This window comes from Pleurodeles waltl, chromosome 8 (genome assembly GCF_031143425.1).
Source record: "Pleurodeles waltl isolate 20211129_DDA chromosome 8, aPleWal1.hap1.20221129, whole genome shotgun sequence".
NCBI classification, from domain to species: domain Eukaryota; kingdom Metazoa; phylum Chordata; class Amphibia; order Caudata; family Salamandridae; genus Pleurodeles; species Pleurodeles waltl.
This window is the reverse complement of record NC_090447.1, coordinates 610,396,844-610,541,022: the sequence shown is the minus strand read 5'-3', so window position 1 is coordinate 610,541,022 and position 144,179 is coordinate 610,396,844.

The window sequence follows — 144,179 nt, the reverse complement described above, 5'->3', positions numbered from 1 at the left end:
TCTAAATGCCCTTCATCTGGTTCTCACTTTTTTCCTCTGTCCCTCCGTCACGCATGGTGTTGCATAGGTAATGCAATACTTAAGTCAGATGCACAATGCAATGCAAGGTCACCATGCATGGCCCTGCGTTGCTTGGTAAATCTGGAGGAATGCAAAGCATTGCTGTTTTGCGTTACATCGCTTTCAGCTATATTCAGATGCCACTCCACTCCATGCCACTTTACACCACTCCACTATACACCACTCCTCATTATGATACTGCACTGTATGCCACTCCAGTGTACACTATTCCACCCTATGCCACTCCACTATATGGCACTCAACTACATGCCATTCCATTGTACACCACTCCACTACACACTATTCCTCTCTGTGCCACTCCACTCTACACTATTACACTATACGCCACTCCATTCTACGCCACTACGCTGTATGGTATTACACTCTACCCCACTCCAGTGTACATTACTCAACTATACACTATTCCATTCCCTGCCTCTCCACTCTACGCCACCCCACTCTACGTTATTCCACTGTAAACCACACCACTGTACGACACCCCACTGTACTCTGTTCCACTGTATGCCACTTCACATACAGGCTACTCCAATCTATACCACTCCATTCCATGCTATTCCACTGGGTGTCACTCAAATAATCTACACCACTCCACTGCATGGTATTCCACTCTACCCCACCCCATTGTGTGCCAGGCCGGTCTATGCCACTCCACTGTACACCTGTGCTGTACATTAAATCCTAAAACTACCCTTACCTCCCTTTACCCCTACCCACCATTAAACCCTAAAATAACTCTTACTTTCCTTTACCTCTAACTGAACCTAAAAAAAGGATGTTATTTTTAAAAAAATTACCTTCTTAGTAAAGTATTGTGTGGTAAAGGGAGAAATACTTACCTGTATGGTACTTACCAGCGTGGTAATTTCAACAGGTTTCATAGACATTTAAAAGTGGTTCATATTAATTTTAACATGCCATATTCCTTTTAATGAATGTCATATTCATTTCAATGGATGTCATGTTCACATTAACACTTCACATATTCATTTTGACATGGGTCTTTTACATTTCAACATATGTTGTAATTATTTTAATACATGTTATATATTCATTCTCAGATGTATCATATTCATTTCTGACCATGCCATATTCATTTTAACAAGTGTTATTAATTTTAGCATTTGTCATGTGCATTTTAACGCATGTTGAATTAATTTCAATGGGTCTCTTATTAATTTCAACGCATTTCATATTCAGCTTAGCATGTGTCATATTCCTTTCAATGGATGTTGCATTCGTATTAAAACTTCTTATATTAATTTTAACAAAAGTTGCATCCATTTCAACCCTTATAATATTCATTCCAGTGTATCATACAACTTTCAATGCAAGGCGTATTCATTTTGATAAGTATCATGTTCATTTCGGCTTTACACTTATTCATTTTAAATTCATATCACATTTATTTCAATGAAACTCATATTCATATTAGTACACCATATTCATTATAACATGTTATATTTCTTTCAAAATATGTTGTATTTGTTTCAATGGATGTCATAATCATATTACCACTTGCCATTAATCTTACCATGCATCATGTCCTTTTTAACCTATTTCATATCCATTTCAGTATGTATTATATTAATTTCAATGCATGCCACATTCATTTTTACGAATATCATGGGACTCCCAGTGTTGGTTATATTCATTTTAAGGCATGTCAAATTCATTTCAATGGGACTTATATTAATTTTAACAAACGTCATATTCATTTTAAATCATCAAGTATTCATTTCTGTATATCTCATATTCATTCCGATCTCAGTAATGTTCATTTCATTGCAACTCATTGTCATTGCAAAATGTGTAATGCTCATTTCAAGGTATGTGATTTTTTTTTTAAGTGTACAATACATTCTTTTCAGAATATAATATATTCACTTCTGTAACAGATATTAATTTCAATCTGTCATATTCATTCCAATTTATATAATATTCCTCTAGGCATATGTCCCTCATTTCAAGAAATGTCCCATTCTTGTTGATGCATATTGTATACATTTCAATGCTTGCCACATTGTTTATAGTGAATGCCATATTAATTTCAGTATAACTGATATATATTTCAGTATATCTCCTAATTAGTTCGGAGAATGTGTTATTCATATTAATCACTAAGTAGCATATTCGCTCTGCCATGTTTCAAATTTTTCTGGTACAAGTCAGATTCATTCTGCCAGGTATCATATTTATTTTGAAACATATTACATTCATTCTTGTGTATGTCTTATTCATTTTGAAGGACACTATGCATTTCAGGTGGTGTATATGGATTTCTGTAATTTTTAAATGAATGGCTTTCCATAATAGTTTGCACTGAAAATGGCTGTATGGTTTTCTGGCAAGTTAACCTGAAAGCCGTTTACCTTGCAGCTTTGAATCTGGGTGGATTTTGGTTTCTGAACCAATGTGAGAGAGTGTTGTATATACCGATTTTTAAGGAGAAACTCACATGTAGAAAAGTTTGCAACAGAGCTCTTGCAAGAATTACTGAAAGCTTCCAAAAGAAAAAATGCAAAACATTGCATGCCTTCAGAAAATATTTGGAATCCACACTGTCAAAAAAAACAAGCAGACGCAATGTATGCCAAACAAATGTTTTACACAGTCCACTGTACAGTTTCAAAGTGGTTCCTATTTGCTAAACAATTGCAATAACCCAGACACAGACTCCTACTCTTTCCTCCACTGGAGAAGTGCACTAAATATGTGAAGGACAACGTATGTTTCTTTATCCGCTAATGAGAATAAACTGTCAAAAAGTAAAGTTCACATAAAATCAACCAGAAGGAAATCATCCCTTTAATGAAGTATTTAAGTGACAGTTGTGGTTTAAAGCACTCTGTACTAACAGCAGCCATTTGGCACAGACCTCATCTTTATTGATGTGTTACAGTAAAGCACTGATGTCATTTTCTAATCACAGGTGGGTAGTCATGTCACAACAAGACTGTAATTATTACATTATGTGTAGGTTTTAAACAGCTGTAGCATTTCTTTCATTTTATACCCATATCCATGCTGCTGGAAATACACTATTCAGACACAGCCTCATACTGATCCAGACTATAGTTAGCGAAGGGAAACCTTGCTGCATGTGTAAAACCAGCAAGTTGACAATGATAAAGCTTCAAAAGCAGTGTGCCACCAGCCTTAATCGGAGTCCAATATACCCCAGCTGAGGTGACACCATGACCTCCAAAATTGTTCTGGACTGACCCGTGCTCATAAAGGTTTTTGGTAATTGGCCATTCTATAAACTTTCTGCAATATTTGTTCAGCACAGCTTATCTTAATATGCTGCCAAGCCTGTCTCGAAAACCCTTAATATACTTAAGTGTAACCCAAGTATATGCCCATAAATGAACCAAAATTTGTTTTCTGAAGATGATTGTAAAAGATTTCCCCATATGCTCCATGGTTTGCCACAGTTTCTTTACCAGCAGTTCTTCAGACAAGTTTGCAATTCTTCATTTTAAATTTTTTCCTACACCTTTCCCAAATTCTAGGAGTAGTGAAAGACAGAAATGTAATTTACAGCCTAGTGTTGCATGGAAATATCACCACAGTCAACATGTCCTTAGGCCTACCATGGGATCGGGCATGTGGGCTGGGTGCTGGAGGAATGTTTCAAAGGAAGGTCTTTTAATCAGCTAACAGATACATCTGTCATTTTCAGTGGTCATTGGTGATGTTATGGCTTCATCAGAAGCTTAAGGCACATCAAGTGACCTCTGATTGGGAAGTCTTCAAATGCTGTCAACCCTGCCACAGACCTTTCTCACTATTCTTGTTTGAATCATGTTTGGCTCACTCAGTCTTGTGATGGATTTCCTTGCCTTCTGAATGCTTTCGTATATTCAAATACAAGGTTTTCTTTTCTTTCCTTCCTGTCACATCTCTGGCACAAAGAGGAGATGTCAATGTGTACTTTTTAGTTTCAATTCTGATAAGTGACAACGATGTCACAGTTAATTTCATGGGAAGTCACTGGGCCTTAACTTCTAGGAACAGGATGGTATTTGTTGTCTGAGCAGTGAGTTCAATGTGCCCACAGATGTCAGACTTTCTCCTTGGACATTTCTTCCTGGTGCTGTACATCAATAATCTGATCACACAAGTGACACAAGAGAGGTGACAAGGCACTATGTCACCCTTTGGTTTTTCATACTTGCTTTAGAGATGATGATATGCAGTGTTATGTCTTCTCTAAACCCTGCTTGTGGTAAAGAAATGTCAACAAGTTCCTCCTCTTTCAATGGTGGCAAATAAGGAAAATACATTATTTCTAGGCAAAAAGTAATCACCACTTACAGACCACTTACAAGTTCTTTGTATATTTTAGTCTTTCTCCTCTCTCTCCTGCCAACCTTGAGGGCTGATTGGTGTATAGGTGGTTGCTACCTCATGCTTGTATTCATGCAAGACCGAATCTGAACTCATGGATTCTTCTACACTTACGCATTCTCTGACCATCACTTCTTTGGATTCACAGCTGTCCCTTTAGTCACCATCTGTGTTTCTATTGTGACTGTAAGCATTAATTCATTAACACTTAACAACAACAATAAAAATGTCTTCCTTGGGGATTAGGGATACAGACTGCCAAGCTTACAGTGGCTATTGGTGGTTGAGAATGGAGCAGCAGTGACAGTTTTGGCAAATTTAGCAGAATTATTATATGAACTATAATTCACAATGCATAAAAAAATGCAAACCATCTGCTGATGGAATAAATATTCCCTTGAGCCTGCCATCTTCGTTTCTTGCTCACAAGTAACACTGCTGATGACCTGCTAGCCAAAGCCTACACATTTTAATACACCACAAAAGCGGTCATTAGAAGCATAAATTCCCAAACAGTGACTATGCCCAGGTTAAGACATTCTCCAGAAATCTTCAGTTCAAACAATACTTACAGAAATAGCCCCCTTCATTACTTCATTCTGTGGTGTTTCTCACACCTATTGAGATAACCAATTTGAACAAAACACTCAAATACTCTCAAAATGACCCAGTATGTATCTACATCCAAGATTTTCCCACAAAATGACTACTGGCTTGAGGATCATCTATATATGTAACTCTGGCATAGGGAATGATATCTTTAGCATACAATACTACTACAGGGGTGTGGAATTTAATAAAATATCTACTTGTCCATGGGACATGTTGTTTCATAAATGTACTTGTCCTGTAAAATAATCTACTTGTCCCTTTGGTGCTGTGTAGTGTGGCGACAAATAAAGGCAGCAATCTCATATCAGAGCTCTGATAATAGCTTCTATGATTATGCCAGGGCCCATACTATAGTAGGGCTTGAATGCTACCAATTTTCTTTATTTTGCCACCTTTCTGCAGATTTGCATACTGGGGCAAGGGGTAGTGGTAAGCAGTAGTTCCAAGGTTGGATTGCCTTTTTCAGTCTGTGCAAACCTATCCACTAGCTCTTCTCCAATCCTTTCCCATACTGAGAAAGATTGAAAATGTATTCCTGACAAGGGTCAGAAGTAAAACTTCTTCTAGGGCTGGGAAAAAATGGTTTGAGGGAAAGTGAACTTATAAATGCTCAAGAGATTTTTGCATGAGCAAATCTACACCTGCTTATTTTCCTCATGCTAAAATATAGTTCACAAACATTTTCTAGGACTACGCTTTCCTGGTCTACTTCTGTAAATTCTTGTGAATTCATGAAATATCCAAATCTGCACTAATGCAAAGGCATATACCATAGGGGATCTTTTGTGACATTCTTTAAGAATTTAACCCCTAATTATATCTGGTGTTAACCTAGACCCTTTTTAAATTAAAATTATATATCTATCTATTGGCTGGCTTCACTGTGACTGATCCTGCTTGCAGTACCCGCACCTGCTCAACGCCTGAATACACTCAAATGTGACAAGTTCCATGATCTATAAGTTCATCTTACATTACATTACAATGATCACAATCTGCTCTTTCACAAGGAGCATACTGGCACATAAGGTAGTTTTGTTTAGTGCCAGGAGCTACTGTGGCAATGAGTGTTCATTGCGACCCAAAAATATGTTTGCTTTCTGCTAACATTTGTTACAATTGTGAGGGCCCAGCATCTCCCACAACAATAAAGTTTTACAAAAGCAATGTCAAAACAGACATGCACTGACAAAACCAAAACACTGACCACCAATGTTGGACCTATTGGGTTTGACAGTGCTTGTTTATATTCATGTTTCCCATAATCTTGTTGAAACTGGTCACACTGACTTTCTGTTATGAATACTTTTTCATGCATAAACACAGTTTACTAAATCATGTTTCAAAGAAATGGTATCTAAGTTTCACAGTAGTTTAGCAAGACATTTGTTTCCTAGTTGCATTTTTTGTGAACATTTTGGGGGTCATTATGAGTTTGGCGGATGGAAAAGGCTGTCTCCCAAACTCCTGCAGTCTGGTTACTGCCAGTCTGGTCCCCTTCCTTTGAAGAGTTTTCACCCGCTGGCCCAGCAGGAAACAGCCCACAACATTGATGCCTGCTCATAATTGAGCCGGCAGCAAGCAATGCTGTGGTGAAAAGGGTGCACCAGCACCAATCACGCTTTTCACATTCTGCTAAGCAGACAGTGATAAGCATGACAGGGTTGACCATGGGGGCTCCTGCATTGCCTATGCCAAGTGCATGGGCACTGCAGGAGCCCCCATTGGGCCCCCTGCACCCAGTCTCCACCAGACATTACATGGCGGGCTACCGTCATGTAATCGCCAGCAGAGAAAGGACTCGTAATCCGCCAGGGCAGCACTGCTATCATTTTGAAAGTGGCTGCCTGTTGAGAAGAAGCATGGTAGGTCTCGGAGAAACTCCAAGAAACTACCTTGAAGGGAATACAGTTGTACAGCCTCGCTCCCTGTATGGGGTCTCTATGCCACACCACCTCTAAAGTCAGGATGTGTCTGACTGCAGAGAAAGACAAAGTAGCATTACGAACCACTGCTACATCTTCCATTGCTGCACTGTTTCTGGTGCAGTCTAACAAAAAGCAAGCAGTGTACTGGAAAGCACACAGTTTTTGTGTAATTGGACACAGAGCACCAATCAGTGCTGAATGCTCCCAAAGACTACGCATGAGACCGGAACAAAGGACCACTAATTAGGCACCAAGCCACAACGTCAATAAAACGTCAATGAGTGGAAAGGGTCAGGGTTAGAAAAGGCAAACAGAAGAGATGAGTTGGCCAGTCTCCATAGCAACAATCCAGCAGGCGGCAATTACAAAATAAATTAGTGGAACAGGGGAGCCAAATGAAGGGACAGCAGAGTCTAAGCTACAAGTGTAGGACAATTAGAGTATGGTCAGCTTGCACTATAGATCCCCATAGACAGCAATACTTGTTGGCTGCAGTCCCATGTGTCGGTCAGAAATCAAACAGCTCTGATTTCAGGAATCTTCTGTACAGCAAGTAGCCTCTGTACTTTAAGAGGTGGGACGACAGCACTTCAAATCCTAGGAAATTCATATAAAACGTTGTAAATCTCAGGAAAAGTTTCAAATGTTTAGCAATAATTTTTAATTATGCTTGATAGATGGGGTGCTGCAAACTGCAAAAACCCATAAAAAGAGACCTATTTATTGTCTGTGACATAAGACAAAGCTCGTAGTCCTCCTTCTGTGGCCATAACTCACCAAGGGAATTGTTAAGTACCAACACCCTGATATAGAGTTTGGTGCATGGGTTATTCTGTCACAAATGTGACAAATATCCCATTCACCTTATTACAAGTACCGTGGGATATAAGTAGGGCCACTGGACTTATGCAGCAGAGAAGGACTAAATTATGTGACAAGGATTACCAAATTATGTGGCAAGAAAAGGCAAATTATGGGCATAATGCAGTACATTTTATGATCGTATTACCACATTAGTTTGTCATTTTTACCCATGTTAACACTATCTGGATAAAGATTTCATCTCAGTACTGCCTGCCCGACGCCTAAGTACAGCAATAAGTAAAAGAACGATGAACATTCAAACACGGCGATGGACCTTCCACTTCTCTGCAACATGTGTTGTATTTTTAGTACCCTTTGATCCGTTTGAGCTAGAAACAAATTTGTTATTTGTTAAAATCTACAGATTATGCAGTTGATGGCTTATGTGGCAAATGCAGTAAATCCCTAATTATGTGGCAAACACTGTGACCTTAAAATTGCATAATTCCAGTGGCCCTGGATATACGGCACTTGTAATAAGGCATATAGGATAATGAACACATTTGTGATGGAGTAACCCATCCTCGAAACCCTAAATCATGCCATAAATCTGGTTGGAGAGGGAGCCTTAGATATTAATGTAAGCAATGCTGCAACCCCCATCAAACGTTATTTAAAATGTTTCTAGTACAGCACATTTCCCTTTCACACTGAAGAGACGGCAATCACAAGGGAACCGAGAAGATCAAAGGGCTGGCACATCACGCTACTCTACATGGATTACAGCTCAATATCTGTGGCCTGTGGCAGCATGCAGTAAGAGTGCAGTGACAAAAGCAATCACAGTCAGGCATTCTTCCTCTCCATGAACCTGACAGCCCTGCTAGTGACCTCGAGAAGCTTATCCTAATCTGGTCAGAAGTTCACTGGCGTGTGCAGCATATCTTGCATAGTTTGCAATAATTCATTCCTACTCCCCTCTGCAATCTACTCACAAAGGATAATATCCTGCCGGATTTTCTGCATTACTACCAAACATATGTTTTCATTATCAATCTTAAAATGGAAGTCTAACAGCACAAAAAGAACTTTTGATTTGATTGTATAATAGACAAATCCCTATCCCCTTATCACCAGGGTCCCTTAATGAAGCCAGTAATTCTGGCACCCAGAAGTACCTGGCACAACAAGATATCGGGAGGGTGGAAAAGTCGGCCTATTATGGGTTGAACCCCTTAGAAATGGGGAATAACCAGGGGTCCGAATTTGCAAATCATATTTCTAGGTTATCCCTCATTTTTAGAGAACTTTTCATCTGGGTATTTTGACTACTCAGAACAGCTCCTGCCACAAGGGAAACTGGGGCTGGGGTATTTCCGAGGTACTCATAATGCCCTGGACCTGATAGCTGGGATTAGGGCCCATTCGAGGGCTATGGCCACCTCCAGAACCCTAATGGAAGAAATGGATTGAAGGAAACCGCATACTCGGTTTTTTCACCTTTACAATTGAAAGGATAGTCTTTCATGTTCCACTAAGTACACAAGGAATGCACAAGTTTTCATTGCACACATTCCAAACTCTTGAAAATACTTAATTCCCAGCAAAGCTTCAGATTTACAGTCTGCGTTCCAAGACCAATACAAAAGTAGTTTTTCTATTGGTTTTTAAATCCGTTCTCAAACACCTGACACAACACAGCATGAGCATACGTTCAAACAGTACATTTAGAATTGTTATGTATTTCCATTAAAAACACCACAAATTCGAAGACCAAATCACATTTCAAGGTAACCGACAGAAAATGATAAAACAAACTACATACAAAAATATAGCAATAAAAATACGTGACTATAATAACAATCAAGTGTGTCCAAGTATTTCTTGTACATTTTTGCAACATGTTGGTATCAAGCATTGTCTACTCAAGTTGATTGCAACTGAGTTTTACGGGTCACATTGCGTGGCATGCAGTGGGTAGTTTACATCACTTTGCTTACCAAATCAGCCACAATTTACCCCACCCAGCTTAGACTGCAGCACTGAAATGTTCATCGCTCAGATGGAAAAACACCTGCTAGACCAGTTCACCATAGTGCATGCAGCAGATGACCGCCACCTAAAGATATACAACCACCAGACATCGGTTGCAGAAGCACGTGCTTCTAATGTGCACTTTTTTTTGTACCCACTCAACATTCAGCGCTTATTTTCGGAGACTTTATACCGAGGCAACCAGCGGCCACGCACTCAGCAGCAATGCCTACTCGTCTTCCAGTAAGAAAAGATCCGGGTGATGCTTTGTGTTCTCAGAGCAAGTGCTTCTTTGGGCCTGTCATTGCTTACCTGGGTTTCTCCGCAATTCGATTGGTTGGTACGACCACCACCAAACGATCCTTCTGATGTCCTGCTGTCCAGTTACCAGGGAGTCAACCCTCAGTTCACAACTTCTTAAGAAAATAACATAGGCAAAAATGATGCCATTTTTGCTTACCTTTGGCGCATTCTACAATGTAAAAACGACTAAAAAGATGCAAAACAGCAGATTCAAAGTGATAAAGATTATGACACAATTAGTGTTTGAAACGAAGACAGGTGCAAAATGCAAACATTCTTTACAATTGGATATTTTATCATTTCCTCGTTTCCTTCCAGCAATGACCGAACGTCTCAGACGAACTTCATCACAAAACATGCAGGGCATAGGTGAAACCATCAACAAAGAGAAACCATCATAAGCCAATAACAACTTGGTGTGCCTGAAAAGAGGCAACACAGAACCACTAGTAGATGACATCCGGCCACATCCTGCCCTTCAGGAGTTTAAACCAACGAACTGTGGGCACACAGTACCTACTACACTTACTCACATAATATAATGTGTTTCTTTACTTAGGTTTCTGCCAATTACAGCTATGAATTAAGCTTGTTTTACGCTTTTAGACTCACCAACCCTTTGCCCCTTACTTCAGACACACCAGCCCTTTGCACCTTACTGCAGTCTCCAACGTTAACCATCTATCTGTTCATCACGCTATGTACCATTATCGCTCCCTTGTACAGTAAACAGCAAGAATTCTGGTGTGTCTTTCTGGTCCCGAAGTGAGGTCGTGTTTTGGGTATCCCTGGCCTTAAAGTGAGACCTTGTATTGAGAATCCACGATCCTTAGGCGAGATCCTGTTTTGAGTACTAGACAGTCTGTGTGTTCTGTGAAAGAATGTGATTGTGGGGGATGTGTAATCGGTGTCCCCAATGTACGTGCAGTCTAGAGCGCGTTTAGGCCCCTGGTCCTGCCTCGCATGCTGTAGAGGGTATGAGAATCCCTGGTCTTGTGTGCCGTTTCCTTCTGGTCCTGATGTGAGCCTGCTGCTAAGAGGTTACCATGCTCCCAGAAGCCCAAACTAGGCCTTAACAAAACGCTGTTATGAAGAACAAAAAACAATTGATTGCTTCAGCCCCAGAGCGCTCTTCGAAACAGAATCTGTCATGCCTGACGTTTACATATTGGTTTCAGTCAGCGTAATATTAAATATTAACTACTCACTGAATGACGGTAAAGACCCCCAAAGAGTTTTCGTAATCGTCCATGGTGCTCTACGCAGAGAGACGCTCCAGCCCGCAGGAGTTACTGGGTCCGGGTGTGTTCGCGCCAAAAGGTCAGTCGCTCCCACTGCTGCTCGACGTCCGCAAATAGATATGGTGCGCAACTCAGGTGGATAAACTGAGCCAACTTGTGAACCCGCCGACTACAGAGTGGAGGCTGTGGTTAAAGCAGGTAATTCTGCCGTTGTCCCATAGCTGAAGGGAGCCTTAAGCCCGGCTGCAGAGTCGGAATAACATCACACATGCAGGCTTAGGAGGGATCAATGCAAATCAACGGTGCTCTGATGCATGTTTATCGGCGTCATTGGGCGGCTCTTTGCAGTACAGTTTTCTGGGGCTAGTCTTTTAAATATACTAGAAAATGACCAGGATGATGGGTAACGGCGTCACGCGCAGCTGGAGGGTTCACACTGCCGTGCAAGCCTGTTAAAAGTGTGCAAATAGGAGACTTACAAGGCTTCACCCTGACAAGGTCATCGCTGGTGTTCCTGCTCGTAAGCCGTTTGGAATAAATGCCGATTGTTTCTGTGAAACAACTTATTTGTGGCCATTGCATCTCGAGCACATTCATTTTAGGGACGCCTAACAAGCTTTGAAAAAAAGTACGCGCTGAGCATTATATATAATAATGTACTATGGAGAAGGGTGCAAGAGAGTGACTGCTTTTGCACAGCACTGGGACTCAGTCCTTTCTTTGTGCTGCAGTCCTCACGGCCGTTGACAAGGATCCAGAGAAATAATGCCTCATCCATTTTACGGCGGAAGGATTCACGTGCGAGGGACAACAGACTTGCAGTCCTCCAGCTGCTTTCTCACAATGCTGACATGTTAAAAATAATATAAGGCATATAGGGGCATATTTAAGATAAGTGGTGCTGCACCCAGTACAGAGGTCCTTTGCCTGCACCCATTAGCGCCCCACTACCTCCACCATGTGTGCGCCGTATTTAAAATATGGTGCATGATGGCACAGGGTAGGGGGCCCACTGTAACCAATGGTATGCCCCTTTTTAACTCCTGCTTTGAGCAGGCTATAAAAATGCCTGCAAAAATGACACATAGAAATCTCTTAGATTTCTTTGCGCCATTTTTTCACCCCGCCCCTTAATGGGGGAACACCCCCTTGCATACATTATGCCTGGCGCAAGCATAATGTGGCGCAAGGGGTTACAAAGTGGCACAATGCATGCACTGCTCACATTGTAAATATGGCGCAGCGTTTTTGGCCATCTAATGCAATATTAGCATGAAAAAATGATGCTAATGATTCATTAGATGGTGCTAGGCGCTCTGAAATCTGGACCATATTGTTGGAAAATACCATCTTGTTCATGGTCTTCCTGATGACGCAAAATGTATTTTATTTCTGCTTATATGTTAACACGTAGCCCACAATAACTCCAGCATGCATGGTTTTTTCATTATGTACTCAAATTATATCACATATTACATTTAGATTTAACAGAGAACTGTATATTTGACTAACCTTAAAATGAACGTTGAATTTCTGCTTGTTGTGCAATTTCTGTTTCACATACCAAAATCACTGTTTGCTTATTAAGATATTATCATTTGGTAGCTTACATTTTAAAGGTCCTAGTATAGTGATTAATTGGTTGGACCAAGATCTCAACACCTTCAGTAGATGAGAAAGCTGAGGAGTTTATACTCCTTTGTGTGATATCGTAAAGGTCGTGGTGGGAGACAAAGTTGGCATCGCCTTATCTTATGAGGAGAAAGGCAACACCAAGGCCAAAGAGAACACTGGGCTTTGACTGGTCAGCTTGTGTTGCGGAACCTGAAGATTGAAGTGCTTTGACAAAATGTTGTGCTTTCAACTGTGCAAAGTTTGTTAGGTAGTCCACCCTGTCCACCTATACAGCTGGCCATCTTTTCTCATCTTCTGAAGCCAATGCTCCTTATTTCTCTACTCTGAGATTTTCCTGAGAGCAGGCGTCTTTCTTCTGATACTAATTGGCCCCTTTATCTGTGTCCTCTTTTAATTCTATATTTGCTGATAACCAACAGCTTCTGAATTTACCCGATCTATCCACAATCTTAGCTTAGAATTAGGGTTTTTCTTTCTTGGAAACAAAGGGCATATTTAAAAGCCCCTAGCGCCACCGGAACGTCAGTTTTCATGACACTCCAGTGGCGCTAAGCACCGTTCCATATTTACAAGGAGGTATAACGCCACTTTCTTGTGGCATTATGCCTCCTTGTAAATATGGGCCCCTCCGACGCAGTTTTCTGCGTCAGATGGGCATGCAATGGGTGCTGCTGTGGGCGTTCCACCACAACACCCATTGCTTTTGACGCTGCCTCAGATTTTCGAGATGTCGTAAACCGAAAGCGGCACCAAAAACAAACTAGCATGGCAAAACGAGGAGGGATGCTTTTATTACTCCTTGTTGTTTGCATTTACTATGAATGCTGCATTTTGCAGCACACATAGAAGAAGAAAAATGTCATGGACGATTGTTTATGTGCAGGAGGGTTTTCCTTCCTTCATATAAACAATCATTCAAAATGACGCCTTGATACTTCTATGTGTGCTGCATTTTGCAGCACACATAGAAGTGCCAAATTGCCATTATAGATTGTTTATGTGCTGGAAGGGACACCTTCCTGCACATAAACAATCTATCCCCTCAATGCAGACACCCTTGCACTATTGTGGAAGGATGTCTGCGTTGGCGCTAGGCAGCTTACTTCAGCAGCAGTGCAGGGGGATATCCAGGGGTGCACCGTAGTCCTCTAAATACGGCGCACCTCTGTGTTTCAAAAGTGGCGCAGTGCTGCGCTGCAATTTTTGTGCAACACAATGCTGTGCCACGTTAGCATAAATCTGGGCCCAAGTTTTTGCTTCGCTTTGAACCGGTTGCCTTCACTATATTAAATCTCTGTATTATCAGTTGAAATGTTTGGATTATATTCCTGCATGCTATGTCCAAGTGAATATCGGTTTTACTCAATTGGATAGAGCTGAGATGTCATGTTACTAACCTGATTAATAAACCATATTTTGCAATCTACTCTTTTCTGTCTTTATTTGTGGCGCAACATTTGATTCACTGTCAATGAAATGCTAACTTATTTGTGATTTCAGCCGCAGGTGTAGACAAGCACCCCTCTGGGTGGATTTAGTAGTGTTCTGAGAATGTGTCTTCTTTATTTCTTTATTCGGTTTACAAATTTGAATCCATACAGACAACAGCAAATACAGTATAATAAATAGTCATTTATAAAACAAGTAAAAACAATTCTAAAACATAAAACCTTCCAAAATATACATAATAAAAATATCAGTATTTAGGAATTTGCTGACATTATCTATTACCCACGCCCCTGAAAACATTTGCAGATATAAAAGTGCCAGCCTAGCTTGCCTAAGTCCACACCCTTTAAGTAGGGGAACTATGTAACAAGTCCTTGGGGCAAGATACAATTTACACCACAACATAAAATGTAAGGTATCCTATGTGACTTATCATCACATCTGCAAGGATCCGGCTGATTAAAATCATAACATCCCCGTGGGAAGGCCAGGGACAAGTGCAACAGGTTAAACCTCAGACGAGTTAATAACCCTCTGTCCCTATTATTTTTCACCATTATTAAATATGGCTCGCTATGCCATGTAGTGGAAATTAGCTCATGATGTCGGACGGAGGATTTAACCAATGCAACCTCTTCCCTAAGTAGTAATGGCCTTTCCCTAAAGGAGTCTTTGGCCCACTTCACGATCTCCTTAAGAATACCCTCTGAGTTTAGGAATATCCCTGCCCTTCCTAACTTAGTAAAATTAGCCATGGAATTTTAAGAGCATGATCCATCTGTAGACAATCTTTTATTATTAGGTGGTTTAGGGCCAACTCCTCCTTGGACTACACCCTGATCCAAGACAACAACGGGTGCAAAGCAATAATATTGGTAAGGTATTTAAGTCCTAATTCCTTGTGTACAGCACATATATGGGTGCATTGGAGAATGAATAACGAGCACCTAGAAAATTTATTCTCTACAATTTGAAGTTCAATAGAACGAGAATAACCCCATATTTCACTGCCATACATAACCTTTGATGTACACTTGGCCTCGTAAATTTTAATTAGGGCTTTGAGCGGTCTACTATCCATCCTTGCTTCAAAACTGAAGATGGCCCAAGTAGACCTTCTGAAGCTTGTTAACTTTGCCTGTTTCAGAGGTTACCAACCTAGTTTGGAATCAAACTGGACCCCCAGATAAGGGGAACTCTCAACTTTAGCTAAGGGAGAGCCTTTCAAGGCGAATGTCTTAGATTTTAAAGGTTTGGGACCCATCACCATAACTTATGATTTTGTCAAACTAACTGAAAGATCAAGTTCTCTCATAAATTTGTCAAATCCATTCAATAACGTTTGCAGGCCATTTGCAGTTCTAGCCATCTGAACCGCATGGACGAGAGCCAATTACTGGGCAATCTTACTTAACCTCCACTAATGTCTTCTCCAGACCAATTAGATATAGTGAGAACAAGAAGGGATACACCCTGTCTCACCCCACGTCTTGTGTTGAAACTCTCAGAACAATCTAGTTCCACCGAATATTTCACTGCTGCTAGAGTATCTGAATGCAGGTCTGCAAAAAGTAAACAATATTTGAGTGAACCCTAACTCCAGCAACATATTCCACAGTTTCTCTGGGTTTACCCGGTCGAACGCTGCCATCTAATCCATAAAAGCAAGGTACATATTCTTAGTATGGGATATGGTATACCTACAGGCTACCATAAAAAGATTCAAGCGCTGATCCATGGTAGACTTACCCTGCTGAAATCCATATTGGCCCCCTGACATTAAAATGTTTTCTTTCCCCCAAGAGCTCATCCTGTCCAGTATCACCCTCCCCAAAACCTTAACTACTGAATCAATTAAGTATATGGGCCTATAATACTCTGCCTTTCTTAAGTACCAGTATAATGGTCGATAAAGACCAAGAAGGCGGGGGACCCCCTCGTCACAGCAGCATTCAACACCAGCATTAGCAAAGGGGCCCAAACCTTGATATACAGTACGAATACATCTGATGGAATCCCATCAGGACCTGGAGACTTATTCCTAGCAAGACCCTTAATACCCTGTGTTACTTCATCTAAGTGAAGACTAGATTAACTTTTCACGCTCCACCTCTACCTTTGTTCTCAAAGCCGCCTGTGAAGGAAAATTAAAAAAATTTGTGTAATAGGCCACCTGATCCTGGGCCGATATATGATGATACATACTAGGAACGTTCTCCTGATTGAAACAAGGTTGATTGATAATTCTCCAGAGCGTTGCACTATTTTTAGTTGTGCTGGATTGTACCGATTCCTCCCATGCCCTGCACCATAAGTCAGACTTCCTTTTCTTAAGCTCTTCCTTATATATACAACACTTTCTCGCACAATACTCATCTCTAAAGTTTTGAGAATGGTTTTGAAATTACGCAGGGCTTTTGAGCAAATGGTGTCAAACCATTTCGGGGACTGATTAAAAGGTCTAATGCCATCAACAGTAAGAAGAGCTCTAACCTTAGCTGCAATATCTGAAACCCCGTTTATGATATTTTCATCAGAAGAAGATGGAGCTAAGCAGCTTGCCAGATCATTTAAACACTGAAATAAATGTGATACAAAAGAATCAGACTCCACTAGTGACCTTTTTAAGCATCGCCGCTGGCTAAGTGTCTGAATTCGGAGGACAACCTGCTGGTACATACATTTTTTTAGAGCAGGTCTAGAACCCCACATCTTCATCACTAGGGGATTATGGTCACTTAAATGACGCTACAAGATGTTAAAGCTAATGACTGAGGAAAATAATGTTGCTGAGACGAAAATATAGACAATGATATAAGTCAAACCTTTCCCCTGGTGGGATGGAACAAGAGTTCCATCCTGAGGTACTAGAAGCCCATCCAGGGCAAACACAAGATTGTAATTGTTCAGTAGTGTCACTAGTTCTACACCTTCACAAGTTTGTTCAAAATGAAGACCTTGACTTCTACAAAACTTCTGCAAGATGTTCCTGGTCAAAACCTGCTTACCAGGGGCAAGTCACCAAGATTCCCCAGCCCACAAGGGTATATATTAAAGTCCCCAACCAACACCAAATTTGACAACTTCCCCCTCAGATGACTGCCTAGAGAGGCCATAAGTGAAGACAAGCTTTTTATGCATGATGTAGATGTAGTCTGGGGCCAAGTTTTTTCATTGTAAACATTTATCAGCACCATGCTTAAAGAATCCTTAAAAGTGAACTTAAGAACATGTGTTGTTGCAACCGTAGACCCGAGCTCTCTAACCCGCTCATTAATCTCAATAGATACAAAAATAATCATGCCCCCTTAAGCACGGCCTACGGATTACTGAATTGCTGGAGTAAAGTATGTTTTATCCTTCCTTCGAGATGGAAAGAGATCTCACACTCCCAGGTCTCTTGAAGACAAATCAAGTGGTAGCCCTTCACGAAACTAACCCAAGTGACCTCATTAAACTTGGAGAAGAGTCCTGCTATATTCCAGTTACGCATAGATATTTCTGCCCCTGTCCCATCTACCAAGATGTCGTAGTTTGGGCTCTTGCTCTGGGCAAGACTCCTGGTTCAAGGACGACAGTACTTATGTTTGTAGGTGACTATGCCTATCCTACAACAAGTTGCAACTGTAGACCCAACCCTTCCGGCTCACTAGCAGTACCTTACCAACAACCCAAACAGTTAAAGGTGATTTGTGGCAGCCTTTATGGATGGACTCAGAAGTATGACATCTCAGGGAGTGTTGTGGTTAAACGGAGATTGCTCCTTTCTCACAGATATATCATGTCTCAACCAAACACAGGTAATGAAGAAGATGCAATAATGTTTCAATAGCTTTTATTTCATACAATGCGGTAAATCGCATGGGCTGCAATAATTAAGATAATGAACTGTGCAAGAAATAGAATTGTAAAGACGAGAGTCATAATTATGAAGACTCCCACCATCTTGCATGGAAAGACATAAAGTATGTAGTATGACCTAGTACCCTAATATGATAGGTCTAACCTTCTCCCTATAGGAGAGCTGGGCATGTTAAACCTAATCTGCCAATGCCATGTCCCTGGAAGAAGCCCCCAACCCTGGTTACCTTGAATGAGTTCTCGAGCTCAGACTTCGGAATAACACAAAGTCTGGGTCAGCGTCAAGGCGACGTGCAGCATTGATAGCAGCAATGGTATCTGGTGGGAATCCCTCTGATTATCTGTCTAAAGTGTGATGTATTTATACAGATCTACTTGGACCCCTGACGTAGGTTGTTCCAAAAAAACAGATAACACTACATGCCTGGAACGGTAATTTCTAATGTGAGCACCTACAGTTTGTTTGTCTTTGTTGCACGAGTTGACGCCTTAGCGCAGTGACACTGATAACATAACTCTAAACAAAAGGGCCTAACAAGGCAGTCATCTTAGAAGAATTAATTCAATTAGTGGACTAAGACAGAGCAAGCTAAGTAGGTTAAAAGTCACTAGGTGACAGGGGCACGAGCCTGCAAGCCAAAAGGCTAAGTTAACTCCCGTTATCCCATTAAAACAAACTAGGATTCACCACACAGACATTAGCCCTATAGACCGTAGAGTCTGGGCGAATGCAGGGCACTAACCATGCCAAGATATCTGCTGCTGGGGGTACTTGTCAGTCACATGCATCTGTTTGGCTGAAGGGGGCATATATATTACAGCATTCCACTATGCGAAGGGTGGACTGTGGTAGTTAACCACTTGAATTTGCTGATCTTACCATGGGCCAAGCAAACACACTTCCTTGCAAGGGTCTAAAGAAAAATCCCAACGGAAGAACCTGGATGCTAGAGGACAAGCACCCTCACATAGAGTCAGCCAAAGTAATCATATATTGAGGCATAGTCGCTCTGTTAAAATTAACAACTATGCAGTCACCCTTCATAGTCCTAGGGCCCTTTCCCAACGAGGTCTCTTCTCACTATATTGATATTGTCAAATGCTATTGTACCCATATTTAACTGGGAGCCAAACCAGTGTAAAACTTTGTTCTTAAACCCTGCATAAGTTTCAAAGGAATTACTGATCAACATTGAGAATGTGTCAGAATTAGTGAGGTGCAGAGACCATCCTTATTTTATCTAATCCTGCTAAAATTTCTTCCCCAGCCTAATTTAGCTGAACCCATATATGTTGGCATTCAGACTTGGTGTGCTTTACCCCTGCTAATCAGAGGTAAGGTGTTTGTGCTCTTCCTTTTACATGTGTTTAAATTGTAATATACCTAATTGGCACCTTTAATTTACTTATACGTCCATAGTAATGGTGTTAGATTTACCAAGGGCATGTAAATTAAATACTACTAGTGGGTTACAGCATTAATTTTCCACCTAAAGCAGCACTGTAAAACATGTCTCAGGCCTGCCACTACAGCCTTTAGTGCAATTCTGAACTCCTATTTTGACCTGGCAAGATAAACCGTTCTCCAGGTGTTAGACCTGATATCATTGCTGTGTGTTGGACATGGCCCTTTCTGCAGGGTAAGCCCCAAACTACTTCCCTTCCTCCTTCCCTTTTTCCTGAATTAATTTTTGTTGACTTTAGGACTCTGGCCACTTTATACTGCTGAGCAATGCTAAAGTGCATGTCCTCTCTGTTTAAAACATAGTAACATTGGTTTATCCACGTTTGACAAATTTAATTTACATATATTCTCTAGCAAAGTACACTACCTGTGCCCAGGGCCGGTAAATTAAATGCTACTAGTGGCCCTGCAGCACTGATTGTGCCACCCATTGAAGAAGCCCTTCAACATTCCCCAGGCCTGCAATTGAAGAGCCTGTGTGTGCAGCTTCACTGCCACTTCGACTTGGCATTTAAAACTTGCCAAGCCTTACACACCCCTTTTACCACATCGATGTCACCTTAAGGTAGGCCCTAGATAGCCAATGGGCAGGGTGCTATATAAATAAAAAGCTAAACATGTACTTGTAAGTTTTACATATCCTGGTAGTTAAAAAAACCCAAAATCCTCTCATAGGCCAACATTGGCAATTCCCTTTTTAGACTTTTAAGTGGTAATTTCTGATCTGAAAGGAGTGGCATTGCCATATTTGTCATGGTTGGAATGATAGTGAGAAACCCTGCTTACTGGTGAAGTTGGATTTAACATTACTATTTTAGAAATGCGACTTTTAAAAAGTAGGTATTTCTCTGCACTTACTTCTCTCTGTGCCTTACAGACTCTCTCCAATCCACGTTTGGTCTGTGCTGACAGACAGCTCCCCTCGTGCATTCCACCCAGACAGCCATAAACACAGGACACTCATCTGCATCTGCATTACTCTGCATACTGATGGATCTTCCTGGGCAGTAATGCTGAAGGGGCTATCACTTACACTTCAACGGCTAGTAGCCTGACACTACAAAAAAGGACTGATAACCCCACAGATCCACTGACAGACAAGACTAGTTTGAAAGGGGAACTGGTGCACTTCAAACCACTCTTTGAAGTTTCCCCACCTTCAAAGGCACATTTGGGTATATATGTGGGGTATGTGACTCCCTCAAATCAGACACTTCTGGACCTACAACTGGACTCTGTCAGAAGGACTGCCCGTGCTGCCCAAAAGACCCATCTGGACTGCTTTTCTGGAAGGACTGGTCTCCTGCTTGTTGCCCTGCTGTCTGCTGCTCCTTGACTGCTGGAAGGACTCTGCCTTCCCCCACTAGTGATCTTAAAGCGCTTGGACTGAGCTTGCCTCCTGTTAAGAAGTCTCTGGGCCATCAAAGACTTCGCTAGAGGGAGAAGATCCGCTATGTTGGAAAATCAATGCAACGCCTGTAAATATCAATGCATTGCTTGTCTCGGACAGCCAGAGAAAAATGAGGTCAGAAGAAGAGGAGGAAGACGGCACAGTATTGGGATGACGCTTCAGAGCGGGCCATTTTCCAACAACGTCCAGTTGTTTTTATTTTCAAAAGCAACTTAATTATCTGTAAAAGCCTTTTTGATTGCCACTCCTCACCCCACGTACAATTGGGTCTAATGCACATTCTTCACATCCCATTAACCCCTTCGCTGCCAGGCCTTTTCCCCCTCCTGTGCCAGGCCTTTTTTTGCCTATTTGGGGCACTTCGCGCTTAGGCCCTCATAACTTTTTGTCCACATAAGCTAACCAAGCCAAATTTGCGTCCTTTTTTTCCAACATCCTAGGGATTCTAGAGGTACCCAGACTTTGTGGGTTCCCTTGAAGGAGGCCAAGAAATTGGCCAAAATACAGTGAAAATTTCGTTTTAAAAAAAAAAAATGGAAAAAGTGGCTGCAGAAGAAGGCTTGTGGATTTCCCCCTGAAAATGGCATCAACAAAGGGTTTGTAGTGCTAAACTCAGCAGCTTCCTAGCTTTCAGGAACAGGCAGACTTGAATCAGAAAACCCAATTTTTCAACACAATTTTGGCATTTTACTGGGGCATACCCCATTTTTGCAATTTTTTGTGCTTTCAGCCTCCTTCCAGTCAGTGACAGGAATGGGCATGAAACCAATGCTGGATCCCAGAAACCTAACCATTTCTGAAAAGTAGAGAAAATTCTGAATTCAGCAAGGGGTCATTTGTGTAGATCCTACAAGGGTTTCCTACAGAAAATAACAGCTGAAAGAGAAAAATATTGAAATTGAGGTGAAAAAAACATCAATTTTTCTCTACGTTTTACTCTGTAACTTTTCCCTGCAATGTCAGATTATGGAAAGCAATATACCGTTACGTCTGGTGGACTCCTCTGGTTGCAGGGATATATAGGGCTTGTAGGTTCATCAAGAACCCGAGGAACCCAGAGCCAATAAATGAGCTGCACCCTGCAGTGCGTTTTCATTCTATACCGGGTATACAGCAATTCATTTGCTGAAATATAAAGAGTAAAAAATTGCTATCAAGAAAACCTTTGCATTTCCAAAAAGGGCACAAGATAAGGTGCTGAGGAGCAGTGGTTATTTGCACATCTCTGAATTCCGGGGTGACCATACAAGCATGTGAATTATAGGGAATTTCTCAAATAGATGTCTTTTTTACACACTCTCCTATATTTGGAAGGAAAAAATGTAGAGAAAGACAAGGGGCAATAGCACTTGTTTTGCTAATCTATGTTCCCCCAAGTCTACCGATAAAAATGATACCTCACTTGTGTGGGTAGGCCTAGCGCCGGCGACAGGAAACACCCCAAAGCGCAACGTGGACACATCCTAAATTTTGGAAAAAAACGGAGGTGTTTTTTGCGAAGTGCCTACCTGTAGATTTTGGCCTCTAGCTCAGCCGGCACCTAGGGAAACCTACCAATCCTGTGCATTTCTGAAAACTAGAGACCTAGGGGAATCCAAGGAGGGGTGACTTGCGGGGCTCGGACCAGGTTCTGTTACCCAGAATCTTTTGCAAACCTCAAAATTTGGCTAAAAAAACACATGTTCCTCAAATTTCTGTGGCAGAAAGTTCTGGAATCTGAGAGGAGCTAAAAATTTCCTTCCACCCAGCGTTCCCCCAAGTCTCCCGATAAAAATGATACCTCACTTGCGTGGGTAGGCCTAGCGCCGGCGACAGGAAACACCCCAAAGCGCAACGTGGACACATCCTAAATTTTGGAAAAAAACAGAGGTGTTTTTTGCGAAGTGCCCATCTGTAGATTTTGGCCTCTAGCTCAGCCGGCACCTAGGGAAACCTACCAAACCTGTGCATTTCTGAAAACTAGAGACCTAGGGGAATCCAAGGAGGGGTGACTTGCGGGGCTCGGACCAGGTTCTGTTACCCAGAATCCTTTGCAAACCTCAAAATTTGGGTAAAAAAACACATGTTCCTCACATTTCTGTGGCAGAAAGTTCAGGAATCTGAGAGGAGCTACAAATTTCCTTCCACCCAGCGTTCCCCCAAGTCTCCCGATAAAAATGATACCTCACTTGCGTGGGTAGGCCTAGCGCCGGCGACAGGAAACACCCCTAAGCGCAACGTGGACACATCCTAAATTTTGGGAAAAAACAGAGGTGTTTTTTGCGAAGTGCCTACCTGTGGATTTTGGCCTCTAGCTCAGCCGGCACCTAGGGAAACCTACCAAACCTGTGCATTTCTGAAAACTAGAGACCTAGGGGAATCCAAGGAGGGGTGACTTGCGGGGCTCGGACCAGGTTCTGTTACCCAGAATCCTTTGCAAACCTCAAAATTTGGCTAAAAAAACACATGTTCCTCACATTTCTGTGGCAGAAAGTTCTGGAATCTGAGAGGAGCTAAAAATTTCCTTCCACCCAGCGTTCCCCCAAGTCTCCCGATAAAAATGATACCTCACTTGCGTGGGTAGGCCTAGCGCCGGCGACAGGAAACACCCCAAAGCGCAACGTGGACACATCCTAAATTTTGGAAAAAAACAGAGGTGTTTTTTGCGAAGTGCCCACCTGTAGATTTTGGCCTCTAGCTCAGCCGGCACCTAGGGAAACCTACCAAACCTGTGCATTTCTGAAAACTAGAGACCTAGGGGAATCCAAGGAGGGGTGACTTGCGGGGCTCGGACCAGGTTCTGTTACCCAGAATCCTTTGCAAACCTCAAAATTTGGGTAAAAAAACACATGTTCCTCACATTTCTGTGGCAGAAAGTTCTGGAATCTGAGAGGAGCTACAAATTTCCTTCCACCCAGCGTTCCCCCAAGACTCCCGATAAAAATGATACCTCACTTGCGTGGGTAGGCCTAGCGCCGGCGACAGGAAACACCCCAAAGCGCAACGTGGACACATCCTAAATTTTGGGAAAAAACAGAGGTGTTTTTTGCGAAGTGCCTACCTGTAGATTTTGGCCTCTAGCTCAGCCGGCACCTAGGGAAACCTACCAAACCTGTGCATTTCTGAAAACTAGAGACCTAGGGGAATCCAAGGAGGGGTGACTTGCGGGGCTCGGACCAGGTTCTGTTACCCAGAATCCTTTGCAAACCTCAAAATTTGGCTAAAAAAACACATGTTCCTCACATTTCTGTGGCAGAAAGTTCTGGAATCTGAGAGGAGCTAAAAATTTCCTTCCACCCAGCGTTCCCCCAAGTCTCCCGATAAAAATGATACCGCACTTGCGTGGGTAGGCCTAGCGCCGGCGACAGGAAACACCCCAAAGCGCAACGTGGACACATCCTAAATTTTGGAAAAAAACAGAGGTGTTTTTTGCGAAGTGCCTACCTGTAGATTTTGGCCTCTAGCTCAGCCGGCACCTAGGGAAACCTACCAAACCTGTGCATTTCTGAAAACTAGAGACCTAGGGGAATCCAAGGAGGGGTGACTTGCGGGGCTCGGACCAGGTTCTGTTACCCAGAATCCTTTGCAAACCTCAAAATTTGGCTAACAAAACACATGTTCCTCACATTTCTGTGGCAGAAAGTTCTGGAATCTGAGAGGAGCTAAAAATTTCCTTCCACCCAGCGTTCCCCCAAGTCTCCCGATAAAAATGATACCTCACTTGCGTGGGTAGGCCTAGCGCCGGCGACAGGAAACACCCCAAAGCGCAACGTGGACACATCCTAAATTTTGGAAAAAAGACAGAGGTGTTTTTTGCGAAGTGCCTACCTGTAGATTTTGGCCTCTAGCTCAGCCGGCACCTAGGGAAACCTACCAAACCTGTGCATTTCTGAAAACTAGAGACCTAGGGGAATCCAAGGAGGGGTGACTTGCGGGGCGGCTCGGACCAGGTTCTGTTACCCAGAATCCTTTGCAAACCTAAGAATTTGGCTAAAAAAACACATGTTCCTCACATTTCTGTGGCAGAAAGTTCTGGAATCTGAGAGGAGCTACAAATTTCCTTCCACGCAGCGTTCCCCCAAGTCTCCCGATAAAAATGATACCTCACTTGCTTGGGTAGGCCTAGCGCCGGCGACAGGAAACACCCCAAAGCGCAACGTGGACACATCCTAAATTTTGGAAAAAAACAGAGGTGTTTTTTGCGAAGTGCCTACCTGTAGATTTTGGCCTCTAGCTCAGCCGGCACCTAGGGAAACCTACCAAACCTGTGCATTTCTGAAAACTAGAGACCTAGGGGAATCCAAGGAGGGGTGACTTGCGGGGCTCGGACCAGGTTCTGTTACCCAGAATCCTTTGCAAACCTCAAAATTTGGCTAAAAAAACACATGTTCCTCACATTTCTGTGGCAGAAAGTTCTGGAATCTGAGAGGAGCTACAAATTTCCTTCCACCCAGCGTTCCCCCAAGTCTCCCGATAAAAATGATACCTCACTTGCGTGGGTAGGCCTAGCGGCGGCGACAGTAAACACCCCAAAGCGCAACGTGGACACAACCTAAATTTTGGAAAAAAACAGAGGTGTTTTTTGCAAAGTGCCTACCTGTAGATTTTGGCCTCTAGCTCAGCCTGCACCTAGGGAAACCTACCAAACCTGTGCATTTCTGAAAACTAGAGACCTAGGGGAATCCAAGGAGGGGTGACTTGCGGGGCTCGGACCAGGTTCTGTTACCCAGAATCCTTTGCAAACCTCAAAAGTTGGCTAAAAAAACACATGTTCCTCACATTTCTGTGGCAGAAAGTTCTGGAATCTGAGAGGAGCTACAAATTTCCTTCCACCCAGCGTTCCCCCAAGTCTCCCGATAAAAATGATACCTCACTTGCGTGGGTAGGCCTAGCGCCGGCGACAGGAAACACCCCAAAGCGCAACGTGGACACATCCTAAATTTTGGAAAAAAACAGGTGTTTTTTGCGAAGTGCCTACCTGTAGATTTTGGCCTCTAGCTCTGCCGGCACCTAGGGAAACCTACCAAACCTGTGCATTTCTGAAAACTAGAGACCTAGGGGAATCCAAGGAGGGGTGACTTGCGGGGCTCGGACCAGGTTCTGTTACCCAGAATCCTTTGCAAACCTCAAAAGTTGGCTAAAAAAACACATGTTCCTCACATTTCTGTGGCAGAAAGTTCTGGAATCTGATAGGAGCCACAAATTTCCTTCCACCCAGCGTTCCCCCAAGTCTCCCGATAAAAATGATACCTCACTTGTGTGGGTGGGCCAGGTGCCTGCAACAGAATAAGGCCCAAAACCTGAAGGGATAGAAGGGATAGCACAGCAAGTTTATAAGGGCATATTCTTTTATACATCTTTAGACGGACTCTGCTTTGGGGACCCACATAAGTGAGGTGTCATTTTACTTGGGAGACTGAGGGGAAAACTGGGGAGTAGGAATTTTGTGCTGGAGCGGTGATCCTACTAAGAAAAATCAGGAAAATATGCTTTTTTATGCAAATTTTGAGGTTTACAGAGGAGTCTGGGTAAGAAAATGTTGGGGGAGCCACACAAGCCACACCTCCCTAGACTCCTTGGGGTGCCTAGTTTTAAAAAGTTTCTGGGTTTTGTAGGTTTCCCTACATGACGGCCGCACCCAGGACCAAAAACATAGGTGGGCCCTCCCCCCCAAACACAGGTATTTTTGGAATATATCACTTTGATGTGTGCACATACGTCCGTGATGTGCCAAACACTAAAATTGTGAAAAGAAACACACTTAGGTTATGTGAAGAAGACCCCTCACCCACCAACCAAGTTGGTGGCATGCTTCATCATCGGGGTCCCACCCGAGGCACCTAGCGTGTCTCAAGTGTGCTGCGACGCCTGATTACAGCGGAGCAGGTTTTGTCATTTGTACCACACATACTGGTTGGATTTGGCACGAGGGTGAGTGATGGTTCAGTAGATCAAATTTTATTAACAAGAGTTTTCACAAAAGTGAATTGCACTGGTAATAACTGAAAGGCCAAAAAACTGAACCAATGACTCACAGCTCGTGAGCTGTAAAGCCACGACAAGGCACCAACCGCTTTACCGTCCATTCACACACCTTTCATACATGACATGCACTAGACCATTCACGCCGCCAGCCACGGGCCCAGCACATTACAAGACTCGCATCCACAGACAGCGCCAGTCAAGGGCCCATCACTTTCATACGCCCACATGCCTGATACAGCAATCACACCAGCTGATGAGTGTGTGGACTGGCGTTTGGCCGGCACTGCCAGCCAAGCGCCACACCACCAGCCAAGCGCCACCCCACCCACACCACCAGCCAAGCGCCACCCCACACACACCGCCAGCCCAGCGCCACCCCACACACACCGCCAGCCAAGCGCCACCCCACACACACCGCCAGCCAAGCGCCACCCCACACACACCGCCAGCCAAGCGCCACCACACACACGTCGCCAGCCAAGCGCCACTCTACACATGCCATCCCCTTTTTTTTTGTTTTTAAACAACAAAGAAACCACTAATCATAAATTAGTACAAAACTACAAACACAAAAGCTCTAACTGAATACATGACTAATGCCAACCGTGAAACCGAACATATAAAAATATAAAACACCAGTTTACGCTCACGGAATTTCCCAATAATTCTTCTGTGTGTGGTAGCTCCTGAAACAGCCACCCACACACAGCCCAGGCTTTGAAGGACAATCAGGGCAGTACATCCTAGTCTCCTTCCTGATACCTCTTCGAGCACAGACTCTACATCTCTTAGCAGGAAAGTTTTTTTTGGCCGTGGGAGGAATGTGCTCAGCAAAGTGACGATCTTTCAATCTAGCCACATCCTCCACCACTGCTTCTCTAGGAACTCTTGCCTGTTCCAGCACAACAAGGCTAGCTATGATAGACTCCTGAAATTTCACAAATGTCATCCTTGACTCTGGAGAACTATCCTTAAACACAACAAAAGCATTAAAAGTTGCCAAGTGGAACAAGTGAAGCGCTAATTTCTTATACCACACATAAGACTTACGAGCAGCAGTGTAAGGTTCTAACCTCTGATCTACTCTATCAACACCACCCATGTGCTTATTATAGTCTAAGATGCAAACAGGTTTGCGCACTTCGGCAACCTGACCCCAAACAGCCACAGGTGAAGTACTCTCATCATGGATGGTGCTTAGCATGTATACATCCCTCTTGTCTACAAATTTCAGAGCTAGCAGCTCATCATTCCGCAAGGCACTGCACTGTCCCTTCTCAAGTTTTTTACAGACAAGCACTTTTGGATAGCCTTTCCGATTAGAGCGGATTGTGCCACAAGCAACAGTGTCCACTCTGAACAACTCCTTGAACAACCGAACTCCAGTGTAGAAGTTATCTACATATAAATGGTGACCTTTGTAAAACAGTAGTCTACCAAGTTCCCACACAATTTTCTCACTAACTCCAAAAGTGGGAGGACAACCAGGGGGGTCAATATTGGAATCCCTACCAGTGTAGACCCGGAAATTATAAACATATCCTGTACTACTTTCTGACAGCATATACAATTTAATTCCACACCGTGCCCTCTTGCTAGGAATGTACTGCCTAAAAACCAAACGACCCTTGAACAGGACCAAAGACTCATCTACAGATATTTCTTTCCCTGGAACATAGATCTCTGAAAACCGATCTACCAAATGATCAAGGACAGGTCTAATCTTAAAAAGACGGTCAGAATCAGGATGATCTCGTGGCAAGGCTAAAGCATTATCTACAAAATGCAACATCCGAAGAAGAAGCTCATACCGGTTACGACTCATGATGGCAGGAAATATAGCAGTTGCCATCAAGGGACTAGTAGACCAATATGAAGACAGCGACGGCTTCCTTATCAGCCCCATCAAAAAAGTTAAACCCAAGAACTTTTTCAACTCTTCCAGATTTGTGGGAATCCACCGGCTAGCTCTAGAGTGTGGCCTAAGTCTGGCAGCGTTGTCCCTCAAAAACTGCTCTGCATACAAATTAGTCTGCTCAACAATCTCTTCCAAAAATATATCGTCCATAAACAACTCAAAAAAGTTGACGGGCAAAAAGTTTTCCGTATTAACTCGACACCCTGGAAAACCAGTAAATGCAGGCAACTGTGGCTGCTCCATGTTTGGTGCAACCCATGCGTCAGGTCTTCCAATGGGAAGCCTTTCAGCCGCTGGCTCCTGCACCATTGGCACATCACTGTCCTCCTCTAAAACAGGCCCTTCATCAGCACTGAGAGTGGCTTCATCATCAGATGATTCATCTCTGACAGAAAATTCCCTTCCAGAATCCTACACTTCCTCCTCTGCCTCAGATGCAGAGTCAGTCTCATATTCATGGTCAGAAGATGACTCAAAAAGCACACTAACAACCTGCTGAGCGGTCATCCTACGGCTGGCCATGATCCTTCCTACAAAAATTAACTGGACAAATACACCACCAACAACCAGCACTGTGTAAGATAAGTAACAAAGTATAGGTTTATCACTAAGAATTATAAACTCAAAAACTATACTGCTCACTTGCCTGAAAAAGCTTGACTCACCAGCAACTACTCTGCACAGCCACAGCAATCACCAACGATATCCCACTAAAAAGAGAAAAAAAAAAGCAAATTAGACATAAGACAACACAATAATCATTGTGCATAACTCTAAGGACAATTTCACACACAATCCTGCATTCAGTACACCACCTACAAACATGTCATTCATGCATTGCAACAATACTCACTTGGAGTAAATTTATTTACTTACCTAAAACACGCAACTACGCAAACCGCAGGACAACTACTGCCAAAACTGCAACAAGCCACAGCAAAGTCAGCAAAAGCTTTGAACTAGAACAAAAAGGAGAAAAACTGTTATTATCATAAAAGCAAATACTTCGCCAGTTGACAAACACTCCGCCACTAACCATTTTTTCATTTTCCCTTGTGTCTAGTCTTCTCTGCTTGGGGGAAGATGGGCCTAAAAAAAAATAGGCCAATCTACCCCCAAGGGGAGGGGGCAGAAATCGCCCAGATTACATTGCACCCTTTGGGGGGGGCGACCCTTGCCCAAGGGGCCACACCCCCACACAAAGCACACACACACACATATAGTATCCCTGGCGCTATGGGGATTCTGCCCCCCTTGGGGACAGAAAGGCCTAAAAAATAGGCATATCTGCCCAAAAATACATGTGGGCCCCTGGGGGCGACCCTTGCCCAAGAGGCCGCCCCCCAACACAAAAAATTAAAACCAACAATAAAATCCCTGGTGTCTAGTGGCTTTCTGCCCCCCTTGGGGGCAGATCGGCGTAAAAATAGGGCCAATCTGCCCCAAAGGGGGGCTGAAATGACGATAAATACATTGCGCCCCCGGGGGGAGCGACCCTTGCCCAAGGGGCCACCCCCCAACACAAAGCACACATACAAACATATCTTTCTGGCGCTATTGGGATTCTGCCCCCCTTGGGGGCAGAAAGGCCTAAAAAAAATAGGCCTCTCTGCCCCCAAGGGGGGCAGAACTGCCCAAAAATACATGTGGGCCCCTGGGGGCGACCCTTGCCCAAGGGGCCACCCCCCAACACAAAAAATAAAAATCAACAATAAAATCCCTGGTGTCTAGTGGCTTTCTGCCCCCCTTGGGGGCAGATCGGCCTAAAAATAGGGCCAATCTGCCCCCAAGGGGGGCAGAAACGACAATAAATACATTGCGCCCCTGGGGGGAGCGACCCTTGCCCAAGGGGCCACCCCCCAACACAAAGCACACATACATACATACTATTTCTGGCGCTATTGGGATTCTGCCCCCCTTGGGGGCAGAAAGGCCTAAAAAAAATAGGCCTCTCTGCCCCCAAGGGGGGCAGAACTGCCCAAAAATACATGAGGGCCCCTGGGGGCGACCCTTGCCCAAGGGGCCGGCCCCCAACACAAAAAATACAAATCAACAATAAAATCCCTGGTGTCTAGTGGCTTTCTGCCCCCCTTGGGGGCAGATCGGCCTAAAAATAGGGCCAATCTGCCCCCAGGGGGGGCAGAAACGACGTAAAATACATTTGCCCCCAAAGGGGAGCGACCCTTGCCCAAGGGGCCGCCCCCCAACACAAAAAATACAAATCAACAATAAAATCCCTGGTGTCTAGTGGCTTTCTGCCCCCCTTGGGGGCAGATCGGCCTAAAAATAGGGCCAATCTGCCCTCAGGGGGGGCAGAAACGACGTAAAATACATTTGCCCCCAAAGGGGAGCGACCCTTGCCCAAGGGGCCGCCCCCCAACACAAAAAATACAAATCAACAATAAAATCCCTGGTGTCTAGTGGCTTTCTGCCCCCCTTGGGGGCAGATCGGCCTAAAAATAGGGCCAATCTGCCCCCAGGGGGGCCAGAAATGACGTAAAATACATGTGCCCCCAAAGGGGAGCGACCCTTGCCCAAGGGGTCGCTCCCCTACACTAGTATGCATTCAAAAGAGAAATCCCTGGTGTCTAGTGGGCATTCCTGCTGCCCGATCGCATCGCGATCGGGCAGCAGGAATGCTCAAAGAGACATCGAGGGAAAGGAAAACCCTTTCCTTTCCCTCGATGCCTCTCTCAGAGCACCCCCACCCCGCACGAAGGTGAAAAACTCACCTTCTCCCTTAGACGCGCTGGAAGCAAATGGCTTCCAGCGCGTCTTTCCCCCTTTCCATGAAATCAGCACGCGATCGCGCGCTGACGTCATGGGGGGGGGGGGGTGGGGGGGGGGGGTGGGCGTGAAAGGGGAAGGGATTCCCCTTTCAGCCCTGGCTTGGGGTTGTTGGGGGGCGGCCCTCGGGGGAAGCGCTAGCGCTTCCCCCGACTGCCAGTCCCAGGACGTAATGGTTATGTCCATGGCGCCACACGGGCGCTGCCATGGACGTAACCATTACGTCCCTGGCGGGGAAGGGGTTAAATGCAAAACTGTGTATTATACCCAAACCCACAGAAGAACATTTTTTATTTTCTCAACCTTCTTTCTAACATGCATTCCTTGCCTGAGGAGAACCTGAGATGCCTCACATAGGGCCATCATTCTTGTAGCCCACTAATTTGCAGTGAGGCAGGCAATTCCCATCAGGTTTCTCCAATGGACTCCTGCTGCTAAGAGCAGATTAAATCTTCCAGGATGAAACATGTGTAAATCAGCAGAGATACAACAACTCCTATTTGTTATGCCCCAAATGCATGTAATAGGAAAAACACCAGCCTTCCTTACTGTTGTCCCTGGTCTCAATAATTTTGGATAGGATGTGAATCTCATGACAAAATATGCCAAGCTCAATATCAGCCGCTAAGTGTTATTATAGAAGCAATATGTATCCTAAAGCTGATGCAATACCTAACCAAGGGACCCAGAACTTGCTTGCAAGGAATTTCTCAAAGCATCAATTCATGTAAAGCCTTTCCACATGAACCGCATGGTAAAACATCAGTGTAGTAGAAATTCACATGTTACTATGGATTCCTCAATGACACACTTTCAACTCAAAAGACACACATAAAGTATTGTCTAAGAACAGAAAATACACAATTAATACTAACACCTTAAAAATATCTAAACCATATGCTAGAGCTAAGACAGAAAATGACCTTAAATAGTGCTCGCAGTCTTGACTTTGAGGGGTTAATTCACAGATGTTTGTGAATACAACCTCTGAGCGGGTGGTAAATTAGTAAAGTTTTGTTAGACCGGACAACCTTAGGGTGGTCACCCCTAACTTTTTGCCTGCCTCCCTCCACTTTTTGGACACTGTTTTTGCTGGCTTTTAGACTCTGCGCATTTTACCACTGCTAACCAGTGCTAAGGTGCATATGCTCTCTCCCTTAAAACATGGTAACCTTGAATCATACCTGATTGGACTATTTAATTTACTTATAAGTCCCTAGTAATGTGCACTCTATGTGCCTAGGGCCTGTAGATTAAATGCTACTAGTGGGCCTGAAGCACTGATTGTGCCAACCACTTAAGTAGCCCCTTTTCCTTGTCTCAGGCCTGCCACTGCAAGGCCTGTGGGTGCAGTTTCACTGTCAACTCGACTTGGCATTTAAAAGTACTTGCCAAGCCTAAACCTCCCCTTTCTCCACATATAAGTCACCTCTAATGTGTGCCCTTGGTAACCCCTAGAGCAGGGTGCTGTGTGGGTGAAAGTCAGGACATGTACCTGTGTAGTTTACATGTCCTGGTAGTGTAAAACTTCTAAATTCGTTTTTGCACTACTGTGAGGCCTGCTCCCTTCATAGGCTAACATTGGGGCTGCCCTCATACAGTATTGAAGTGGTAGCTGCTGATCTGAAAGGAGTAGGAAGGTCATATTTAGTATGGCCAGAATGGTAATATAAAATCCTGCTGACTGGTGAAGTTGGATTTAATATTACTATTCTAGAAATGCCACTTTTAGAAAGTGAGCATTTCTTTGCACTTAAGTCTTTCTGTGCCTTACAGTCCATGTCTGGCTGGGCTTAGTTGACAGCTCCTTGTGCATTCACTCAGACACACCCCAAACACAGGGTACTCAGCCTCACTTGCATCCATCTGCATTTTGAATGGGTCTTCCTGGGCTGGGAGGGTGGAGGGCCTGCTCTCACACAAAGGACTGCCACACCCCCTACTGGGACCCTGGCAGACAGGATTGAACTGAAAGGGGACCTGGTGCACTTCTTAGCCGCTCTTTGAAGTCTCCCCCACTTCAAAGGCACATTTGGGTATAAAACAGGGCCTCTGCCCTACCTCATCAGACACTTGCTGGAGAAGAAACCTGAACCAGAAACTACATCCTGCCAAGAAGAACTGCCTGGCTGCTCAAAGGGCTCACCTGTCTGCTTTCTACAAAGGACTGCTGCCTTGCTGTTGGCCTGCTGCCTTGCTGAACTCTTGTCTGCCTGTGAAAGTGCTCTCCAAGGGCTTGGATAGAGCTTGCCTCCTGTTCCCTGAAGTCTCAGGACCAAAAAGACTTCTTTTTTTCACGTGGATGCTCCGTGCGTCGAAATCTTCGACGCACAGCTTGTTCCACGGCGAGGAAAACAACGCACACCGACGCTGATCGACGCGACGCCTTCGGGATGACCAGAACTTCGACTCACGGCCTCGCAAGGACAACGCCGCCCGACCTCCAGAGGAGAAATCGACGCGACGCCTGCCGCAGAACGACACACAGCCGGACAACAAGCAGGAAAATCCACGCACAGACCCGGGACATCTAGTAATCCCCACGATCCACAGAAAGAGACTGTTCGCGTGCCAGAAAACGACGCACGACTTCCCAGCGTGGAAAATGACGACGCAAGTCTGTGTGTGCGGGGGAGAAATCGACGCATGTATCTCTTCTTCTGTGTCCCTCTGAGGAGATTTTCCACTCCAAACCAGGTACTTTGTGCTTGAAAGAGACTTTGGGGGTTATTCCAACTTTGGAGGAGGTGGTAATCCGTCCCAAATGTGACGGATTTACCACCAGCCGTATTACGAGTTCCATAGGATATAATGGACTCGTAATACGGCTGGTGGTATATCCGTCACTTTACCGTCACTTTTGGGACGGATTGCCACTTCCTCCAAAGTTGGAATAACCCCCTTTGTTTGCTTTTTAAAGACTTAAGACACTTTGGGGGTCATTCTGACCTCGGCGGTAAAAGGCACTTACCGCCGGTCAGAAGACCGCCATAACGACGCCGCGGAAAACCGCCACGGTCATTCTGACCCTGAACAGGCAAACCGCCAAAAACCCGACATCCACAAAAGTCCGCCACACCAACGGCCAGTGAAAAACTGGCGATGACCAAACCTCCACCGTCACGCCAACAGAAATACGCCCATTCCCTTCCGACCCACGAATCCACGCGGCGGTCTTTCAACCGCGGTATTCCATTGGCGGTACACACCGCCGCGGTCAAAATACACACACACTTACAAAACACAACCACATTGGACATTTTGAAAGACACACACCTGATACACATACAAACACCACTCCCACACACCCAATACAATATAAAACACACACCCACATCACCCACAAATCCCTATGACCACCATTTATTGACTAAGGCCAGAGAGAGACACTACCAGCTAGTACAGAGCATTCACAGGCACATAACACCATCACTCACACAACATCCACGCACAAAACACCACACTCACCTCACTCATCACCACAAACACCACCTCACACCTCATCCACACCACCCCATGGCACCCCAAAGACACCCCAGGTTTTCAGACGCTGAACTCAGGGTCATGGTGGAGGAAATAGTTCGGGTAGAGCCCCAGCTCTTCGGGACACAGGTGCAGAACACCACCATTGCCAGGAAGATGGAGCTATAGCAAAGAATAGTGGACAGGGTCAACGCTGTGGGTCAGCATCCACGAAATCGGGACAACATCAGGAAGCGGTGGAACGACCTACGGGGGAAGGTGCGTTCCATGGTATCTAGACACAACATCACAGTGCAGAAGACTGGCGGCGGACCCCCACCTCAACCCCCGGGATTTACAACATGGGAGGAACAGGTCTTGGCGATCCTGCATCCTGAGGGCCTCGCAGGAGTAGGCGGAGGAATGGACTCTGGTAAGTCTAATCTCAACTACTTCATCCCCCCCCACCAACATGCCAAATCATACCCCCACCCTCCCCCCCACCCACATCACACATCATCCTTGCTAATGTCTCACCATCACAACCCACCCATCACAACACCAAGCCCTGCATGCGACCACAAACCATGGACACCCATCACCTAAGCATGCCCACTGCACATAACCATCCCCCCCCAAAACCACAGTCACAACAGCCCCCAAAAGGAAATGCCAGCACTGGAGTACACAGGCACCCACCCATTGCACTCTATGGCACACACAAAAGCAATAAACACACTCTTATACCCCTGCAGGACCCGAATGCCACGACACCGCCCAGGAGGGTCCAGAAATGTCCATTCCACCCCCAGAAGAGGCCCACAGTAATGACAGCAGCTCTGTCTCCCTGGACCCAGATGACCAGCCCGGCCCATCGGGGACCTCGGGACAGTCGGTTCCCCACAGACAGCCACAGGCCACATCAGACCTACCCCCTTCTGGGAACACCAGCACAGCACCCACCCAGCGGGCCCATGCCTCTGTCTCCAGGACACGTCAATCAGCGGTGTGTCCACCACTACAGGGCACCCAGGTTAACCCACCACCCCAACAACAACAGGGACCTGGGGGCAGTGGTAGTGGGCACACGGTCCAGGAGACAGAGGCCCAGGGAAACAGGGGAACTGGGAGGGCTACTGTGCGACGGGGGGGGACAGGCCCAGGGAACCCACTCTCCACGATGCCCTATCCTCCATCATGGGAGCATACCACCACTCCCAGGAGACAATGGCGACGGTCCTGGCCAGGTTCCAGGAGATCCAGGTACTGCAGGAGGAACAGTTTATGGGGTTCAGGGAAGAACTCAGAAACATCAGTTCCGCAATGGGCACCATCGTTGTGGCTCTCAATCAGATTGTCAGCACATTGCGGGACCATGTGGCACCACAAAGGGCCCCTGTCACTAGCATGGACCAAGAACAGGCTACCACCTCCGCCGGCGCTAGTGGACAGGAGGCCCGACACAAGAACAACAGGCCACCTGAACCCCACCCCCTTCAGAAGGAGAACCACCCCGCAAGCGGGGCCTGAGATCTAGGAAGAAGACATAGTAAGATGCCAAGACCCCCGCCAGGAAAGGATACCCCCTGATTGTCATCCCACTGTCCCACATTGTCACCCTGTCCAACCTTAAACTGCCCCTGCTCCACCTTCCACAGGCATATGGACAATGCACCTGTGAGACTGAAAATCTGGACTCTGCCATGGACATTCCTCCACCATCACCCATCCCCGAATTGCAACCATTACCCAAAATTGAGCACTTTAATAAACACACTTATTGCACAAAAATAATCTGGAGTCTGCCTGTATTTTTGAACAAATGTATTACACAGAACCGTGCCAAAATGTCCAGTTACATTGTGATGACAACATAACACTGTCACACGGCTGTAGTCCATGGGGAAACAAAGCAGAGGTCACGGAGTGGGGCCCACATCTCTGAAAATGGAAGGGAAAGTCACAACTCAGTTAACATACACTGGGGGGAAACTCACACAGTAGAGAGGCAGGAGACTTTAAGTAAATGTAAAAAGCCGGTGTTGATTCTTACCTGTATGTCATTGAAAATACTGCTGTATTACTGTGTCCCTGTTGTCTGTGTCGTCCTCTTCGTCTTCCTCCTCTTCACTCTCCGCAGGCTCCACAGCTGCCACAACACCACCATCTGGACCATCCTCCTGCAGGAAAGGCACCTGGCGTCGCAAAACCAGGCTGTGAAGCATACAGCAGGCCACGATGATATGGCACACCTTCTTTGGTGAGTACATTAGGGATCCACCTATCATATGGAGGCACCTGAACCTGGCCTTCAGGAGGCCGAAGGTCCGCTCGATCGTCTTCCTAGTACGCCCATGGGCCTCATTGTACTGTTCCTCTGCCCTTGTCCTGGGATTCCTCACTGGGGTCAGTAGCCAGGACAGGTTGGGGTAACCAGAGTCACCAATTAGCCACACACGGTGTCTCTGAAGTAGTTCCATCACGTAAGGGATGCTGCTATTTCGCATGATGTACGCGTCATGCACTGACCCAGGGAACTTGGCATTTACATGGGAGATGTACTGGTCAGCCAAACAGACCACCTGGACATTCATGGAATGATAACTTTTTCTGTTCCTGTACACCTGTTCACTCGTGCTGGGGGCGACCAAAGCAACATGTGTCCCATCAATTGCACCAATGATGTTGGGAATATGTCCAAGCGCATAGAAATCACCCTTCACCGTAGCCAAATCGCCCACCTCAGGGAAAACAATGTAGCTCTGCATGTATTTCAGCAGGGCAGACAACACTCTGGACAACACCTTGGAAAACATAGGCTGTGACATCCCTGATGAAATGGCCACTGTTGTTTGGAATGACCCACTTGCCAAAAAATGGAGTACTGACAGAACCTGCACTACAGGGGGAATCCCTGTGGGTTGGCGGATGGGTGACATCAGGTCTGGCTCAAGCTGGGCACACAGTTCCTGTATAGTGGCTCTGTCAAGCCTGTATGTTAGTATGACATGTCTTTCTTCCATTGTCGACAGGTCCACCAGCGGTCTGTACACGCGAAGATTCCTCCATCTCCTCGCAAGTCCCAGCGGACGGTGCCTAGGTAGGACAACATGGAGCACAGAGTCAATCAACCCACAGGTACGTTCCCACATCTTGCACAGTACACGATTCTCAATGCATTTAATGGCTTGTATGAGTGTTGATGCAAGGCCTAGGTATGCATGACGCAGTAGAATTTAAGCCATGTGGGCCCTTGAAATGGCGGCTGCCTGACCTGTGAAGTGCGACAGTGGGATGTGAGGTCAATGCGCTGGCGTGGCAAACCGTGGCGGTAGGCGGTCGAAGACCGCGACTCAAAGCCACATTGGTTAACATTGAACCCTATGGGTCTCAGGAGCCAATGATGATGTGCGCCGGCGGTCGCGGTACGCACCGCCGCGGTACGCACCGCCGCGGGCGTGACCGCCATTTTCTATCTGCTTAATCACTCGATACCTGATCATCCACAGGAGAGGACCTATACTGCAAGTGCTGCTGTGACCTTGGTCTGGAAGAGACAATGGCTGCTGCGACTGGGGAAAGGGCCCCTGCCTTCACTTCTGAAGAATTGGAGAAACTCGTGGATGGGGTCCTCCCCCAGTATGCGCTACTCTACGGTCCTCCAGACCAACAGGTAAGTACACTGGGACCATGCTTTGTGGTCAATGCCTGGGTTGAGTGGGGTGAATGAACGATGGTGGGGAGGGGAGCGAATGAGGCATGCATCAAACGACAGATGAGAGCATGTGCCACATGGCAAGGGTGGGGATGGGGGGCCACTCACATCGAGCATGCAGAAAATGATGATATTTTATTTTCTCCCCTGTACATGTCACATAGGTCAAAGCCCATCAGAAAATCGACATTTGGCGTGCCATCGCCAAGGACGTCCGGACCCTGGGGGTCCACAACAGACGGGGCACCCACTGCCGCAAGAGGTGGGAGGACTTCCGCCGCGGGAGCAGGAATACCGCGGAGGCTCTGCTGGGGATGGCCTCCCAACGTAGGAGGGGTGGCACTCGTCAACTGACCCCCCTGATGTCCCGGATCCTGGCGGTGGCCTACCCCGATTTGGATGGGCGCGTGAGGACATCACAGCAGACACAAGGGGGTGAGTACAAGCACATTCTGCTGATTTTGCGCGCAGTGGAGGTGTCTGGGTGGGGGAGGAGGGCTGTGGGTATCCCTAGTCCAGGGCGATTTCTGTAGGCTAGGCCCCTCCGTAAGGCATGGCCCTGTGCCCCCGCCCCCACCTCTGTAGGTTGCCTAGTACAGCTAATCATGGCCCTGTGTCACCTATGTGTGGATTTGTCGTCCATAGGCTTGTAGGCCATGTCCCACGGATTGAGTAGTGTACCCCAAGTGCGTGGCGTAGTGCAGGGGGCTTCTGTGTCTGTCCTCTCCGCCAACTGTGTCTCCAATGCATGCAGTCAACATGTCTTTATTTCTCCCCCCCCCTTTTTTGTTGGTCTTACTGTTCATGTGTGCATTAGCATCATCAGGCGGAGGAGAAGTGGCATCGGAGCACGAGGGAGCTGCATCTCACATGGCCATGGAGGGCCATGCAACCGACTCGGAGTTCACCAGTGAGACGGTGGGCGAGGGGAGCTCCACAGCAGGGACACGTGGTGACACCAGCGACACAGACACGTCCTCGGAAGGGAGCTCCCTTGTGGTGGCGGCAACATCCGTGCCCACCGCAACAACAGGTACAGCCGCCACCCAGCGCACCAGCTCCGCCCTCCCAGCAGCCCCTCAGCCTTCGCCCCGTGCCCACTCACCCAGGAAGGTGGGCATCTCCTTCGCCCCAGGCACCTCAGGCCCTGCCCCAGTTACCCCTGCTGCCCTCAGTGAGGAGGTCATTGACCTCCTGAGGATGCTCATTGTTGGGCAGTCTACCCTTTTGAATGCCATCCAGGGTGTAGAGAGGGAGGTGCACCGGAGTAATGCATACCTGGAGGGCATTCATTCGGGTCAGGCTGCCCATCAGCGATCGTTCAACGCTCTGGCCTCAGCAGTGACGGCAGCCATTGTCCCTGTCTCCTGCCTCCCACCTCCAACTACCTCAACCCAGTCCCACTCCCCTGTACCACTGCCTATCCCAGACACACCTACAGATCAGCCTGCACATACCTCAACACCCAAGGGAAGCTCATCCAGACATAAGCACCACACATCACACAAGCATTCACCCAAGCAACATCCAAATGCAGACATGCCAACAGCCACTGCCTCCTCTGTGTCCCCCTCCTCCTCGTCTCCCTCCTCCCTACCTGTGACATCTCCACTCACACTTGCATGCACATCATCAGCCACTACGTCCATCACCAGCACACCCACCAGAACACTCCGCACACGTGCAGTCACCACCCCCACTACCATTTACACGTCCCCTGTGTCCTCTCCCAGTGTGTCTGTCACCCCCTCTTCCAAACCACACAAACGCAGGCAGCCACCCACCCAACAGCCATCCACCTCATGACAGCCTCCATCACAAGCACCTGCACCCAAAGACACCAGACTTCACTCTCCTACAACCACATCCTCTTCCTCCACTCCCATACCCACTACACCTACCCTTCCCACTGCTCCTAAAAAGCTTTTCCTGTCCAAACTTAACCTCTTTCCATCACCTGACCCACCCCCTCCATCTCATAAGTCTCCAATCAGCACCTCAGCCACCACAAACCCTGGACCTACAAGGACAATAGTCCAAGGATTTTGGAGTCCACCACCTTCAAGGCCACCTACTTCGGCTAGCAGTAAAGAGACAGCCAGCCCACCCCCTGGAAAAAAAGCCAAGAAACCAAGTGGCCGGCGCAAGAGGCCAGAGACAGCACGTTCCAAAGGCACTACTCTGGCACCGTCAGGAAGTGGGGTGCCACCTGGCACACCGACAAAGGGAGGAAAGGGCCACAGAGGAACAGGGAAGGGTGGCAAGGGCAGCACGCCCGAGAAGTCCGGCAGCAGGTGAGCTGCCCAGGAGGGCCCCACCAGCCCCATTCCAGGTGTGAAGGAGGACACCCACGGGGCCGGGACGGCAGCACAGGAGGGCCCAGCAAGCGAGAAGACAGATGTGCACGAAGGGCCCGGCTGCCACATGTCAGGTGGCGAGTGAAATCCATTTCATGGCCGGATCTGGTGCCCTGGAGACACATGTCAAGCACCGCTGAACAGGGCACTGCCGTCTCAAGAACCGCTGAACAGGGCCCTTCAAGTCAAGCACCGCTGAACGGGGCACTGCCGTCTCAAGAACCGCTGAACAGGGCCCTTCAAGTCAAGCACCGCTGAACAGGGCACCGCCGTCTCAAGAACCGCTGAACAGGGCCCTTCAAGTCAAGCACCGCTGAACAGGGCACCAGGGCACCGCCGTCTCAAGAACCGCTGAACAGGGCACCGCCGTCTCAAGAACCGCTGAACAGGGCCCTTCAAGTCAAGCACCGCTGAACAGGGCACCGCCGTCTCAAGAACCGCTGAACAGGGCCCTTCAAGTCAAGCACCGCTGAACAGGGCACCGCCGTCTCAAGAACCGCTGAACAGGGCCCTTCAAGTCAAGCACCGCTGAACAGGGCACCACCGTCTCAAGAACCGCTGAACAGGGCCCTTCAAGTCAAGCACCGCTGAACAGGGCACCGCCGTCTCAAGAACCGCTGAACAGGGCCCTTCAAGTCAAGCACCGCTGAACAGGGCACCACTGTCTCAAGAACCGCTGAACAGGGCACCGCTGTCTCAAGAACCGCTGAACATGGCCCTTCAAGTCAAGCACCGCTGAACAGGGCACCACCGTCTCAAGAACCGCTGAACAGGGCCCTTCAAGTCAAGCACCGCTGAACAGGGCACCGCCGTCTCAAGAACCGCTGAACAGGGCCCTTCAAGTCAAGCACCGCTGAACAGGGCACCGCCGTCTCAAGAACCGCTGAACAGGGCCCTTCAAGTCAAGCACCGCTGAACAGGGCACCCCCGTCTCAAGAACCGCTGAACAGGGCCCTTCAAGTCAAGCACCGCTCCGCTGGGCCCTTCATCTCAAGCACCGCTCGGCTGGGCACCGCCGTCTCTGCACCGCTCCACTGGGCCCTTCATCTCAAGCACCGCTCCGCTGGGCACCGCCGTCTCTGCACCGCTCCGCTGGGCCCTTCATCTCATGCACCGCTCCGCTGGGCCCTTCATCTCAAGCACCGCTCCGTAGGGCACTGCCGTCTCTGCACCGCTCCGCGGGGCCCTTCATCTCAAGCACCGCTGAACAGGGCACCGCCGTCTCAAGCACCGCTGGCCCATTGGCAGAAGGGGCAGGCCCGGATCTGTGTCGGGTAGGGCTGCACGAAGCACTCTGGGCACCATGCCTCCTCCAGAACCAGTGGAGTCTGTAATCCACTTGATAGACTGTGGCTTTGCACTCCCCAGGATGGCACAGTGGGCAACCCACCCACTGTAGAGACTTGAGAGACTGTGGGTTTGAACTCCCCAGGATGGCACAGTGGGCACGCCACCCACTGTAGAGACTTGTGAGACTGTGGCTTTGCACTCCCCAGGATGGCACAGTGGGCAAGCCACTCACTGTAGAGACTTGAGAGACTGTGGCTTTGCACTCCCCAGGATGGCACAGTGGGCAAGCCACCCACTGTACAGACTTCCCTTCCCCCGAGGTGCCTGTAGTTTTGCTATCTGATGCCCCTGCAGTGTTCTCTCCAATGGATTCGGGTCTCCTGTGTGGGCTTTGCCCATGTGTTTAGGCCCATTGGCCCAGGAACAATGGCTGATACCCAATTTGGACCGGACAATTTACATATGTAGATAGAGTTATAGATGTTTGATATATTTTTTTACTTAGCCGTACAATATAATTCAAATTTCATGGTCATTTTATTTTGTCTTTGCATTCTTCTGGGGGGTTTGGGGGTGTCACTCTGAGTTGTTGCTATGCATTGATGTGTGTGTTGTAGTGGTTGAGGGTGGGGGTGGGTGTGTCGCGTATGTGTGTCCCCGTCATTTTTTCCCTCCCTCCTCCCCTGTGTCGTAGGTGCAGTACTCACCGGTGTCTTCTGCGCCGGCGTTCGTGCTCCTGGTAGAGGAGCAGGAAGACAATAGCTGGCAGGATGTGTAGTTCGGGTTCCATGCTGTCCAGATTCCTCGTGGAGTGTGTAGAGGTGAGCGTTTTCCGTTCGTAATGTCTGTTTCCGCCGTGTTTTGATCGGCGGGGCTACCGCCCCAGAAAAGGTGGCAGATTGGTGGGTTGTGATAGGGTGGGCGGTACATTGTCTCTCGCCTGTCTGTTGGCGGTGACCGCCGCGCTGTTTGTTTGTCCCGCTGTGGCGGTCGGAGTGTTAAGGTGGCGGTCTCTGTTGGCAGTTTCCACCAGGGTCAGAATTCCATTTTTTGGACCGCCTGCCTGTTGGCGGGTTGGCCGCCGCTTTAACACCGACACCAGGGTTGGAATGACCCCCTTTATATCCCTTTTCAGTGATATCTCTACAAATTCACATCGCCACTTTATTCGTTTTGACCTACAATTATCCTGATAAATATTATATATTTTTCTCAACACTGTGTGGTGTATTTTTGTGGTGCTATATGGTGGTATTGTATGATTTATTGCACAAATACTTTACATATTGCCTTCTAAGTTAAGCCTGACTGCTCGTGCCAAGCTACCAGAGGGTGGGCACAGGATAATCTTGGATTGTGTGTGACTTACCCTGACTAGAGTGAGGGTTTTTGCTTGGACAGGGGGTAACCTGACTGCCAACCAAAAACCCCATTTCTAACAAGTTGCCTTTTAAAATCTTCAGCATTCATGTCTTTCACCCTCTATTAAAAGCAGGAACTGCAGCAGAATCATTAGCAGGGCCCCCAAATACCAAGCCCACCTTAGAAGCATCTGCCACCAGCATTGCACTGCATGTTCTGAGAATATCTCCAGCCCAGCCACAAATACCAATGACATGATAGAGTGTTTATAGCAGACACACTTACAGTGCTGGTGTGATCTAATCTGTATAATGCTTCTTAAACTACTATCTACGCTTTTCACATGTAGCTCATATTCTGCACAGTTATGTATCTATTAACTTACATCACATATCCCCTTATCATAACTCCATTTAATTTGCATGTGACCCTTTGCAAATTTCCAAAACTGAGAATTTCTGTGCTTCATAATCAACACAGTCAACCCAGTACAGCAATACAGGAAATATACCACACAAACCTTGCATATAGCAAGAATTCTCTATATTTTAGGGAGGTGTCATGGTACCAAATTCCCTATTACTGTTACTGGCTAAACTCTCTAAGGACCGGATTCCCAAAGAGTTTTCTGTGAGTAAGTATGACTCACTTTTTACTTACTCCTGAGTTTCCAGGGATAAGTCCACCAACTCTTGAAAGAAAACTTCATGGATTAGGCTTTAGGTTTTGAAGCAAGGACGGTCTAGCATACTGTGGAAGCGTTTTTCTAAACCTGTTTTGCGCAATACATAATAATGAATACAAATAATTTTGTGTTGGATCCAAGACACAAATGATGAGTTAATATGATTGCAGTATGAAAGTTGTTTTAATATTAATGAATTATGCCACATTTATGTGACAATGCCATCTTGGAAAAAAATGTAATTCACTCCTGTATTCACGTCCTCCCAAAACACTTCCCCTCTTCACAAGCTCCACAGAGTGAAAACAGCTGTAGTACCGCTACAGTTATAAAGACAAAACCTTTAATGAATTTTCTATTGTTCCTGATATGTATCAACTTCAAAGTTCTTCCTGCTGTAGGTCCACTGCATAAACGGATCTTATTCATTTATGTGAAGTGATATTGCTGAAATGTTTCATATTTTGTTTAAGCATTTCTGAATGGCAGTTGCACGGAAAATGCTGGTTGCTTTTCTAAAATTGTATAGTGCTTATGTATTAAGGTAATGATGGTCACACTTCTGATTTGCTAAAGAGTTGTTACTTATGATCATACCATGAGGAATTTTCTGTTTTACTCATTTGTTAGGCAAGAGTTGTGTATAAAACCCATTGTTTTTGGAGGTGAACCAGATTTCTGAGAACACATTCCTGCTTTGATAGGGATGCTTCCTGAGCCTTTTCTGATTTTGCTGTTCATTTGGGACTTAAATGATTTCTGATGTTTGACTACTCTGTATAACTTTGCATTTGAACCCTGAAGGCATTTAGGCCTTCATTACAACCATGGCGGTAAATGCCGTTTCCGCTGTGCTCATGGCCGCCACCATACCGTGACAGCGCGGGATTCCACTACGGGTATTATGACCCACACTGAGAAATCCACCACTATACAGACACCCACACAAGTCAGCCAGCCCAAAGGTCAGTGATAAACTGGCGATAGCAAAACCCACACCGTTACGGCAACAGGAATATGCCCACAGTATCACGATCCATGAATCACCGCAGCGGACCAAACCATTGGCGGTACACACCACTGCGCGCAAAATACACACACATTTACAAAACACCACCAGATTGGACAATTCAAACTACACACACCTGACACCCATACACACACCACACCCACACACTCACACCACTATAAAACACACACCCACATTACCCACAAACCTTTCAACAAAAAAAAAGATTGCCAACGGAGCGAGAGACACAAGCCAGGAACACCCACTCAATCTGAGACACAGAACACCATCACCCATACACCATCCACACACCTCACACCACACACCCCAACACAGCACCCCCCACATCACCCCACACACCCTAACACATATCACTCAACCCACATCCATGGCACCCTAAAGACACCCCAGGTTTTCAGAAGAGGAGCTAAGGGTCATGGTGGAGGAAATCATACGGGTAGAGCCACAGCTATTCGGATCACAGGTGCAGCAGACGTCCATTGCAAGGAAGATGGAGCTATGGCGGAGGATCGTGGACAGGGTCAATGCCGTGGGACAGCATCCAAGAACAAGGGACGACATCAGGAAGAGGTGGAACGACCTACAGGGGAAGGTTCGTTCCACAGCAGCGAGACACCAACTAGTTGTACAGAGGACTGGCGGTGGACCCCCACGTCCTCCCCCACAACTAACAACATGGGAGGAGCAAGTCTTGGCAATCATGCATCCTGAGGGCCTGGCAGGAGTAGGAGAAGGACTGGACTCTGGTAAGTCAACTCTCAACTATTTCTATCACCTCCCCTACCTGCATGCCATCACAAACCCCCACCCTTACCCTCACTCCCATCACTTCACCACCTCCCACATACCATGTAACACCAATGCATGGACACCCATCAGAGACCTACATGGACACCTCTCACCACTGCATGCACACTTGAGAGAATCACCTAGGCCACCAAATAGCAACTCACACAAAGGCAAATCTGCCAGGGCAACAACAACCATAGAGGGCAATACATCCATGCACATGATATCACACACAGAAACAATAACACTGCATTTACATCCCCATAGGTCCCCAGCCAATTTCACCAGAGAAGAGATGCCAGCAACATCCAGCCCCCCCCAGAATAGGCCCACAGTGATGACAGCAGCTCTGCTCTCCTGGATCTGGGTGTCCAACCTGGCCTATCAGGGATCTCTGGAAAGTCGGTTACCCAGGCACACTCTCACACCACCACAGAGCCTCCCGCCTCAGGAAACACCACCACAGCACCCACCCAGCAGGCCCATACCTCTGTCCCCAGGACACGTCAATCAGCAGTGTGTCCACCACTACAGGGACCCCAGGCCACCTCACAAACACAGGACGATCAGGGACCTGACGTCAGTGGCGGTGGGCACATGGTTCAGGGGACAGAGGCACAGGACGACAGGGAAGCTGGGAGGACTGCTGTGCGACAGGGGGAGGACAGGCCTAGGGAACCGACTCTCCAGGAGGCACTCACCTCGATCCTGGGAGCATACCCCCATTCCCAGGAGAAGATGGGCTAGATACTGGACGAGTTGCAGGAGAACATGCGGCTGCAGGATGGACAGTATCTGGGGATAAGGGAGGACTTGAAGAACATTAACACCACCCTGGTCTCCATTGCAGGGGTGCTGGCAGACATGGCCAACACGATGAGGGAGGCAGTGGCACCCCATCGGGCCTCTGCCACTAGCCAAACCAATGAACAGCCCTAGTGCACAGGAGGCCCTGCCACAGGACCAACAGGCCACCAGCACCCCTTCCCCTGCAGAAGGAGAACCACCCCACAAATGTTCCCTGTGATCCAGGCAGAACCCAGAAACTATTGCCAAGACCCCTGTCAGGAAATAAGACTCTCCTGATTGTCACCCTTGTGTCCCACTCTGTCACCCTGTCCACCTTGAACTGCCATTGCTCCCCTTCCTATGCCCCCTTGGACAATGCACCTGTGATGCAAATAGACTGGAACTATACCCTGGACTTTCCTCCATTATCACCCAGCCCACTGCACACCCCCCCTCTACCTCTTAGCACTTAAATAAACACCCTTTGAAAAAATATAAGTATGGAGTATGTCAAATGATTTAAGTATGTATTAGTTCAACAAGGTTTACACATTGAAATACAACTGTACAGAAATGTAAATATAGGAATGACCTGTAGTTGGCTGCAGTCAACACACCAGGAGCGATAGTGGGGCACAAATATCTGCATATAGAGATGCCAAATGCTACAGTGAGTGGCCACAGAAGTGGGACAAACAGCATGCCAGTGATAATGTCAAACACAAAAATGTAAATTAAATGTGAAGTTACACTTTCTTCCCTGTGTGTCATTGGAAGTATTGATGAAATATTGTACTTCTGTTGTCCTCATCCTCATCCTCTGCTTCCGAATCTTCTCTGTCCACAGGCTCCACTGCTGCCACATGGCCATTTCCAGCCTCATCCTCCTGCAGAAAAGGCACTTGGTGACGTAAGGCAAGGCTGTGCAACATACAGCATGCCACGATGATCTGACACACCTTCTTGGGTGAGTTGTACAAGGATCCACCTGTTAGATAGAGGCAACTAAACCTGATCTTCAGGAGGCTGAATGTCCTCTCTATAATTCTTGATGGCCCATTTGCCTCATTGTAATGTGTCTCAGCCCTTGTCCTAAGATTCCTCACAGAGGTCAGTAGCCATGAGAGGTTGGGGTAACCAGAGTCACCTGCAAATATCGAGGGACAACTGTTAGCCACACACCAACCCTTAGGGCCCACACCATACCCATACACCAACACCCACTGGGTGGGAACCAGGGCTCACCTATTAGCTACACCCTGTGCCTCTGGAGCTGAGCCATCACATATGGGATGCTGCTATTCCTCAGGATAAAGGCATCATGCACAGACCCAGGATATTTTGCATTGATGTGGGAGATGTACTGGTCCACCAGGCACACCGTCTGCACTTTTATGGAGTGAAAGCTCTTTCGATTTCTGAACACCTGTTCATTTCACGGGGGACAAATGCTATATGTGTACCATCAATTGCCCCAATAATGTTGGGGATATGTGCCATTGCATAGAAGTCAGCTTTCACTGTTGCCAAATGCTCCACCTGGGGGAAAACAATGTAGCTGCACATGTGTTTAATCAGGGCTGACAACACTCTGGTCAGTACTATTGAGAACATTGGCTGAGACATTCCTGCTGCCAAGCCCACTGTCACTTGGAAGGAGCCAGTTGCCCGGAAATGGAGCACTGATAGCACTTGCACAAGAGGGGGGATCCCAGTGGGGTGACAGATAGCAGATATCAGGTCAGGCTACAATTGGGCACACAGCTCTGTGATTGTGGCCCTGTCCAGTCTATAGGTGAGGATAATGTGCCTGTCCTCCATTGTTGCCAAGTCCTCCAGGGGTCTGTGCACGGGGGTATGTCTCCATCTCCTATTCATCCGCAGCGGTTACAATCTATGGGGAAAAATGGAGCTGGTTAGTATCTTATTTTCAACCACTACACTTCAATGCATGTCATGATTGTAACAGTATTTTGTTGAAGAGGTCCAAATGGTGCATATGTGTACTGTGACGTAGTTAGGAGCCATGGTCTGCCCCTCACCCCTGAAATAGCGTCCACCTGTCCTGTTTGGAGGGACAGGTGGAAATGAGGTAATTCCGCTGACGTGTGCCTTTGCGGGAGGCGGTCAAAAACTGCGGTGCAACTCCTCATTGGTTAACATTGGGCCCTATGGGTTACAGTGGCCAATGGTGATGTACGCCGGCAGTGACGGTATGCACTGCTGCGACGTGACCGCCATTTTCTATCTGTTCACTCACTTTCTACCTGACCTTCAACAGGAGAGAACCTACACTGCAAGTGCTGCTGTGACATGTGTCTGGAACTGACCATGTCTCGTGTCACTGGGGAAAGGGCACCTGCCTTCACCTCTGAGGAGTTGGAGAGACTGGTGGATGGGGTCCTACCCCAGTTACCGAATGCTGTATGGGCCTCCAGACCAACAGGTGAGTACACCGTGAGTATAATGTATGGGGCATGGATGCATGGAGTGCTGTGTGTGAAGGCCTCATGTAGGGGGAGGTTGGTGGATGGGCCCTGGGCAGCGTGCCGCATGTATGGTGGGCCATGTCTGTGCTAATGGAGATGGGAAGTGGCATGGTGGGCCATGAGTGTAACAGGCAGGACGGTCGGACTAATAACTTTCCCTGTGTCCATTTCCCTGCAGGTCAGCGCCCATCAGAAAAAGGGTATGTGGCTTGCTATCGCCAAGGACGTGCGGACTCTGTGGTTCTACGGTAGGCGGAGCACCCACTGTCGCAAACGGTGGGAGGACCTGAGACGTTGGACACGGAAGACGTGGAGGCCCATCTGGGGATGGCCTCCCAACGAGGAAGGGGTGCCTGCCAAACCCATACCCCCCTGATGGCCCGCATACTGGCGGTGGCTTATCCGGAGCTGGATGGGTGCTTGGGGGCATCACAGCAGCCACAAGGGGGTGGGTACAGTGCCCCAATATACAACTTGCACATGGTGGGGTGGTATCCGGGTGGGGGATGTGAGCCTGTGGGTACCCCTAGACCAGGCCTTACATTGCAGCGTAGGTTCCATGTTGGGCAGGGTTCTGATGTAAAATACCTCCAACTAAGCTAGTAGGAATCCACTACTGGGCAGGGGTCTATGGATCTCAGGTATACTGCAAGTGGCGTTAGGTGTCCCGATCCCTGGGTTGGTGACTAGCATTGTGACTGGTAGTGCATTGCATAGTGCGTAGGGCTGTTCCCTGTGTGTGTGTGTCGTGTACGCCAACATTGGTGTTGTTTGCGCCACTGACCAAGTATATCCTTTGTCTCATCCCCCCTTTTTGTTTTGTCACCCTGTGCTTATGTGCATTAGCATCATCTGGAGGAGGAGCTGAGGCACTGGCGACGGAGGGAGCTGCATCCCACAGGGCCCAGGAGGCCAAATTCACCGACGGTGAGGGCACTAGTGGGGCGGATGGTGAGGGGAGCACCACGGCGGAGACAGGAGGGGACAGTACTGACAGGTACTGACAGTGATACCTCCTCCGATGGAAGCTCCCTGGTGGTGGCAGACACCTCTGTGCCCATCCCAGCTACAGGTACAGCCGCCACCCCCGTACCAGCACTGCCCTCCCAGCAGGCCCTCAGCGTGTTTCTCGTGCCCGCTCACCCAGGAGGGTGGGCATCTCCTTCACCCCATGCACCTCAGGCCCTGCCCCAGTTAGCCCTGCTGCCCTGAGTGAGGAGGCTATTGACCTCCTGCGATCCATCTCTGTTGGGCAGCCAACCATTGTAAATGCCATCTAGGGGCTGGCAGCCAAATTGCAACAGACAAATGCATTCCTGGAGGGCATTCACACTGGCATGGTGGCCCAACAGAGAACAATCCAGGCTCTGGCCCCCTCTGATGGCAGCCATTGTCCCTGGTTCTAGCCTCCCCCTCCAACTTCCTCTGCCCAATCCTATTCCTCTCAACCCCAACCTATCCCAAGCACACAGTCTGACGAGTAGGCACCCAGGACAACACACAAGAGTGGACATGGCAAACACAAGCACCACACTTCATCCCACAGGCACTCACACAAACACCATCCAGATGCAGACATATCAACATTCACTGCCTCCACTGTGGCCCCATCCTCCTCATCCACCTCCCTTCCAGTTGCATCTCCACTCACACCTGCATGCACTACATCCTTATCCACTACCCCATCACCAACACACCTATCAGCACAAGCACCTCACTGACAGTCACCACGCCCACATCCATGCACACATCCCCTGTGTCCTCTCCCATTGTGTCTGTGCCCTCACCTCCCAAAGTACACAAACGCAAGCACTCAGACACCCAACAGCCATCCACCTCACAACAGCATCAAGCCCATGCACCTGCACCCAAACACAGCAGACAGACACCTCCTATAACCACTCCCTCTACCTCCACTCCCAGGCCATCTCCCTCTTACCGCCCCAATGTCCCTAAGAAGCTTTTCCTCGCCAACATTGACCTCTTCCCTAGCCCTCCCCATCACTCACGTCAGGCCAGGGTGGTCAGAACCCAGGCAAGCACCTCAGCCACCCAGTCCAGGGGCACAGTAGTGTCCACAGCTGCACCAGCTGGGAGAGGATCCCGGGCACCAGGCAGCCATACTGATAGGGTGCCTGCACCAAGTGCTGCAAGGAAGGGCAAGGAGGCACCCCCAGCTGCTGCAAAGAAGGGCAAGGAGGCACCCCAAGCTGATGCAAAGAAGGGCAAGGAGGCACCCCAGCTGGTAAAAGGAAGGGCAAGGAGCAGTCCCCAGCTGCTGCCAAGAGGAGGGAGCCATCCCAAGCTGCTGGCAGGAAGGGCAAGGGGCCTGCACCAGCAGGCAAAAAGGACAAGAGGCCTGGTGCTGGGACTCATTCGGAGCCCCCACCACCAACGATGGTGGGTCAGCCGTCCGAGGCTGCAGGGGATGGGCTGGAGCCTCCACCCACCACTTCCAGCACTGCCACCACCACCACTGCCAGGAGCAGCAGCCCAAGTGGGCAGCAGTCCGAGGCTGCAGGGGAAGGGCTGGAGCCTCCCCCTAACACTGCCAGCACCGACACCAGAACTGCCACTGCCAGCACTGAGCAGCCATCACCGCCGGCGGACAGTGTGCAGTCCAGCATCCATGGGCTGCTGTGCGGCCTGGCCCCTGCAAATCCTGTGGGTCTGACACCCAGGTGAGTGACTGTGACCTTGCACTCCCCAAGATCTTCATCACAAGGCACAATGCCCCCTCCAGAACCAGTGGAGAAGCCATCCTCTCACCGCATCCTCCCCAGGATGAATATAACTGGGCACAATGCCCCCTCCAGAACCAGTGGAGAAGCCATCCACTCACCGCAGTGCACTCCCCAGGACCAGTTTTGGATTGTGTGCAGCCCGTGTTTCAATACATTTGGTGCCTTGTTGAATGTGCACAGAAAGTTTGTCTTTCTAAGTGGCGCTTTCTTTCAATGGACGCTGATCTGTTGATGTTCTTGCTGAGGCCTCATTACCAGACGTGCATTGAGGGCGCGTTTGCTGCGGGAAGCTGTCCATGAGTTGCCCTTCGTGGATAATGCAGCTCTTAACTCATCATTGGGCACAACACAGAATGCTGCTGTCTCAGCTGGACCTCAGGCTTTGGAACATGAGTGCTCTATGGTTTTCCTTGGAAACGGTCTGGATATTTTAACACCTGCTGAAGTGGAACATTTCCTGACTTCAATTGTCCCGGATACAATTGAAGATTTTTAAAATGACATTGACTTTTGAATTCAACTTTTTTTGGCGCCACTGCTGATGTTTTAAATTGCCCCTTTTATCCCAAGCTCAAGTGTCTTTTAACTTGTCATTATTGATATTCATGTTTATATGCTTTTATGAATAGATTTTAGTAGTTTTTTATTTAATTTTAAGCTTTGATCCACCTTTGAACTGTCAAGGGGAGGGTGTTGTATAGCTATTTTATCCACGTTTTAGGCACATTATTTAAGCAAACTCGGCCTGCCGTTGTGCAATTTAGCCCAGTCACTTTATTTTTCTAGCATTAGCTACGTTTGCTGTGTTGTCTTATTTTCTCTATATGTTTGTTCTTTCACCTAGGAAAGCATCACTTTCTTAGCACTGCATTCATTTCAATTAGTGCTTTTCTCAAGGCTGCAGTCAGATAGGGTTGCCGGCAAAATTGGTACGCTGTGTTTCCAACGTTCACAGAAACAAACATATCCTTTTCTGAGAACATCAGTTGTTTTATTAGAAAACATTTCTCTGTCCCATACACGTTAGAGGTAGATTCCAGCCAGATGGCCACAACTGCATGCTGATTGTTGAACATCTTCGCTACAGCTGCTTGCTTAGACTGCTGAATCCCTGGCCTATATGGGGACAGTGTATTTCTAGACAACAGGCTTCTTTGCTCAGTTATGGGGGATAATGACTTCCCAGGGGGGAAACCTGTAGGGATAATTAGGGCTTATCATGCTGTGCTTTAACATAGCTTAGGTAGAAAATATATATTATTCCTAGTGACAGTATGGTGGGACTATTTTTGTTTCACTCTCATTGTCACAATTTTGCTTCTAGTGTGTTTTATCATCCTAGTTATTGCAATACATGCCATTTTATCTAAGATGCAGTTACTTCAAAAAACCTTATTGAACTATACTCTGCTTCTGTTTGTCTTTGCCTGTGTGAGACTAATGTAACTGAGAGAAAGGGATGAAATCTGATTGACCACAATTCCCTTGAGGAGTCCTTTCTGTAATGTGCCCGGTTGCCACAATCCTCCTCACTCTCGGTTGGAGATGAGGCACTGCTAGATGGCCGGAAAACCTGGATTAGGCCGGCAGGCATCACATGGTGTGGGATTGTACTCAGTACCCCACAATTCAGGTGATTCTGCTGCCCAAATCCAGTAGTCTCATTAGGATAATAAGAACCTATGAGGCAATACATTATTAAACAAAAAACAAATATTTTTCAACACTACTGATCATAAATACAGCGGTCACGTTGTAAATACCCATTTATATAATTCATCCCATAGCAATAAACATTATAGTTATTTAAGTTGTGTGGATCTCTTACATTGTATTGACCCATACTAGCCATATAGTCGTAAAAAATATTCAGTTGATTGCCCTACCACTATAAGTATTTCAGACCTTCGGTCAGATATTTCACAATTGCTGTTTCTGTAATAACCTTGATTAGACCTTTAATCTTTAGCATTAATGTCCTCCGTATTTGTACCCAGAAGTCCTTTTCTTCAATCTTTCATTTTATGATTCATTAACATATCTTACTCCCTTACATTTGCATGTGAAGATTTTTAATCTTTTTTATTTCTTATCCTCCATTTAATTTTTTTCTTAACTTACACCTTGAGATAATGTCTTTTTCTGTGAAAATATATTTTTTTAAATTATAATTCAGCTCTATTTCCCTCAGAGCTTCAGCACTATTTTCAGTTCTTCTTCTGACATTTTAATGAATTTAATTTTTATTTTGTCACACTTTCATTCAAAATTATCTGTATTTAAAAACTCACTTTTTCTATAAGTAAATAAAACCCACTTTGACAGCAAGGAGTACAGCTTATCTGTTGAGAGACCAGTAGTCAGGGAACAGAGGAGGAACTAACGGCCAAAATAGTGAAGTGTGAGAAGGACTAAAGGAAGATGAAAGATAGTTTCAGAAGTTGAAAGTGGGAAGGACAAAAGAGACTGAGAAAAGAGTCTTGTGATCACAGGAGACGAGAGAGGAAAAACACACAGCAGGAAGAATGCAGACAAAAAGAAGTGAGTCTCGGGATCAAGAGAGAAGACCTGAAAAGAAAAGCAAAGGGCCAGGAGATCTACTGGGAAGAGAACCAGGGAGTATGACACTGAGGAAAGTACCAAATGGACCCTGAAGAGAGAGAGAGGAGCTGAAATCAAAAACCCAGCTGAAAGATCCAGACGAAGAGCCTGTACAGGATGAAATGAAAAAACTCGGGAAGTTGGGAGACATCTCTAAGCATTTTTTGTTAGACCTGTCAGTCTTAGGTTGTCTTCCCTCCAACTTTTTTGCCTTCCTTCTCCACTTTTTCTGACCTCGTTCTTGCTTATATTGGGACTCTGTGCATTTTATCACTGCTAACCAAAGCTAAAGGGCATGAGCTCTCTCCTCTAAACATGACAATAGTGGCTTATCCTCAACTGACATATCCAATTTACATATAAGTCACTAGTAAAGTGGCACTACCTATGCCCAGGCCCAGGGCCTTTACGTTAAATGCTACTATTGGGTCTGCAGCACTGGTTGTCCCACCCAGTTATGTAGTCCTTTGAATTATGTCTCATGCCTGCTATTGCAGAGTTTGTGTTTGCTGTTTAAACTCCCACCCTGGACTGGCAAAAAACCTCTTCCCAGGCGCAAATCTACCTTTTAATGCATGTAAATCACCTTGAGGGTAAGCCCTGGACAGCCCAGAGGCCAGGGTGCAATGTATTTAAAACGTAGGAAATGTACTTTTAGGTTTTACATTCTCTGGTAGTAAAAAAAGTTTTTTTTCACTAATTCAAGGCCTACCTGTCCCATAAGATAACATTAGAGCTGCCTTATTGCATTGTATACGTGTAATTTCCAAATGGGAAAGGATAACATGTTCATGTTTTGTGTCTCTGGAATTACAATTTCAAATTCTAACTTATAGTGAAGTCTTATTTTAAATTGTAAATGTGAAGAATTTTAAGAAAGTTTGTGTTTATTTGACCTTGGCCATTTGGTGTCTGCAGCCTATCTCTGGTCACATGACTGGGTGTAGTTGGTCTTTGTGTATTCCTCCTAAAGAGCCACACACAATGGGAGCTTATGTGTGACTTGATGGGCCATCAGTGACAGGGTGGCAGGGAGGAGGTAGACACAGCCTCAGTTACACCTGAAAAAGCTGTACCCTGTCCTCACACAAAGGGCCTCTCCAGCCAGCTTGGAGCTAGGGCAGGGGAGGCAGGGAATTCCTTGCACTTCAAAGCAACTGTCTGCAAGCTTCTCCGACCTTCCAGAACGAGGGCACCAGGATATAAAAGATGGACCTCAGACACCACCACTTGAATACACTTCTGGAACTATGGATACTCTGCAAGGAATAAGGACTGCTGTGCTGCTGAAAGACTGCCATTCTGGTGGACTGCACTGTGATGGTCTCCTGCTTTGCTGTGCAGCCTGCTGCCCTCTTGGCTGGGTGAGAAGGACTGGACCTCATATCTACCCCCCTAAACCCAGAGTGACCCCAAGGGTTAATGGACTGGTCTCCTGACCTGAAGCCTCAGTGACATAACAGGCTCCCAACAACCTTCCATCTGCACCTGGACTCTGCTATCTGTGAGCCTGCCCTTCCAAGTGGTGCCACCCCAATCCTTGACCCCTGGAAGTTGGGCCTAAGGTGCTCTGCCAGGCTATGGATCCATTGCAAACGGTGCACCTCCTCTGCTTGCAGCTCCAGCCCGAGCAAAACTGATGCACTGCCACCAGTTGCAAAGACTTGCATCACCAATGCAACCCGCATCACCTAATGAACAGCAGCTGCAGGGCAGTTTCTCAGTGCAGGCCCTCACAACCCATCCTCAGCGGCAGCTTCAATGAGGATGCCAGACACTGCATCACAGCCTCCCATCTCTTCTGAATGGACACATCACCCGCGTTGTGTGTCGCATCCCCAACACCAAATTTCGCATCTCAGGCTCAGTCAATCAGACCTTTGGCATTGAGCCAACAGCACCACAGCTGGGATCCATGCAAGCCACAGGGCCATTGATTACACTGGGTGTCTGGGTTTCAGAAATGCCTGTAGTTGGTAGTATCCCCTTGGTGGCTGCAGGCCCCGAGCCCAAATACTAGAGCCATTTCCTATATCAAGTGAGAGGAAATTGGGATGGGATTTATTTGTTCATAGTTGTGAAAGATGGGCTTGCAAAGAGGGGTTAAACCCCCATTTTTCCTATTCCCGGGGGAAGAAATAAGTCTGGTTCTTGGGGTGTAGCTAATGCCAAGATGATGGGTTGCCCACCACTTTTATTTTTTAATTGTCTTTCGTGGTAGTCAGCAACTCTAGGTGTGCATGAACCCTGCACTTCTAGCGGGGTTAGAGAATCTAACCAAATCATCAAGGAAAAAAGTGAGAAAAAGAATGGGTTGTGAGGCTTGCCCATCATGGCACTGGTCCTCAGCCAGCCAGTCTTTCTGCCTCGTTAGGGGAAGGATTGAAGTATACCACTGCTTTCCTGCATAAAAGCCCACTAGACACCATAAATTGGTATCCAAAAAAGTAACCACCTGAGGAACGGGCAGACTTTATGGCACCCAAGGGCAGTAGAATGGGGGGAAGGGGGTGTAAACCCTCTCTGCCTGCTCATATGTCAAAACTGCAAGCAAAGGAATCAATATTTTCTATCAGGGAAAAATGGAGGTAAGTGCCCAAGTCTGCTTGCCGGGGGGTGGGGTGGGCAGGATTTGTTCTCTTAAGAAGTGAAATTTCAACAAAGTACCAGGAGAGGCTTTGCCATTATATACCCGGTGTCTATTGTGCTTTCTACCCTAGTAGGAAGTTGTTCAGAAGAATGACCCCTAATGTATGCTTAAGTATGTCTTGTCCGTGGCCCCCAAAATCCTTAAGATGACACAACCTGTGATGAGATGTTAACGCATTGAGCAGAAACACTGAAAGAGGTCATTACATAGTATGGCAGACTGAGGCAGGGTAGAATAGTCTTTGCATTGATTTGTCCTCAATCCCTTTAGTTTGCTTCTATCAGTGGCAACCAGAACGTGAGAATGAGACAGTGCTTCAAGGAGTGAAGCTACAATTTCTAGGCTATCTCTTCTGAATGGATGAGAGCAGCCAAAGCCCAAAAAATGTCATGGCTGACAGATAGTATAATGCAGAAGGACATATTCTGTCTGTTAACATAGGCAGATGGAAAGGTTATCACTCCTCAATGTTTACATGTGCTATGCTAGCTCCTATACGTTGAAGTTTTGTTGTAGGGCACTGCTTTCTTAAGTTGTTATGCAAGACAGTTGTGATGGGCATTTATGCAGCTATGCTATGCTATGCTGTTCTATGCTATTTTTATACTGGTATGATATGTTGTTACACTATGCTGAGATAATATGCTACCTTAATGCTATCCTTTATAGTTATAGTGTGCTGTTTTGCTACATTAATTGTCTGCTGTGCTGTGCCGAGCTTTTGTGCAATACTTCGCTGCAATACTATGCAGTATATTTATCAAAGGGTTTCATCACTTTTGCACCATGCAACTGGGCATAAAAGCAATGCACACCTCAAGTTTGATTTATCAAGCTACGCAAGGCCACCTTGCATTGCCCTGAGTGGCTTGATAAATCCAGAGTAACGCAACACACTGCAAAACACTGTGTCGCGTTTCTCTGCTCCAGGGAGGCATTCCATGGGTGCTGCATGGGTTTTCCCAAGCAACACCCATAGATTTTGGTGCATTTCCACAGTTACCATAAGTGGTAGACCTGGGAAGGCGTAAAAACTGCTATGTTTCCCCAAGTGAGGTGTAACAAGGGGAAATATGTTTATTCTCCTTAGTTTTCCCTCTTTCTATGTGTACTGCATTCTGCAACACACATAGAAAGAGTAAAATGCCTGAGGGGATTGTTTTTGTACAGAAGGTGCCTCTTCCCGCATAAAAACAATTCTGTTTACAATGCCGGCACCCTTGCACCACGGTGAAAAGGTGCCTGTGTTGGCACTAGGCAGCATACTGTGCCCCAGCGCAGGAAAAAGCCAGGAATGCATTGTACAATGTTATGTACAGCACATTCCTGGGGGTATGGCCAAGCAGGCAAAGATGGAGGCTGTGCTCTAGAAGCTTTCTATGCCATCCACCCTGAATCTGGGCCATATCCATATGCAGGGCTCAGCATTCACACTAACCTTTACCTATGGTATCAACGGCAAACAGGTGGCTAGCTTTACTGAGGAAGGACGGACCGATCGCTGCTCTATGCCCTGCCTCTCATACCCCATTTCATGGTGGATGACACAGCTCGCTAAGGTACCCCAGTGGAAGCAGTGTCCACCCCAAAGGTCTCTTGGTAAGGTCCTGTCCCAGGGAACTTGAAGGGAAGTGCATTGTCTGCAGCAGGCCCTCAGTATCCAAATTGGGACACGGCTGCCGCTCTGTGTGCTGTTTCTGTGGAGTATCCCAAGCCAGCCTGCTTGTTAACGCCCCTGGGCCAAGCTCCTAACTACTGCTGGAAACCCCCCCCCCCCCCCGGGAAAGGGAACGTCCTTCCAAGAAAATGACAAAAGGGCATCAGGGGAAAGCATTGCAGATCACCCCAGCCTAAGCCCCCCGCCACTCCGCACTCACCTTGACTGACTGATGCCATGCGCCTCTTAACTACGGGCTGAAAGTAGTGAGGGTGACCAACTGCAAGGCCTTTGGTGTTCGAATCGGGATACAGCCTCTGCTCCCCCTCTTGTTTTAGTTCTCAAGCTTGCGGCGGCCTGGGTGCGGATAATCCTGTGCTGTGCCCACCATCGCTGCTGCACTGTCCTGCCTTTGGAGAGGACCCCCTGACACCTGACGCCCTCGTCCCCATCTGCACTCACCTAGACTGACTGCTTCTAGGTGCCTGTTACTTATGCACTGATTGTGGGGAGAGCGACCAGTGCAAGGCACAGCCTCCCGCTCCCCCTTCTGGTTTAGCTTTCAGGCACATGATGGCCTGGGTGTGGATAGGCCTGCACTGTGCCTGTCATTGTTGCTGGTCTCTCCTACCCCCAGAGCAAACCCCTTGAGATGTTGTGGCACTCCTTGAGAGACCTCTGGGTGTCTCTCTCGGTCCAGCCCTTTCAGCGTTCTTGGCTCACTGGGTGTGGGGAAGGCTCACAGGTCGCTGCAGGTTTCCTTCCACGCAGTATCAACCTCTCAAACAACCATTGACTCTGCGAGAGGTGGCAACACTTTAGAAGCTCACTACCTTGACCCCAGCTGTTGAATTGGGGTGCGCGGTACTCCTTACATTACCAACAGTGCTTTACGCCTCCCCCCACTTAAGACACTAAGCTGATACCTACGGCGACTGGCACTCTTGCTTCGGGGACCTGAGCATGTCTCAGTCTCACACAGGTATGGAATTATAAGAGGGGGAGAGAGGTCCTGCAGCCTGCACGGCCTCCATACTGCATCAGATCTTGGGCCTCCCTTCTATTTCCAACCACCTCACTTACTTGCTTGACCTAGAGCCACACAGCCTATGGAATAACAAACCCTTCAGCACATAGACACAAGGGGATCACTCCTTCCTCCGGCCACTCCCCACATCATTGAACGTAAGGCTCTCCAACAACTAATTTCCCTGTGACCTGCTACCATACATAATACACCATCGGCCGAGTGAAAGCTACTATGATTACAATGAAACCAGCACAACCAGATCCCCCTCTACTGTACCTGATACTCCTCTGCAGGACTCAACTGGAGAACTCCTCGAGCCACCACTGGATAAACTAGATCAAGTCCTAGCCACCACTGAAAATTCTCAGAAATCAATGGAGACTGCTCTAGGATCTCTGGTCGCTCAGTTGAGCTTCCTCAGAGATGATCATCAGAAGCCAGCTGATAGAGTGACAGAGGGCAAGAAGACATTGGCAATACTGCAGCCCCAGACACTTGACAACCAATAGGCCATCCAGGACTTACAAGAATGAGTTCACCTACTGGAGGAACGAGCAGATGACGTGGAGGGCCGACCTCTTAGAAATAATGTCCACATCTTGGGTCTACCCAAATGAATCAAAGGGAATTACGCCTCACAATTCCAGGACACTTGGGTCAACTCCTTTTTTCCCTCCTGTGACCTCAATGCATTCTTCTACCTTGAACAGGCCCACCGCATCCCATAATGTTGACTCCCACCAGGAGCACCGCCTCAACCAATGCTGGCCAAACTCCTACATTATGCAGTGATGCAGGTTTTCGCCAGATTCTTCGAGGATCTCTATGCTGAGCCTTTAGGGCTGGATGTCAATCTTACTCTGGTTTGATGACGCGTACAGGTCTTACTTATACGCCCCCTTCTCCGTCGAAGAGGTTCTGGCGGTGATACACGGTTTACCTGGTGATAAGGCCCCTGGCTTAGACGGTATGACGCCGATGTTTTATAAGGAGTACGCTGACATTCTGGCTCCTTATCTTCTGGAGGTTTATGCGGAGTCTATGGAGACTGAGGTTCTCCCAGCCTCTCTGCTCTAGGCCCTGATTGTTACGATACTGAAGCCGGGCAAGGATTCGAATTGCTGTGACTCATATCGCCTGCTTTCCATGATCAATATTGATAATAAAAGCCTGGCTAAGATGATTGCGACTCGATTGCAGCCGTTGCTTCCAAAGTTGGTACTGCCAGACCAGTCCGGGTTTGTGCCTGGTAGACCCACATCTCATAATTTGCGCATGTACTTTGCGATTGCGAGTATGATTGATGCTGAGGAGACTGCGGCGGCAGTGTTTTTGGATGCCACCAAGGCTTTTGATTCGCTAGCATGGGAGTATATGTTTGCGTTGCTCGTAAGAGTGGGCATAAGAGCGCGCTTTGTGCAATTGGTCTGACTTGGAGGGCAGCCAAGGATTTCCTGGGAGACACTGATGCTACCATTTGAGCTGGGCGGACTTGCTGCTCCTGACTTGGAGCTTTACTATTTTTGCGCTCTGGCCCATTTTGCGTACTACTGGTTGCACCCTAATCAGTATTTACCACATCTGGCACCCGAAAGCGATGCAGTGTGGCCCAGCTACTTGTCCAGAGTGCTTGGGGCTCTCCCCCGTCGTAGGGTGTGCGGCGTTAGCACGGTGCAGTGTACTATTAAGGCGTGGATTGCGGTGCTGAGACGGTCCGGTGTAGACGTGCCGTTTGCTCCCTCGATGTCGGTGCTGGATGTCGCAGATGAAAGGATGTTCAGCGATGTGAGACTTGGGGAATTTCTTTGGGATTCTCATCTTGCTGAACTGGGGGACTGGTTTGAGGACAGACGGCTGGTTTCTTCAGAGAATGTGCTGGGGGAGGGTTGTGATACTGCACTTCATCAGCTGTATGTGCTGCGTGTTTGCGCGATGCTGCGTGTGCGCTTTGCGGGTCTTCCAGAGACTCCACCGGTATGTCATGCTCTGGAGATGTTGTGTCAGGCACAGACGCCGCGTAGGCTGATTACCAAATTATATAATTACTTGCAGGAATGAAAGGACGGCGCTGGGTCGGCAGCTAGGGCTCGCTGGGAGGTGGATGTGGGTGAAATTATCACAGAGGAAATGTGGTGGAAATGCTGTGCGCATATGAGGGCCTTGTCCCCTAACTACAGGCTGCGACTTATCCATTTCAAGTTTCTCCATCGTATATACTACACCCTTAGAGGCCTTTATACAATGGGCCTGCGCATGGACGCGAGCTGTGAGCAGTGCCGAGCCCCGGATGCTGACTTTCTGCATCTTGCGTGGACCTGTGGAAATGTTCATACCTATTGGAAGGAGGTAATGAATGTGATTGAGGAGATGACTAGTCTGCGGCTGCCCTTCTCCTCTAAACTTTTGCTGCTTGGCTATGTTGAGGAGGTGCCGTCGACCCACAGGCGATTGGTGGGACTTTTGCTGCTGCTTGCGAAGCGCAGGGTTGCGATGTGCTGGGGTCGCGGCCGGGGCTCCCTGCGGATCTGATTGGCTGCATGATGCCTCATTCTGTCATGAGCAATTGACAACTTTTGGGAGCTGGTCCCTGGGGGCACCCGGCCGTGGGATATCTGGGAGCCACTGCGTGCCTATCTGGAATCCCTGTAGTAGTACCACTTGGATGTGAGCTGGTGGGCCACGCATGTGGGGTTTTGGTTAATGCTGACTTCACGTGCACCATGGCTGTTAAGTGTGATCTGGTCGCCGCCTGCCCCTCCCTCCTTCTTTCCCCTGTTACTATCTATCTTTATTTGTACTTGGTCATGGATGTTATTGGCCTACGAACGTCCAATATTGATTTCCTTGTCCCTAGACCTTAGATCTTTAATGTCTTCTTATTTTAAGGGGGAGGTCTTGGCCGAGCCAACTGAATGGCGATGGGCTTGTATTCCTACTTAAAACTAATAAGGTGCTGATGGCACGGTTTGGACTTCTTACACATTGATGTGGGACTTTGCTTTGACATAATTTAGTACTCACTGTTCGAAGGGCTATTTTGTTGTCTGTCACTTGCTTGTTAAAAATAATTAATATATATATATTTTTTTTAACTCCTTCATTACCGTGACCTGGAGGCTATCATGCACGCAGTCTAACTACATGGCCCCTTGCATTTCAAAGCCAAGCACATATTGCTCTCCAGGGATCATACCCTGCAGGTCCAACGTCAATGCACTACCTTCTTAGAGGTCAAGAAATGGCTAAGACAGATTGGAGTCTAATACTTTTTGCTGTTCCCTGCCAGACTTAAAATTCTTCATCATGGAAAGTCCCACGTCTTTACAGAGTCAGTGATGCATGGAACTGGATGAATGCCCACTCGGACACCTCCTTGCAATGTAGTAATAACGAAATGACCAAACCACTTGGACCACACCTGAAGCATTGGGGTTGGTCTCTGAGGGACCCCTGTCCAACATTCCCGCGGTCACACTCACTGCAACAAATGATTGAAGACCATAAGCACGCTCTCCAAGCTGCGGCAAACCTGGGATTGGAAGCTGGCCCATCAGGCATGGACAGTGGCCCAGATGTTTTCTCCTCTGATGGAGAGTCTTCATTATCTCTATTCAAAATATGCCACCCCATTAGTAACCCCCCCAAATGGTTGAAAATATAATCTGATTGCTGTAATTGCCCTTCCATCATTCTACCCCCATCCAGCCCTTGTATACCTCCTCATTCACCCCACAAGTACAAGTGTCTTTGGACCAAACACTCCAGTCCTACTTGCATTATACACACAATGCTGGGCCCGCAGTGCGTATCTGGACACACATAGGGTGGACTCTATTTGCCCGCCTCCCTCCGCTCTGCAATGCCTGCCTCCCATCTATCATAATTGGTTCATGTTTACACCCAGTTTGGGCGTTCCACCTGTTGTGGTGAGTTTTTCGTATCACACGTATTTATAATTACCACCTTTTCCCGATCCACGACCTCAGAGGCTGATGGACTGCATTTGGTGTGAAACAATAGATGCATTCACAAGGCAAAGCCCATTTCACATCCCTTGGCTTTACTGCCATTGCTCTGTCACCACAATCTCTATGGCATCATCGACCTCTACCAGGATTCTTACCCTTAATTTTAAGGGTATGCACACTGCACACAAACTGTAGTCTATATACTCCTATATCAAGTGGTACTGTCAACATCAGGGCAGTGCGCGCTCTACGGGCGACTGGAATGCAAAAACCCAACACTTATGAGATAACGTAATTCATGCATTATGTTGATATGCTGTTGTTTAACCTTTTGCGTTGCAGAGTTTAATCCTGAAGACTTATTTTTAAGGTGCTTATAAATACTGTTCATTTGCAATATATTGCTGCAGGCTTTCAGAGTGTGCCAGGCTGTGGTCCCTTTCCAGGGCCTTCTAGAAGCTTCCTCTGCAGCATGACTGGGTGTGGTTTGTGGGCTGGGCCAAGACTCTATATAAGGGAGCCAGCCCAGCTCCACGTGCTCACTATTCAGAGGTCCCGGTGGAGGAGCAGCAGCAACTTCCTGAGCTCCTGTTCCGAGGGCCTACTTTGATCTTCCAGGCCTTGCCCTTCACTCTGTTGGTGATCCTTGATCAGGGCGGTAAGATGGAGGTCGGGCTGGGCCCCCGATCCCGTTCTCGAAGGCTTTCGTGTTCTTGGGCCTAATTTGCATGATAAACAATTATACTCTTGTGCGTGTGAATGTGCATGCGCGCTTGGTTTTTCATGGCACTTACATGCTGATACTCGAATCGGAAAGACGTGCGATTCTTTGTTTGTGTGCAACTCTTGCTATTCATTGTGCGCTACCATTTTATGGTATTCACAAGGTAGCATTCGAATCGGCAAGACGCGCGATTCATGTCTTGTGCTTAATTCATGTTATTCATTGTGCGCTACCATTTCATGGCATTTACAAGGTAGCATTCGAATCGGCAAGATGCGCGATTCGTTTCTAGTGGTTAATTCATGTTATTCATTGTTCGCTACCATTTCATGGCATTCACATGGTGGCATCTGAATCAGCAAGACGCGCAATTCATTTCGTGTGCTTAATTCATGTTATTCATTGTTCGCTACCATTTCATGGCATTCACATGGTGGCATTCGAATCGGCAAGATGCGCGATTCATTTTTTGTGCTTAATTCATGATTATTCAGCGAGCGCTACCGTTTCATGGCATTTACAAGGTAGCATTCGAATCGGCAAGACGCGCGATTCATTTCTTGTGCTTAATTCATGATATTCATTGTGTGTTACCATTTCATGGCATTTACAGGGTGTCATTCGAATCGGCAAGATGCGCAATACATTTCTTGTGCTTAACTCATGTTATTCATTGTGCGCTACCGTTACATGGCATTCACATGGTGGCATTCGAATCAGCAAGGCGCGCAATTAATTTCTTGTGCTTAACTCATGATGTTCATTGTGCGCAACCATTTCATGGCATTTACATACTCTTGTGGAAATCCGCAATGTGCGCAATTCATGTTTCTGCATTTTTAAAAACTAAGTGGTAGAATTCTAGATGTTACATTATATGTGCATAATAAGTCCCTTAAATACATCTCCTATGGTGTTACAGAAAACATTCAGATTATTTCCTTGTCCTCATTCAAAAGACTATGCTTGATTTTGAAAACAAACTTCTAGAAGGTTCTTATGTTTCTAGTCCATGTGTAACATTTCATTGAGAGGTTCATTGAAAAGTTGTATTAATCCTTCTTGATTCCTTCACAGGTAATCAGACGCCTTGAGGCCTAATTAGAGTCTAGTTCTAGGCCATTCATGTTTCCTCAGTCTAAGTATTATTTCATGTTCCGAGTATCACAGAACTCTAGACTCAACAGAGTGTTATTTGATGTTCCGAGTATCACTGAACTCTAGGCTCAACAGAGTTTTATTTCATGTTCCGAGTATCACTGAACTCTAGACTCAGCAGAGTGTTATTTCATGTTCCGAGTATCACTGAACTCAAGACTCAACAGAGTTTTATTTCATGTTCCGAGTATCACTGAACTCTAGACTCAACAGAGTGTTATTTCATGTTCTGAGTATCATTGAACTCTAGACTCAATAGAGTATTATTTCATGTTCCAAGTATCATTGAACCCTAGATTCAACAGAGAGTTTTTATGAATCTAAATGTGGTTTTATTCTGATGTTGTGTTGTTTAACCTTTTGTTTCCTACAGGTCTCCTTCCCAGCTGTTCCCTACTTAATCCCCTTTTCCCCACTTGGACTCTCTTAGACTCTGTGACATTCTAATCAGAGTATTGGAGCTGTCTTGTGGTGGACATGTTGGGAACGTGCGCAGACCCCGAGGATCTGGTGACTCTGACAGAATAGTGAGCCCACAAATTATTATCCTCCTGGTTTGTGTGTATTCTCAGCATGGCTACACTGGACGAGCTAGTCAAGGTTATCACGCAGCTCCAAGCAGAGGTAGTGTCATCAAGGGATATAAAAGCCAACTTAGCTGAGAGAGTGAGTCAGTTGTAGGAAAGAGTGGAAAAGATGGAGCAGGGTCCTTTGGGTGCGGGTTGGCCAGGTCCTCCTCCTCAAGATACAAGAGGTCCTCCTCCAACTAACATTTCTCTCAACGTTCCCTCAGCCATTCCTCTGGCTCCTCCAGAACGGTTCTCTGGTGATCCTTTGAAAGCACAATCCTTTCTGATGCAAGTAGAATTGCATTTTACATGTCGACAAAGTGTTTTCTCTGATGCCCAATCCAGGGTGGCCTTCTTGTTATCATACCTGACTGGGGACGCAGCCACCTGGGCAATTCCTCTTGTGCGTAAAGACAGTCCCCTGCTTTACAATTGAAGAAATTTTGTTTGTGAGTTTGAACGAGTATTTGATCGTAGAACTGTGACACTGTCGGCAGATCGTGAATTATTAGACTTGCGACAAGGTAACCAGGATCTAGTGTCATATTTAGCTAACTTCAATCGGCTGGTAGCCGAGACATCCTGGCCTGAAGGAAAAGCAAGCGGCTTTGTTCTACAAGGGACTCAAGGATGAGTTAAAAGACATTCTAGCTCAAATAGACCTGCAGCCTACAGATTGTCAAGATCTAATAAACCTTGTGTTGAGACTGGATCATCGTCTTGCAGAACGAAGGGGGACACGCAAATAAACTGAGAAATATTCCTGGCATGTTCATTATAACAGAGAATCACAAGTTCAAAAAGAGAACAATGAGGAACCAATGGAAATTGGAACTATCAGACGGTCCTTAACAACTGCCGAGAAAGACCTATGTCGGAAAAAGAGACAATGCTTGTATTGTGGCCAGGATGGTCATTTTTTTTAAAGAGTGTCCAGTAAAACCAAAAAGCAAATTGGCTGTTGCCAAAAAGGTTGAGACAAAACTAAAAATCCCCAGAATGCAAGGAAGGTTTAGTCTTGGGAGTTACCTCAGACCCTTCTCAGGAAGAGACACCGCCGTTAAGAAAATCATGGTATTTGAAACTGGATCTAGAAATTCAAGTAGAAGACACACCTACCTAAGAGAAGCTTTAGTGGACTCAGGTGCTACTGAGAATTTCATAGACACTCAATTGGTGGAAGCATGGGGGGATCCCATGTGAGAAAAAGAAAACACCGGTGTTAGTGGAGACCGCAGATGGCAAACTCCTGACTGGAAGTCCAGTGACTCTACAGACCCTGCCCTTGTCAATAACTTGTGATGGACAAACTTATGACACTAAACACGTCGAGTTGGTAACCTTTGGTGTTATTCATGCTCCTCAGTATGGAATCATCCTCGGAATGCCCTGGTTGAGTTACCATAATCCTCAGATAGACTGGGAGGAGAGAAAGATAATATTCCAGTCATCCCTTTGTAAGACAAGATGCCTTAAAACTTTGAATGTTCTCAATCTGAGTGAATCTCATTTAGCTATAGTCGCTACAAAGGAAATGCCATTGCCTTCACAAAACGTATCATGTACTGGTGTGGAGGGGGCAAGGAAGAACGGAGAGCCCTTCTTGAGGTCCCCAGAAGCCGATAAGGCCTTTTCGATTTCAAAGGAAGTATTTTCCAGTACTCCTATCCTGACTCATTCAGAGGCTGAAAGTCTCATTCTCACAGAAAACTGTCTCCAGACATCCAGTGGTATAGATCCTCAACAAGCCCACACAATCAAGGATGCGAAAGAAGAAGACTTTTCTACCGTCCCAGTCTTGACTCATCCTGATCTTGACCATCAAGTCACAGTAGAAACAGGTGCTCCATATGGAACAAGTGGTGGCGTGTTATCGCACCGCAACAAAGACAGACAAAAGCATGCAGAGCATCATGACAAGAAACGCCGTGAAGGACCTCAATATAAAACAGATAATAGAATGAGGCTTTCTACATGACATATTGACTTCAAGAAAAGACACTTGTTTAGTCCCAAGTTCACCGGTCCTTACATCGTCTTTCAACAAGGCAACCCAATAACCTATGAACTGCAGCTCTCACGGAAAAATTATGGTCCTAAGAGAGACTCATGGGACTCCGCTTTTGACATTCATGCTCTACGATTAGTGAGGCTTTTTCATCGCCTAAACTCAGGCAAACTAGGCCCTACAGCGCGCTTGGGAGAGGGGAGTACTGTCAACATCAGGGCAGTGCGCGCTTTACGGGCGACTGGAATGCAAAAACCCAACACTTATGAGATAACGGAATTCATGCATTATGTTGATATGCTGTTGTTTAACCTTTTGCATTGCAGAGTTTAATCCTGAAGACTTATTTTCAAGGTGCTTATAAATACTGTTCATTTGCAATGTATTGCTGCAGGCTTTCAGAGTGTGTCAGGGTGTGGTCCCTTTCCAGGGCCTTCTAGAAGCTTCCTCTTCAGCATGACTGGGTGTGGTTTGTGAGCTGGGCCAAGACTCTATATAAGGGAGCCAGCCCAGCTCCACGTGCTCACTATTCGGAGGTCCCGGTGCAGAGCAGCAGCAACGTCCTGAGCTCCTGTTCCGGAGGCCTACTTTGATCTTCCAGGCCTTGCCCTTCACTGTGTTGGTGATCCTTGATCAGGGCGGTAAGACGGAGGTCGGGATGGGCCCCCGATCCCTTTCTGGAAGGCTTTCAAGTTCTTGGGCCTAATTTGCATGATAAACAATTTTACTCTTGTGCGTGTGAATGTGCGCTTGTTTTTTTATGGCATTTACATGCTGATACTCGAATTGGCAAGACGCACAATTCTTTGCTTGTGTGCAACTCTTGATATTCATTGTGCGCTACCATTTTATGGTATTTACAAGGTAGCATTTGAATCAGCAAGACGCGCGATTCATTTCTTGTGCTTAATTCATGTTATTCATTGTGCGCTACCATTTCATGGCATTTACAAGGTAGCATTCGAATCGGAAAGACACATGATTAATTTCTTGTGGTTAATTCATGTTATTCATTATTCGCTACCATTTCATGGCATTCACATGGTGGCATCTGAATCGGCAAGACGGGCTATTCATTTCTTGTGCTTAATTCATGTTATTCATTGTTCGCTACCATTTCATGGCATTCACATGGTGGCATTCAAATCGGCAAGACGCGTGATTCATTTCTTGTGCTTAATTCATGATTATTCAGCGAGCGCTACCATTTCATGGCATTTACAAGGTAGCATTCGAATCGGCAAGACGCGCAGTTCATTTCTTGTGCTTAATTCATGTTATTCATTGTGTGTTATCATTTCATGGCATTTACAGGGTGTCATTCGAATCGGCAAGACGCGCAATTAATTTCTTGCGCTTAACTCATGTTATTCATTGTGCGCTACCATTTCATGGCATTCACATGGTGGCATTCGAATCGGCAAGCCGCACAATTCATTTCTTGTGCTTAAATCATGATGTTCATTGTGCGCAACCATTTCATGGCATTTACATACTCTTGTGGAAATCCGCAATGTGCGCAATTCATGTTTCTGCATTTTAAAAACTAAGTGGTAGAATTCTAGATGTTACATTATATGTGCATAATAAGTCCCTTAAATACAACTCCAATGGTGTTACAGAAAACATTCAGATTATTTCCTTGTCCTCATGCAAAAGACTATGCTTGATTTTGAAAATATAATTCTAGAAGGTTCTTATGTTTCTAGTCCATGTGTAATATTTCATTTAGAGGTTCATTGAAAAGTTGTATTAATCCTTCTTGATTCCTTCACAGGTAATCAGACGCCTTGAGGCCTAATTAGAGTCTAGTTCTAGGCCATTCATGTTTCCTCAGTCTAAGTATTATTTCATGTTCCGAGTATCACAGAACTCTAGACTCAACAGAGTGTTATTTCATGTTCCGAGTATCACAGAACTCTAGACTCAACAGAGTGTTATTTCATGTTCCTAGTATCACTGAACTCTAGACTCAACAGAGTTTTATTTCATGTTCCGAGTATCACTGAACTCTAGACTCAACAGAGTTTATATCACTGAACTCTAGACTCAACAGAGTTTTATTTCATGTTCCGAGTATCACTGAACTCTAGACTCAACAGAGTATTATTTCATGTTCCAAGTATCATTGAAATCTAGACTCAATAGAGTGTTATTTCATGTTCCAAGTATGATTGAACCCTAGATTCAACAGAGAGTTTTTATGAATCTAAATGTGGTTTTATTCTGATGTTGTGTTGTTTAACCTTTTGTTTCCTACAGGTCTCCTTACCAGCTGTTCCCTACCTAATCCCCTTTTCCCCACTTGGACTCTCTTAGACTCTGTGACATTCTAATCAAAGTATTGGAGCTGTCTTGTGGTGGACATGTTGGGAACGTGAGCAGACCCCGAGGATCTGGTGACTCTGACAGGCACCAAACCCGCAAAGAACTTCTTCAAGAAACGCACGCTACATTTCCCGAACTATTCCTTCTCCAAAAACACTGGTGCAGATCTATATATGCTACCACATACTCCGCATAGGCCAGGAGTGTCATGATCTGGGACCGATTAGGGATTCCTTTCCAAGCTTCAGATGTGGTGGTTGACATAGAGGGCAGAAATGTTCTACTTCAAGGGTGTCTCAACGGTCTGCCCATTTTACTAGGGAGTGCATATGTTCCTAACACTGTCCATTTTGGGTGACACTGTCAGCAGTGCTGTCCTTAAAGCCACATATTCCAGAGATCCTGGGACGAGATTATAACTGTGTTCTGGACTTACAGCCCGGCCGTTCACACCTGTCCTTGCCGCAGCCCCCATGCTCAGACAGACCCCTTTGTGATCTGGGTAACACATTGGGTCTGATGGATGTGCAGAGAGCTCTCCATCCTACCTCCCAAGTCTCTTCTTTTCACTCAGTGCCCCACAATCTGTATGTGCGCCTTGACCGCATACTGTGCTCCCATGCCCTCTTGCCCTCCTTCCATGCTGCATACACCCTAGGCCACATAGTGTCTGACCACGATGCCCATACTGTTGATTTGCAGCAGGGGCAGGCCCCACAACCTCTGAACCCAACATGGCACCTGCCCCAAGATTGCCTCAAAGACCCCGCATTTCAGGATACACAGGAAACACACATTGACAACTACTTTTGGCAGACAATTTGGGCACAGACCGTGATGCCCTCCTAGAATAGGATGCCTTTAATGTTGTTGCCTAAGGTATATGTGTTAAGGAAAAATTGGACATCTGTCGTACCTTTGAAAGAGAACTTACGGAGATAGAGCGCCACATAGCATCGTTAGAATGCACTGTTGAGCAGGAGCCAAAAGAGTGTCCCACGTTGAACCAGGACAGACGTCAACACACATCCATACTGGAGCGCTGTTTTAACTTCACATTCTACATAGCCAAAACCCATGGAGAGGGCAATAAATCAGGCCACCTTCTGGCATGGTTAATACTCCAAGAACAAAGAGGAGCTCCCATCCTTGAACTGATCTCTCCCTAAGGCACAGACCTCTGTTCACAGCATGACATTCGCTCAAGAGTTTTATAGATATTACTCCCATATATATAGGACACCCTGGACAATTCCGCAAGGATCTACTGATTCTTTTCTTGCATCCCTTCCCCTGCTACCGATCACTGCGGCTCAAAGTGGCGCCTTAGATGCAATAATAACACCAGCAGATGTTAAACAGACGAGTCAGAATCTAGTCAAGAGCAAGACTCCGGGTCTGGATGGCCTTCTTATTGAATACTTCAGAGCGTATGCTAATGCCCTGGCACTTTACTTAACCACAGTTTATAATAGAGCCCTCTGCTTATTGGAGCTGTCGGCCTCCCTCAGTCAATCTCTGCTAGTCTCCATCCAAAAGCCTGACCACAATCCTATTACCGCCTCCTATAACCAAAGTGCTATCCTGGGAGCAGACTACAAAATACTAGTAAAATCTTATCAATCAGATATGTTCAGCTACTACCGGAACCCATACATCCTGACCAGAATGGATTTGTTCTTAGCCGCACCACTTCCCACAAGCTTTGCAGACTTTTCCATGCACAGGACAAGGTCCAGGAATGGTTTCTCTTTGTGACGACCCTAATCCTGGACTTGGAAAAAGCATTTGACTTGCTAGATTGGAATTATCGGGGAGTCCCCGAGTGGATAAGAATAGGCAAGCGTCTTCTTGCATACACGTGACTCTCATTTACAAACCCACTTTTGTGTTTCCAGATAGGTCAATATATCTCCAACACCACCTCGTTTGAATGAGGAACTCGGCAGGGGTATCCTCTCTCACCCTTGCTCTTCACGATAGCTATGGAGACCCTGGCGATTCACCTTCATAGGGAGGGAACATACTGGGCATCCCCCTTGCAGTGAGGACAAATGCAGTGTCTCTATAGGCAAACAATCTTCTGCTATTCCTATGAGACTCCCGAATGGACCTTGCCTCCCTCCAAATAACCTCTGGTCTTAAGGTCAATTGGAAAAAATCCTCAGTATACCCACTGCATTCCGACCTGTCCCCACAAGAGATCATCCTGGGAGACATCCCCCTCATCTAGCATCACTCTGCGGTTCTATGCCTGGGGATTCGCCTCTATTGTACCCTAGCTGATCTGTTTGATGGCAACATGCGACCCGTCCGAGCTTCCATGGAATCCCAGATCTCTTTATGGAAGACTCTTACTGGTGACAACGGGGAGGATTGGGCTGTCGAAGATGGTGATTCTTCCTCAACGTCTATATTTCTTTGCCAACATACCAGTGATACCACCCACAGCTTCTTCCACGAACTTGACTCCCAGCTCACTGAATTTATATGGGGAGAACGGCTATCGTAGAAATGCCCTGAAAAAGCTACAGCTGCCCACTGGAGAGGGTGGACTGGACGTTCCTCTGTTTGAGGCCTACTTCTTGGAGGCTGTTAGAAATGGGTTTTTTGGTTGGCAGTCAGGTTGCCCTCTGTCCAAGCAAGAACCCTCACTCTAGTCAGGGTAAGTCACACACAATCCAAAATCAGCCTGTGCTCACCCTCCGGTAGCTTGGCACGAGCAGTCAGGCTTAACTTAGAAGGCAATGTGTAAAGCATTTGTGCAATAAATCATACAACACCATAGCATAACACCACAAAAATACACCACACAGTGTTTAGAAAAATATATAATATTTATCTGGGTATCTTCTGGTCAAAACGATGAAAGTTGCAATATGAATTTGTAAAGATATCACTGAAAAGTGATAGAAAGTGTCTTAAGTCTTTAGAAAGTAAACAAAGTCTCTTTCAAACACAAAGTACCAGGTTTCTGGTGGAAAATCTCCTCAGAGGGCCACAGGAGAAGAGGTGCGTGGAAAACTGGTGTGTGCGTCGATTTCTCCTCAGCACACACGGACTTGCGACGTTATTTTCCACGCGGGGAGTCGGGCGTCGTTTTCCGGCGCGCGGACAGTCTCTTACTGTGGGTTGCGGCAGATGTCCTGGGTCTGTGCGTGGATTTTCCTGCTTGTTTTCCGGCTGCGCGTCGTTCTGCGGGGCTGCGCGTCGAAGTTTCGATCCCACGGCAGGCGTCGCGTCGATTTCTCCTGCGGAGTCGGGCGGCGTTGTCCTTGCGAGGCCGTGCGTCAAAGTTTTGATCTCACGGCAGGCGTCGCGTCGATTTCTCCTGCGGAGTCGGGCGGCATTGTCCTTGCGAGGCCGTGCGTCAAAGTTTTGATCTTACGGTAGGCGTCGCGTCGATTTCTCCCAGGAAGTCGGGCGGCGTTGTCCTTGCGAGGCCGTGCGTCAAAGTTTCGGTCGTCCCGAAGACGTTGCGTCGATCAGCGTCGGTGTGCGGCGTTTTTCTTGCCGCGGAACAAGCTGTGCGTCGAAAAGTTCGGCGCACGGAGCGTCCAAGAGAAAGAGAGAAGTCTTTTTGGTCCTGAGACTTCAGGGAACAGGAGGCAAGCTCTATCCAAGCCCTTGGAGAGCACTTTTACAGACAGACAAGAGTTCAGCAAGGCAGCAGGCCAACAGCAAGGCAGCAGTCCTTTGTAGAAAAGCAGACAGGTGAGTCCTTTGAGCAGCCAGGCAGTTCTTCTTGGCAGGATGTAGTTTCTGGTTCGGGTTTCTTCTCCAGCAAGTGTCTGATGAGGTAGGGCAGAGCCCCTGTTTTATACTAAGTTGTGTCTTTGAAGTGGGGGTGACTTCAAAGAGTGTCTAAGAAATGCACCAAGCCCCCTTTCAGTTCAATCCTGTCTGCCAGAGTCCCAGTAGGGGGTGTGGCAGTCCTTTGTGTGAGGGCAGGCCCTCCACCCTCCCAGCCCAGGAAGACCCATTCAAAATGCAGATGTATGCAAGTGAGGATGAGTACCCTGTGTTTGGGGTGTGTCTGAGTGAATGCACAAGGAGCTGTCAACTAAACCTAGCCAGACGTGGATTGAAGGGCACAACAAGATTTTAGTGCAAAGAAATGCTCACTTTCTAAAAGTGGCATTTCTAGAATAGTAATATTAAATCCGACTTCACCAGTCGGCAGGATTTTGTATTACCTTTCTTGCCATACTAAATATGACCTTCCTGCTCCTTTCAGATCAGCAGCTGCCACTTCAACAGTGTATGAGGGCAGCCCCAATGTTAGCCTATGAAAGGAGCAGGCCTCACAGTAGTGTAAAAACGAATTTAGGAGTTTTACACTACCAGGACATATAACTACACAGGTACATGTCCTGCCTTTTACCTACACAGCACCCTGCTCTAGGGGTTACCTTGGGCACACATTAGGGATGACTTATATGTAGAAAAAGGGGAGTTCTAGGCTTGGCAAGTACTTTGAAATGCCAAGTCGAAGTGGCAGTGAAACTGCACACACAGGCCTTGCAATGGCAGGCCTGAGACAGGGTTAAGGGGCTACTGAGGTGGGTGGCACAACCAGTGCTGCAGGCCCACTAGTAGCATTTAATCTACCTGCCCTAGGCACATGTAGTGCACTCTACCAGGGACTTACAAGTAAATTAAATAGTCAATCATGGATAAACCAATCAGTAGTACAATTTACACAGAGAGCATATGCACTTTAGCACTGGTTAGCAGTGGTAAAGTGCCCAGAGGTCAAAAGCCAACAACAACAGGTCAGAAAAAATAGGAGGAAGGAGGCAAAAAGTTTGGGGATGTCCCTGTCAAAAAGCCAGGTCCAACATGACCCCCTACCAGCCTAAAGCCAGGGGAGAACAATCACTATCCTGATGTACTTCCCTGTTTGAGGCGACAGAACAAGGACCCAGGCCCACAACAACAGGGGCATGCTCCAGTTCTTCGCCTTCCTGACTCCAATTGGATCCCTCTGTCCATACTCTCAGGGCCCACTAAGCCAACCCATGGGGAACCTTTCTCCTTACCTGCGGATCCCATCTGTGCAGCACCTAACCATACTTTGCTCACAGATGTATCCCAGGAGCAGGATAGTACCACCATGACCAACACAGTGGTGTTGCCCACTCTACCCCCGGGGTGTGACACTTGTCCCCTCCCCAGGGATAACTCTGTCCATCTGGACAGCAAGCCACAGTGATTACTGACAGCTGCCAGGGATGAGAGCCAGGCCCCAGGCCTCTCAAAGCTCTCCAACCACTGTGGCTGTGGAGAGTGGGGGGCGGTAGCCCCAGGTGCTGGGCACCCTTTAACCACTCTCCCTTCCACCAGGTCAGGGATGACAGCCTGAACCTGGTCCTCTCCTCTGGGGCTCTGTACCCTCCCTCCTGGAGCGGTACCCCCAGAGTCCAACATGGTCAGGGTGCTTACAGAAGTCGCCCTGTACCATTCCTCCACCAGTGCAGGGCTGTTAACCTGCAACTGGCCCTCCAACCTGGGGTCTGTACCTTCAGGTTGGACTAGGGCCCGGGGTGAGGCTTCCCTCCTCCTGCCCTCCCTTCTGGGGTCCAGCACCCTCCAACTAGGAGTGGCCTCCTCAGAAGACAACATGGTAGGGGCACTGTTATCAGTAGCCCCTCGCTCCGGGTCCGGGGGGACACCCTGAACCTGGTCTTCCAGCCCAGGGTCTGTACCCTCAGACTGGATCACTGCCTGGCAAACCAGGACTTTCTGGGAGGCACACCTACCCCCCACCAGGTCAGAGTTTAACCCCTGCACCTGACCATTCAACTCAGAGTCACCACCCTGAAGTTGAACAATTGCCTGGCACGCCAGGACTTCCTGGAGGGCACACTGACCCTCCACCAGGTCAGAGTTTAACCTCTGCACTTGGCCATTCAACTAAGAGTCACCACCCTGAAGTTGAACAATTGCCTGGCGCACCAGGACTTTCTGGGAGGCACACCTACCTCCTACCAGGTCAAAGTTTAACTTCTGAGCCTGGTTCCCCAACCCAGGGTCACCACCCTGAGGTTGGGCAATTGCCTGGCACACCAGGACTTTCTGGGGGGCACACCTACCCCCCACCAGGTCAGAGTTTAACCTCTGAACCTGGTCATCCAACCCAGAGTCAACACCCTGAGGTTGGACAATTGCCTGGCACAGCAGGACTTCCTGGGAGGCACACCTACCTCCCACCAGGTCAGAGTTTAACCTCCGAACCTGGGTATCCAACCCAGAGTCCCCACCCTGAGGTTGAACAATTGCCTGTCACGCCAGGACTTCCTGGGGGGCACACCTACCCCCCACCAGGTCAGAGTTTAACCTCTGAACCCGGTTATCCAACCCAGAGTCAGCACCCTGAGGTGGGACAACTGCCTGGTACACCAGGACTTTCTGGGGGGCACACCTACCCCCCAACAGGTCAGAGTTTATCCCCTGAACCTGGTTAGCCAACCCAGAGTCACCACCCTGAGGTTGAACCATTGCCTGGCAGGCCAGGACTTCCCGGGAGGCACACCTTCCTCCCACCAGGTCAGAGTTTAACCTCTGAGCCTGGTTCCCCAACCCAGGGTCACCACCCTGAGGTTGGGTAATTGCCTGGCACGCCAGGACTTCCTGGGGGGCACACCTACCCCCCACCAGGTCAGAGTTTAACCTCTGAACCTGGTCATCCAACCCAGAGTCAACACCCTGAGGTTGGGCAATTGCCTGGCACAGCAGGACTTCTTGGGAGGCACACCTACCTCCCACCAGGTCAGAGTTTAACCTCTGAACCTGGGTATCCAACCCAGAGTCCCCACCCTGAGGTTGAACAATTGCCTGGCACGCCAGGACTTCTTGGGAGGCACATCTACCTCCCACCAGGTCAGAGTTTAACCTCTGAACCTGGGTATCCAACCCAGAGTCACCACCCTGAGGTTGAACAATTGCCTGGCACGCCAGGACTTTCTGGGGGGCACATCTACCTCCCACCAGGTCAGAGTTTAACCTCTGAACCTGGGTATCCAACCCAGAGTCACCACCCTGAGGTTGAATCTTTGCCTGGCATGCCAGGACTTCCTGGGGGGCACTCTCACCCCCCACAAGGGACACACCATCCCCAAGGGCCACACAAGAGTCTGGTTGGCGCAGGTCTCCCGACCTCTGCCCATCTGGCAGAGTCTGGGTTTCCCCCAAACCAGAAACGGTTTCACCTGGGTCATTCCTGGGGGGCTCTGCTCTCAGAGCTGTCCCCTGACTCTCAAGGTCCTCCACTGGGGTCTGCAACCCCCTCTCAACCCTATGTCTGGACTTCTGCACCCCCTCACTAGGAGGGGTACTGCCAGACACCAGAACTGTTGGGATGCTGGCTACAGTCACCCCCCCAAGTTCTTCTGACACTGCGGGGCTTCCCTCAAAAGGTGGCTAGGTCCAGGCTAGGCTTCCCTCCTGGTGTTCCCTCATGGAACCCTCTAGGACCTGGGACCTACCTGGGACACTACAATCCTTTCCCACCTCACTCGGTTGGGAACCACCTAGACCACTCCCTTCAGGAGCACCCCCAAATGCCTCTTCAGACTCTCTGGTACTCACCCAGAAGTCTGCCTCCATTGTAAGTTCCCTGGGGTCAGAGAACTCACACTCCATCTGGTGTTGGCGTAGCTCTGGAAAATAAGGACCAGACATATGCTCTCCAGCAATTACATCATTCTGCCCTTCACATGTATTAACCACAGTACCCTTCACCCAACCACCCAGTAACTCAACCTTGGAAAAGCACTCTACCTCACCCTCCTGAGACTGGTGAGACAGTATCTGTCTGTCCCTGACACTCTACCCATACTCTTCTGGGATGTCTCTACACTCTATATCCAGGACGTCCACCAGGGGGGAACACTTTTCTCTGTCACTCTCTGCTAGAGTCAGTAAAGTGTCCCTCCCCCCAGTAGGAATATGACTCCCTGTGCCAGTTCCCCAATCCTTCTCAGGGACCCTGTGCCTAACGGGAACTACCTCATACCCTTGAACCGCCTGGGGTGTGTCAACTCCCTTCTTCAAGTTGGACACCACATCTCTGGGCTTGTGCCCTTCTTCAGCAGTACTAGATGTAAGATTTTTGCTGCCACCATCTGAACTGGACTCAGCCCTTCCGGCCTCCAGTTTCAGCTCTTTACAGCTCAGCTCTTGAGCTGCAATCTTTTCTTCTTCCAGGGCTAAGAGTCTTTTTGCCTCAACCTCTGCAAGATACTCCTCTAATTGTTGCTCCTGTCGCCTTTGACCTCGGAGCCATTCATCTATTTCTGGGTCACTGTCCAACTCTGAGTAGTCTTCCTCCTCAGGTACGTAGTCCTCCTCCTCATCTGAGGGGTACTTAGTCATTTGGTTTCTTGCTGCCTCTCTCTCTGCCCATCTTTCCTCCCCCCAGACTATGTAGTGATGGAGCATCTCCGACTTAGTAGATCTCCTTGCTACAGCAAGGCCCCATTTTCTGCAAAGCTTCCTTAGGTCAGCCTTAGTGAGGTGGTCAGTACGAACAAAGAATGAGTAGGTACACAATCCCATTCTGATAAGATCTTATCAGCAAAAACCAAAATTCAAAGTCCAAAATATCAATAGTATATCCAGGAGGACATCAGAGAACCAAAAGCCAAAAAAAGATGAAAAATCAAGTTGACCTTCAACTGTGGGTAGGTAGTGAAATACTTAGCTATTGTATGTCACTGCACAAACACAAGTCCTATCCTCACCGCTGATCACCAATGTTAGAAATGGGGTTTTTGGTTGGCAGTCAGGTTGCCCTCTGTCCAAGCAAGAACCCTCACTCTAGTCAGGGTAAGTCACACACAATCCAAAATCAGCCTGTGCTCACCCTCCGGTAGCTTGGCACGAGCAGTCAGGCTTAACTTAGAAGGCAATGTGTAAAGCATTTGTGCAATAAATCATACAACACCATAGCATAACACCACAAAAATACACCACACAGTGTTTAGAAAAATATATAATATTTATCTGGGTATCTTCTGGTCAAAACGATGAAAGTTGCAATATGAATTTGTAAAGATATCACTGAAAAGTGATAGAAAGTGTCTTAAGTCTTTAGAAAGTAAACAAAGTCTCTTTCAAACACAAAGTACCTGGTTTTTGGTGGAAAATCTCCTCAGAGGGCCACAGGAGAAGAGGTGCGTGGAAAACTGGTGTGTGCGTCGATTTCTCCTCAGCACACATGGACTTGCGACGTTATTTTCCACGCGGGGAGTCGGACGTCGTTTTCCGGCGCGCGGACAGTCTCTTACTGTGGGTTGCGGCAGATGTCCTGGGTCTGTGCGTGAATTTTCCTGCTTGTTTTCCGGCTGCGCGTCGTTCTGCGGGGCTGCGCGTCGAAGTTTTGATCCCACGGCAGGCGTCGCGTCGATTTCTCCTGCGGAGTCGGGCGGCGTTGTCCTTGCGAGGCCGTGCGTCAAAGTTTTGATCTCACGGCAGGCGTCGCGTCGATTTCTCCTGCGGAGTCGGGCGGCGTTGTCCTTGCGAGGCCGTGCGTCAAAGTTTTGATCTTACGGTAGGCGTCGCGTCGATTTCTCCCAGGAAGTCGGGCGGCGTTGTCCTTGCGAGGCCGTGCGTCAAAGTTTCGGTCGTCCCGAAGACGTTGCGTCGATCAGCGTCGGTGTGCGGCGTTTTTCTTGCCGCGGAACAAGCTGTGCGTCGAAAAGTTCGGCGCACGGAGCGTCCAAGAGAAAGAGAGAAGTCTTTTTGGTCCTGAGACTTCAGGGAACAGGAGGCAAGCTCTATCCAAGCCCTTGGAGAGCACTTTTACAGACAGACAAGAGTTCAGCAAGGCAGCAGGCCAACAGCAAGGCAGCAGTCCTTTGTAGAAAAGCAGACAGGTGAGTCCTTTGAGCAGCCAGGCAGTTCTTCTTGGCAGGATGTAGTTTCTGGTTCGGGTTTCTTCTCCAGCAAGTGTCTGATGAGGTAGGGCAGAGCCCCTGTTTTATACTAAGTTGTGCCTTTGAAGTGGGGGTGACTTCAAAGAGTGTCTAAGAAATGCACCAAGCCCCCTTTCAGTTCAATCCTGTCTGCCAGAGTCCCAGTAGGGGGTGTGGCAGTCCTTTGTGTGAGGGCAGGCCCTCCACCCTCCCAGCCCAGGAAGACCCATTCAAAATGCAGATGTATGCAAGTGAGGATGAGTACCCTGTGTTTGGGGTGTGTCTGAGTGAATGCACAAGGAGCTGTCAACTAAACCTAGCCAGATGTGGATTGAAGGGCACAACAAGATTTTAGTGCAAAGAAATGCTCACTTTCTAAAAGTGGCATTTCTAGAATAGTAATATTAAATCCGACTTCACCAGTCGGCAGGATTTTGTATTACCTTTCTGGCCATACTAAAAATGACCTTCCTGCTCCTTTCAGATCAGCAGCTGCCACTTCAACAGTGTATGAGGGCAGCCCCAATGTTAGCCTATGAAAGGAGCAGGCCTCACAGTAGTGTAAAAACGAATTTAGGAGTTTTACACTACCAGGACATATAACTACACAGGTACATGTCCTGCCTTTTACCTACACATCACCCTGCTCTAGGGGTTACCTTGGGCACACATTAGGGATGACTTATATGTAGAAAAAGGGGAGTTCTAGGCTTGGCAAGTACTTTGAAATGCCAAGCCGAAGTGGCAGTGAAACTGCACACACAGGCCTTGCAATGGCAGGCCTGAGAAAGGGTTAAGGGGCTACTGAGGTGGGTGGCACAACCAGTGCTGCAGGCCCACTAGTAGCATTTAATCTACCTGCCCTAGGCACATGTAGTGCACTCTACCAGGGACTTACAAGTAAATTAAATAGTCAATCATGGATAAACCAATCAGTAGTACAATTTACACAGAGAGCATATGCACTTTAGCACTGGTTAGCAGTGGTAAAGTGCCCAGAGGTCAAAAGCCAACAACAACAGGTCAGAAAAAATAGGAGGAAGGAGGCAAAAAGTTTGGGGATGTCCCTGTCAAAAAGCCAGGTCCAACATGACCCCCTACCAGCCTAAAGCCAGGGGAGAACAATCACTATCCTGATGTACTTCCCTGTTTGAGGCGACAGAACAAGGACCCAGGCCCACAACAACAGGGGCATGCTCCAGTTCTTCGCCTTCCTGACTCCAATTGTATCCCTCTGTCCATACTCTCAGGGCCCACTAAGCCAACCCATGGGGAACCTTTCTCCTTACCTGCGGATCCCATCTGTGCAGCACCTAACCATACTTTGCTCACAGATGTATCCCAGGAGCAGGATAGTACCACCATGACCAACACAGTGGTGTTGCCCACTCTACCCCCGGGGTGTGACACTTGTCCCCTCCCCAGGGATAACTCTGTCAATCTGGAGAGCAAGCCACAGTGATTACTGACAGCTGCCAGGGATGAGAGCCAGGCCCCAGGCCTCTCAAAGCTCTCCAACCACTGTGGCTGTGGAGAGTGGGGGGCGGTAGCCCCAGGTGCTGGGCACCCTTTAACCACTCTCCCTTCCACCAGGTCAGGGATGACAGCCTGAACCTGGTCCTCTCCTCTGGGGCTCTGTACCCTCCCTCCTGGAGAGGTACCCCCAGAGTCCAACATGGTCAGGGTGCTTACAGAAGTCGCCCTGTACCATTCCTCCACCAGTGCAGGGCTGTTAACCTGCAACTGGCCCTCCAACCTGGGGTCTGTACCTTCAGGTTGGACTAGGGCCCGGGGTGAGGCTTCCCTCCTCCTGCCCTCCCTTCTGGGGTCCAGCACCCTCCAACTAGGAGTGGCCTCCTCAGAAGACAACATGGTAGGGGCACTGTTATCAGTAGCCCCTCGCTCTGGGTCCGGGGGGACACCCTGAACCTGGTCTTCCAGCCCAGGGTCTGTACCCTCTGACTGGATCACTGCCTGGCAAACCAGGACTTTCTGGGAGGCACACCTACCCCCCACCAGGTCAGAGTTTAACCCCTGCACCTGACCATTCAACTCAGAGTCACCACCCTGAAGTTGAACAATTGCCTGGCACGCCAGGACTTCCTGGAGGGCACACTGACCCTCCACCAGGTCAGAGTTTAACCTCTGCACTTGGCCATTCAACTCAGAGTCACCACCCTGAAGTTGAACAATTGCCTGGTGCACCAGGACTTTCTGGGAGGCACACCTACCTCCTACCAGGTCAAAGTTTAACTTCTGAGCCTGGTTCCCCAACCCAGGGTCACCACCCTGAGGTTGGGCAATTGCCTGGCACACCAGGACTTTCTGGGGGGCACACCTACCCCCCACCAGGTCAGAGTTTAACCTCTGAACCTGGTCATCCAACCCAGAGTCAACACCCTGAGGTTGGACAATTGCCTGGCACAGCAGGACTTCCTGGGAGGCACACCTACCTCCCACCAGGTCAGAGTTTAACCTCCGAACCTGGGTATCCAACCCAGAGTCACCACCCTGAGGTTGAACAATTGCCTGTCACGCCAGGACTTCCTGGGGGGCACACCTACCCCCCACCAGGTCAGAGTTTAACCTCTGAACCCGGTTATCCAACCCAGAGTCAGCACCCTGAGGTGGGACAACTGCCTGGTACACCAGGACTTTCTGGGGGGCACACCTACCCCCCAACAGGTCAGAGTTTATCCCCTGAACCTGGTTAGCCAACCCAGAGTCACCACCCTGAGGTTGAACCATTGCCTGGCAGGCCAGGACTTCCCGGGAGGCACACCTACCTCCCACCAGGTCAGAGTTTAACCTCTGAGCCTGGTTCCCCAACCCAGGGTCACCACCCTGAGGTTGGGTAATTGCCTGGCACGCCAGGACTTCCTGGGGGGCACACCTACCCCCCACCAGGTCAGAGTTTAACCTCTGAACCTGGTCATCCAACCCAGAGTCAACACCCTGAGGTTGGGCAATTGCCTGGCACAGCAAGACTTCTTGGGAGGCACACCTACCTCCCACCAGGTCAGAGTTTAACCTCTGAACCTGGGTATCCAACCCAGAGTCACCACCCTGAGGTTGAACAATTGCCTGGCACGCCAGGACTTCTTGGGAGGCACATCTACCTCCCACCAGGTCAGATTTTAACCTCTGAACCTGGGTATCCAACCCAGAGTCACCACCCTGAGGTTGAACAATTGCCTGGCACGCCAGGACTTTCTGGGGAGCACATCTACCTCCCACCAGGTCAGAGTTTAACCTCTGAACCTGGGTATCCAACCCAGAGTCACCACCCTGAGGTTGAATCTTTGCCTGGCATGCCAGGACTTCCTGGGGGGCACTCTCACCCCCCACAAGGGACACACCATCCCCAAGGGCCACACAAGAGTCTGGTTGGCGCAGGTCTCCCGACCTCTGCCCATCTGGCAGAGTCTGGGTTTCCCCCAAACCAGAAACGGTTTCACCTGGGTCATTCCTGGGGGGCTCTGCTCTCAGAGCTGTCCCCTGACTCTCAAGGTCCTCCACTGGGGTCTGCAACCCCCTCTCAACCCTATGTCTGGACTTCTGCACCCCCTCACTAGGAGGGGTACTGCCAGACACCAGAACTGTTGGGATGCTGGCTACAGTCACCCCCCCCAAGTTCTTCTGACACTGCGGGGCTTCCCTCAAAAGGTGGCTAGGTACAGGCTAGGCTTCCCTCCTGGTGTTCCCTCATGGAACCCTCTAGGACCTGGGACCTACCTGGGACACTACAATCCTTTCCCGCCTCACTCGGTTGGGAACCACCTAGACCACTCCCTTCAGGAGCACCCCCAAATGCCTCTTCAGACTCTCTGGTACTCACCCAGAAGTCTGCCTCCATTGTAAGTTCCCTGGGGTCAGAGAACTCACACTCCATCTGGTGTTGGCGTAGCTCTGGAAAATAAGGACCAGACATATGCTCTCCAGCAATTACATCATTCTGCCCTTCACATGTATTAACCACAGTACCCTTCACCCAACCACCCAGTAACTCAACCTTGGAAAAGCACTCTACCTCACCCTCCTGAGACTGGTGAGACAGTATCTGTCTGTCCCTGACACTCTACCCATACTCTTCTGGGATGTCTCTACACTCTATATCCAGGACGTCCACCAGGGGGGAACCCTTTTCTCTGTCACTCTCTGCTAGAGTCAGTAAAGTGTCCCTCCCCCCAGTAGGAATATGACTCCCTGTGCCAGTTCCCCAATCCTTCTCAGGGACCCTGTGCCTAACGGGAACTACCTCATACCCTTGAACCGCCTGGGGTGTGTCAACTCCCTTCTTCAAATTGGGCACCACATCTCTGGGATTGTGCCCTTCTTCAGCAGTACTAGATGTAAGATTTTTGCTGCCACCATCTGAACTGGACTCAGCCCTTCCGGCCTCCAGTTTCAGCTCTTTACAGCTCAGCTCTTGAGCTGCAATCTTTTCTTCTTCCAGGGCTAAGAGTCTTTTTGCCTCAACCTCTGCAAGATACTCCTCTAATTGTTGCTCCTGTCGCCTTTGACCTCGGAGCCATTCATCTATTTCTGGGTCACTGTCCAACTCTGAGTAGTCTTCCTCCTCAGGTACGTAGTCCTCCTCCTCATCTGAGGGGTACTTAGTCATTTGGTTTCTTGCTGCCTCTCTCTCTGCCCATCTTTCCTCCCCCCAGACTATGTAGTGATGGAGCATCTCCGACTTAGTAGATCTCCTTGCTACAGGAAGGCCCCATTTTCTGCAAAGCTTCCTTAGGTCAGCCTTAGTGAGGTGGTCAGTACGAACAAAGAATGAGTAGGTACACAATCCCATTCTGATAAGATCTTATCAGCAAAAACCAAAATTCAAAGTCCAAAATATCAATAGTATATCCAGGAGGACATCAGAGAACCAAAAGCCAAAAAAAGATAAAAAATCAAGTTGACCTTCAACTGTGGGTAGGTAGTGAAATACTTAGCTATTGTATGTCACTGCACAAACACAAGTCCTATCCTCACCGCTGATCACCAATGTTAGAAATGGGTTTTTTGGTTGGCAGTCAGGTTGCCCTCTGTCCAAGCAAGAACCCTCACTCTAGTCAGGGTAAGTCACACACAATCCAAAATCAGCCTGTGCTCACCCTCCGGTAGCTTGGCACGAGCAGTCAGGCTTAACTTAGAAGGCAATGTGTAAAGCATTTATGCAATAAATCATACAACACCATAGCATAACACCACAAAAATACACCACACAGTGTTTAGAAAAATATATAATATTTATCTGGGTATCTTCTGGTCAAAACGATGAAAGTTGCAATATGAATTTGTAAAGATATCACTGAAAAGTGATAGAAAGTGTCTTAAGTCTTTAGAAAGTAAACAAAGTCTCTTTCAAACACAAAGTACCTGGTTTCTGGTGGAAAATCTCCTCAGAGGGCCACAGGAGAAGAGGTGCGTGGAAAACTGGTGTGTGCGTCGATTTCTCCTCAGCACACACGGACTTGCGACGTTATTTTCCACGCGGGGAGTCGGGTGTCGTTTTCCGGCGCGCGGACAGTCTCTTACTGTGGGTTGCGGCAGATGTCCTGGGTCTGTGCGTGGATTTTCCTGCTTGTTTTCCGGCTGCGCGTCGTTCTGCGGGGCTGCGCGTCGAAGTTTCGATCCCACGGCAGGCGTCGCGTCGATTTCTCCTGCGGAGTCAGGCGGCGTTGTCCTTGCGAGGCCGTGCGTCAAAGTTTTGATCTCACGGCAGGCGTCGCGTCGATTTCTCCTGCGGAGTCGGGCGGCGTTGTCCTTGCGAGGCCGTGCGTCAAAGTTTTGATCTTACGGTAGGCGTCGCGTCGATTTCTCCCAGGAAGTCGGGCGGTGTTGTCCTTGCGAGGCCGTGCGTCAAAGTTTCGGTCGTCCCGAAGACGTTGGTTGATCAGCGTCGGTGTGCGGCGTTTTTCTTGCCGCGGAACAAGCTGTGCGTCGAAAAGTTCGGCGCACGGAGCGTCCAAGAGAAAGAGAGAAGTCTTTTTGGTCCTGAGACTTCAGGGAACAGGAGGCAAGCTCTATCCAAGCCCTTGGAGAGCACTTTTACAGACAGACAAGAGTTCAGCAAGGCAGCAGGCCAACAGCAAGGCAGCAGTCCTTTGTAGAAAAGCAGACAGGTGAGTCCTTTGAGCAGCCAGGCAGTTCTTCTTGGCAGGATGTAGTTTCTGGTTCGGGTTTCTTCTCCAGCAAGTGTCTGATGAGGTAGGGCAGAGCCCCTGTTTTATACTAAGTTGTGCCTTTGAAGTGGGGGTGACTTCAAAGAGTGTAAGAAATGCACCAAGCCCCCTTTCAGTTCAATCCTGTCTGCCAGAGTCCCAGTAGGGGGTGTGGCAGTCCTTTGTGTGAGGGCAGGCCCTCCACCCTCCCAGCCCAGGAAGACCCATTCAAAATGCAGATGTATGCAAGTGAGGATGAGTACCCTGTGTTTGGGGTGTGTCTGAGTGAATGCACAAGGAGCTGTCAACTAAACCTAGCCAGACGTGGATTGAAGGGCACAACAAGATTTTAGTGCAAAGAAATGCTCACTTTCTAAAAGTGGCATTTCTAGAATAGTAATATTAAATCCGACTTCACCAGTCGGCAGGATGTTGTATTACCTTTCTGGCCATACTAAATATGACCTTCCTGCTCCTTTCAGATCAGCAGCTGCCACTTCAACAGTGTATGAGGGCAGCCCCAATGTTAGCCTATGAAAGGAGCAGGCCTCACAGTAGTGTAAAAACGAATTTAGGAGTTTTACACTACCAGGACATATAACTACACAGGTACATGTCCTGCCTTTTACCTACACAGCACCCTGCTCTAGGGGTTACCTTGGGCACACATTAGGGATGACTTATATGTAGAAAAAGGGGAGTTCTAGGCTTGGCAAGTACTTTGAAATGCCAAGCCGAAGTGGCAGTGAAACTGCACACACAGGCCTTGCAATGGCAGGCCTGAGAAAGGGTTAAGGGGCTACTGAGGTGGGTGGCACAACCAGTGCTGCAGGCCCACTAGTAGCATTTAATCTTCCTGCCCTAGGCACATGTAGTGCACTCTACCAGGGACTTACAAGTAAATTAAATAGTCAATCATGGATAAACCAATCAGTAGTACAATTTACACAGAGAGCATATGCACTTTAGCACTGGTTAGCAGTGGTAAAGTGCCCAGAGGTCAAAAGCCAACAACAACAGGTCAGAAAAAATAGGAGGAAGGAGGCAAAAAGTTTGGGGATGTCCCTGTCAAAAAGCCAGGTCCAACATGACCCCCTACCAGCCTAAAGCCAGGGGAGAACAATCACTATCCTGATGTACTTCCCTGTTTGAGGCGACAGAACAAGGACCCAGGCCCACAACAACAGGGGCATGCTCCAGTTCTTCGCCTTCCTGACTCCAATTGGATCCCTCTGTCCATACTCTCAGGGCCCACTAAGCCAACCCATGGGGAACCTTTCTCCTTACCTGCGGATCCCATCTGTGCAGCACCTAACCATACTTTGCTCACAGATGTATCCCAGGAGCAGGATAGTACCACCATGACCAACACAGTGGTGTTGCCCACTCTACCCCCGGGGTGTGACACTTGTCCCCTCCCCAGGGATAACTCTGTCCATCTGGACAGCAAGCCACAGTGATTACTGACAGCTGCCAGGGATGAGAGCCAGGCCCCAGGCCTCTCAAAGCTCTCCAACCACTGTGGCTGTGGAGAGTGGGGGGCGGTAGCCCCAGGTGCTGGGCACCCTTTAACCACTCTCCCTTCCACCAGGTCAGGGATGACAGCCTGAACCTGGTCCTCTCCTCTGGGGCTCTGTACCCTCCCTCCTGGAGCGGTACCCCCAGAGTCCAACATGGTCAGGGTGCTTACAGAAGTCGCCCTGTACCATTCCTCCACCAGTGCAGGGCTGTTAACCTGCAACTGGCCCTCCAACCTGGGGTCTGTACCTTCAGGTTGGACTAGGGCCCGGGGTGAGGCTTCCCTCCTCCTGCCCTCCCTTCTGGGGTCCAGCACCCTCCAACTAGGAGTGGCCTCCTCAGAAGACAACATGGTAGGGGCACTGTTATCAGTAGCCCCTCGCTCTGGGTCCGGGGGGACACCCTGAACCTGGTCTTCCAGCCCAGGGTCTGTACCCTCAGACTGGATCACTGCCTGGCAAACCAGGACTTTCTGGGAGGCACACCTACCCCCCACCAGGTCAGAGTTTAACCCCTGCACCTGACCATTCAACTCAGAGTCACCACCCTGAAGTTGAACAATTGCCTGGCACACCAGGACTTCCTGGAGGGCACACTGACCCTCCACCAGGTCAGAGTTTAACCTCTGCACTTGGCCATTCAACTCAGAGTCACCACCCTGAAGTTGAACAATTGCCTGGTGCACCAGGACTTTCTGGGAGGCACACCTACCTCCTACCAGGTCAAAGTTTAACTTCTGAGCCTGGTTCCCCAACCCAGGGTCACCACCCTGAGGTTGGGCAATTGCCTGGCACACCAGGACTTTCTGGGGGGCACACCTACCCCCCACCAGGTCAGAGTTTCACCTCTGAACCTGGTCATCCAACCCAGAGTCAACACCCTGAGGTTGGACAATTGCCTGGCACAGCAGGACTTCCTGGGAGGCACACCTACATCCCACCAGGTCAGAGTTTAACCTCCGAACCTGGGTATCCAACCCAGAGTCACCACCCTGAGGTTGAACAATTGCCTGTCACGCCAGGACTTCCTGGGGGGCACACCTACCCCCCACCAGGTCAGAGTTTAACCTCTGAACCCGGTTATCCAACCCAGAGTCAGCACCCTGAGGTGGGACAACTACCTGGTACACCAGGACTTTCTGGGGGGCACACCTACCCCCCAACAGGTCAGAGTTTATCCCCTGAACCTGGTTAGCCAACCCAGAGTCACCACCCTGAGGTTGAACCATTGCCTGGCAGGCCAGGACTTCCCGGGAGGCACACCTACCTCCCACCAGGTCAGAGTTTAACCTCTGAGCCTGGTTCCCCAACCCAGGGTCACCACCCTGAGGTTGGGTAATTGCCTGGCACGCCAGGACTTCCTGGGGGGCACACCTACCCCCCACCAGGTCAGAGTTTAACCTCTGAACCTGGTCATCCAACCCAGAGTCAACACCCTGAGGTTGGGCAATTGCCTGGCACAGCAGGACTTCTTGGGAGGCACACCTACCTCCCACCAGGTCAGAGTTTAACCTCTGAACCTGGGTATCCAACCCAGAGTCACCACCCTGAGGTTCAACAATTGCCTGGCACGCCAGGACTTCTTGGGAGGCACATCTACCTCCCACCAGGTCAGAGTTTAACCTCTGAACCTGGGTATCCAACCCAGAGTCACCACCCTGAGGTTGAACAATTGCCTGGCACGCCAGGACTTTCTGGGGGGCACATCTACCTCCCACCAGGTCAGAGTTTAACCTCTGAACCTGGGTATCCAACCCAGAGTCACCACCCTGAGGTTGAATCTTTGCCTGGCATGCCAGGACTTCCTGGGGGGCACTCTCACCCCCCACAAGGGACACACCATCCCCAAGGGCCACACAAGAGTCTGGTTGGCGCAGGTCTCCCGACCTCTGCCCATCTGGCAGAGTCTGGGTTTCCCCCAAACCAGAAACGGTTTCACCTGGGTCATTCCTGGGGGGCTCTGCTCTCAGAGCTGTCCCCTGACTCTCAAGGTCCTCCACTGGGGTCTGCAACCCCCTCTCAACCCTATGTCTGGACTTCTGCACCCCCTCACTAGGAGGGGTACTGCCAGACACCAGAACTGTTGGGATGCTGGCTACAGTCACCCCCCCCAAGTTCTTCTGACACTGCGGGGCTTCCCTCAAAAGGTGGCTAGGTACAGGCTAGGCTTCCCTCCTGGTGTTCCCTCATGGAACCCTCTAGGACCTGGGACCTACCTGGGACACTACAATCCTTTCCCACCTCACTCGGTTGGGAACCACCTAGACCACTCCCTTCAGGAGCACCCCCAAATGCCTCTTCAGACTCTCTGGTACTCACCCAGAAGTCTGCCTCCATTGTAAGTTCCCTGGGGTCAGAGAACTCACACTCCATCTGGTGTTGGCGTAGCTCTGGAAAATAAGGACCAGACATATGCTCTCCAGCAATTACATCATTCTGCCCTTCACATGTATTAACCACAGTACCCTTCACCCAACCACCCAGTAACTCAACCTTGGAAAAGCACTCTACCTCACCCTCCTGAGACTGGTGAGACAGTATCTGTCTGTCCCTGACACTCTACCCATACTCTTCTGGGATGTCTCTACACTCTATATCCAGGACGTCCACCAGGGGGGAACCCTTTTCTCTGTCACTCTCTGCTAGAGTCAGTAAAGTGTCCCTCCCCCCAGTAGGAATATGACTCCCTGTGCCAGTTCCCCAATCCTTCTCAGGGACCCTGTGCCTAACGGGAACTACCTCATACCCTTGAACCGCCTGGGGTGTGTCAACTCCCTTCTTCAAATTGGGCACCACATCTCTGGGCTTGTGCCCTTCTTCAGCAGTACTAGATGTAAGATTTTTGCTGCCACCATCTGAACTGGACTCAGCCCTTCCGGCCTCCAGTTTCAGCTCTTTACAGCTCAGCTCTTGAGCTGCAATCTTTTCTTCTTCCAGGGCTAAGAGTCTTTTTGCCTCAACCTCTGCAAGATACTCCTCTAATTGTTGCTCCTGTCGTCTTTGACCTCGGAGCCATTCATCTATTTCTGGGTCACTGTCCAACTCTGAGTAGTCTTCCTCCTCAGGTACGTAGTCCTCCTCCTCATCTGAGGGGTACTTAGTCATTTGGTTTCTTGCTGCCTCTCTCTCTGCCCATCTTTCCTCCCCCCAGACTATGTAGTGATGGAGCATCTCCGACTTAGTAGATCTCCTTGCTACAGGAAGGCCCCATTTTCTGCAAAGCTTCCTTAGGTCAGCCTTAGTGAGGTGGTCAGTACGAACAAAGAATGAGTAGGTACACAATCCCATTCTGATAAGATTTTATCAGCAAAAAACAAAATTCAAAGTCCAAAATATCAATAGTATATCCAGGAGGACATCAGAGAACCAAAAGCCAAAAAAAGATGAAAAATCAAGTTGACCTTCAACTGTGGGTAGGTAGTGAAATACTTAGCTATTGTATGTCACTGCACAAACACAAGTCCTATCCTCACCGCTGATCACCAATGTTAGAAATGGGGTTTTTGGTTGGCAGTCAGGTTGCCCTCTGTCCAAGCAAGAACCCTCACTCTAGTCAGGGTAAGTCACACACAATCCAAAATCAGCCTGTGCTCACCCTCCGGTAGCTTGGCACGAGCAGTCAGGCTTAACTTAGAAGGCAATGTGTAAAGCATTTGTGCAATAAATCATACAACACCATAGCATAACACCACAAAAATACACCACACAGTGTTTAGAAAAATATATAATCTTTATCTGGGTATCTTCTGGTCAAAACGATGAAAGTTGCAATATGAATTTGTAAAGATATCACTGAAAAGTGATAGAAAGTGTCTTAAGTCTTTAGAAAGTAAACAAAGTCTCTTTCAAACACAAAGTACCTGGTTTCTGGTGGAAAATCTCCTCAGAGGGCCACAGGAGAAGAGGTGCGTGGAAACTGGTGTGTGCGTCGATTTCTCCTCAGCACACACGGACTTGCGACGTTATTTTCCACGCGGGGAGTCGGGCGTCGTTTTCCGGCGCGCGGACAGTCTCTTACTGTGGGTTGCGGCAGATGTCCTGGGTCTGTGCGTGGATTTTCCTGCTTGTTTTCCGGCTGCGCGTCGTTCTGCGGGGCTGCGCGTCGAAGTTTCGATCCCACGGCAGGCGTCGCGTCGATTTCTCCTGCGGAGTCGGGCGGCGTTGTCCTTGCGAGGCCGCGCGTCAAAGTTTTGATCTCACGGCAGGCGTCGCGTCGATTTCTCCTGCGGAGTCGGGCGGCGTTGTCCTTGCGAGGCCGTGCGTCAAAGTTTTGATCTTACGGTAGGCGTCGCGTCGATTTCTCCCAGGAAGTCGGGCGGCGTTGTCCTTGCGAGGCCGTGCGTCAAAGTTTCGGTCGTCCCGAAGACGTCGCGTCGATCAGCGTCGGTGTGCGGCGTTTTTCTTGCCGCGGAACAAGCTGTGCATCGAAAAGTTCGGCGCACGGAGCGTCCAAGAGAAAGAGAGAAGTCTTTTTGGTCCTGAGACTTCAGGGAACAGGAGGCAAGCTCTATCCAAGCCCTTGGAGAGCACTTTTACAGACAGACAAGAGTTCAGCAAGGCAGCAGGCCAACAGCAAGGCAGCAGTCCTTTGTAGAAAAGCAGACAGGTGAGTCCTTTGAGCAGCCAGGCAGTTCTTCTTGGCAGGATGTAGTTTCTGGTTCGGGTTTCTTCTCCAGCAAGTGTCTGATGAGGTAGGGCAGAGCCCCTGTTTTATACTAAGTTGTGCCTTTGAAGTGGGGGTGACTTCAAAGAGTGTCTAAGAAATGCACCAAGCCCCCTTTCAGTTCAATCCTGTCTGCCAGAGTCCCAGTAGGGGGTGTGGCAGTCCTTTGTGTGAGGGCAGGCCCTCCACCCTCCCAGCCCAGGAAGACCCATTCAAAATGCAGATGTATGCAAGTGAGGATGAGTACCCTGTGTTTGGGGTGTGTCTGAGTGAATGCACAAGGAGCTGTCAACTAAACCTAGCCAGACGTGGATTGAAGGGCACAACAAGATTTTAGTGCAAAGAAATGCTCACTTTCTAAAAGTGGCATTTCTAGAATAGTAATATTAAATCCGACTTCACCAGTCGGCAGGATTTTGTATTACCTTTCTGGCCATACTAAATATGACCTTCCTGCTCCTTTCAGATCAGCAGCTGCCACTTCAACAGTGTATGAGGGCAGCCCCAATGTTAGCCTATGAAAGGAGCAGGCCTCACAGTAGTGTAAAAACGAATTTAGGAGTTTTACACTACCAGGACATATAACTACACAGGTACATGTCCTGCCTTTTACCTACACAGCACCCTGCTCTAGGGGTTACCTTGGGCACACATTAGGGATGACTTATATGTAGAAAAAGGGGAGTTCTAGGCTTGGCAAGTACTTTGAAATGCCAAGTCGAAGTGGCAGTGAAACTGCACACACAGGCCTTGCAATGGCAGGCCTGAGACAGGGTTAAGGGGCTACTGAGGTGGGTGGCACAACCAGTGCTGCAGGCCCACTAGTAGCATTTAATCTACCTGCCCTAGGCACATGTAGTGCACTCTACCAGGGACTTACAAGTAAATTAAATAGTCAATCATGGATAAACCAATCAGTAGTACAATTTACACAGAGAGCATATGCACTTTAGCACTGGTTAGCAGTGGTAAAGTGCCCAGAGGTCAAAAGCCAACAACAACAGGTCAGAAAAAATAGGAGGAAGGAGGCAAAAAGTTTGGGGATGTCCCTGTCAAAAAGCCAGGTCCAACATGACCCCCTACCAGCCTAAAGCCAGGGGAGAACAATTACTATCCTGATGTACTTCCCTGTTTGAGGCGACAGAACAAGGACCCAGGCCCACAACAACAGGGGCATGCTCCAGTTCTTCGCCTTCCTGACTCCAATTGGATCCCTCTGTCCATACTCTCAGGGCCCACTAAGCCAACCCATGGGGAACCTTTCTCCTTACCTGCGGATCCCATCTGTGCAGCACCTAACCATACTTTGCTCACAGATGTATCCCAGGAGCAGGATAGTACCACCATGACCAACACAGTGGTGTTGCCCACTCTACCCCCGCGGTGTGACACTTGTCCCCTCCCCAGGGATAACTCTGTCCATCTGGACAGCAAGCCACAGTGATTACTGACAGCTGCCAGGGATGAGAGCCAGGCCCCAGGCCTCTCAAAGCTCTCCAACCACTGTGGCTGTGGAGAGTGGGGGGAGGTAGCCCCAGGTGCTGGGCACCCTTTAACCACTCTCCCTTCCACCAGGTCAGGGATGACAGCCTGAACCTGGTCCTCTCCTCTGGGGCTCTGTACCCTCCCTCCTGGAGCGGTACCCCCAGAGTCCAACATGGTCAGGGTGCTTACAGAAGTCGCCCTGTACCATTCCTCCACCAGTGCAGGGCTGTTAACCTGCAACTGGCCCTCCAACCTGGGGTCTGTACCTTCAGGTTGGACTAGGGCCCGGGGTGAGGCTTCCCTTCTCCTGCCCTCCCTTCTGGGGTCCAGCACCCTCCAACTAGGAGTGGCCTCCTCAGAAGACAACATGGTAGGGGCACTGTTATCAGTAGCCCCTCGCTCCGGGGGGACACCCTGAACCTGGTCTTCCAGCCCAGGGTCTGTACCCTCAGACTGGATCACTGCCTGGCAAACAAGGACTTTCTGGGAGGCACACCTACCCCCCACCAGGTCAGAGTTTAACCCCTGCACCTGACCATTCAACTCAGAGTCACCACCCTGAAGTTGAACAATTGCCTGGCACGCCAGGACTTCCTGGAGGGCACACTGACCCTCCACCAGGTCAGAGTTTAACCTCTGCACTTGGCCATTCAACTCAGAGTCACCACCCTGAAGTTGAACAATTGCCTGGCGCACCAGGACTTTCTGGGAGGCACACCTACCTCCTACCAGGTCAAAGTTTAACTTCTCAGCCTGGTTCCCCAACCCAGGGTCACCACCCTGAGGTTGGGCAATTGCCTGGCACACCAGGACTTTCTGGGGGGCACACCTACCCCCCACCAGGTCAGAGTTTAACCTCTGAACCTGGTCATCCAACCCAGAGTCAACACCCTGAGGTTGGACAATTGCCTGGCACAGCAGGACTTCCTGGGAGGCACACCTACCTCCCACCAGGTCAGAGTTTAACCTCCGAACCTGGGTATCCAACCCAGAGTCACCACCCTGAGGTTGAACAATTGCCTGTCACGCCAGGACTTCCTGGGGGGCACACCTACCCCCCACCAGGTCAGAGTTTAACCTCTGAACCCGGTTATCCAACCCAGAGTCAGCACCCTGAGGTGGGACAACTGCCTGGTACACCAGGACTTTCTGGGGGGCACACCTACCCCCCAACAGGTCAGAGTTTATCCCCTGAACCTGGTTAGCCAACCCAGAGTCACCACCCTGAGGTTGAACCATTGCCTGGCAGGCCAGGACTTCCCGGGAGGCACACCTACCTCCCACCAGGTCAGAGTTTAACCTCTGAGCCTGGTTCCCCAACCCAGGGTCACCACCCTGAGGTTGGGTAATTGCCTGGCACGCCAGGACTTCCTGGGGGGCACACCTACCCCCCACCAGGTCAGAGTTTAACCTCTGAACCTGGTCATCCAACCCAGAGTCAACACCCTGAGGTTGGGCAATTGCCTGGCACAGCAGGACTTCTTGGGAGGCACACCTACCTCCCACCAGGTCAGAGTTTAACCTCTGAACCTGGGTATCCAACCCAGAGTCACCACCCTGAGGTTGAACAATTGCCTGGCACGCCAGGACTTCTTGGGAGGCACATCTACCTCCCACCAGGTCAGAGTTTAACCTCTGAACCTGGGTATCCAACCCAGAGTCACCACCCTGAGGTTGAACAATTGCCTGGCACGCCAGGACTTTCTGGGGGGCACATCTACCTCCCACCAGGTCAGAGTTTAACCTCTGAAACTGGGTATCCAACCCAGAGTCACCACCCTGAGGTTGAATCTTTGCCTGGCATGCCAGGACTTCCTGGGGGGCACTCTCACCCCCCACAAGGGACACACCATCCCCAAGGGCCACACAAGAGTCTGGTTGGCGCAGGTCTCCCAACCTCTGCCCATCTGGCAGAGTCTGGGTTTCCCCCAAACCAGAAACGGTTTCACCTGGGTCATTCCTGGGGGGCTCTGCTCTCAGAGCTGTCCCCTGACTCTCAAGGTCCTCCACTGGGGTCTGCAACCCCCTCTCAACCCTATGTCTGGACTTCTGCACCCCCTCACTAGGAGGGGTACTGCCAGACACCAGAACTGTTGGGATGCTGGCTACAGTCACCCCCCCAAGTTCTTCTGACACTGCGGGGCTTCCCTCAAAAGGTGGCTAGGTACAGGCTAGGCTTCCCTCCTGGTGTTCCCTCATGGAACCCTCTAGGACCTGGGACCTACCTGGGACACTACAATCCTTTCCCACCTCACTCGGTTGGGAACCACCTAGACCACTCCCTTCAGGAGCACCCCCAAATGCCTCTTCAGACTCTCTGGTACTCACCCAGAAGTCTGCCTCCATTGTAAGTTCCCTGGGGTCAGAGAACTCACACTCCATCTGGTGTTGGTGTAGCTCTGGAAAATAAGGACCAGACATATGCTCTCCAGCAATTACATCATTCTGCCCTTCACATGTATTAACCACAGTACCCTTCACCCAACCACCCAGTAACTCAACCTTGGAAAAGCACTCTACCTCACCCTCCTGAGACTGGTGAGACAGTATCTGTCTGTCCCTGACACTCTACCCATACTCTTCTGGGATGTCTCTACACTCTATATCCAGGACGTCCACCAGGGGGGAACCCTTTTCTCTGTCACTCTCTGCTAGAGTCAGTAAAGTGTCCCTCCCCCCAGTAGGAATATGACTCCCTGTGCCAGTTCCCCAATCCTTCTCAGGGACCCTGTGCCTAACGGGAACTACCTCATACCCTTGAACCGCCTGGGGTGTGTCAACTCCCTTCTTCAAGTTGGGCACCACATCTCTGGGCTTGTGCCCTTCTTCAGCAGTACTAGATGTAAGATTTTTGCTGCCACCATCTGAACTGGACTCAGCCCTTCCGGCCTCCAGTTTCAGCTCTTTACAGCTCAGCTCTTGAGCTGCAATCTTTTCTTCTTCCAGGGCTAAGAGTCTTTTTGCCTCAACCTCTGCAAGATACTCCTCTAATTGTTGCTCCTGTCGCCTTTGACCTCGGAGCCATTCATCTATTTCTGGGTCACTGTCCAACTCTGAGTAGTCTTCCTCCTCAGGTACGTAGTCCTCCTCCTCATCTGAGGGGTACTTAGTCATTTGGTTTCTTGCTGCCTCTCTCTCTGCCCATCTTTCCTCCCCCCAGACTATGTAGTGATGGAGCATCTCCGACTTAGTAGATCTCCTTGCTACAGCAAGGCCCCATTTTCTGCAAAGCTTCCTTAGGTCAGCCTTAGTGAGGTGGTCAGTACGAATAAAGAATGAGTAGGTACACAATCCCATTCTGATAAGATCTTATCAGCAAAAACCAAAATTCAAAGTCCAAAATATCAATAGTATATCCAGGAGGACATCAGAGAACCAAAATCCAAAAAAAGATGAAAAATCAAGTTGACCTTCATCTGTGGGTAGGTAGTGAAATACTTAGCTATTGTATGTCACTGCACAAACACAAGTCCTATCCTCACCGCTGATCACCAATGTTAGAAATGGGGTTTTTGGTTGGCAGTCAGGTTGCCCTCTGTCCAAGCAAGAACCCTCACTCTAGTCAGGGTAAGTCACACACAATCCAAAATCAGCCTGTGCTCACCCTCCGGTAGCTTGGCACGAGCAGTTAGGCTTAACTTAGAAGGCAATGTGTAAAGCATTTGTGCAATAAATCATACAACACCATAGCATAACACCACAAAAATACACCACACAGTGTTTAGAAAAATATATAATCTTTATCTGGGTATCTTCTGGTCAAAACGATGAAAGTTGCAATATGAATTTGTAAAGATATCACTGAAAAGTGATAGAAAGTGTCTTAAGTCTTTAGAAAGTAAACAAAGTCTCTTTCAAACACAAAGTACCTGGTTTCTGGTGGAAAATCTCCTCAGAGGGCCACAGGAGAAGAGGTGCGTGGAAAACTGGTGTGTGCGTCGATTTCTCCTCAGCACACACGGACTTGCGACGTTATTTTCCACGCGGGGAGTCGGGCGTCGTTTTCCGGCGCGCGGACAGTCTCTTACTGTGGGTTGCGGCAGATGTCCTGGGTCTGTGCGTGGATTTTCCTGCTTGTTTTCCGGCTGCGCGTCGTTCTGCGGGGCTGCGCGTCGAAGTTTCGATCCCACAGCAGGCGTCGGCTCGATTTCTCCTGCGGAGTCGGGCGGCGTTGTCCTTGCGAGGCCGTGCGTCAAAGTTTTGATCTCACGGCAGGCGTCGCGTCGATTTCTCCTGCGGAGTCGGGCGGCGTTGTCCTTGCGAGGCCGTGCGTCAAAGTTTTGATCTTACGGTAGGCGTCGCGTCGATTTCTCCCAGGAAGTCGGGCGGCGTTGTCCTTGCGAGGCCGTGCGTCAAAGTTTCGGTCGTCCCGAAGACGTCGCGTCGATCAGCGTCGGTGTGCGCCGTTTTTCTTGCAGCGGAACAAGCTGTGCGTCGAAAAGTTCGGCGCACGGAGCGTCCAAGAGAAAGAGAGAAGTCTTTTTGGTCCTGAGACTTCAGGGAACAGGATGCAAGCTCTATCCAAGCCCTTGGAGAGCACTTTTACAGACAGACAAGAGTTCAGCAAGGCAGCAGGCCAACAGCAAGGCAGCAGTCCTTTGTAAAAAAGCAGACAGGTGAGTCCTTTGAGCAGCCAGGCAGTTCTTCTTGGCAGGATGTAGTTTCTGGTTCGGGTTTCTTCTCCAGCAAGTGTCTGATGAGGTAGGGCAGAGCCCCTGTTTTATACTAAGTTGTGCCTTTGAAGTGGGGGTGACTTCAAAGAGTGTCTAAGAAATGCACCAAGCCCCCTTTCAGTTCAATCCTGTCTGCCAGAGTCCCAGTAGGGGGTGTGGCAGTCCTTTGTGTGAGGGCAGGCCCTCCACCCTCCCAGCCCAGGAAGACCCATTCAAAATGCAGATGTATGCAAGTGAGGATGAGTACCCTGTGTTTGGGGTGTGTCTGAGTGAATGCACAAGGAGCTGTCAACTAAACCTAGCCAGACGTGGATTGAAGGGCACAACAAGATTTTAGTGCAAAGAAATGCTCACTTTCTAAAAGTGGCATTTCTAGAATAGTAATATTAAATCCGACTTCACCAGTCGGCAGGATTTTGTATTACCTTTCTGGCCATACTAAATATGACCTTCCTGTTCCTTTCAGATCAGCAGCTGCCACTTCAACAGTGTATGAGGATACCCCAATGTTAGCCTATGAAAGGAGCAGGCCTCACAGTAGTGTAAAAACGAATTTAGGAGTTTTACACTACCAGGACATATAACTACACAGGTACATGTCCTGCCTTTTACCTACACATCACCCTGCTCTAGGGGTTACCTTGGGCACACATTAGGGATGATTTATATGTAGAAAAAGGGGAGTTCTAGGCTTGGCAAGTACTTTGAAATGCCAAGCCGAAGTGGCAGTGAAACTGCACACACAGGCCTTGCAATGGCAGGCCTGAGAAAGGGTTAAGGGGCTACTGAGGTGGGTGGCACAACCAGTGCTGCAGGCCCACTAGTAGCATTTAATCTACCTGCCCTAGGCACATGTAGTGCACTCTACCAGGGACTTACAAGTAAATTAAATAGTCAATCATGGATAAACCAATCAGTAGTACAATTTACACAGAGAGCATATGCACTTTAGCACTGGTTAGCAGTGGTAAAGTGCCCAGAGGTCAAAAGCCAACAACAACAGGTCAGAAAAAATAGGAGGAAGGAGGCAAAAAGTTTGGGGATGTCCCTGTCAAAAAGCCAGGTCCAACATGACCCCCTACCAGCCTAAAGCCAGGGGAGAACAATCACTATCCTGATGTACTTTCCTGTTTGAGGCGACAGAACAAGGACCCAGGCCCACAACAACAGGGGCATGCTCCAGTTCTTCGCCTTCCTGACTCCAATTGGATCCCTCTATCCTTACTCTCAGGGCCCACTAAGCCAACCCATGGGGAACCTTTCTCCTTACCTGCGGATCCCATCTGTGCAGCACCTAACCATACTTTGCTCACAGATGTATCCCAGGAGCAGGATAGTACCACCATGACCAACACAGTGGTGTTGCCCACTCTACCCCCGGGGTGTGACACTTGTCCCCTCCCCAGGGATAACTCTGTCAATCTGGACAGCAAGCCACAGTGATTACTGACAGCTGCCAGGGATGAGAGCCAGGCCCCAGGCCTCTCAAAGCTCTCCAACCACTGTGGCTGTGGAGAGTGGGGGGCGGTAGCCCCAGGTGCTGGGCACCCTTTAACCACTCTCCCTTCCACCAGGTCAGGGATGACAGCCTGAACCTGGTCCTCTCCTCTGGGGCTCTGTACCCTCCCTCCTGGAGCGGTACCCCCAGAGTCCAACATGGTCAGGGTGCTTACAGAAGTCGCCCTGTACCATTCCTCCACCAGTGCAGGGCTGTTAACCTGCAACTGGCCCTCCAACCTGGGGTCTGTACCTTCAGGTTGGACTAGGGCCCGGGGTGAGGCTTCCCTCCTCCTGCCCTCCCTTCTGGGGTCCAGCACCCTCCAACTAGGAGTGGCCTCCTCAGAAGACAACATGGTAGGGGCACTGTTATCAGTAGCCCCTCGCTCTGGGTCCGGGGGGACACCCTGAACCTGGTCTTCCAGCCCAGGGTCTGTACCCTCAGACTGGATGACTGCCTGGCAAACCAGGACTTTCTGGTAGGCACACCTACCCCCCACCAGGTCAGAGTTTAACCCCTGCACCTGACCATTCAACTCAGAGTCACCACCCTGAAGTTGAACAATTGCCTGGCACGCCAGGACTTCCTGGAGGGCACACTGACCCTCCACCAGGTCAGAGTTTAACCTCTGCACTTGGCCATTCAACTCAGAGTCACCACCCTGAAGTTGAACAATTGCCTGGTGCACCAGGACTTTCTGGGAGGCACACCTACCTCCTACCAGGTCAAAGTTTAACTTCTCAGCCTGGTTCCCCAACCCAGGGTCACCACCCTGAGGTTGGGCAATTGCCTGGCACACCAGGACTTTCTGGGGGGCACACCTACCCCCCACCAGGTCAGAGTTTAACCTCTGAACCTGGTCATCCAACCCAGAGTCAACACCCTGAGGTTGGACAATTGCCTGGCACAGCAGGACTTCCTGGGAGGCACACCTACCTCCCACCAGGTCAGAGTTTAACCTCCGAACCTGGGTATCCAACCCAGAGTCACCACCCTGAGGTTGAACAATTGCGTGTCACGCCAGGACTTCCTGGGGGGCACACCTACCCCCCACCAGGTCAGAGTTTAACCTCTGAAACCCGGTTATCCAACCCAGAGTCAGCACCCTGAGGTGGGACAACTGCCTGGTACACCAGGACTTTCTGGGGGGCACACCTACCCCCCAACAGGTCAGAGTTTATCCCCTGAACCTGGTTAGCCAACCCAGAGTCACCACCCTGAGGTTGAACCATTGCCTGGCAGGCCAGGACTTCCCGGGAGGCACACCTACCTCCCACCAGGTCAGAGTTTAACCTCTGAGCCTGGTTCCCCAACCCAGGGTCACCACCCTGAGGTTGGGTAATTGCCTGGCACGCCAGGACTTCCTGGGGGGCACACCTACCCCCCACCAGGTCAGAGTTTAACCTCTGAACCTGGTCATCCAACCCAGAGTCAACACCCTGAGGTTGGGCAATTGCCTGGCACAGCAGGACTTCTTGGGAGGCACACCTACCTCCCACCAGGTCAGAGTTTAACCTCTGAACCTGGGTATCCAACCCAGAGTCACCACCCTGAGGTTGAACAATTGCCTGGCACGCCAGGACTTCTTGGGAGGCACATCTACCTCTCACCAGGTCAGAGTTTAACCTCTGAACCTGGGTATCCAACCCAGAGTCACCACCCTGAGGTTGAACAATTGCCTGGCACGCCAGGACTTTCTGGGGAGCACATCTACCTCCCACCAGGTCAGAGTTTAACCTCTGAACCTGGGTATCCAACCCAGAGTCACCACCCTGAGGTTGAATCTTTGCCTGGCATGCCAGGACTTCCTGGGGGGCACTCTCACCCCCCACAAGGGACACACCATCCCCAAGGGCCACACAAGAGTCTGGTTGGCGCAGGTCTCCCGACCTCTGCCCATCTGGCAGAGTCTGGGTTTCCCCCAAACCAGAAACGGTTTCACCTGGGTCATTCCTGGGGGGCTCTGCTCTCAGAGCTGTCCCCTGACTCTCAAGGTCCTCCACTGGGGTCTGCAACCCCCTCTCAACCCTATGTCTGGACTTCTGCACCCCCTCACTAGGAGGGGTACTGCCAGACACCAGAACTGTTGGGATGCTGGCTACAGTCACCCCCCCAAGTTCTTCTGACACTGCGGGGCTTCCCTCAAAAGGTGGCTAGGTACAGGCTAGGCTTCCCTCCTGGTGTTCCCTCATGGAACCCTCTAGGACCTGGGACCTACCTGGGACACTACAATCCTTTCCCGCCTCACTCGGTTGGGAACCACCTAGACCACTCCCTTCAGGAGCACCCCCAAATGCCTCTTCAGACTCTCTGGTACTCACCCAGAAGTCTGCCTCCATTGTAAGTTCCCTGGGGTCAGAGAACTCACACTCCATCTGGTGTTGGCGTAGCTCTGGAAAATAAGGACCAGACATATGCTCTCCAGCAATTACATCATTCTGCCCTTCACATGTATTAACCACAGTACCCTTCACCCAACCACCCAGTAACTCAACCTTGGAAAAGCACTCTACCTCACCCTCCTGAGACTGGTGAGACAGTATCTGTCTGTCCCTGACACTCTACCCATACTCTTCTGGGATGTCTCTACACTCTATATCCAGGACGTCCACCAGGGGGGAACCCTTTTCTCTGTCACTCTCTGCTAGAGTCAGTAAAGTGTCCCTCCCCCCAGTAGGAATATGACTCCCTGTGCCAGTTCCCCAATCCTTCTCAGGGACCCTGTGCCTAACGGGAACTAACTCATACCCTTGAACTGCCTGGGGTGTGTCAACTCCCTTCTTCAAATTGGGCACCACATCTCTGGGCTTGTGCCCTTCTTCAGCAGTACTAGATGTAAGATTTTTGCTGCCACCATCTGAACTGGACTCAGCCCTTCCGGCCTCCAGTTTCAGCTCTTTACAGCTCAGCTCTTGAGCTGCAATCTTTTCTTCTTCCAGGGCTAAGAGTCTTTTTGCCTCAACCTCTGCAAGATACTCCTCTAATTGTTGCTCCTGTCGCCTTTGACCTCGGAGCCATTCATCTATTTCTGGGTCACTGTCCAACTCTGAGTAGTCTTCCTCCTCAGGTACGTAGTCCTCCTCCTCATCTGAGGGGTACTTAGTCATTTGGTTTCTTGCTGCCTCTCTCTCTGCCCATCTTTCCTCCCCCCAGACTATGTAGTGATGGAGCATCTCCGACTTAGTAGATCTCCTTGCTACAGCAAGGCCCCATTTTCTGCAAAGCTTCCTTAGGTCAGCCTTAGTGAGGTGGTCAGTACGAACAAAGAATGAGTAGGTACACAATCCCATTCTGATAAGATCTTATCAGCAAAAACCAAAATTCAAAGTCCAAAATATCAATAGTATATCCAGGAGGACATCAGAGAACCAAAAGCCAAAAAAAGATGAAAAATCAAGTTGACCTTCAACTGTGGGTAGGTAGTGAAATACTTAGCTATTGTATGTCACTGCACAAACACAAGTCCTATCCTCACCGCTGATCACCAATGTTAGAAATGGGGTTTTTGGTTGGCAGTCAGGTTGCCCTCTGTCCAAGCAAGAACCCTCACTCTAGTCAGGGTAAGTCACACACAATCCAAAATCAGCCTGTGCTCACCCTCCGGTAGCTTGGCACGAGCAGTTAGGCTTAACTTAGAAGGCAATGTGTAAAGCATTTGTGCAATAAATCATACAACACCATAGCATAACACCACAAAAATACACCACACAGTGTTTAGAAAAATATATAATCTTTATCTGGGTATCTTCTGGTCAAAACGATGAAAGTTGCAATATGAATTTGTAAAGATATCACTGAAAAGTGATAGAAAGTGTCTTAAGTCTTTAGAAAGTAAACAAAGTCTCTTTCAAACACAAAGTACCTGGTTTCTGGTGGAAAATCTCCTCAGAGGGCCACAGGAGAAGAGGTGCGTGGAAAACTGGTGTGTGCGTCGATTTCTCCTCAGCACACACGGACTTGCGACGTTATTTTCCACGCGGGGAGTCGGGTGTCGTTTTCCGGCGCGCGGACAGTCTCTTACTGTGGGTTGCGGCAGATGTCCTGGGTCTGTGCGTGGATTTTCCTGCTTGTTTTCCGGCTGCGCGTCGTTCTGCGGGGCTGCACGTCGAAGTTTCGATCCCACGGCAGGCGTCGCGTCGATTTCTCCTGCGGAGTCGGGCGGCGTTGTCCTTGCGAGGCCGTGCGTCAAAGTTTTGATCTCACGGCAGGCGTTGCGTAGATTTCTCCTGCGGAGTCGGGCGGCGTTGTCCTTGCGAGGCCGTGCGTCAAAGTTTTGATCTTACGGTAGGCGTCGCGTCGATTTCTCCCAGGAAGTCGGGCGGCGTTGTCCTTGCGAGGCCGTGCGTCAAAGTTTCGGTCGTCCCGAAGACGTTGTGTCGATCAGCGTCGGTGTGCGGCGTTTTTCTTGCCGCGGAACAAGCTGTGCGTCGAAAAGTTTGGCGCACGGAGCTTCCAAGAGAAAGAGAGAAGTCTTTTTGGTCCTGAGACTTCAGGGAACAGGAGGCAAGCTCTATCCAAGCCCTTGGAGAGCACTTTTACAGACAGACAAGAGTTCAGCAAGGCAGCAGGCCAACAGCAAGGCAGCAGTCCTTTGTAGAAAAGCAGACAGGTGAGTCCTTTGAGCAGCCAGGCAGTTCTTCTTGGCAGGATGTAGTTTCTGGTTCGGGTTTCTTCTCCAGCAAGTGTCTGATGAGGTAGGGCAGAGCCCCTGTTTTATACTAAGTTGTGCCTTTGAAGTGGGGGTGACTTCAAAGAGTGTCTAAGAAATGCACCAAGCCCCCTTTCAGTTCAATCCTGTCTGCCAGAGTCCCAGTAGGGGGTGTGGCAGTCCTTTGTGTGAGGGCAGGCCCTCCACCCTCCCAGCCCAGGAAGACCCATTCAAAATGTAGATGTATGCAAATGAGGATGAGTACCCTGTGTTTGGGGTGTGTCTGAGTGAATGCACAAGGAGCTGTCAACTAAACCTAGCCAGACGTGGATTGAAGGGCACAACAAGATTTTAGTGCAAAGAAATGCTCACTTTCTAAAAGTGGCATTTCTAGAATAGTAATATTAAATCCGACATCACCAGTCGGCAGGATGTTGTATTACCTTTCTGGCCATACTAAATATGACCTTCCTGCTCCTTTCAGATCAGCAGCTGCCACTTCAACAGTGTATGAGGGCAGCCCCAATGTTAGTCTATGAAAGGAGCAGGCCTCACAGTAGTGTAAAAACGAATTTAGGAGTTTTACACTACCAGGACATATAACTACACAGGTACATGTCCTGCCTTTTACCTACACAGCACCCTGCTCTAGGGGTTACCTTGGGCACACATTAGGGATGACTTATATGTAGAAAAAGGGGAGTTCTAGGCTTGGCAAGTACTTTGAAATGCCAAGCCGAAGTGGCAGTGAAACTGCACACACAGGCCTTGCAATGGCAGGCCTGAGAAAGGGTTAAGGGGCTACTGAGGTGGGTGGCACAACCAGTGCTGCAGGCCCACTAGTAGCATTTAATCTACCTGCCCTAGGCACATGTAGTGCACTCTACCAGGGACTTACAAGTAAATTAAATAGTCAATCATGGATAAACCAATCAGTAGTACAATTTACACAGAGAGCATATGCACTTTAGCACTGGTTAGCAGTGGTAAAGTGCCCAGAGGTCAAAAGCCAACAACAACAGGTCAGAAAAAATAGGAGGAAGGAGGCAAAAAGTTTGGGGATGTCCCTGTCAAAAAGCCAGGTCCAACATGACCCCCTACCAGCCTAAAGCCAGGGGAGAACAATCACTATCTTGATGTACTTCCCTGTTTGAGGCGACAGAACAAGGACCCAGGCCCACAACAACAGGGGCATGCTCCAGTTCTTCGCCTTCCTGACTCCAATTGGATCCCTCTGTCCATACTCTCAGGGCCCACTAAGCCAACCCATGGGGAACCTTTCTCCTTACCTGCGGATCCCATCTGTGCAGCACCTAACCATACTTTGCTCACAGATGTATCCCAGGAGCAGGATAGTACCACCATGACCAACACAGTGGTGTTGCCCACTCTACCCCCGGGGTGTGACACTTGTCCCCTCCCCAGGGATAACTCTGTCCATCTGGACAGCAAGCCACAGTGATTACTGACAGCTGCCAGGGATGAGAGCCAGGCCCCAGGCCTCTCAAAGCTCTCCAACCACTGTGGCTGTGGAGAGTGGGGGGCGGTAGCCCCAGGTGCTGGGCACCCTTTAACCACTCTCCCTTCCACCAGGTCAGGGATGACAGCCTGAACCTGGTCCTCTCCTCTGGGGCTCTGTACCCTCCCTCCTGGAGCGGTACCCCCAGAGTCCAACATGGTCAGGGTGCTTACAGAAGTCGCCCTGTACCATTCCTCCACCAGTGCAGGGCTGTTAACCTGCAACTGGCCCTCCAACCTGGGGTCTGTACCTTCAGGTTGGACTAGGGCCCGGGGTGAGGCTTCCCTCCTCCTGCCCTCCCTTCTGGGGTCCAGCACCCTCCAACTAGGAGTGGCCTCCTCAGAAGACAACATGGTAGGGGCACTGTTATCAGTAGCCCCTCGCTCTGGGTCCGGGGGGACACCCTGAACCTGGTCTTCCAGCCCAGGGTCTGTACCCTCAGACTGGATCACTGCCTGGCAAACCAGGACTTTCTGGGAGGCACACCTACCCCCCACCAGGTCAGAGTTTAACCCCTGCACCTGACCATTCAACTCAGAGTCACCACCCTGAAGTTGAACAATTGCCTGGCACACCAGGACTTCCTGGAGGGCACACTGACCCTCCACCAGGTCAGAGTTTAACCTCTGCACTTGGCCATTCAACTCAGAGTCACCACCCTGAAGTTGAACAATTGCCTGGTGCACCAGGACTTTCTGGGAGGCACACCTACCTCCTACCAGGTCAAAGTTTAACTTCTGAGCCTGGTTCCCCAACCCAGGGTCACCGCCCTGAGGTTGGGCAATTGCCTGGCACACCAGGACTTTCTGGGGGGCACACCTACCCCCCACCAGGTCAGAGTTTAACCTCTGAACCTGGTCATCCAACCCAGAGTCAACACCCTGAGGTTGGACAATTGCCTGGCACAGCAGGACTTCCTGGGAGGCACACCTACCTCCCACCAGGTCAGAGTTTAACCTCCGAACCTGGGTATCCAACCCAGAGTCACCACCCTGAGGTTGAACAATTGCCTGTCACGCCAGGACTTCCTGGGGGGCACACCTACCCCCCACCAGGTCAGAGTTTAACCTCTGAACCCGGTTATCCAACCCAGAGTCAGCACCCTGAGGTGGGACAACTGCCTGGTACACCAGGACTTTCTGGGGGGCACACCTACCCCCCAACAGGTCAGAGTTTATCCCCTGAACCTGGTTAGCCAACCCAGAGTCACCACCCTGAGGTTGAACCATTGCCTGGCAGGCCAGGACTTCCCGGGAGGCACACCTACCTCCCACCAGGTCAGAGTTTAACCTCTGAGCCTGGTTCCCCAACCCAGGGTCACCACCCTGAGGTTGGGTAATTGCCTGGCACGCCAGGACTTCCTGGGGGGCACACCTACCCCCCACCAGGTCAGAGTTTAACCTCTGAACCTGGTCATCCAACCCAGAGTCAACACCCTGAGGTTGGGCAATTGCCTGGCACAGCAGGACTTCTTGGGAGGCACACCTACCTCCCACCAGGTCAGAGTTTAACCTCTGAACCTGGGTATCCAACCCAGAGTCACCACCCTGAGGTTGAACAATTGCCTGGCACGCCAGGACTTCTTGGGAGGCACATCTACCTCCCACCAGGTCAGAGTTTAACCTCTGAACCTGGGTATCCAACCCAGAGTCACCACCCTGAGGTTGAACAATTGCCTGGCACGCCAGGACTTTCTGGGGGGCACATCTACCTCCCACCAGGTCAGAGTTTAACCTCTGAACCTGGGTATCCAACCCAGAGTCACCACCCTGAGGTTGAATCTTTGCCTGGCATGCCAGGACTTCCTGGGGGGCACTCTCACCCCCCACAAGGGACACACCATCCCCAAGGGCCACACAAGAGTCTGGTTGGCGCAGGTCTCCCGACCTCTGCCCATCTGGCAGAGTCTGGGTTTCCCCCAAACCAGAAACGGTTTCACCTGGGTCATTCCTGGGGGGCTCTGCTCTCAGAGCTGTCCCCTGACTCTCAAGGTCCTCCACTGGGGTCTGCAACCCCCTCTCAACCCTATGTCTGGACTTCTGCACCCCCTCACTAGGAGGGGTACTGCCAGACACCAGAACTGTTGGGATGCTGGCTACAGTCACCCCCCCCAAGTTCTTCTGACACTGCGGGGCTTCCCTCAAAAGGTGGCTAGGTACAGGCTAGGCTTCCCTCCTGGTGTTCCCTCATGGAACCCTCTAGGACCTGGGACCTACCTGGGACACTACAATCCTTTCCCACCTCACTCGGTTGGGAACCACCTAGACCACTCCCTTCAGGAGCACCCCCAAATGCCTCTTCAGACTCTCTGGTACTCACCCAGAAGTCTGCCTCCATTGTAAGTTCCCTGGGGTCAGAGAACTCACACTCCATCTGGTGTTGGCGTAGTTCTGGAAAATAAGGACCAGACATATGCTCTCCAGCAATTACATCATTCTGCCCTTCACATGTATTAACCACAGTACCCTTCACCCAACCACCCAGTAACTCAACCTTGGAAAAGCACTCTACCTCACCCTCCTGAGACTGGTGAGACAGTATCTGTCTGTCCCTGACACTCTACCCATACTCTTCTGGGATGTCTCTACACTCTATATCCAGGACGTCCACCAGGGGGGAACCCTATTCTCTGTCACTCTCTGCTAGAGTCAGTAAAGTGTCCCTCCCCCCAGTAGGAATATGACTCCCTGTGCCAGTTCCCCAATCCTTCTCAGGGACCCTGTGCCTAACGGGAACTACCTCATACCCTTGAACCGCCTGGGGTGTGTCAACTCCCTTCTTCAAATTGGGCACCACATCTCTGGGCTTGTGCCCTTCTTCAGCAGTACTAGATGTAAGATTTTTGCTGCCACCATCTGAACTGGACTCAGCCCTTCCGGCCTCCAGTTTCAGCTCTTTACAGCTCAGCTCTTGAGCTGCAATCTTTTCTTCTTCCAGGGCTAAGAGTCTTTTTGCCTCAACCTCTGCAAGATACTCCTCTAATTGTTGCTCCTGTCGCCTTTGACCTCGGAGCCATTCATCTATTTCTGGGTCACTGTCCAACTCTGAGTAGTCTTCCTCCTCAGGTACGTAGTCCTCCTCCTCATCTGAGGGGTACTTAGTCATTTGGTTTCTTGCTGCCTCTCTCTCTGCCCATCTTTCCTCCCCCCAGACTATGTAGTGATGGAGCATCTCCGACTTAGTAGATCTCCTTGCTACAGGAAGGCCCCATTTTCTGCAAAGCTTCCTTAGGTCAGCCTTAGTGAGGTGGTCAGTACGAACAAAGAATGAGTAGGTACACAATCCCATTCTAATAAGATCTTATCAGCAAAAAACAAAATTCAAAGTCCAAAATATCAATAGTATATCCAGGAGGACATCAGAGAACCAAAAGCCAAAAAAAGATGAAAAATCAAGTTGACCTTCAACTGTGGGTAGGTAGTGAAATACTTAGCTATTGTATGTCACTGCACAAACACAAGTCCTATCCTCACCGCTGATCACCAATGTTAGAAATGGGGTTTTTGGTTGGCAGTCAGGTTGCCCTCTGTCCAAGCAAGAACCCTCACTCTAGTCAGGGTAAGTCACACACAATCCAAAATCAGCCTGTGCTCACCCTCCGGTAGCTTGGCACGAGCAGTCAGGCTTAACTTAGAAGGCAATGTGTTAAGCATTTGTGCAATAAATCATACAACACCATAGCATAACACCACAAAAATACACCACACAGTGTTTAGAAAAATATATAATATTTATCTGGGTATCTTCTGGTCAAAACGATGAAAGTTGCAATATGAATTTGTAAAGATATCACTGAAAAGTGATAGAAAGTGTCTTAAGTCTTTAGAAAGTAAACAAAGTCTCTTTCAAACACAAAGTACCTGGATTCTGGTGGAAAATCTCCTCAGAGGGCCACAGGAGAAGAGGTGCGTGGAAAACTGGTGTGTGCGTCGATTTCTCCTCAGCACACACGGACTTGCGACGTTATTTTCCACGCGGGGAGTCGGGCGTAGTTTTCCGGCGCGCGGACAGTCTCTTACTGTGGGTTGCGGCAGATGTCCTGGGTCTGTGCGTGGATTTTCCTGCTTGTTTTCCGGCTGCGCGTCGTTCTGCGGGGCTGCGCGTCGAAGTTTCGATCCCACGGCAGGCGTCGCGTCGATTTCTCCTGCGGAGTCGGGCGGCGTTGTCCTTGCGAGGCCGTGCGTCAAAGTTTTGATCTCACGGCAGGCGTTGCGTCGATTTCTCCTAAGGAGTCGGGCGGCGTTGTCCTTGCGAGGCCGTGCGTCAAAGTTTTGATCTTACGGTAGGCGTCGCGTCGATTTCTCCCAGGAAGTCGGGCGGCGTTGTCCTTGCGAGGCCGTGCGTCAAAGTTTCGGTCGTCCCGAAGACGTCGCGTCGATCAGCGTCGGTGTGCGGCGTTTTTCTTGCCGCGGAACAAGCTGTGCATCGAAAAGTTCGGCGCACGGAGCGTCCAAGAGAAAGAGAGAAGTCTTTTTGGTCCTGAGACTTCAGGGAACAGGAGGCAAGCTCTATCCAAGCCCTTGGAGAGCACTTTTACAGACAGACAAGAGTTCAGCAAGGCAGCAGGCCAACAGCAAGGCAGCAGTCCTTTGTAGAAAAGCAGACAGGTGAGTCCTTTGAGCAGCCAGGCAGTTCTTCTTGGCAGGATGTAGTTTCTGGTTCGGGTTTCTTCTCCAGCAAGTGTCTGATGAGGTAGGGCAGAGCCCCTGTTTTATACTAAGTTGTGCCTTTGAAGTGGGGGTGACTTCAAAGAGTGTCTAAGAAATGCACCAAGCCCCCTTTCAGTTCAATCCTGTCTGCCAGAGTCCCAGTAGGGGGTGTGGCAGTCCTTTGTGTGAGGGCAGGCCCTCCACCCTCCCAGCCCAGGAAGACCCATTCAAAATGCAGATGTATGCAAGTGAGGATGAGTACCCTGTGTTTGGGGTGTGTCTGAGTGAATGCACAAGGAGCTGTCAACTAAACCTAGCCAGACGTGGATTGAAGGGCACAACAAGATTTTAGTGCAAAGAAATGCTCACTTTCTAAAAGTGGCATTTCTAGAATAGTAATATTAAATCCGACTTCACCAGTCGGCAGGATTTTGTATTACCTTTCTGGCCATACTAAATATGACCTTCCTGCTCCTTTCAGATCAGCAGCTGCCACTTCAACAGTGTATGAGGGCAGCCCCAATGTTAGCCTATGAAAGGAGCAGGCCTCACAGTAGTGTAAAAACGAATTTAGGAGTTTTACACTACCAAGACATATAACTACACAGGTACATGTCCTGCCTTTTACCTACACAGCACCCTGCTCTAGGGGTTACCTTGGGCACACATTAGGGATGACTTATATGTAGAAAAAGGGGAGTTCTAGGCTTGGCAAGTACTTTGAAATGCCAAGTCGAAGTGGCAGTGAAACTGCACACACAGGCCTTGCAATGGCAGGCCTGAGACAGGGTTAAGGGGCTACTGAGGTGGGTGGCACAACCAGTGCTGCAGGCCCACTAGTAGCATTTAATCTACCTGCCCTAGGCACATGTAGTGCACTCTACCAGGGACTTACAAGTAAATTAAATAGTCAATCATGGATAAACCAATCAGTAGTACAATTTACACAGAGAGCATATGCACTTTAGCACTGGTTAGCAGTGGTAAAGTGCCCAGAGGTCAAAAGCCAACAACAACAGGTCAGAAAAAATAGGAGGAAGGAGGCAAAAAGTTTGGGGATGTCCCTGTCAAAAAGCCAGGTCCAACATGACCCCCTACCAGCCTAAAGCCAGGGGAGAACAATCACTATCCTGATGTACTTCCCTGTTTGAGGCGACAGAACAAGGACCCAGGCAGACCACAACAGGGGCATGCTCCAGTTCTTCGCCTTCCTGACTCCAATTGGATCCCTCTGTCCATACTCTCAGGGCCCACTAAGCCAACCCATGGGGAACCTTTCTCCTTACCTGCGGATCCCATCTGTGCAGCACCTAACCATACTTTGCTCACAGATGTATCCCAGGAGCAGGATAGTACCACCATGACCAACACAGTGGTGTTGCCCACTCTACCCCCGGGGTGTGACACTTGTCCCCTCCCCAGGGATAACTCTGTCCATCTGGACAGCAAGCCACAGTGATTACTGACAGCTGCCAGGGATGAGAGCCAGGCCCCAGGCCTCTCAAAGCTCTCCAACCACTGTGGCTGTGGAGAGTGGGGGGCGGTAGCCCCAGGTGCTGGGCACCCTTTAACCACTCTCCCTTCCACCAGGTCAGGGATGACAGCCTGAACCTGGTCCTCTCCTCTGGGGCTCTGTACCCTCCCTCCTGGAGCGGTACCCCCAGAGTCCAACATGGTCAGGGTGCTTACAGAAGTCGCCCTGTACCATTCCTCCACCAGTGCAGGGCTGTTAACCTGCAACTGGCCCTCCAACCTGGGGTCTGTACCTTCAGGTTGGACTAGGGCCCGGGGTGAGGCTTCCCTCCTCCTGCCCTCCCTTCTGGGGTCCAGCACCCTCCAACTAGGAGTGGCCTCCTCAGAAGACAACATGGTAGGGGCACTGTTATCAGTAGCCCCTCGCTCCGGGTCCGGGGGGACACCCTGAACCTGGTCTTCCAGCCCAGGGTCTGTACCCTCAGACTGGATCACTGCCTGGCAAACCAGGACTTTCTGGGAGGCACACCTACCCCCCACCAGGTCAGAGTTTAACCCCTGCACCTGACCATTCAACTCAGAGTCACCACCCTGAAGTTGAACAATTGCCTGGCACGCCAGGACTTCCTGGAGGGCACACTGACCCTCCACCAGGTCAGAGTTTAACCTCTGCACTTGGCCATTCAACTCAGAGTCACCACCCTGAAGTTGAACAATTGCCTGGCGCACCAGGACTTTCTGGGAGGCACACCTACCTCCTACCAGGTCAAAGTTTAACTTCTCAGCCTGGTTCCCCAACCCAGGGTCACCACCCTGAGGTTGGGCAATTGCCTGGCACACCAGGACTTTCTGGGGGGCACACCTACCCCCCACCAGGTCAGAGTTTAACCTCTGAACCTGGTCATCCAACCCAGAGTCAACACCCTGAGGTTGGACAATTGCCTGGCACAGCAGGACTTCCTGGGAGGCACACCTACCTCCCACCAGGTCAGAGTTTAACCTCCGAACCTGGGTATCCAACCCAGAGTCACCACCCTGAGGTTGAACAATTGCCTGTCACGCCAGGACTTCCTGGGGGGCACACCTACCCCCCACCAGGTCAGAGTTTAACCTCTGAACCCGGTTATCCAACCCAGAGTCAGCACCCTGAGGTGGGACAACTGCCTGGTACACCAGGACTTTCTGGGGGGCACACCTACCCCCCAACAGGTCAGAGTTTATCCCCTGAACCTGGTTAGCCAACCCAGAGTCACCACCCTGAGGTTGAACCATTGCCTGGCAGGCCAGGACTTCCCGGGAGGCACACCTACCTCCCACCAGGTCAGAGTTTAACCTCTGAGCCTGGTTCCCCAACCCAGGGTCACCACCCTGAGGTTGGGTAATTGCCTGGCACGCCAGGACTTCCTGGGGGGCACACCTACCCCCCACCAGGTCAGAGTTTAACCTCTGAACCTGGTCATCCAACCCAGAGTCAACACCCTGAGGTTGGGCAATTGCCTGGCACAGCAGGACTTCTTGGGAGGCACACCTACCTCCCACCAGGTCAGAGTTTAACCTCTGAACCTGGGTATCCAACCCAGAGTCACCACCCTGAGGTTGAACAATTGCCTGGCACGCCAGGACTTCTTGGGAGGCACATCTACCTCCCACCAGGTCAGAGTTTAACCTCTGAACCTGGGTATCCAACCCAGAGTCACCACCCTGAGGTTGAACAATTGCCTGGCACGCCAGGACTTTCTGGGGGGCACATCTACCTCCCACCAGGTCAGAGTTTAACCTCTGAACCTGGGTATCCAACCCAGAGTCACCACCCTGAGGTTGAATCTTTGCCTGGCATGCCAGGACTTCCTGGGGGGCACTCTCACCCCCCACAAGGGACACACCATCCCCAAGGGCCACACAAGAGTCTGGTTGGCGCAGGTCTCCCGACCTCTGCCCATCTGGCAGAGTCTGGGTTTCCCCCAAACCAGAAACGGTTTCACCTGGGTCATTCCTGGGGGGCTCTGCTCTCAGAGCTGTCCCCTGACTCTCAAGGTCCTCCACTGGGGTCTGCAACCCCCTCTCAACCCTATGTCTGGACTTCTGCACCCCCTCACTAGGAGGGGTACTGCCAGACACCAGAACTGTTGGGATGCTGGCTACAGTCACCCCCCCCAAGTTCTTCTGACACTGCGGGGCTTCCCTCAAAAGGTGGCTAGGTACAGGCTAGGCTTCCCTCCTGGTGTTCCCTCATGGAACCCTCTAGGACCTGGGACCTACCTGGGACACTACAATCCTTTCCCACCTCACTCGGTTGGGAACCACCTAGACCACTCCCTTCAGGAGCACCCCCAAATGCCTCTTCAGACTCTCTGGTACTCACCCAGAAGTCTGCCTCCATTGTAAGTTCCCTGGGGTCAGAGAACTCACACTCCATCTGGTGTTGGCGTAGCTCTGGAAAATAAGGACCAGACATATGCTCTCCAGCAATTACATCATTCTGCCCTTCACATGTATTAACCACAGTACCCTTCACCCAACCACCCAGTAACTCAACCTTGGAAAAGCACTCTACCTCACCCTCCTGAGACTAGTGAGACAGTATCTCTCTGTCCCTGACACTCTACCCATACTCTTCTGGGATGTCTCTACACTCTATATCCAGGACGTCCACCAGGGGGGAACCCTTTTCTCTGTCACTCTCTGCTAGAGTCAGTAAAGTGTCCCTCCCCCCAGTAGGAATATGACTCCCTGTGCCAGTTCCCCAATCCTTCTCAGGGACCCTGTGCCTAACGGGAACTACCTCATACCCTTGAACCGCCTGGGGTGTGTCAACTCCCTTCTTCAAATTGGGCACCACATCTCTGGGCTTGTGCCCTTCTTCAGCAGTACTAGATGTAAGATTTTTGCTGCCACCATCTGAACTGGACTCAGCCCTTCCGGCCTCCAGTTTCAGCTCTTTACAGCTCAGCTCTTGAGCTGCAATCTTTTCTTCTTCCAGGGCTAAGAGTCTTTTTGCCTCAACCTCTGCAAGATACTCCTCTAATTGTTGCTCCTGTCGTCTTTGACCTCGGAGCCATTCATCTATTTCTGGGTCACTGTCCAACTCTGAGTAGTCTTCCTCCTCAGGTACGTAGTCCTCCTCCTCATCTGAGGGGTACTTAGTCATTTGGTTTCTTGCTGCCTCTCTCTCTGCCCATCTTTCCTCCCCCCAGACTATGTAGTGATGGAGCATCTCCGACTTAGTAGATCTCCTTGCTACAGGAAGGCCCCATTTTCTGCAAAGCTTCCTTAGGTCAGCCTTAGTGAGGTGGTCAGTACGAACAAAGAATGAGTAGGTACACAATCCCATTCTGATAAGATTTTATCAGCAAAAAACAAAATTCAAAGTCCAAAATATCAATAGTATATCCAGGAGGACATCAGAGAACCAAAAGCCAAAAAAAGATGAAAAATCAAGTTGACCTTCAACTGTGGGTAGGTAGTGAAATACTTAGCTATTGTATGTCACTGCACAAACACAAGTCCTATCCTCACCGCTGATCACCAATGTTAGAAATGGGGTTTTTGGTTGGCAGTCAGGTTGCCCTCTGTCCAAGCAAGAACCCTCACTCTAGTCAGGGTAAGTCACACACAATCCAAAATCAGCCTGTGCTCACCCTCCGGTAGCTTGGCACGAGCAGTCAGGCTTAACTTAGAAGGCAATGTGTAAAGCATTTGTGCAATAAATCATACAACACCATAGCATAACACCACAAAAATACACCACACAGTGTTTAGAAAAATATATAATCTTTATCTGGGTATCTTCTGGTCAAAACGATGAAAGTTGCAATATGAATTTGTAAAGATATCACTGAAAAGTGATAGAAAGTGTCTTAAGTCTTTAGAAAGTAAACAAAGTCTCTTTCAAACACAAAGTACCTGGTTTCTGGTGGAAAATCTCCTCAGAGGGCCACAGGAGAAGAGGTGCGTGGAAACTGGTGTGTGCGTCGATTTCTCCTCAGCACACACGGACTTGCGACGTTATTTTCCACGCGGGGAGTCGGGCGTCGTTTTCCGGCGCGCGGACAGTCTCTTACTGTGGGTTGCGGCAGATGTCCTGGGTCTGTGCGTGGATTTTCCTGCTTGTTTTCCGGCTGCGCGTCGTTCTGCGGGGCTGCGCGTCGAAGTTTCGATCCCACGGCAGGCGTCGCGTCGATTTCTCCTGCGGAGTCGGGCGGCGTTGTCCTTGCGAGGCCGCGCGTCAAAGTTTTGATCTCACGGCAGGCGTCGCGTCGATTTCTCCTGCGGAGTCGGGCGGCGTTGTCCTTGCGAGGCCGTGCGTCAAAGTTTTGATCTTACGGTAGGCGTCGCGTCGATTTCTCCCAGGAAGTCGGGCGGCGTTGTCGTTGCGAGGCCGTGCGTCAAAGTTTCGGTCGTCCCGAAGACGTCGCGTCGATCAGCGTCGGTGTGCGGCGTTTTTCTTGCCGCGGAACAAGCTGTGCATCGAAAAGTTCGGCGCACGGAGCGTCCAAGAGAAAGAGAGAAGTCTTTTTGGTCCTGAGACTTCAGGGAACAGGAGGCAAGCTCTATCCAAGCCCTTGGAGAGCACTTTTACAGACAGACAAGAGTTCAGCAAGGCAGCAGGCCAACAGCAAGGCAGCAGTCCTTTGTAGAAAAGCAGACAGGTGAGTCCTTTGAGCAGCCAGGCAGTTCTTCTTGGCAGGATGTAGTTTCTGGTTCGGGTTTCTTCTCCAGCAAGTGTCTGATGAGGTAGGGCAGAGCCCCTGTTTTATACTAAGTTGTGCCTTTGAAGTGGGGGTGACTTCAAAGAGTGTCTAAGAAATGCACCAAGCCCCCTTTCAGTTCAATCCTGTCTGCCAGAGTCCCAGTAGGGGGTGTGGCAGTCCTTTGTGTGAGGGCAGGCCCTCCACCCTCCCAGCCCAGGAAGACCCATTCAAAATGCAGATGTATGCAAGTGAGGATGAGTACCCTGTGTTTGGGGTGTGTCTGAGTGAATGCACAAGGAGCTGTCAACTAAACCTAGCCAGACGTGGATTGAAGGGCACAACAAGATTTTAGTGCAAAGAAATGCTCACTTTCTAAAAGTGGCATTTCTAGAATAGTAATATTAAATCCGACTTCACCAGTCGGCAGGATTTTGTATTACCTTTCTGGCCATACTAAATATGACCTTCCTGCTCCTTTCAGATCAGCAGCTGCCACTTCAACAGTGTATGAGGGCAGCCCCAATGTTAGCCTATGAAAGGAGCAGGCCTCACAGTAGTGTAAAAACGAATTTAGGAGTTTTACACTACCAGGACATATAACTACACAGGTACATGTCCTGCCTTTTACCTACACAGCACCCTGCTCTAGGGGTTACCTTGGGCACACATTAGGGATGACTTATATGTAGAAAAAGGGGAGTTCTAGGCTTGGCAAGTACTTTGAAATGCCAAGTCGAAGTGGCAGTGAAACTGCACACACAGGCCTTGCAATGGCAGGCCTGAGACAGGGTTAAGGGGCTACTGAGGTGGGTGGCACAACCAGTGCTGCAGGCCCACTAGTAGCATTTAATCTACCTGCCCTAGGCACATGTAGTGCACTCTACCAGGGACTTACAAGTAAATTAAATAGTCAATCATGGATAAACCAATCAGTAGTACAATTTACACAGAGAGCATATGCACTTTAGCACTGGTTAGCAGTGGTAAAGTGCCCAGAGGTCAAAAGCCAACAACAACAGGTCAGAAAAAATAGGAGGAAGGAGGCAAAAAGTTTGGGGATGTCCCTGTCAAAAAGCCAGGTCCAACATGACCCCCTACCAGCCTAAAGCCAGGGGAGAACAATTACTATCCTGATGTACTTCCCTGTTTGAGGCGACAGAACAAGGACCCAGGCCCACAACAACAGGGGCATGCTCCAGTTCTTCGCCTTCCTGACTCCAATTGGATCCCTCTGTCCATACTCTCAGGGCCCACTAAGCCAACCCATGGGGAACCTTTCTCCTTACCTGCGGATCCCATCTGTGCAGCACCTAACCATACTTTGCTCACAGATGTATCCCAGGAGCAGGATAGTACCACCATGACCAACACAGTGGTGTTGCCCACTCTACCCCCGCGGTGTGACACTTGTCCCCTCCCCAGGGATAACTCTGTCCATCTGGACAGCAAGCCACAGTGATTACTGACAGCTGCCAGGGATGAGAGCCAGGCCCCAGGCCTCTCAAAGCTCTCCAACCACTGTGGCTGTGGAGAGTGGGGGGAGGTAGCCCCAGGTGCTGGGCACCCTTTAACCACTCTCCCTTCCACCAGGTCAGGGATGACAGCCTGAACCTGGTCCTCTCCTCTGGGGCTCTGTACCCTCCCTCCTGGAGCGGTACCCCCAGAGTCCAACATGGTCAGGGTGCTTACAGAAGTCGCCCTGTACCATTCCTCCACCAGTGCAGGGCTGTTAACCTGCAACTGGCCCTCCAACCTGGGGTCTGTACCTTCAGGTTGGACTAGGGCCCGGGGTGAGGCTTCCCTTCTCCTGCCCTCCCTTCTGGGGTCCAGCACCCTCCAACTAGGAGTGGCCTCCTCAGAAGACAACATGGTAGGGGCACTGTTATCAGTAGCCCCTCGCTCCGGGGGGACACCCTGAACCTGGTCTTCCAGCCCAGGGTCTGTACCCTCAGACTGGATCACTGCCTGGCAAACAAGGACTTTCTGGGAGGCACACCTACCCCCCACCAGGTCAGAGTTTAACCCCTGCACCTGACCATTCAACTCAGAGTCACCACCCTGAAGTTGAACAATTGCCTGGCACGCCAGGACTTCCTGGAGGGCACACTGACCCTCCACCAGGTCAGAGTTTAACCTCTGCACTTGGCCATTCAACTCAGAGTCACCACCCTGAAGTTGAACAATTGCCTGGCGCACCAGGACTTTCTGGGAGGCACACCTACCTCCTACCAGGTCAAAGTTTAACTTCTCAGCCTGGTTCCCCAACCCAGGGTCACCACCCTGAGGTTGGGCAATTGCCTGGCACACCAGGACTTTCTGGGGGGCACACCTACCCCCCACCAGGTCAGAGTTTAACCTCTGAACCTGGTCATCCAACCCAGAGTCAACACCCTGAGGTTGGACAATTGCCTGGCACAGCAGGACTTCCTGGGAGGCACACCTACCTCCCACCAGGTCAGAGTTTAACCTCCGAACCTGGGTATCCAACCCAGAGTCACCACCCTGAGGTTGAACAATTGCCTGTCACGCCAGGACTTCCTGGGGGGCACACCTACCCCCCACCAGGTCAGAGTTTAACCTCTGAACCCGGTTATCCAACCCAGAGTCAGCACCCTGAGGTGGGACAACTGCCTGGTACACCAGGACTTTCTGGGGGGCACACCTACCCCCCAACAGGTCAGAGTTTATCCCCTGAACCTGGTTAGCCAACCCAGAGTCACCACCCTGAGGTTGAACCATTGCCTGGCAGGCCAGGACTTCCCGGGAGGCACACCTACCTCCCACCAGGTCAGAGTTTAACCTCTGAGCCTGGTTCCCCAACCCAGGGTCACCACCCTGAGGTTGGGTAATTGCCTGGCACGCCAGGACTTCCTGGGGGGCACACCTACCCCCCACCAGGTCAGAGTTTAACCTCTGAACCTGGTCATCCAACCCAGAGTCAACACCCTGAGGTTGGGCAATTGCCTGGCACAGCAGGACTTCTTGGGAGGCACACCTACCTCCCACCAGGTCAGAGTTTAACCTCTGAACCTGGGTATCCAACCCAGAGTCACCACCCTGAGGTTGAACAATTGCCTGGCACGCCAGGACTTCTTGGGAGGCACATCTACCTCCCACCAGGTCAGAGTTTAACCTCTGAACCTGGGTATCCAACCCAGAGTCACCACCCTGAGGTTGAACAATTGCCTGGCACGCCAGGACTTTCTGGGGGGCACATCTACCTCCCACCAGGTCAGAGTTTAACCTCTGAAACTGGGTATCCAACCCAGAGTCACCACCCTGAGGTTGAATCTTTGCCTGGCATGCCAGGACTTCCTGGGGGGCACTCTCACCCCCCACAAGGGACACACCATCCCCAAGGGCCACACAAGAGTCTGGTTGGCGCAGGTCTCCCAACCTCTGCCCATCTGGCAGAGTCTGGGTTTCCCCCAAACCAGAAACGGTTTCACCTGGGTCATTCCTGGGGGGCTCTGCTCTCAGAGCTGTCCCCTGACTCTCAAGGTCCTCCACTGGGGTCTGCAACCCCCTCTCAACCCTATGTCTGGACTTCTGCACCCCCTCACTAGGAGGGGTACTGCCAGACACCAGAACTGTTGGGATGCTGGCTACAGTCACCCCCCCAAGTTCTTCTGACACTGCGGGGCTTCCCTCAAAAGGTGGCTAGGTACAGGCTAGGCTTCCCTCCTGGTGTTCCCTCATGGAACCCTCTAGGACCTGGGACCTACCTGGGACACTACAATCCTTTCCCACCTCACTCGGTTGGGAACCACCTAGACCACTCCCTTCAGGAGCACCCCCAAATGCCTCTTCAGACTCTCTGGTACTCACCCAGAAGTCTGCCTCCATTGTAAGTTCCCTGGGGTCAGAGAACTCACACTCCATCTGGTGTTGGTGTAGCTCTGGAAAATAAGGACCAGACATATGCTCTCCAGCAATTACATCATTCTGCCCTTCACATGTATTAACCACAGTACCCTTCACCCAACCACCCAGTAACTCAACCTTGGAAAAGCACTCTACCTCACCCTCCTGAGACTGGTGAGACAGTATCTGTCTGTCCCTGACACTCTACCCATACTCTTCTGGGATGTCTCTACACTCTATATCCAGGACGTCCACCAGGGGGGAACCCTTTTCTCTGTCACTCTCTGCTAGAGTCAGTAAAGTGTCCCTCCCCCCAGTAGGAATATGACTCCCTGTGCCAGTTCCCCAATCCTTCTCAGGGACCCTGTGCCTAACGGGAACTACCTCATACCCTTGAACCGCCTGGGGTGTGTCAACTCCCTTCTTCAAGTTGGGCACCACATCTCTGGGCTTGTGCCCTTCTTCAGCAGTACTAGATGTAAGATTTTTGCTGCCACCATCTGAACTGGACTCAGCCCTTCCGGCCTCCAGTTTCAGCTCTTTACAGCTCAGCTCTTGAGCTGCAATCTTTTCTTCTTCCAGGGCTAAGAGTCTTTTTGCCTCAACCTCTGCAAGATACTCCTCTAATTGTTGCTCCTGTCGCCTTTGACCTCGGAGCCATTCATCTATTTCTGGGTCACTGTCCAACTCTGAGTAGTCTTCCTCCTCAGGTACGTAGTCCTCCTCCTCATCTGAGGGGTACTTAGTCATTTGGTTTCTTGCTGCCTCTCTCTCTGCCCATCTTTCCTCCCCCCAGACTATGTAGTGATGGAGCATCTCCGACTTAGTAGATCTCCTTGCTACAGCAAGGCCCCATTTTCTGCAAAGCTTCCTTAGGTCAGCCTTAGTGAGGTGGTCAGTACGAATAAAGAATGAGTAGGTACACAATCCCATTCTGATAAGATCTTATCAGCAAAAACCAAAATTCAAAGTCCAAAATATCAATAGTATATCCAGGAGGACATCAGAGAACCAAAATCCAAAAAAAGATGAAAAATCAAGTTGACCTTCATCTGTGGGTAGGTAGTGAAATACTTAGCTATTGTATGTCACTGCACAAACACAAGTCCTATCCTCACCGCTGATCACCAATGTTAGAAATGGGGTTTTTGGTTGGCAGTCAGGTTGCCCTCTGTCCAAGCAAGAACCCTCACTCTAGTCAGGGTAAGTCACACACAATCCAAAATCAGCCTGTGCTCACCCTCCGGTAGCTTGGCACCAGCAGTTAGGCTTAACTTAGAAGGCAATGTGTAAAGCATTTGTGCAATAAATCATACAACACCATAGCATAACACCACAAAAATACACCACACAGTGTTTAGAAAAATATATAATCTTTATCTGGGTATCTTCTGGTCAAAACGATGAAAGTTGCAATATGAATTTGTAAAGATATCACTGAAAAGTGATAGAAAGTGTCTTAAGTCTTTAGAAAGTAAACAAAGTCTCTTTCAAACACAAAGTACCTGGTTTCTGGTGGAAAATCTCCTCAGAGGGCCACAGGAGAAGAGGTGCGTGGAAAACTGGTGTGTGCGTCGATTTCTCCTCAGCACACACGGACTTGCGACGTTATTTTCCACGCGGGGAGTCGGGCGTCGTTTTCCGGCGCGCGGACAGTCTCTTACTGTGGGTTGCGGCAGATGTCCTGGGTCTGTGCGTGGATTTTCCTGCTTGTTTTCCGGCTGCGCGTCGTTCTGCGGGGCTGCGCGTCGAAGTTTCGATCCCACAGCAGGCGTCGGCTCGATTTCTCCTGCGGAGTCGGGCGGCGTTGTCCTTGCGAGGCCGTGCGTCAAAGTTTTGATCTCACGGCAGGCGTCGCGTCGATTTCTCCTGCGGAGTCGGGCGGCGTTGTCCTTGCGAGGCCGTGCGTCAAAGTTTTGATCTTACGGTAGGCGTCGCGTCGATTTCTCCCAGGAAGTCGGGCGGCGTTGTCCTTGCGAGGCCGTGCGTCAAAGTTTCGGTCGTCCCGAAGACGTCGCGTCGATCAGCGTCGGTGTGCGCCGTTTTTCTTGCCGCGGAACAAGCTGTGCGTCGAAAAGTTCGGCGCACGGAGCGTCCAAGAGAAAGAGAGAAGTCTTTTTGGTCCTGAGACTTCAGGGAACAGGATGCAAGCTCTATCCAAGCCCTTGGAGAGCACTTTTACAGACAGACAAGAGTTCAGCAAGGCAGCAGGCCAACAGCAAGGCAGCAGTCCTTTGTAAAAAAGCAGACAGGTGAGTCCTTTGAGCAGCCAGGCAGTTCTTCTTGGCAGGATGTAGTTTCTGGTTCGGGTTTCTTCTCCAGCAAGTGTCTGATGAGGTAGGGCAGAGCCCCTGTTTTATACTAAGTTGTGCCTTTGAAGTGGGGGTGACTTCAAAGAGTGTCTAAGAAATGCACCAAGCCCCCTTTCAGTTCAATCCTGTCTGCCAGAGTCCCAGTAGGGGGTGTGGCAGTCCTTTGTGTGAGGGCAGGCCCTCCACCCTCCCAGCCCAGGAAGACCCATTCAAAATGCAGATGTATGCAAGTGAGGATGAGTACCCTGTGTTTGGGGTGTGTCTGAGTGAATGCACAAGGAGCTGTCAACTAAACCTAGCCAGACGTGGATTGAAGGGCACAACAAGATTTTAGTGCAAAGAAATGCTCACTTTCTAAAAGTGGCATTTCTAGAATAGTAATATTAAATCCGACTTCACCAGTCGGCAGGATTTTGTATTACCTTTCTGGCCATACTAAATATGACCTTCCTGCTCCTTTCAGATCAGCAGCTGCCACTTCAACAGTGTATGAGGGCAGCCCCAATGTTAGCCTATGAAAGGAGCAGGCCTCACAGTAGTGTAAAAACGAATTTAGGAGTTTTACACTACCAGGACATATAACTACACAGGTACATGTCCTGCCTTTTACCTACACAGCACCCTGCTCTAGGGGTTACCTTGGGCACACATTAGGGATGACTTATATGTAGAAAAAGGGGAGTTCTAGGCTTGGCAAGTACTTTGAAATGCCAAGTCGAAGTGGCAGTGAAACTGCACACACAGGCCTTGCAATGGCAGGCCTGAGACAGGGTTAAGGGGCTACTGAGGTGGGTGGCACAACCAGTGCTGCAGGCCCACTAGTAGCATTTAATCTACCTGCCCTAGGCACATGTAGTGCACTCTACCAGGGACTTACAAGTAAATTAAATAGTCAATCATGGATAAACCAATCAGTAGTACAATTTACACAGAGAGCATATGCACTTTAGCACTGGTTAGCAGTGGTAAAGTGCCCAGAGGTCAAAAGCCAACAACAACAGGTCAGAAAAAATAGGAGGAAGGAGGCAAAAAGTTTGGGGATGTCCCTGTCAAAAAGCCAGGTCCAACATGACCCCCTACCAGCCTAAAGCCAGGGGAGAACAATCACTATCCTGATGTACTTCCCTGTTTGAGGCGACAGAACAAGGACCCAGGCCCACAACAACAGGGGCATGCTCCAGTTCTTCGCCTTCCTGACTCCAATTGGATCCCTCTGTCCATACTCTCAGGGCCCACTAAGCCAACCCATGGGGAACCTTTCTCCTTACCTGCGGATCCCATCTGTGCAGCACCTAACCATACTTTGCTCACAGATGTATCCCAGGAGCAGGATAGTACCACCATGACCAACACAGTGGTGTTGCCCACTCTACCCCCGGGGTGTGACACTTGTCCCCTCCCCAGGGATAACTCTGTCCATCTGGACAGCAAGCCACAGTGATTACTGACAGCTGCCAGGGATGAGAGCCAGGCCCCAGGCCTCTCAAAGCTCTCCAACCACTGTGGCTGTGGAGAGTGGGGGGCGGTAGCCCCAGGTGCTGGGCACCCTTTAACCACTCTCCCTTCCACCAGGTCAGGGATGACAGCCTGAACCTGGTCCTCTCCTCTGGGGCTCTGTACCCTCCCTCCTGGAGCGGTACCCCCAGAGTCCAACATGGTCAGGGTGCTTACAGAAGTCGCCCTGTACCATTCCTCCACCAGTGCAGGGCTGTTAACCTGCAACTGGCCCTCCAACCTGGGGTCTGTACCTTCAGGTTGGACTAGGGCCCGGGGTGAGGCTTCCCTCCTCCTGCCCTCCCTTCTGGGGTCCAGCACCCTCCAACTAGGAGTGGCCTCCTCAGAAGACAACATGGTAGGGGCACTGTTATCAGTAGCCCCTCGCTCCGGGTCCGGGGGGACACCCTGAACCTGGTCTTCCAGCCCAGGGTCTGTACCCTCAGACTGGATCACTGCCTGGCAAACCAGGACTTTCTGGGAGGCACACCTACCCCCCACCAGGTCAGAGTTTAACCCCTGCACCTGACCATTCAACTCAGAGTCACCACCCTGAAGTTGAACAATTGCCTGGCACGCCAGGACTTCCTGGAGGGCACACTGACCCTCCACCAGGTCAGAGTTTAACCTCTGCACTTGGCCATTCAACTCAGAGTCACCACCCTGAAGTTGAACAATTGCCTGGCGCACCAGGACTTTCTGGGAGGCACACCTACCTCCTACCAGGTCAAAGTTTAACTTCTCAGCCTGGTTCCCCAACCCAGGGTCACCACCCTGAGGTTGGGCAATTGCCTGGCACACCAGGACTTTCTGGGGGGCACACCTACCCCCCACCAGGTCAGAGTTTAACCTCTGAACCTGGTCATCCAACCCAGAGTCAACACCCTGAGGTTGGACAATTGCCTGGCACAGCAGGACTTCCTGGGAGGCACACCTACCTCCCACCAGGTCAGAGTTTAACCTCCGAACCTGGGTATCCAACCCAGAGTCACCACCCTGAGGTTGAACAATTGCCTGTCACGCCAGGACTTCCTGGGGGGCACACCTACCCCCCACCAGGTCAGAGTTTAACCTCTGAACCCGGTTATCCAACCCAGAGTCAGCACCCTGAGGTGGGACAACTGCCTGGTACACCAGGACTTTCTGGGGGGCACACCTACCCCCCAACAGGTCAGAGTTTATCCCCTGAACCTGGTTAGCCAACCCAGAGTCACCACCCTGAGGTTGAACCATTGCCTGGCAGGCCAGGACTTCCCGGGAGGCACACCTACCTCCCACCAGGTCAGAGTTTAACCTCTGAGCCTGGTTCCCCAACCCAGGGTCACCACCCTGAGGTTGGGTAATTGCCTGGCACGCCAGGACTTCCTGGGGGGCACACCTACCCCCCACCAGGTCAGAGTTTAACCTCTGAACCTGGTCATCCAACCCAGAGTCAACACCCTGAGGTTGGGCAATTGCCTGGCACAGCAGGACTTCTTGGGAGGCACACCTACCTCCCACCAGGTCAGAGTTTAACCTCTGAACCTGGGTATCCAACCCAGAGTCACCACCCTGAGGTTGAACAATTGCCTGGCACGCCAGGACTTCTTGGGAGGCACATCTACCTCCCACCAGGTCAGAGTTTAACCTCTGAACCTGGGTATCCAACCCAGAGTCACCACCCTGAGGTTGAACAATTGCCTGGCACGCCAGGACTTTCTGGGGGGCACATCTACCTCCCACCAGGTCAGAGTTTAACCTCTGAACCTGGGTATCCAACCCAGAGTCACCACCCTGAGGTTGAATCTTTGCCTGGCATGCCAGGACTTCCTGGGGGGCACTCTCACCCCCCACAAGGGACACACCATCCCCAAGGGCCACACAAGAGTCTGGTTGGCGCAGGTCTCCCGACCTCTGCCCATCTGGCAGAGTCTGGGTTTCCCCCAAACCAGAAACGGTTTCACCTGGGTCATTCCTGGGGGGCTCTGCTCTCAGAGCTGTCCCCTGACTCTCAAGGTCCTCCACTGGGGTCTGCAACCCCCTCTCAACCCTATGTCTGGACTTCTGCACCCCCTCACTAGGAGGGGTACTGCCAGACACCAGAACTGTTGGGATGCTGGCTACAGTCACCCCCCCCAAGTTCTTCTGACACTGCGGGGCTTCCCTCAAAAGGTGGCTAGGTACAGGCTAGGCTTCCCTCCTGGTGTTCCCTCATGGAACCCTCTAGGACCTGGGACCTACCTGGGACACTACAATCCTTTCCCACCTCACTCGGTTGGGAACCACCTAGACCACTCCCTTCAGGAGCACCCCCAAATGCCTCTTCAGACTCTCTGGTACTCACCCAGAAGTCTGCCTCCATTGTAAGTTCCCTGGGGTCAGAGAACTCACACTCCATCTGGTGTTGGCGTAGCTCTGGAAAATAAGGACCAGACATATGCTCTCCAGCAATTACATCATTCTGCCCTTCACATGTATTAACCACAGTACCCTTCACCCAACCACCCAGTAACTCAACCTTGGAAAAGCACTCTACCTCACCCTCCTGAGACTAGTGAGACAGTATCTCTCTGTCCCTGACACTCTACCCATACTCTTCTGGGATGTCTCTACACTCTATATCCAGGACGTCCACCAGGGGGGAACCCTTTTCTCTGTCACTCTCTGCTAGAGTCAGTAAAGTGTCCCTCCCCCCAGTAGGAATATGACTCCCTGTGCCAGTTCCCCAATCCTTCTCAGGGACCCTGTGCCTAACGGGAACTACCTCATACCCTTGAACCGCCTGGGGTGTGTCAACTCCCTTCTTCAAATTGGGCACCACATCTCTGGGCTTGTGCCCTTCTTCAGCAGTACTAGATGTAAGATTTTTGCTGCCACCATCTGAACTGGACTCAGCCCTTCCGGCCTCCAGTTTCAGCTCTTTACAGCTCAGCTCTTGAGCTGCAATCTTTTCTTCTTCCAGGGCTAAGAGTCTTTTTGCCTCAACCTCTGCAAGATACTCCTCTAATTGTTGCTCCTGTCGCCTTTGACCTCGGAGCCATTCAACTATTTCTGGGTCACTGTCCAACTCTGAGTAGTCTTCCTCCTCAGGTACGTAGTCCTCCTCCTCATCTGAGGGGTACTTAGTCATTTGGTTTCTTGCTGCCTCTCTCTCTGCCCATCTTTCCTCCCCCCAGACTATGTAGTGATGGAGCATCTCCGACTTAGTAGATCTCCTTGCTACAGGAAGGCCCCATTTTCTGCAAAGCTTCCTTAGGTCAGCCTTAGTGAGGTGGTCAGTACGAACAAAGAATGAGTAGGTACACAATCCCATTCTGATAAGATCTTATCAGCAAAAAACAACATTCAAAGTCCAAAATATCAATAGTATATCCAGGAGGACATCAGAGAACCAAAAGCCAAAAAAAGATGAAAAATCAAGTTGACCTTCAACTGTGGGTAGGTAGTGAAATACTTAGCTATTATATGTCACTGCACAAACACAAGTCCTATCCTCACCGCTGATCACCAATGTTAGAAATGGGGTTTTTGGTTGGCAGTCAGGTTGCCCTCTGTCCAAGCAAGAACCCTCACTCTAGTCAGGGTAAGTCACACACAATCCAAAATCAGCCTGTGCTCACCCTCCGGTAGCTTGGCACGAGCAGTCAGGCTTAACTTAGAAGGCAATGTGTTAAGCATTTGTGCAATAAATCATACAACACCATAGCATAACACCACAAAAATACACCACACAGTGTTTAGAAAAATATATAATATTTATCTGGGTATCTTCTGGTCAAAACGATGAAAGTTGCAATATGAATTTGTAAAGATATCACTGAAAAGTGATAGAAAGTGTCTTAAGTCTTTAGAAAGTAAACAAAGTCTCTTTCAAACACAAAGTACCTGGTTTCTGGTGGAAAATCTCCTCAGAGGGCCACAGGAGAAGAGGTGCGTGGAAAACTGGTGTGTGCGTCGATTTCTCCTCAGCACACACGGACTTGCGACGTTATTTTCCACGCGGGGAGTCGGGCGTAGTTTTCCGGCGCGCGGACAGTCTCTTACTGTGGGTTGCGGCAGATGTCCTGGGTCTGTGCGTGGATTTTCCTGCTTGTTTTCCGGCTGCGCGTCGTTCTGCGGGGCTGCGCGTCGAAGTTTCGATCCCACGGCAGGCGTCGCGTCGATTTCTCCTGCGGAGTCGGGCGGCGTTGTCCTTGCGAGGCCGTGCGCCAAAGTTTTGATCTCACGGCAGGCGTCGCGTCGATTTCTCCTACGGAGTCGGGCGGCGTTGTCCTTGCGAGGCCTTGCGTCAAAGTTTTGATCTTACGGTAGGCGTCGCGTCGATTTCTCCCAGGAAGTCGGGCGGCGTTGTCCTTGCGAGGCCGTGCGTCAAAGTTTCGGTCGTCCCGAAGACGTCGCGTCGATCAGCGTCGGTGTGCGGCGTTTTTCTTGCCGCGGAACAAGCTGTGCATCGAAAAGTTCGGCGCACGGAGCGTCCAAGAGAAAGAGAGAAGTCTTTTTGGTCCTGAGACTTCAGGGAACAGGAGGCAAGCTCTATCCAAGCCCTTAGAGAGCACTTTTACAGACAGACAAGAGTTCAGCAAGGCAGCAGGCCAACAGCAAGGCAGCAGTCCTTTGTAGAAAAGCAGACAGGTGAGTCCTTTGAGCAGCCAGGCAGTTCTTCTTGGCAGGATGTAGTTTCTGGTTCGGGTTTCTTCTCCAGCAAGTGTCTGATGAGGTAGGGCAGAGCCCCTGTTTTATACTAAGTTGTGCCTTTGAAGTGGGGGTGACTTCAAAGAGTGTCTAAGAAATGCACCAAGCCCCCTTTCAGTTCAATCCTGTCTGCCAGAGTCCCAGTAGGGGGTGTGGCAGTCCTTTGTGTGAGGGCAGGCCCTCCACCCTCCCAGCCCAGGAAGACCCATTCAAAATGCAGATGTATGCAAGTGAGGATGAGTACCCTGTGTTTGGGGTGTGTCTGAGTGAATGCACAAGGAGCTGTCAACTAAACCTAGCCAGACGTGGATTGAAGGGCACAACAAGATTTTAGTGCAAAGAAATGCTCACTTTCTAAAAGTGGCATTTCTAGAATAGTAATATTAAATCCGACTTCACCAGTCGGCAGGATTTTGTATTACCTTTCTGGCCATACTAAATATGACCTTCCTGCTCCTTTCAGATCAGCAGCTGCCACTTCAACAGTGTATGAGGGCAGCCCCAATGTTAGCCTATGAAAGGAGCAGGCCTCACAGTAGTGTAAAAACGAATTTAGGAGTTTTACACTACCAGGACATATAACTACACAGGTACATGTCCTGCCTTTTACCTACACAGCACCCTGCTCTAGGGGTTACCTTGGGCACACATTAGGGATGACTTATATGTAGAAAAAGGGGAGTTCTAGGCTTGGCAAGTACTTTGAAATGCCAAGTCGAAGTGGCAGTGAAACTGCACACACAGGCCTTGCAATGGCAGGCCTGAGACAGGGTTAAGGGGCTACTGAGGTGGGTGGCACAACCAGTGCTGCAGGCCCACTAGTAGCATTTAATCTACCTGCCCTAGGCACATGTAGTGCACTCTACCAGGGACTTACAAGTAAATTAAATAGTCAATCATGGATAAACCAATCAGTAGTACAATTTACACAGAGAGCATATGCACTTTAGCACTGGTTAGCAGTGGTAAAGTGCCCAGAGGTCAAAAGCCAACAACAACAGGTCAGAAAAAATAGGAGGAAGGAGGCAAAAAGTTTGGGGATGTCCCTGTCAAAAAGCCAGGTCCAACATGACCCCCTACCAGCCTAAAGCCAGGGGAGAACAATCACTATCCTGATGTACTTCCCTGTTTGAGGCGACAGAACAAGGACCCAGGCCCACAACAACAGGGGCATGCTCCAGTTCTTCGCCTTCCTGACTCCAATTGGATCCCTCTGTCCATACTCTCAGGGCCCACTAAGCCAGCCCATGGGGAACCTTTCTCCTTACCTGCGGATCCCATCTGTGCAGCACCTAACCATACTTTGCTCACAGATGTATCCCAGGAGCAGGATAGTACCACCATGACCAATACAGTGGTGTTGCCCACTCTACCCCCGGGGTGTGACACTTGTCCCCTCCCCAGGGATAACTCTGTCCATCTGGACAGCAAGCCACAGTGATTACTGACAGCTGCCAGGGATGAGAGCCAGGCCCCAGGCCTCTCAAAGCTCTCCAACCACTGTGGCTGTGGAGAGTGGGGGGCGGTAGCCCCAGGTGCTGGGCACCCTTTAACCACTCTCCCTTCCACCAGGTCAGGGATGACAGCCTGAACCTGGTCCTCTCCTCTGGGGCTCTGTACCCTCCCTCCTGGAGCGGTACCCCCAGAGTCCAACATGGTCAGGGTGCTTACAGAAGTCGCCCTGTACCATTCCTCCACCAGTGCAGGGCTGTTAACCTGCAACTGGCCCTCCAACCTGGGGTCTGTACCTTCAGGTTGGACTAGGGCCCGGGGTGAGGCTTCCCTCCTCCTGCCCTCCCTTCTGGGGTCCAGCACCCTCCAACTAGGAGTGGCCTCCTCAGAAGACAACATGGTAAGGGCACTGTTATCAGTAGCCCCTCGCTCCGGGTCCGGGGGGACACCCTGAACCTGGTCTTCCAGCCCAGGGTCTGTACCCTCAGACTGGATCACTGCCTGGCAAACCAGGACTTTCTGGGAGGCACACCTACCCCCCACCAGGTCAGAGTTTAACCCCTGCACCTGACCATTCAACTCAGAGTCACCACCCTGAAGTTGAACAATTGCCTGGCACGCCAGGACTTCCTGGAGGGCACACTGACCCTCCACCAGGTCAGAGTTTAACCTCTGCACTTGGCCATTCAACTCAGAGTCACCACCCTGAAGTTGAACAATTGCCTGGCGCACCAGGACTTTCTGGGAGGCACACCTACCTCCTACCAGGTCAAAGTTTAACTTCTCAGCCTGGTTCCCCAACCCAGGGTCACCACCCTGAGGTTGGGCAATTGCCTGGCACACCAGGACTTTCTGGGGGGCACACCTACTCCCCACCAGGTCAGAGTTTAACCTCTGAACCTGGTCATCCAACCCAGAGTCAACACCCTGAGGTTGGACAATTGCCTGGCACAGCAGGACTTCCTGGGAGGCACACCTACCTCCCACCAGGTCAGAGTTTAACCTCCGAACCTGGGTATCCAACCCAGAGTCACCACCCTGAGGTTGAACAATTGCCTGTCACGCCAGGACTTCCTGGGGGGCACACCTACCCCCCACCAGGTCAGAGTTTAACCTCTGAACCCGGTTATCCAACCCAGAGTCAGCACCCTGAGGTGGGACAACTGCCTGGTACACCAGGACTTTCTGGGGGGCACACCTACCCCCCAACAGGTCAGAGTTTATCCCCTGAACCTGGTTAGCCAACCCAGAGTCACCACCCTGAGGTTGAACCATTGCCTGGCAGGCCAGGACTTCCCGGGAGGCACACCTACCTCCCACCAGGTCAGAGTTTAACCTCTGAGCCTGGTTCCCCAACCCAGGGTCACCACCCTGAGGTTGGGTAATTGCCTGGCACGCCAGGACTTCCTGGGGGGCACACCTACCCCCCACCAGGTCAGAGTTTAACCTCTGAACCTGGTCATCCAACCCAGAGTCAACACCCTGAGGTTGGGCAATTGCCTGGCACAGCAGGACTTCTTGGGAGGCACACCTACCTCCCACCAGGTCAGAGTTTAACCTCTGAACCTGGGTATCCAACCCAGAGTCACCACCCTGAGGTTGAACAATTGCCTGGCACGCCAGGACTTCTTGGGAGGCACATCTACCTCCCACCAGGTCAGAGTTTAACCTCTGAACCTGGGTATCCAACCCAGAGTCACCACCCTGAGGTTGAACAATTGCCTGGCACGCCAGGACTTTCTGGGGGGCACATCTACCTCCCACCAGGTCAGAGTTTAACCTCTGAACCTGGGTATCCAACCCAGAGTCACCACCCTGAGGTTGAATCTTTGCCTGGCATGCCAGGACTTCCTGGGGGGCACTCTCACCCCCCACAAGGGACACACCATCCCCAAGGGCCACACAAGAGTCTGGTTGGCGCAGGTCTCCCGACCTCTGCCCATCTGGCAGAGTCTGGGTTTCCCCCAAACCAGAAACGGTTTCACCTGGGTCATTCCTGGGGGGCTCTGCTCTCAGAGCTGTCCCCTGACTCTCAAGGTCCTCCACTGGGGTCTGCAACCCCCTCTCAACCCTATGTCTGGACTTCTGCACCCACTCACTAGGAGGGGTACTGCCAGACACCAGAACTGTTGGGATGCTGGCTACAGTCACCCCCCCAAGTTCTTCTGACACTGCGGGGCTTCCCTCAAAAGGTGGCTAGGTACAGGCTAGGCTTCCCTCCTGGTGTTCCCTCATGGAACCCTCTAGGACCTGGGACCTACCTGGGACACTACAATCCTTTCCCACCTCACTCGGTTGGGAACCACCTAGACCACTCCCTTCAGGAGCACCCCCAAATGCCTCTTCAGACTCTCTGGTACTCACCCAGAAGTCTGCCTCCATTGTAAGTTCCCTGGGGTCAGAGAACTCACACTCCATCTGGTGTTGGCGTAGCTCTGGAAAATAAGGACCAGACATATGCTCTCCAGCAATTACATCATTCTGCCCTTCACATGTATTAACCACAGTACCCTTCACCCAACCACCCAGTAACTCAACCTTGGAAAAGCACTCTACCTCACCCTCCTGAGACTGGTGAGACAGTATCTGTCCGTCCCTGACACTCTACCCATACTCTTCTGGGATGTCTCTACACTCTATATCCAGGACGTCCACCAGGGGGGAACCCTTTTCTCTGTCACTCTCTGCTAGAGTCAGTAAAGTGTCCCTCCCCCCAGTAGGAATATGACTCCCTGTGCCAGTTCCCCAATCCTTCTCAGGGACCCTGTGCCTAACGGGAACTACCTCATACCCTTGAACCGCCTGGGGTGTGTCAACTCCCTTCTTCAAGTTGGGCACCACATCTCTGGGCTTGTGCCCTTCTTCAGCAGTACTAGATGTAAGATTTTTGCTGCCACCATCTGAACTGGACTCAGCCCTTCCGGCCTCCAGTTTCAGCTCTTTACAGCTCAGCTCTTGAGCTGCAATCTTTTCTTCTTCCAGGGCTAAGAGTCTTTTTGCCTCAACCTCTGCAAGATACTCCTCTAATTGTTGCTCCTGTCGCCTTTGACCTCGGAGCCATTCATCTATTTCTGGGTCACTGTCCAACTCTGAGTAGTCTTCCTCCTCAGGTACGTAGTCCTCCTCCTCATCTGAGGGGTACTTAGTCATTTGGTTTCTTGCTGCCTCTCTCTCTGCCCATCTTTCCTCCCCCCAGACTATGTAGTGATGGAGCATCTCCGACTTAGTAGATCTCCTTGCTACAGGAAGGCCCCATTTTCTGCAAAGCTTCCTTAGGTCAGCCTTAGTGAGGTGGTCAGTACGAACAAAGAATGAGTAGGTACACAATCCCATTCTGATAAGATCTTATCAGCAAAAACCAAAATTCAAAGTCCAAAATATCAATAGTATATCCAGGAGGACATCAGAGAACCAAAAGCCAAAAAAAGATGAAAAATCAAGTTGACCTTCAACTGTGGGTAGGTAGTGAAATACTTAGCTATTGTATGTCACTGCACAAACACAAGTCCTATCCTCACCGCTGATCACCAATGTTAGAAATGGGGTTTTTGGTTGGCAGTCAGGTTGCCCTCTGTCCAAGCAAGAACCCTCACTCTAGTCAGGGTAAGTCACACACAATCCAAAATCAGCCTGTGCTCACCCTCCGGTAGCTTGGCACGAGCAGTCAGGCTTAACTTAGAAGGCAATGTGTAAAGCATTTGTGCAATAAATCATACAACACCATAGCATAACACCACAAAAATACACCACACAGTGTTTAGAAAAATATATAATATTTATCTGGGTATCTTCTGGTCAAAACGATGAAAGTTGCAATATGAATTTGTAAAGATATCACTGAAAAGTGATAGAAAGTGTCTTAAGTCTTTAGAAAGTAAACAAAGTCTCTTTCAAACACAAAGTACCTGGTTTCTGGTGGAAAATCTCCTCAGAGGGCCACAGGAGAAGAGGTGCGTGGAAAACTGGTGTGTGCGTCGATTTCTCCTCAGCACACACGGACTTGCGTCGTTATTTTCCACGCGGGGAGTCGGGCGTCGTTTTCCGGCGAGCGGACAGTCTCTTACTGTGGTTTGCGGGGAGTACCAGATGTCCCGGGTCTGTGCGTGGATTTTCCTGCTTGTTTTCCGGCTGTGCGTCGTTCTGTGGGGCTGCGCGTCGAAGTTTCGATCCCACGGCAGGCGTTGCGTCGATTTCTCCTGCGGAGTCAGGCGGCGTTGTCCTTGCGAGGCCGTGCGTCAAAGTTTTGATCTCACGGCAGGCGTCGCGTCGATTTCTCCTGCGGAGTCGGGCGGCGTTGTCCTTGCGAGGCCATATGTCAAAGTTTTGATCTTACGGTAGGTGTCGCGTCGATTTCTCCTGGGAAGTCGGGCGGCGTTGTCCTTGCGAGGCTGTGCGTCAAAGTTTCGGTCGTCCCGAAGACGTCGCGTCGATCAGCATCGGTGTGCGGCGTTTTTCTTGCCGCGGAACAAGCTGTGCGTCGAAAAGTTCGGCGCACGGATCGTCCAAGAGGAAGAGAGAAGTCTTTTTGGTCCTGAGACTTCAGGGAACATGAGGCAAGCTCTAGCCAAGCCCTTGGAGAGCACTTTTACAGCCAGACAAGAGTTCAGCAAGGCAGCAGGCCAACAGCAAGGCAGCAGTCCTTTGTAGAAAAGCAGACAGGTGAGTCCTTTGAGCAGCCAGGCAGTTCTTCTTGGCAGGATGTAGTTTCTGGTTCAGGTTTCTTCTCCAGCAAGTGTCTGATGAGGTAGGGCAGAGGCCCTGTTTTATACTAAGTTGTGCCTTTGAAGTGGGGGTGATTTCAAAGAGTGTCTAAGAAATGCACCAAGCCCCCTTTCAGTTCAATCCTGTCTGCCAGAGTCCCAGTAGGGGGTGTGGCAGTCCTTTGTGTGAGGGCAGGCCCTCCACCCTCCCAGCCCAGGAAGACCCATTCAAAATGCAGATGTATGCAAGTGAGGCTGAGTACCCTGTGTTTGGGGTGTGTCTGAGTGAATGCACAAGGAGCTGTCAACTAAACCTAGCCAGACGTGGATTGAAGGTCACAACGAGATTTTAGTGCAACAAAATGCTCACTTTCTAAAAGTGGCATTTCTAGAATAGTAATATTAAATCCGACTTCACCAGTCAGCAGGATTTTGTATTACCATTCTGGCCATACTAAATATGACCTTCCTGCTCCTTTCAGATCAGCAGCTGCCACTTCAACAGTGTATGAGGGCAGCCCCAATGTTAGCCTATGAAAGGAGCAGGCCTCACAGTAGTGTAAAAACGAATTTAGGAGTTTTACACTACCAGGACATATAACTACACAGGTACATGTCCTGCCTTTTACCTACACAGCACCCTGCTCTAGGGGTTACCTAGGGCACACATTAGGGATGACTTATATGTAGAAAAAGGGGAGTTCTAGGCTTGGCAAGTACTTTGAAATGCCAAGTCGAAGTGGCAGTGAAACTGCACACACAGGCCTTGCAATGGCAGGCCTGGGACAGGGTTAAGGGGCTACTGAGGTGGGTGGCACAACCAGTGCTGCAGGCCCACTAGTAGCATTTAATCTACCTGCCCTAGGCACATGTAGTGCACTCTACCAGGGACTTACAAGTAAATTAAATAGTCAATCATGGATAAACCAATCAGTAGTACAATTTACACAGAGAGCATATGCACTTTAGCCCTGGTTAGCAGTGGTAAAGTGCCCAGAGGTCAAAAGCTAACAACAACAGGTCAGACAAAATAGGAGGAAGGAGGCAAAAAGTTTGGGGATGTCCCTGTCAAAAAGCCAGGTCCAACAGAGGCCCAACTACAGTGGGTTTCCTGGTGGATAGCTAACCATAATCTTGGAGAAACTTGCTATCACTCCCCACCACTCTCCTCCTTTACATCCATTAGAACCCTTTTACTTCCCCTGGCAGAGCTGCCATCTCCCCCATGTTCACTGCAGGTACAAGTAGCATACAAATACTTAGCTAGACCCCGCACCCTAACACAACACATTCCCCATACACCCCAGGATTCTCTCTATAAGCCCTCCCTCATTCCCAAGACACCTACATGGCCTCTGACCTGTGCTACTGGCAGGGATGTTCTATGGCCACAATGAGGAACCTGCTTCCTTTTGAGAAGATCCAAGCACACTTCAGTCACCCAGTGGGGCAGTTTCTCACCTGCTGTCAACTCCACAACACATGCCATAAACTTTGGCAAACCAGGGAAGACAAAGCCCCCACACATGCAGTCCTACAGACACTCCATGGGGGGGAGCAGTCACTTGGTTACTTGGCTCTACAGGGCACTTTGCCATCACATTGAAATCTGCTTAGCACCCTACCATGCTAAATGGGAATGTTTTTTCAGGTGGGTGCTGAATGATGCAGAATGGACACAAGCGGTAGCGTTCCCCCATACAGTTTCCAGTAACATCAGGTTTTAGAACATTCAGTCCCATATCCTCCATCACACCTACTTGACACATATCCAGCTTAATTGATATTTCCCCACTGCCGATTTCCACCTTGCCCGTTGCCATTCAGACAATGAACATTTTCAGCACATGCTGTGGTTCTGTGCCATTCTGGCCAACTACTGGTGGGATGTATATGCTGTGCTCTGTGAAGTTATTGAGCTCCCTGACATCTATACTTGGGAACCGTGAGCCATCTGCGTATTTAAACCTGGAAGCAACACATCATTCACACTCGTTTCATAAGACTGGCCCTGTTGCTAGCCATGAGGACACTCACAATGTATTAGAAGGCCCCCCTCCACTCCAACACTTTCTGAATGGCACAGCACGGTGCACAAATGGCCTACAGCAGAAGGTACCACGCTTCACTATGAAGAATCACTCCGTATTCACAGACGTACTATATTCCCAGAATCAGATACACTACTGACACAGTTCCTACATATCATATCCACAAGTTAGCTCCTTCCTTGACTCCACCATCTGTCCCCCTTGAATCCGCAAGCCTGCTGCTCATCTCCTACCCCTACCCCTGCACCCCCTACACATGAGATCCCTTTACCTTCCTGGGCAGTACCTTCATCTTTCCCCTTTATCCGGTATTTTCTCCATAGATACACAGTGGGCCTACCTCCAGACTTATCGCACTACCTTTATAGACTAAGAGTCCCAACTCCTCTGTCCTTGAGGCCTACATCCCCTCCCCCACCATAGTTTTGATTCCCCTATCGTATATTGTCACTCTCTCCCCCCCTTTTCTCTTTCCCCACCTCGTCCTTGCTTTATGTATATTCCGACGTTGTTAGAGGATATACTACTGATGGTACCGACTGAACTATATGCTAAGACTTGATATTTCCTATGGTACCGGTTAATTTGCAAATGTTTGTTGATTGCTCTCCTTGATATGCTTAGTAATTACGTGCAAAATCTCAATAAAAAACAACTTTAAAAAAAAGTACGGCACCTTCCTGCCCTTTCCCTATGTCGCTGCGCAGCTCAGCAAGGTGACTTGATGCGTGACTTTTTAATACATTTGCCCCATGTCGCTAGGCTATTCTTGCTATGCTATTATATGCTGCTGTGCAGTGATGTCATGTGGGCCTGCTCTGCTGATATAGTAACATGCTTTTCTACCTTGAACTGTTAGGTCTTATGCTGTGATGTTACAATGTGTTATTATTCTATTCAGTTGAAATGTTATGTTGGGCTGTAAAACTATGTTCCGCTTTACATGATGTTTCAATGTACTATACTATTATGCCACATAGTGCGGATATGGTCAGGAGTTTGAATTCTGGCAGTGCCAACTTTTTTTACATGCAAGGTAAGGAAAGTCAGTGCTTTAAAATAGAAAATAGTAAAGTAATGGTATTTGCAGTGCTTAGAAACAGAAAAAGTGTGCTTCCTTAACAAAATTAAGTTATGAGCTTCCAGCATGGTGCCCCATACTGGTCTGATGATAACACGGCCCCTTTTCTGCTTAGGCCCCACTGAAGAACTCATGACCAAAACTGCCTGAGTTTGTAGACCAGTGAATTGGAAATGTACTGCTTCTGACATCCAAAAAGCTTGACGCCATTATCCATGCCCACGGGGCACAACTGAACTGAAGTGCCTGTAAGGCAATATGCCAACACTATTTGAAAAAAATAAACACATATAAATTCAATGAGTTTGTTGTAGCCACTGGCAGACCTTGAAAATAGGCTGAATGTGCATTCAAGTTGAATTAGCACCAGGATACATATCACCTTCACAAGAGGAAGTATGAGAAACCGTCTAAGCTATCATTCATCAAGAAAAGAAGACAAGCATAATATGTTGAATATGTTTGTGGTTAAAACTGGTCAATTACAGACAATGTAATGCTCTGCTTGCAAGCTGTAATTCATCTAAATAGGCTTTCGATCTGTTTTTTTGTGATGCCAGTAGGCGTGTGAGAAGGACTGTTGTTTGTGTATTAGCTGCACTTGGGAAAGTGCTTTGGTTACTGATGCTCCTTTTGAACACAGCTAATAACTATTTAGCAATCAATTCTAGCTTTATGTTAACACATTTGAATAATCATTCATTCTGGTAAAACCATTCATAGGTTGTGGACAGAAAAGTTCGAAAAAAATCAATTTTTGAACAAGATAACTCCTAGAGAATAAAATAGTTAAAAGGGTAACATTGAACAAATGAATATATGCAGATTTAACTGACACATATGGTAGCTATAGAAAATATTGACTTCCGTACTGAAAGAAAAAAAGCTTATGAGGAAAAGATGGCAATAAGAGTTGGTGGTGCATTAGCGAAGAGGTAACCCTACCTGTTACACAGGTTTCCAATTACCATAGGGATTAATTTAAAATATTCTTATTGGGAATTAATTACACGAATAATCCACTTTTGTAAAATCCATCCTTTTAGATTATGACAGGATTATGTTTGGACAAGACTAATTGTAGTTGCTGATCAGGCCTTTTATGATGGTCATGTTCCTGCATCCTCTATGTACTTATGTGTTGTACTACACTGCCTGGTGATGACTTTGTCCATATCAGGATCACAAGTCATGTAGTGAGAAAATGATGCTTGCATTAGTCAAAGGAGAGACACTGTAAAAGCCCTCTAACCACTGGGCAAACAGCACGCTTGCCATCTGATTGATGCATCTTCCTCCCGTTTCAATAAGAACCCCCCTTGGGTGGGCCAGGGATCGCCACATTTTAAAGAAAATTATAGGGAGGGGTGCCTCACTAAACCAGTTATGGCCCCCCACGACCCCATCCCCTGAAGCCTCACACCTATATGTTTTATCTAAAAAAATTAATTGGGGCGGGAGCTGTCTGTGTCCCCCTCCTCCTCGAGCCAAACCGCATATTGGCTATGGGGACCCCATCCTCTGGGTCTGACAATGAACATTGCTCCTCTCTCAGCCGAAAGCAGAAAGGCTTGCACTGGACATGAGCACAAAACAATGCCTATGCCCTCAGAAATACGGGTAGGGAATAGTAAATGTGCTCTCGCAGTGGGAGCAGAAATTAAGTTCCCACCAGGCAGGAACACATTTAGGGGCATATTTATAATGTGTTAAAAGGGGGCTTCCATTCTTTAGAATAGGGTCCTATGTACATCAATACCATCATGAGAAATGATGCTATTGCCCCCTTTCCTGTGCCATGTGTGCACCGTATTTTAAATACGGCGCACACATGGTGGCGGTAGGGGAGGTGCTAAGGGATGCAGGGAAAGTGGCGCTGCTCCATAAATCTGCCCCTTAGTGTTGATGGCTCCCTCCCAGAATGGGAGCTGGCTTAGGAGCCAGAGTGGCCACAGAGGTCTTGGGCCTCCTCTCGCAAAACCAAGTCCTAAAGTTCTCGGTGCCCTGAGTGGGACAGAGGCACCCACCAAAGATTTTTTTTTTTACAAAATGGAAAAAGAGAACAAGGAATGGGCTCCCCGAGATGACACAAAAAAGATAGGCTATGGTGTCCCAGGTGTGTATGTATTGCCATGTGTGTATTTATAAGGAATACATTATTATGGTTATTGATAAAATATTGTGGTTCCTTTTTGACAAAGCTAATAGGCCTTCTTTATGTATGGTGATGTGCTTACTGATCCCCTGATAATGTCAACAATATATCCCTTATATATCTGGTTGTTCTGACCCTTTGACAAACCATTAGATCTGCCTCATTTAAAATGATGCCATTCTGCTTGGGGCTCCATTGCCCTTACTCCTGTGTGACCAGGAGGCAAGGGAGGAGCTGCAACAGCGCTCAAGGTGCGCTTTTCACTCCACAGCACTGATCACCCGACTGCTTGGTACTCCATTTCCCATACTCCCTTTAAGACCAAGAGGCAAGGGAGAAGCTGCAACAACACTCCCAGCATGATTTCCACTCCCATAGTGTGGGAAAACAGACTGATTGGGACTTTATTGCCTACAATCTCATTGTGACCGGGAGGCAGGGAAGGAGTTGCAACAGTGCTCAAAGCTCACTTTCCACTCCTCCAGTGCATGACAACAGACTGCTTGGGACTTTATTGACCATACTCTCCCCTATGACCAGGAGGAAGGAGAGGAGCTGCAGCAGCACTCAAAGTGCACTTTACACTCTTGCAGTGTGAGGAACACGAAGGCTAGGCCAGGGCGAAGATCTTACTTGGCCAAGAGCGGGCCCGTTTACACCCCTCAGTGCTCGACAGAGGCCAGGCCAGGCTACCCGCTTGGCTGTGTTTTTCAACCAGGTCCTCTTCCTCTTTGTCTCTTGTATTGTTCCTGTGAACCACTTGTGACTCTAGGTGTCTGCACTCAAATGGGTAAGAGGAAATCAAGCAGTCAATGGTGGGGAGAGATCCAAGGGCAAAAACTGCAGCACTGATAGCAAACTATTTAACCAGTGCGTTGGGGGCAATTAATACTGAGACTGGTATTGTGGAGGGCAGACTTGAGTCTCAGTGCCAATCCTCACTTTATTGTGAAGCGGGCAATGGACCTTTCCATGACAATTATCCAGGGACTTTACTTCTAACCAAGCCCTCACTAGCTGCAGCCAAAAACTCTTGTTGCTTTAGTGGCTCCCTATTGCAGCCCAATTACTCCCCCCACTAAAAAGAAGAGGACTGAACCACACTCTGCCTGCAACACTACTAAAAACTCGGGTATTAAGAGATATGCAAATTGGATAGAAGTAACTAAAAACTCAGAGCCCACCTTCCCCATATTGTGTCATCTAAAGCTCTAAATGTTGAAAACATGCATAAGGCCATATGTGATCACTTTGACAGTGGCCTATATATGTTTGAACACAAAATTCAAACATTTTGAGATATGTTGATGGAAAGATTAAGTTGCTTGGGACATCATTTACGTACCAGTTATGCTAGGCAAGGGGAGGTAACTGTTGGCTCTCATATTGTTATTGAGAAGACTACAGATAAAGCTGATATGGAAATTCTGAGTCAATTTACTAACCTTAATAAAATGAGAAAGGTAAATGATTATGCAGGTTGGGAAGATTCCAACAGGAACTCTCGGTCTGCAAGGATGACTACTTCTGGGTCTTCACGGGGAAAGACACTAATGCACTTCCCACTCCTGATAAGAATTCAAGATTTTTTCCCACTATATTTCCTTGTAAAGATCACCTACAATTACCACCAGCGTCTACACCATATGTGATTTTTCTCGAGTATGTTCCATCCCTTCTCCCAACTCAAAGAGAAGATCTGAGACAGCTAATGAATAAAGTGGTGTATTGGCTGTCAATACATCTAGGTAGTAGATATGATTTCTTCAAGGAAATTGCAAAGGTCAGGAGAGTGGTCTAGGTGTGCTTGAGGCCATAAGAATTGTCCAGGCTACTGTGTGGTTGTAAATTTTAAGAATCACGCAGTTGTTAGGAAAAGTTTCCACAAACTCAACCAGGCCCCTGAGCAGGAAAGCTCCATAAGAGCCCTACCGCTGTGTTTCTTCTACTAGTCTCTGACTCTACACACATGAGGGGAGGTATTAGAGGGGTTGATGGACTGGATACTAAAGATCAGATACTAATGAGTATAATTTTGAATCCAGCAATTCAAGATCTTTAATACTGTCTCCTGGAATATTAAAGTCATTGCTACAAAACTAGATAAGAGATTGGATTGACTTTATGGGACAATTTAACATTAGCTGTGATCAGGAAAGATGGGCAGTTTTTTATGGGGATAGATCATTTAGCAGCCCAAAAGAGTGATATTAATCAGGGAGAGCCAACTGGGACTTATGTTTTTTATTATCTG